Source organism: Azolla caroliniana, unplaced genomic scaffold, assembly GCF_043228905.1.
Source record: "Azolla caroliniana isolate FFs.n. ecotype wild unplaced genomic scaffold, voAzoCaro1.0.p SCAF_22, whole genome shotgun sequence".
Taxonomy (NCBI): Eukaryota; Viridiplantae; Streptophyta; class Polypodiopsida; order Salviniales; family Salviniaceae; genus Azolla; species Azolla caroliniana.
Genome location: NW_028230457.1, coordinates 8,950,981 through 9,095,159, shown reverse-complemented (window position 1 = coordinate 9,095,159; position 144,179 = coordinate 8,950,981). Strand labels below are relative to the sequence as shown.

Sequence of the window (144,179 nt, the reverse complement as noted above, 5' to 3'; positions counted from 1 at the left end):
AGGTCGGATGCTTGCTGCCACACACAATCTCACGAGGTCCAAGCTCTGATACCATTGTTGGAGAAGAACGATGGAGACAGACGAGCTTTTGTTTTTCCTTACTTGCAGAGAAAATGTCGAATAGCACACAGACAGAGGAAAAATACAAAACTTTTTGGGTGCACAAGAAACCCTCATTTCTATTAGTTTTTATACCTATGCGTAAATAGTAAGAAATAACATATTTGGCCTTTTCTTACTATCACTATTGTATTCTTTGACATTGTGATAGTTTGGAGTCTGTGGGCTCCCGTGGTTTTTCCCTCTTAGGGTTTTCCATGTTAACATCTTGTGTACTCTCTTGTTCACAGTGTGTGTGCATATACATGTATTTCTCCCTATTCCCATCTTTCTGTGGTTGATCCTAAGACTCGGTTGTGACCACCACTCTCTCTCTTGGAGAATGTGAAGGCTCATAGTCATGGGGAATATGTAACTCATTAGTTATGTATCATAGAATATGATTCTATGACAGATAGTTACTGTGTAGAGAGTAGTGTTGGGAATATGTCCCTCCAGTGGGAGGAAGAACCGACTGATCGGAAGGCCGACAGTCGATGACAAGGAAGATCCGACTGTCCGGAAAGCCGACAATCGAAGAGTCGAAAACAGTGAGTTGACTGTTTGAAGATTCGACTCTTATTATTATAGTAATAATAGTGATGATGATGTGTGCAAACAAGTCCCTCCAGATAGGAAAGAGAGAGGAGCCGAGTTGATGAGTAAATATAGCCAACTCGGGAGACTATAATTGTAAATAGTCTAAGTGTGCGCCCCATGAGGGCTACGTATGTAAATAGCCGGAAAGTTGTGTGAGTATATATACAACTAGGGCAAACTTTATGCGTGTGCAGAGGTTGTTGTGTATAGAAGAGAACGAGTGAGAGAGCGTGAGAGAGAGAAGCGTGAGCCGCGCCATAGCTGTGTGAGTAGCAGCAGACGCGAAGAGCCCTATGTGGTGTATATCCACTATTTGTATACTGAAGAAATCTGTTCCCATGGTTTTCCCCATTTTAGGGTGTCCACGTAATCTCTGTGTACATCTGTTTATCTTGTCTTTCTGGCATTTGGTGTGATTCGTATTTCAGCGCGTAGTTTCCTTCATTGTGATTTATATTCCGCAACAATTTCTCGACAAGTAGTGGTGTGACTCTTGACCTTTGAGTAATCATAGATTCTCAAAAGGTGTGTTCACACGTTGTCGTGAAGAAAACCGTCCACAAGCGGAATCGGTGCACCGGAGCGTAGGAACCGGCTCTTCATGCACGTGCGCCTTATGTTGTACATAGGAGATCCTAGGCAGGCAGATTCGGTAGGTAGGAAGTAAAGGGGAAACGGCTCCTTCCTTGCCTATAAAAGGAGGGAGACGAGGAGGGGCGAGGGAATCGCGGAGGGTCGAGGACGAAGTGCTGTCGGTTTGTGTGCGAAGGCTTCTCTCTCTCTGGTTCGCAAACTCCATAGCTTCCTTCTGTGCAGGTTTCGGGAGGCTCGCGCTGCTCTGAGGAATGCCCGAGTGCTTCCGGCAGCACCTCCAACCTACTCCTTCCTTTCTGTGCGTTTACGAACAGGTATCGGCATCTGTTCGCCGGCCTGTTCGGTTGTAACCGACTTCGTGTTTTGTTGTTTGTCTTTGTTAATACATACATACATTCGTGTCTCTCTATGTCGCTGTCCCACTCGCGTCTCTGTGTCGAAGGGCCGTGTCCCTGTGAATTTACTCTCGCACGTAGTGGGTCTCTTCTCCTTTCTCTCTTGCTCTTCGGTACAAGACCCCCGAGGTCCCGCCTCATTCCACGCATCCGCGAGGAATACCTCGACATCTTTGGTGAACCCGACATGAAGGAGGCGGCAAACGAGCAAAAGATGAAAGGGTCGGATCTTGCGGAGGCCATGGCTTCGGCCGTGGATCGGATATTGAGCGCACGCGAGGGCTCCGACGTTGAGGAACCGGGTGGTGTACCTGTGGGAAGGCCGGGTGCACGCCGGCAACACCAGAAGGGCCCTAAACCAAAACGACGGACGAGGAGGTATGAAGAGACTGATGGAAGAGGCAGCGGCCCGACACGTGGAGGCCATCCACTACTCGGCGTCGGCCGGCATTCGGGTCGGGGGCGGCGAGGCCCGAAAGGAGGGCAAAGACGGATTCTGGTCGGCAATGCTGGAAGGTCTTGCCGGCGCACGACTAAGGAAAGACGAAACGGACCGCGCTGAGAGACGGGTCCGGGAAATAACCGGGTGGAGCGATCCGGTCGAGGAGAAGACGGGCTTTGTAGAAGCCGCCTGCCGGAACTACGAGGCTTTGGTAGAAGACAAACGAGTGGGGAAAGCCGGAGTGGCCGGGCCCTCACAATGGTACGAGACCCGATTCGGGCAACGACGGAACGATGCCGGTGGGTCCGGCTCGCAAGATAACCCCAGGAAGGGCGGATACCGACTGGGGACGGAAATAGAAAGGACTACGGACCTACGAAAGGTCCTAGAAGAACGGATCCTCGACAGCAAAGTGGAGCTGTCATTGCGGGAGGTGCTAGGGATCGCCAAGAAGGAGTTCCACGACTCCATTGTAGACTTGGTGAAACGGAAGAGGCTGTCGATGGAGACGGAACCAGAAAGACCGGTGGAGGTGCGGACGACGCACATCGACGACTCGGCGTTGGCAGATGAGTGGGCGGAGAGCCACTATTCGAGGCCACACTGGGCCCGAGCGACCACGGAGACCCCGGTAAAGATCGGAGATGTGCAGGAACCGGTGGTGGCGTTGGTGGACCGTGGTTCGGAAATAAACCTAATGTCCATGGACTTCTATAAGAAGGGAAAGTGGCCGATCAACACCAGGCACGGGTGGAAGATATGGGCGGCGACGCGCGCCACCGAGGAACTGCACGGGGCCTGCCCGAATGTGCGAGTAAAGATCGGCGACGTCGAGATTGACCAGCACTTCTTCGTACAGGAGACGTCCTCGCATCTGGTCATATTAGGGGAACCATACATCACGGCGGCGAGAATGGAGACCAAGGTGCTGGACAACGGTTCGGCCTACGCGAGGGTCAAAAGCCAGGACGGGCGCCATTCGGTGCAATTTCTGATGGTGCGGCCGAACCACGAGAGAAACCGGGAGGATTTTTAAAGAGGGCTGCCAAGGCGTGGGGCCGAGACAGCCCGGACACTCGGAAAAGACCCCACGACTGTACGATAGGTAGGAAATTTTGCTTCTCCAACAACGGAGGGTGTATGATAGTCGGCATCGTCGGCCGAGAAAAAACAAGGGCGGAAGTGCGACTTCGAGCGTGCGGAGTTCTCGGCCCGGACGAGGAAATCAGCGGAGCCGTGGAGGCGGTCTCCTTCGACGACACCTTGGGAATGCTGAGGAAGGTAGCCGGAGAAGACCTTAACGAAGACCGGACGATACCGGTATGTTCCGAAGAGATGTACAAAGTCATCGCGAGCTTCAGTCGGGGGCTCGGGTCGGATCGGACGGCCCGAGTTAGCACGAAGTACAAGACTGTGGACCGGAAGGTAAGGCCAGTCGCGGCACCCTTGCCGGAGGGCAGCGAGTCCCGAATCAGAGGGGTGGCGTCGGACCCCAGTTTTCGAGATCCGGCCTGCATAGGACACACCTTCACCGACGGGACGCTCCGGGAGCTCAAGATCGGTGGGGGCGGGTTCCTACTGCCGGCGGAGGAAGACCGGTTTCGGAGAATGCTCGGAAGGCACGGGAAAGCCTTCGCATTCTCGCCGGAAGAGATCGGGTGCGTAGACCCGACAATCGTGGAGCCGATGGTGATATTCACGGTACCGCATGTGCCGTGGAATCTCAAGCCGATTCCGGTACCAAGAGCTCACATCCCGGAGTTGATGGAGCTACTGAGGCAGAAAGTCGATATGGGTATTCTCGAATCGTCGAGCGCGCCATACTCGAACCGATGGTTTACCGTACCAAAGAAAAACGGAACATTGCGCTTCATTTAGGACCTGCAGCCGGTCAACAGAGTGACCATTCGGAACGCAGGAATCGGACCGACCATAGACGAGTTCGCTGAGGCCTTCGCCGGAAGGTCGATTTACTCGGTTGGTGATCTGTACTCGGGGTACGACCAGTTCCAACTAGCCGTGGAGAGCAGAGACATTACGACGATGCGAACTCCCCTCGGCCTGGTGCGAATGTGTACCCTGCCACAAGGAGAGACCAACTCGGTGGCCCACATGGTGAATGCAATGAACAAGGTACTGAGGGATTGCATCCCGGACATCACCATGCCATTTCTAGACGACATTCTGATCAAGGGGTGCCCGGTAGAAGAGAGGGACGCAACAGTCAGACCGGACGGATGCCGGCGATTCGTGGCAACACACATCGACGACTGCGAGAAGGTGCTACAAAGGCTAGAGGATGCGAGGCTCACCTTCTCCGGGGAGAAATCGGCCTTCGGGCAATCGGAAATCCTGGTGGTCGGGCACCTATGTGGACCATATGGCCGGAAGCCGTCTCCGGCAAAGGTAGAAGCCATCTCCGCGATGAAGACCGACTGTAGCTCGGTTACGGAAGTTCGGAGGTTCCTGGGGGCATGCGCGTTCTACCACATATGGATCCCGCATTACGCCCACGTTGCGGAGCCACTATACGGGTTGCTGAAGAAAGGGCGAAAATTCGAGGGGCGAGACGAGCACATTGAGTCGGTCCGGAAGCTGAAGGAAGCTCTTGCGGCAGCACCGGTGCTCCGGAAGGTTGTCTACGAGAAGGGTACCCCGGTATACATAACGGTGGATACGAGTCCGACCGGGATCGGATGGGTCATTAACCAAGAAGACGGGGACGACATTCGGTTCCCGATCCGATTCGGTGCAAAGGTCCTCAGTGAACAACAGCGAGGGTACGCCCAGGTTAAACGCGAACTCTGGGGTATCGTTTCGGCAGTAAAGGCCGACAAAGACTACCTGATCGGGACGGAAGTGATTATCGAGACGGATTGCCTGCCAATTCTCGGCATGGTTTCCGGATGTGCGACACCGGACCTGGCGATGCTCAGGTGGATAGCGTACATCAAGTCCCTAGACCCGGAAGTACGACACATTTCCGGAAAAGACAACGCCATGGCCGACATGCTTTCGAGGGCGAGGTTTGATGATGAGAGCGGCATGGTTTCGGAGGATGAAGAAGTCGGCGTGGACTTCTTCGAGGCGGCGTACGTGACGACCGAAGGGGCGAGCACTCCGGCACTTAACGGCTTCGACGAGAGCAAGTACGACGGCAAGTGGCTCCAGATCGGTGGTTTCTTGAGGACAATGACGCCGGATGCGTCGTGGAGGAGGGACGAGGCCAACCGGATCCGGAAGAAAGCATACCGATTCTTCCTCTGGGACGGACACTTATGGAAGCACCCGAAGAAGAGGAACGGCGTCCCGCTCCGGGTGGTGACAATGAAGGAAGAACAGGAGGAGCTGCTGACGGCCTATTACGACAGCCCTTGGGCTGGACACCGTGGAACGTGGGCCACGTTTGAGAAGATAAAGGGGAAGTATTGGTGGCCGGGACTGTACCGGGACGTGCATCGGTTCGTGACAACTTGCGAGAGCTGTCAGATGCACTCCATAGTCCGACACCGGGACGAGCTTCACCCTACGTACCCTCCGACCATCCACTTCAAATGGATGGTAGACCTGGCGACGATGCCGATGGGAGTAGGACAGATGAGGTATCTGGTCCTGGCTCGGGAAGATCTGACGAACCAGGTGGAAGGCCGAGCCCTTCAGAACAAAATGACTGCAGCCGTATGTCGGTTCCTGATCGAGGACGTGATATGCCGGTACGGGTGCGTCGGGAAGATCGGGGCTGATCACGGGGAGTTGGACGCCGAAGAGGCCGAGGAGCTGTTCGACCGGCTAGGAGTCAAGCTCTCGCTTACCACTGCGTACAATCCGGAGGCGAATGGAAAGGTGGAGCGCGGACACGGACCGATCGTCAAGGCGTTAGTTCGGGCATGCGGAGGTCAAGTCGGGAACTGGCCGCGGCTGCTGCCTTACGCGTTGTGGGCTGACCGAACTACGCACAGTTCGGTAACCGGATTCATGCCGGTAGAGCTCATGTTTGGGCAGAAGCCGATCATGCCGATGGAACGTACGATCTCCTCATGGGCAACCGTGGACTGGAGAGACGAGATGAGCCGGGAGGAACTGTTGACGGCGCGCATACGACAGCTCGAGCGAAGACCGGAGGACGTGGAGCAGGCCGCGGGAAAGCTTCGGGTGGCAAGGACGAGGAACAAAGCCCGGTTCGACCGAACGCACCGGCTCCGACCGAAGAAGATCGAGGAAGGCGACTGGGTGCCAGTCTATGATAGCAGCCTCGACAACCAGCACCGAGCGACACGGAAGTTCGCAAGAAGGTGGTTCGGGCCTTACGTGGTACAAAGCGCCAACGACAATGGGACGTACCATCTGGCGGAACTCGACGGTACGAGAATGGCGATACCGGTAGCTGGGAAGCGGATCAAAGCGTTCAAGAAGCGTCACGACGACGAGCCGGATCCGGTTGACCTGGACCGCGACGACGAACGATCCGAAACCGAGGAAGAACCGACGGGCGGAGAATGAAGGCTGGACCGGTTTTCTCCATCCCAACACAATTTGGTGCATGCCGGTGGATGCGCGGTTAGGTGGGGGTGGATGTCGTGAAGAAAACCGTCCACAAGCGAAATCGGTGCACCGGAGCGTAGGAACCGGCTCTTCATGCACGTGCACCTTATGTTGTACATAGGAGATCCTAGGCAGGCAGATTCGGTAGGTAGGAAGTAAAGGGGAAACGGCTCCTTCCTTGCCTATAAAAGGAGGGAGACGAGGAGGGGCGAGGGAATCGCGGAGGGTTGAGGACGAAGTGCTGTCGGTTTGTGTGCGAAGGCTTCTCTCTCTTTGGTTCGTAAACTCCATAGCTTCCTTCTGTGCAGGTTTCGGGAGGCTCGCGCTGCTCTGAGGAATGCCCGAGTGCTTCCGGCAGCACCTCCAACCTACGCCTTCCTTTCTGTGCGTAGGTATCGGCATCTGTTCGCCGGCCTGTTCGGTTGTAACCGACTTCGTGTTTTGTTGTTTGTCTTTGTTAATACATACATACATACATTCGTGTCTCTCTATGTCGCTGTCCCACTCGCGTCTTTGTGTCGAAGGGCCGTGTCCCTGTGAATCTACTCTCGCACGTAGTGGGTCTCTTCTCCTTTCTCTCTTGCTCTTCGGTACAGGACCCCCGAGGTCCCGCCTCATTCCACGCATCCGCGAGGAATACCTCGACAACGTTGTGCTATGTTGAGCTTGATTCTTAACACTCCCCCTCAAGCTCAACTCGGGTTGGTTCCTTTCAATTGATGTCCGCTTCGGTTGGTATCCGGTTCGGACGGTATCCGGTTCTCGCTTGTACTCCCCCTCAAGCTTGGCAAGTCAGGGATCGTCAATCCAAGGTCTGACATGAATTGCCGAAGCTTGTCGGCTCCTAAGGCTTTGGTGAAGATGTCGATCGTCTGAAGATTCGTGTTGATGTGTTGAAGGTCGACATCTCCGGCCTATACGCGCTCTCAAATGAAGTGATAGTGCACTTCGATATGCTTTGTGCGTGCGTGGAACACCGGGTTCCGAGCCAGATATATATTGCTCATGTTGTCGCAGTAAAGGGGAGTCGAATCCTTGATGGGAACACCCAGATCCTTCAAAATCCTCTTGAGCCATACAGCTTCACATACAGCTACGGTTGCGCCCCTATATTCTGGCTCCGTACTCGAAAGAGCGACGGTTTAGGGTTTAGGGTTTAGGGTTTAGGGTTGCTTCTTGCTACTCCACGAAATCGCTTCGCTGCCGAGGGAGAAGACAAATCCGGAGCTCGATCGTCGATCGGCTTTGTAGCCAGCCCAGTCTGTGTTTGTGTACCCGATGCGTAGAGAACGTTGTAATCCATTGCGCCGCTCACGTATTGTAATACTCGCTTAGCGTAATCCAAGTGAATGTCGCATGGTTTTTGCATGAATTGGCTGAGGAGTTCGACTAGATAGCTAAGGTCGGGTCGAGTGATCGTGAGATAGATGAGACTCCCGATCAGTTGACGATATTGGGTCGGCTTGCACTCGTTTGTGCCGGAGTCAGCATCTAGTTTGTGGTTTCGATTGAGAGGCGTAGCGAACGATTTGCACTCAGTCATCCGTAACTTGTATAACAAGTTGGCCGTTGAGAGATCATAATGCCGGCCGGAATCCGAATTACTTCGATGCCAAGGAATAAATGGAGCTCCTTCATGTTCGTCATCTCGAAGTTTCCGGAGAGGAGGAACTTGACCTTGTTGATGTCGACTAGACTTTCACCTCCAATGATCAGATCATCCACGTATAGGATGATGAAAATTAGGCTTCTAGAGTCGTGTCATACGTAGAGGGAGTTGTCGGATTTTGACATTCGAAAGCCGATTTGATGAAGATAGTGCGTAATCTTCAAATGCCAAGCACGTGGTGCTTGCTTAAGGCCGTAGAGAGGCTTCTTGAGTTGGCATAAGGCTTTTGGATGAATGTGCGATTCGAAGTCGGGTGGTTGCACCATGTACACCTCCTCATCTAATTCACCTTGACAAAAGGTGTTCTTGACGTTCATTTGACGGAGGTGCCACCCTTTAACCGCTGCGAGTGCAATTACGGTCCACACAGTTGTCATCTTTGCCACCGACACAAATGGTTCTTCGTAGTCAATGCCATGTGTTTGTGCGTATCCTTTTGCTACGACTCGAGCTTTGTAGTGGTTGACGGAGCCATTGGCATTATACTTCACCTTGTAGATCCATCCACATCAGATCGCCTTCCTGTGCGGTGAGTGGGGGACGAGATCCCATGTGTCGTTGTCGTGAAGATTTTCGGCAATGGTGTGAAAATCACATAAAACGTATGAAATCAAGTGTGATTCATATAAAAAAATAATAGTGAAGATACTAATTTTTAGTAAGTTTAATATCTTAGTACAAAAAGGTGGAGGTCTTGAGAAGAGCTTTCGGATGCACTTTACTACATAAGAAACAAACATCTAAGTGTCAACTTATGTGGGTAGGAAGTTTGCAAAGACAAAGAGAAAAATAAAATTGTGAGATATCCCACATAGACAAGAAAAAAGGATCTCACCATACATAAGGTAGAGCAAAAGCTATTATCTTTGTGTCTATGTGTGGAGCATAGAGAGTTCAAGGTGACTTGAACTAAGCTATTGGATGAATGGGTGTGGCCTGGTTACTTGCAAAGGTTTTGGCCAACCAAAACCGGATCGGCAACGGAGCCGGTGAGCCGGCGGTAATCGGCAACCGGAATCGGGATCTGGCATCCGGCGACGGAATCAGGATCCGGCGTCTAAACGGTAACCGGGATCCAGCGTCCGAACGGTAACCGGGATCTAGCGACCGAACGGTAACCGGCGATCGGCGATCGGCGACCGAATAGTAACCGGCGCCCGGCACCCGACAGCTAGATAGATAAATAAATAAATAAATATTTATACATATACACAAGGAAGGAAATTAAGGATTTGAACCTTGCACCTCCAAGTTGAGAGTCAATAGGCTTACCACTAAGCCAACACATTTTTTTAGAATTATATTTTTATCATTGTAACACATGTAAACTCTCATACATGAGAGCTAAATTGAGTGACATGGTTATCATGCACCACATGTAATACATGAGCGCCAAATGGCAAACATGCATTTTATGCATGTCTTGTACCCTCAAATGCATGAGGGCATCTATAAAAGAGGGGAGGAAAAAGATGAAAGACTACGGTAAAATTTTTGGGAAGCTTTGTACTTTATACCAAAATTAATATTAAGAAGAAATTTCGTTATCCAATTGATGTATTAATCTTGTTATTCAAATCTAAAGTCAAGAGTATCAATCTTAATCTCTCTCAATCTAAAATCAATCGGTCTATCTTATCTCAATCTCTCTCTCTTTCAATCTATCTTAATTTCTTTCTCGCTAAAGCTAGTGCAACTTCGAATCCTTCCAGTCCAAAACTCTAGCGGTTCCGCCTCGCGATCCACACGTAGTGACAGATCTTCACGACATAATTAAGTGGTGAACCTGACGTGAAAGAGGCGGCAGGAAGGATCAAGTCAAGGATCAACCGAAACTTGGAGATGGCATCCTCAAGCAATCAAGTGGGAGAGTTCGGAAGGATGATGTTGATCATCGAACAAATGATGAGATCTCGAGTCAACTATGCGAGCGTGGAGAAGGCCGTCGACCGTGTCCTGGAGCTCGAGGATCAATTTGATGGAAGGAACAAAAGGGAGATGAATCAGAGGGACATGTCTGAAGCACGTCAAATCACAAGTTTCAAGAGAGTGGTCGCTAACAACATTCAAAGACGCGTCATCGAGCATCAAGAAGGTAAGACGACATGGTCCGAGTTCGAGAAAGCGATATTAGCGGAATTCGTGATTGAAGACTCGACGAGGATGACTCGACATGCCCTAATGAAGTGGATAGAAAAGAAGAATAAGAAGATGAGCGTCTCAAGGGTGTACGACGAGTTCGACCAGATGTTTAGTCATCTCCCCACCATGGACCAAGTGCTACTTGAGGAGGACAAGAGTTTGTAATTCTTAAAGGTTGTGGATATGAAGGATAGACGAGAGTTGGGGACTCTCCTCGAAGATGATACCCACCCAAGCGAACGAGCTTGTGGCGGATTGGGTTGTGGTGAAGCAAGCATGCAACAAGATCGATAGACGTCGTCGGTGGCTTGATGACATTGACTTGATAAGGCCGAGCATGGGGAAAGCAAAAGCATCTAAAGAAATCGAGACGCCTAAACAACACATCCAACATGAAAAGAAGATTGATGATGACTCCAGGACGATGACGGCCATTTCAAAGGAGGTCGAATGTTTCGGAACATGCGTCGTGTTCGAAACAACGGATGATGGATCAAGCCAAATCGAAGCTTGCATCAATGGAGATCAAGAGTGTGAGGCTAGCGTAATTGAAGATCTAGCCGCTAAAGATGACATTGAGGAGGCGGCTATGAACAAGACAATAAGTGTCGACAACGATCACGACCGGAGTTTCTCCACACGCTCCGGAGACCTGGGCAGTTGCGTCAAAGAACCAACGTGAGACCCAAGAGATGGAAGGTGTCAGCGAGGAGCCGGAAGTCGAAACGAATACATGCGACGAAGAGAGAAGCATAATAAAGGATTGCTCAATAAAAAGGATCAATGGGTACGAGGCCCACGAGTTTGAAGGAATAGCTATGGAAAATGACGTCAAGGCGAAGATGGTGAATGACCATGAAGAGCTTTTCCCCGCACTCGTTCTAGAGACTTGGGCATTAACCGATGTACGACCTAAGAGACGGAAGCTGGCGGTGAGGAAGCAAAGTTCAATGTTGATTCGAGCAACGACGGAGAGGAAGCAAAGGTCAATGCTGATTCGAGCAACGACGGCGAGGAAGCAAAGGTCAATGCTGATTCGAGCAACTTTAAGATGGAAATGGCTAAGTGCAACACGAAAAAGGCGAACGATGGAAATGTATGGGTCCCTCCACACTCGTTCTAGAGACTTGGGCATTAACCAATGTAAGACCCAAGAGAAGGATAGTGATGGGGAAGAAGCAAGGGTTAAAGCTTATATGTGCAACAAAGAGTTTGAGCAAAATATGACAAGGGATGGCGATGGCCAAGCAAGCCATGAGGATTTGAAGGATGTGATCAAAACATCTATCAAAGACACTATTGTGAACGAGTCAAAGTGCCTTGAGCAAGGAGACGATTGAGACAAAGGTGGAACATTCATGAGACTTAAACGATTATCCTCAAGAAGAGACCAAGGGGCCATGACAACAAGTCATGTTAAAGCAAAGAAAAAACGAATGATATGGTGGATTGGGTGGCAACAATGATTCGAGTACAAAGAAACAGACATGCTCGACGTTGAGGAGTCATGCTGATCACCATTGCCGAAATCTCACATTCTTTCTTCTTGGCATGTACCGGAGGACGTGCGGTTTGGTGGGGGTGGATGTCGTGAAGATTTTCGGCAATGGTGTGAAAATCACATAAAACGTACGAAATCGAGTGTGATTCATATAAAATAATAATAGTGAAGATACTAATTTTAAGTAAGTTTAATATCTTAGTACGAAAAGATGGAGGTCTTGAGAAGAGCTTTCAGATGCACTTTATTACATAAGAAACGGACATCTAAGTGTCAACTTATGTGGGTAGGAAGTTTGCAAAGACAAAGAGAAAAATAAAATTGTGAGATATCCCACGTAGACAAGAAAAAGGGATCTCACCATATATAAGGTAGAGCAAAAGCTATTATCTTTGTGTCTATATATGGAGCATAGAGAGTTCAAGGTGACTTGAACCAAGCTATTGGATGAATGGGTGTGGCCTGGCTACTTGCAAAGGTTTTGGTTGGGCGACGGAACTGGTGGTAACCGGGATCTGGTGTCCTGCGACCGGAACGGCGACGGAACTGGGATCCGGCGACCAAACGATAACCGACATCTAGCAACCGGCGATCGGCGACGAAACCGACAACCGGCGACCGAACGGTAACCAACATCCGACAACTGGCAACCAGCATCCGGTGACCGGCGACTGGCGGCTAGATGGATAAATAAATAAATAAATATTTATACATATACACAAGGACTACCACCAGGATCTGGTGTCCTGCGACCGGAACGGCGACGGAACTGGGATCCGGCGACCAAACGATAACCGACATCTAGCAACCGGCGATCGGCGACGAAACCGACAACCGGCGACCGAACGGTAACCAACATCCGACAACTGGCAACCAGCATCCGGTGACCGGCGACTGGCGGCTAGATGGATAAATAAATAAATAAATATTTATACATATACACAAGGAGGAAAAGTAAGGATTTGAACCTTGGACCTCCAAGTTGAGAAACAATAACCTTACCACTAAGCCAACACATTTTCTTGAAATTATATTTTTATCATTGTAACTTTACATGTAAATTCTCATACATGAGAGCTAAAATGAGTGACATGGTTATCATGCACCACATGTAATACATGAGCGCTGTCGTGAAGAAAACCGGTCATAGGCGGAATCGGAGAGAAAGCGCATAAACCGGCCCTTACACGGATGGACGCGTGACTTGGTATTTTGTACACGAATCGGTGGAGATAAATACTAAGTCGCACGCATTTATTAAGGGGGGGGATTGTGCGTATCCCTGTCAGAGGGACAGGGAATAAAGGGAAGAGGACAAGAGAAAAGGGGATCGTGCGTTGGGGAAGAAGAAGGGTGTTGCTGCAGAACGAAGTGCGGAGCTCTCTCTTCTCCTCCTCCAGTCGTCGGTCTCTGTGGGTGTCAGGAGTTCGTTGCCTCTGCTTCGTTGACATCCCATGTGCTTCAAGCAGGGGCTCTCCCCCTTTTGGTTCCTGGAGTTGTGTGGTAGTCGTCTGTGTGTGTGAGTGGGACCCCGTGTTGGGCCCATTACCGGGTTGCCGATTGTAACTGTTCGAGTAGTAAGCTATTGATTTTAGTAATTGGATTATGGTTTCTCGCTCTTAACTCTTCTCTATGTATCTCTCTCTCTCTCTCCATCTCTCTCTCCTTGGTCCAAGACCCCCGTGGTCCCGCCTCTTTCTACACGCACGCGCGTAACAACGCGACATCTTTGGTGAACCCGACGTGAAAGGGCGGCAAAGGAGTCGAAAGATGAGGGGATCGAAGCTAGCAGAGGCAATGGCGGTGGCCGTCGACCGGCTGGTGAGTGCTCGTGAGGGAACGGGTACCCTCGACAGAGCCATTGAATCGATCGTCGGCTCTATAGGCCGTTTTGGAGGGAAAGACGCCACAAGTTATTTGGAGGCTTACCGGGCTGAAATGATCATGAGGGATATCCCGGTGGACAGGCGGTTGTCCGGATTCCCTCGGGTGGTGACACCGGGCATCCATGCGGAGGTGCTCGAGGTGTTGGCCAGATGCCAGACTTGGGAGGAGTTCGAGCTACAGTTCCTCGAGAAGTACGGGTTTGACGACTCGCTACAGCTGTCAAGGCGGAACTTCATGGCGTGGGTGGAAAGCCCCGGAAAAGGGAGGAACACATCGGTGCTCCTCCAGGAGTTCGAAAAACGGTTCGCGCGGCTGTCGACGCTGGACTGGACGGTGCTCGAAACAAGTCGAGTACTGCTATTTGTCAAGTCGGTGGATGTGCTCGACAGGGAAAAGGTGGGTCCCCTATTGGAAATGGACGAAAGGCTCACGACGGACTGGTCCGTGGTAAAATAGGTCTGCAGCCGTTTCAACAAATGGCGCGATTGGAGCGACGGAAGCACGTCGGGGTCGGGGCCGGTCCCGGGGAGGAGGCTCGAGGAGCCGGTTTCGGTGCCGGCTGGGAGGAAGGAAGAGACCCGAATCTGGCCGGAGTCGGGGTCTGCATCGAACGACGTGATCAGAGGCTCATCCGGAGGAGCGGCTCTGGAGGAGCTAACACAGATGGTGCGCGACCTGCAGATCGCACAGGCCCGAAGAGACAGCGGTGAACAACCTCGCGACCGGAGGCCGCCGGCTGGGCAGCGGTGCATGTGGTGTGACGCGATCGGTCACATTCGGAAGGATTGCGCGGATTTCGCCGACGCGCTCAGGACCAACGTGGTGTACCTCTGGAACGGGCGGGTGCACACGAGCGAGACCTAGAGAGTCCTGGAACTGAATACAGGGCGCGGTGGAATGAAGAGGTTGATGGAAGAGGCCGCGGCACGGCACATCGAAGTTGTTAACTACTCAGTGTCGGTGGGAATTCGGGTCGGGGGTGATGAGACCCGGAAGGCGAAGGACTCCGGATTCTGGCCGCTAGTGCTAGAAGGCCTCTCCGGAGTTCGGTTGAGGAAGGAAGAGGCGGACCACGCGGAACAGCGGGTCCAGGAGGTCACCGGTTGGGACGATCCGGTCAAAGAGAAAATGGGCTTCATAGAAGCCGCTTGCCAGAACTACGAGGTTCTGGTGGAGGACAAACGGGCAGGAAAGGCCGGAGGGGTTGGCCCCCCGAGGTATGAGACCCGGTTCGGACCGAAACCGACTGGTGCCGGCAACCCAGGCGTGCCGGATGGGAAGAAGCAGGCGGGGTTTCGGTTGAGCACCGAAATCGAGAGAGCAACGGACCTACGGAAGGTCCTTGAAGAGCGAATCCTCGACAGTAAAGTGGAACTGTCGTTGCGGGAGGTGTTGGGAATCGCCAAGAGGGAGTTCCACGACTCTATTGTAGACTTGGTGAAGCGGAAGAGGCTCTCGACGGAGCCGGAACCGGAGAAGCCGGTGGAAGTGCGGACCACGCACCTGGAAGACGGAGCCCTAGAAGATGAGCTGGCGGGAAGCCACTACACGAAGCCGCATTGGGCCAGGGCGACTACGGAAACCCCTGTACGGATCGACAACGTTCTGGAACTGGTGGTGGCGTTGGTAGACCATGGATCCAAAATCAACCTGATGTCCATGGATTTCTACAAGAAGGGTAAATGGCCGATCAACACCAAGCATGGCTGGAAGATACGGGCAGCGACGCGCACCACTGAAGAACTACATGGGGCCTGTCCGAACGTACGGTTGAAAATCTGCGATGTCGAGATCGACCAGCACTTCTTCGTGCAGGAGACGTTCTCGCATCCGGTTATACTAGGAGAGCCATATATCACAGCGGCACGGATGGAGACCAAGGTGTTGGACAACGGTTCAGCCTATGCAAGAGTCAAGAGCCAGGACGGGCGTCACTCGGTCTAGTTCCTAACGGTGCGACCAAACCACGAGCGTAACCGCGAGGCCCTCGGCAGCGAAACTCGAGGGGATTTTTAGAGAGGGCTATGAAGGCGTGGGGCCACGATAGTCTGAACACCCGGGAAGAACCCCACAAATGTACAGTACGGAAGAAGACTTGTACCATAGGTAGGAAATTTTGGTTCTCCGACAACGGAGGTTGTACTATAACCAGCGTCAGCGGCAGGGAGAGGAAGCGAGCGGAGGAGTGGCTCAGGGGATGCGGATTCCTCTTCCCCAACGAGGACATCAGCGGCGCCGTAGCGGCAGTCTCTTTTGACGACACCTTGGGCGAACTACAAAAGGTGATCGGTGAAGACCTTAGGGAAGACTGGACCGTTCCGGTAGGGTCAATGGGAATGTACGAAGTCATCGCAAACTTCGGGGAAAGGATCGAGTCGGATCGGACGGCCCGCGTGGATACGAAATACAAGTCTGTGGACCGGAAGGTGAGGCCAGTCGTAGCACCCTTGCCGGAGGGCAACGAGGAGCGGATAAAAGGGGTCGCGTCGGACCCAAGTTTACGAAATCCAGTTGGCATAAGGCACCGGTTCACCGACATCACGCTACGGGAGCTCAAGGTCGGTGGGGGCGGCTTCCTACTACCGGCGGAGGAGGACCGGTTTCGGAGAATGCTCGGGAGGCACGGGAAGGCTTTCGCATTCTCACCGGAGGAGATCGGGTACGTAGACCCGACAGTTGTCGAACCGATGGTGATCTTCACGGTACCGCATGTACCGTGAAATCTCAAGCCAAGAGCTCACATCCCAAAGTTGATGGAGCTCCTAAAGCAAAAGGTGGAGATGGGCATCCTCGAACCGTCGAGTGCCCCATATTCGAATTAGTGGTTTACGGTGCTGAAGAAGAACGGCACGCTGCGCTTCATTCAGGACCTACAACCGGTCAACAAGGTGACCATCCGTAATGCAGGGATCGGACCGACCATAGACGAGTTCGTGGAGGCCTTCGTTGGAAGGTCGATCTATTCTGTCAGTGATCTGTACTCGGGGTACGATCAGTTCCAACTAGCCATGGAGAGCAGAGACATTACGACGATGCGGACCCCTCTCGGCCTAGTGCGGATGTGTACCCTGCCACAAGGAGGGACGAACTCAGTGGCTCACATGGTGAACGCGATGAACAAAGTGCTCAGGGATTGTATCCCGGACATCACCATGCCATTCTTAGACGACATCCCGATCAAGGGATGCCCGGTGGAGAAAAGGGACGAGGCAATCGGGCCGGACGGATGTCGGAATTTCGTGGTGTCCCACATCGATGACTGCGAGAAGGTGCTGCAGAGACTAGAACGCGGGAGGCTCACCTTCTCCGGGGAAAAGTCGGCGTTCGGACAGTCGGAGACCTTGGTGGTCAGACACCTGTGCGGGCCTTACGGTAGGAAACCGTCTCCGGCAAAGGTAGAGGCCATCTCCGCGATGAGAAACGATTGCGGGTCGGTCACGGAGGTCCGCAAATTCTTGGGGGCATGCACGTTCTACCACATCTGGATCCCGCACTACGCACATGTCGCGGAACCCCTCTACGGACTATTGAAAAAGGGGCGTAGCTTTGAGTGGAGGACGGAGCACACGGAGTCGGTTCGGAGACTAAAGGAGGCGCTTACGGAAGCGCTGGCTCTCCGTAAAGCGGTTTACGGCAAGGATATTCCCATCTGCGGAACGGTGGACACCAGCCCAACCGGGATCGGGTGGGTAATCAATCAGGAGGACAAGGGCGGCGTACGATTCCCGATCCGGTTCGGGGCGAAGGTATTGAGCGAGCGACAGCGAGGGTACGCCCAAGTTAAGCGCGAAGTTTGGGGTGTCGTTTCGGCAGTCAAGGCAGACAAGGATTATCTGATCGGGACGGAGGTGATCATCGAGACGGACTGCCTGCCAATACTCGGCATGGTTTCCGGATGCGCGACGCCGGACCTAGCAATGCTCCGGTGGATAGCGTACATTAAGTTCCTGAACCCGGAGATACGGCACATCATCGGAAAGGACAACGCCATGGCCGGCATGCTTTCGAGGGCAAGGTTCAACGACGAGGACGGCATGGTTTCGGATGACGAAGAAGCCGGCGAGGACTTCTTCGGGTCGGCTAACATAATGACGAGAAAAGGGAACACTCCGGCGCTTAACGAATTAGACGAGAGTAGGTACAACGGGGAGTGGCTCCAAATCAGGAGGTTCCTACGGACGATGACGCCAGACGCAGCATGGGCGAGAGAGGAGGCGAGCCGGATACGGAGGAAGGCGTACAGATTCTTCCTGCGGGACGGGTGCATATGGAGGCACCCAAAGAAGAGAAGCGGCATTCCACTCCGAGTAGTGGCAAAGAAAGAAGAACAGGGGAAACTATTGGTGGCATTTCACGAGAGCCCTTGGGCCGGACACCGCGGAACGTGGACCACTTTCGAGAAGCTGAAGGAGAAGTACTGGTGGTCGGGGCTGTACCAGGACGTGCATCAGTTCGTAACGACTTGCGAAAGTTGTCAGATGCACTCCGTAGTCCGACACCAGGACAAGCTACACCCGACCTACCCGCCTACGGTCCACTTCAAGTGGATGGTGGACTTGGTGACGATGCCGATGGGGGTAGGACAGATGCGGTACCTGGTGCTTGCACGGGAAGACTTAACGAACCAGGTGGAAGGCCGTGCACTGCAAAGCAAGACAACCGCAGTGGTATGCCGGTTCCTGATCGAAGAAGTAGTGTGTCGGTACGGGTGCATCGGGAGGATCGTGGCGGACCGGGGAGAGCTGGATGCGCGGAAGGCCGAGGAGTTGTTCGACCGGCTACGCGTCAAACTCTCCCTCACCACGGCGTTGTCGTGAAGGTCCGTCACTACACGCGGATCGTGAGGCGGAACCGCCGGGGTTCTGGACCAGAAGGATTTAGAGTCGATACAAGCTTTGGCGAGAAAGTACTTAAGATAGATTGGGAAAGAGAGAAGTTGAGATTACACGATTGATTTGATAACAAATTTCTTCCTCTTAATTTTCATAAAAAATACCGTGTTTTTTCTCCTCCCCCTTCCCTCTTTTATAGATGCTCTCATGCATATGATGCATGTGAGGGTACAAGACATGCATAAATTGCATGTTTGCCATTTGGCGCTTATGTATTACATGTGGTGCATGATAACCATGTCACTCATTTTAGTTCTCATGTATGAGAATTTACATGTAAAAGTATAATGATAGAAATATAATTTCAACTAAATAGCATGGCTTAATGGTAAGCCATTTGACTCCTAACTTGGAGGTGGAAGGTTCGAATCCTTACTTGCCCTCCTTGTATATGTAAATATGTATATATATTTATATATTTATTTATCTAGTCGCCGGACGCCGGTTCGCCGGATGCCGTCGGTTACCGGTGCCTCGCCGGATACCGGATATCGTCGCCGGATTGCCGTCGGATGCCGCCGGATCATCCGCTCCATCGCCGGTCCGGTTTTGGTTGGCAAAAACCCTTTACGAGTAGCTAGCCCACCTCCACTCTTAGTTCAAGTTACCTTGAACTCTCTATGCTCCACTCTAATAACTCTTCTCGGCTCATCTCGTTCTCCCACAGTATCGCTACCCATGAGGCGATCGTCCTTTCGATGGGCATAATCGGCTTTTGTCCATACATAAGCTCCGTCGGCATATACCCTGTCACCGAGCTATGTGTCGTTCTATCGGCCCACAAGGCATAGGGTAATAGTCGTGGCCAATTCCCGACTCGACCGTTGCATGCCCGTACGATGGCTTTAACGATAGGTCCATGCCCTCGCTCGATCTTCCCATTTGCTTCCGGATTGTAGGCAGTCGTGAGGGAGAGCTTCACGCCTAGTCTTTCGAAGAGCTCCGTCGCTTCGTGCGCGTCCAACTCCCCTCGGTCGGCCACTATCTTCCCTACACATCCATATCGGCAAACAACATCTTCAAGTAAAAATTTACAAATGGCTGAAGTCGTCTTATTTTTCAAGGCTCGTCCTTCCACTTGATTTGTCAAGTCTTCCCTTGCGAGCGCTAAGTACTTCATTTGTCCCACTCCCATTGGCATCGAGACCAGATCCACCATCCATTTGAAGTGAATGGTGAGTGGGTATGTCGGCTTTAACTCATCACGATGACGTATATTTGAATATATTTGGCAAGTTTCACATGTGGACACGAAATGGAGTACATCTTTGTACATGCTTGGCCACCAGTACTTCTCCTTCAATTTTTCGAACGTCGCCCATGTTCCTCTATGACCTGCCCAAGCACTCTCGTGGAATTCGGTCATCAGCGTCTCTTGCTCTTCTTTCTTTACCACCACTCGACGTGGTATTCCTGTCCTTCTTTTTGGATGTCACCAAAGGAATCCTCCCTTCAAGAAGTATCGATAAGCTTTCTTTCGGATTCGTAGGGCCTCCTCCTTTGTCAACGAAACATCTGTCGCCAATGTTCTTAGGAATCTACCGATGAGTAACCATTCTCCTTCGTACTCGTTCTCGTTGAAGGCGTGGAGGGTTTGCGTGTCCTGGTCTTCCGCCGACAATCGAGTCATCTTGAAGAAGTCGAAGGCGACATCTTCATCTTCCGAAACCATGTTACTTCCATTTGAAAATCTTGCCCTTGACAGCATGTCAGCCATGGCGTTCTTTTTCCCTGCGATGTGACGGATCTCTAGGTTTAAAGACTTGATGTAGGCGATCCACCTTAGCATAGCAAGATCTGGGGTCGCACATCCCGAGACCATTCCGAGAATTGGGAGACAATTTGTCTCTATTATCACTTCTGACTCGATCAGGTAATCTTTGTCCGTCTTCACTGCCGACACAATACCCCAAAGTTCCCGCTTGACTTGGGCATATCTTTGTTGTCGTTCGCTGAGAACCTTTGCTCCGAACCGGACGGCATATCGCGCATTATCTTCACCTTCTTGATTGATGACCCACCCGATTCCGGTTGGGCTCGTATCTACGGTCACGTAAATTGGTTTCCCTTCGGCATAGTCGGCCTTCCTTAGTGCCGGAGCTTCAAGTAGTTTCTTTAATCTTCGCATCGCCTCTGTGTGCTCGTCTCGCCATTCGAACTTTATTCTTTTCTTTAGTAGTCCATATAACGGTTCGGCGACATGAGCGTAGTGAGGAATCCATATATGATAAAACGCGCACGCTCCAAGGAACCTTCGAACCTCCGTTTGGTTTTCGCATTCTTCTTTCATGTCTTGGATTGCATTCAGTTTGGATGGCGAGGGCTTCCGGTCGTATGCTCCACACAAGTGACCTACCACCAAGATCTCTGGTTGCCCGAATGCGGATTTTTCTCCCGAAAATGTCAAATTCGCATCTTCGAGCCTTTGAAGCACCTTCTCGCAATCTTTCATATGATCCGCAACGAACTTTCTACAACCTTCCTTATCTTTCGATTCATCTTTCTCCTCATCCGAACATCCTTTTATCGGAATATCATCCAAGAATGGCATCGTGATGTCCGGAATGCAATCCTTCAAGACTTTATTCATGGCATTCACCATATGAGCCACCGAGTTCGTTGCGCCTTGGGGTAAGGTACACATCCGCACAAGCCCGATCGGAGTCCTCATGGTTGTAATGTCCCGACTGTCGATCGCCAATTGGAATTGGTCATATCCGGAGTAGAGATCGCCAATGGAGTAGATGGACCGGCCCGCAAACGCTTTGGCAAATTCGTCCACGCTCGGACCGATTCAGGCATTTCGAATTGTCACCTTGTTGACGGGTTGAAGATCTTGGATGAATCGCAATGATCCATTCTTCTTCGGCACCGTGAACCACCTATTGGAATAAGGAGCATTCAACGGTTCCAGAATTCCCATACTCACCTTCTCCTTTAAGAGCTCGATCAGCTTCGGAAGGTGTGCTCTTGGAACCGGTATCGGTTTCAAGTTCCAAGGCACATGAGGCACCGTGAAGATCACCATTGGCTCTATAACCTTTGGGTCGGCGCATCCGATTTCTCGTGGGAAGAATGCGAAAGCCTTCCCATGTCTCTCAAGCATATCGCGAAACATTCGCTCCTCTTCAGGGAGAAGGAAATCCTCCTTTCCAACTCGTAGCTTCCCCTTCGTCTCTTTGGTGAAGTCATGACCTATCTTCTTCGGATCTCTTAAGCTTGGATCGTTAGCGACTTCCTTCATCTTTTGCCAACTATCTTCCGGTAGCGGAACCGCAACTGGCTTGATCTTCTTATCCACCGTTTTATATTTCGTGTTGATGTCAGCTTCCTTCATCGAGATGCCACGACGATATTCATCGATGATAGCGTACATGTTGACAGAGTTAACCGAAATCACGCGTTGGTTGTGAAGATAGCTCAAGTCCACGACGTCCTCAATTTCGCCGATGGTGTCGTTAAATGAGGCTTCTTCCATAATATGAGTCACGAACTCCCCTTCTTCTATTATGTTCTCTTCTTTCAGCATCTTCTCGAATTCTTGTATCCGGCTCTTGTGCTTCTTGTCGGGTAGTACTAGTTTACATGCGCCACTAGGTGTGACACATGTTGCTTCTCCTTGCAATCCACGCGCTCTTCTTTCTTGTGGGGTCTTGTGATTGCTCGGACTATTTGTGCCCCATGCTTCAATAGTCCGCTCTAAAAATCCGAGGATTCGCCTCCGAGACTATCTCGATTCCTTTCATGATTGGCTCGCACCGTTAGGAATTGGACCGATCTTTGGTTGTCAAGACTCTTTATTCGTGCGAAGGCTGCTCCATTATCGAACACTTTGGTCTCCATCCGAGATGATGTGATATAAGGTTGCCCTAGGATGACAGGATGCGACGCCGATTCTTGTACAAAGAAGTGTTGATCCATCTCCACATCCCCGATCGTGACTTTGACATTGGGACAAGCTCCGTACAAGTCCTCCGTAGACTTTGTTGCCGCGCGAATCTTCCATCCGTGGTTTGTATTGATTGGCCATCTTCCCTTTTTGTAGAAGTCGGTTGACATGAGGTTGATCTCCGAGCCGTGGTCGATCAAGGCTACGACAGTCTCTTTCTTCTCCCCGATCTTCACCGGCGTCTCCGTTGTCGCTCGTGCCCAATGAGGTCGAGTGTAGTGGCTGTCCACCATATCTTCATCGATTTCGTCTCTTGCCATCGTTATGGCATTCGTTTTTGCTTTCTGCGGCTTCTCTTCTTCCTCGTCCGATTGTTGTCTCTTTCTCTTTACAAGGTCCACGATCGTGTCATGGAACTCCTTCGTAATGCCAAGCAATTCCCTCAAGGACAAAGTTACGTGGCTATCAAGAACTCGTTCTTCGAGAATCTTCTTTAGGTCCGTCGTCTGCTCTATGTCCGACCTTAGCTTATAGGTAGGTATGGTCCTTGTCCTCCGAGCGGGGTCTTCGACACCAACCTTCACGGGCCGAACTGTTTCTTCAACTCGTATCCTCGGCTCCCCTTTTCGGCTTGATTCTCGTTCCTCCGTTTGTAAAGGTCGACTCGTCTCCGCATCGTCCTTCTTTTTCGCGTTCCTTGTTTCATGTCTTTTTTATGGCCCTTGCTCTTCTATTCTCTTTCTCTTTTCTTCGACGAACACCTCGTGGTTGTCGCACATCACCTCTGCGAGTATGGTGTTATCGTCCACTGGATCCGACCACCCGGTTATGCTTTGCACGCTTCGGTCCGCAAGCTCTACCTCGTTCGATGTGATTTTTCCCTTCTTCTCATATTCGAGAACGGAAGTCCAAAACTTTGCTCCCGCTCTAGCAGCTTCAGTCTTGTCTTTCCCGACTCTTATTCTGGCCGACGCAGCATAGTGCATCGCATCCACATGAGTCGCATCGACATCCTCCATAGATCTCTTCATTCCTCCTCTTCCGAAATTCACCCGTAGGGGTCTTCTAGTCTCGCTTGAGCAGATCATGTTGTCCTCTATGTATACGATATTTTGTCGAATCGCCTCTCGAAGGCTCGCACAATCCCTTCTCATGTGGTCCATGCTATCGCACCACACGCATCTAAAGGGTTCTTTTCCTTTAGGGTCCCGACGATTCATGTTGGCTAGAGTGACCTTCTCGAACTTCTTCGCTAGCTCTTCAATGATGTCGTCATCAATCTTCTTTTCTTCCACGTTACTTTGTCTTGGCGGCTCAGCTACTTTCGGCGGTCTTGCTTTCTCTGTGGTAGTCGGGCACGTCAAATCGCAAGCTTCAAGAGAGTTGTCGCCAACAACATCCAAAGACGCATCATCGAGCTTCAAGAAGGTAAGACAACATGGTTCGAGTTCGAGAAAACGATACTAGCGGAGTTCGTGACTGAAGACTCAACGAGGATGACTCGACATGCCCTGATGAAGTGGATAGAGAAGAAGAATAAGAAGATAAGCGTCTCGAGGGTGTACGACGAATTCGACCAGATGTTTAGTCGTCTCCCCAATACGGACCAAGTGTTGCTTGAAGAGGACAAGACTTTGTACTTCTTGAAGGCCGTGGACATAAAGGATAGACGGGAGTTGGGGACTCTTCTCGAAGATGATACCCAAGCAAATGGGCTCGTAGCGGACTGGATCACGGTGAAGCGGGCATGCAATAGGCTCGACAAGCGTCGCCACTTAATTATGTATGAGAAGGTTGCGTGTTCGATTCACGTCGGGTTCACCACTTAATTATGTCATGAAGATCCGTCACTACGCGCGGATCGTGAGGCGGAACCGCCGGGGTTCTGGACCAGAAGGATTTAGAGTCGATACAAGCTTTGGCGAGAAAGTACTTAAGATAGATTGGGAAAGAGAGAAGTTGAGATTACATGATTGATTTGATAACAAATTTCTTCCTCTTAATTTTCATAAAAAATACCGTGTTTTTTCTCCTCCCCCTTCCCTCTTTTATAGATGCTCTCATGCATATGATGCATGTGAGGGTACAAGACATGCATAAATTGCATGTTTGCCATTTGGCGCTTATGTATTACATGTGGTGCATGATAACCATGTCACTCATTTTAGTTCTCATGTATGAGAATTTACATGTAAAAGTATAATGATAGAAATATAATTTCAACTAAATAGCATGGCTTAATGGTAAGCCATTTGACTCCTAACTTGGAGGTGGAAGGTTCGAATCCTTACTTGCCCTCCTTGTATATGTAAATATGTATATATATTTATATATTTATTTATCTAGTCGCCGGACGCCGGTTCGTCGGATGCCGGTGCCGGATGCCGCCGGATCATCGGCTCCATCGTCGGTCCGGTTTTGGTTGGCAAAAACCCTTTACGAGTAGCTAGCCCACCTCCACTCTTAGTTCAAGTTACCTTGAACTCTCTATGCTCCACACATAGACACAAAGATAATATCTTTTGCTCCACCTTATATATGATGAGAGCTTTATTTGTCGTGCCTATGTGGGATATCTCACAATTTTCTCCTTTCCTTTTACAAACTTTATACCCTCATATCTTGACATTTAGTTGTCCGTTTCTCTTGTAATAAAGTGCATTCGAAACCTCCATCATTTTGTACTTAGATATTAAATCTATTTAAAATGTTATCTTCACAATTATTGTACTACGTGATTCATACTCGATTTCGTACGTTTTATAGGATTTTCACACTATTGCCGAAAATCTTCACGACAGCGTACAATTCGAAGGCGAACGGAAAGGTGGAACGTGGGCACGGACCGATTGTAAACGCGTTGGTGCGTGCATGTGGTGGGCAGGTCAGGAATTGGCCGTGACTCCTTCCTTACGCACTATGGGCGGACCGAACTACGCATAGTTCGGTAATAGGGTTTATGCCGGCGGAGCTCATGTACGGACAAAAGCCGATCATGTCGGTGGAGCGGACGGTTTCTTCGTGGGCGGCGGTAGGTTGGAAGGACGAAATGAGCCGGGAGGAGTTGCTGGCGGCGCAGATTCAGCAACTCGAGCGGAGGCCGGAGGACGTGATACAGGCGAAGGAAAGGCTACGAGCGGCAAGGGAGCGGAACAAGATCCGGTTCAACCGGACGCACCGATTGCGACCAAAGAAGATTGAGGAAGGCGATTGGGTATTGGTATACGATAACAACCTCGACAATCAGCACAAGGCTGTGCGAAAGTTTGCTAGGAGATGGTTCGGGCCCTACACGGTGATGAGCGCGAACGACAATGGCACGTACCACCTCGCGGAACTCGACGGGACATGGTTAGCGGTGCCAGTGGCTGGAAAGCGGATCACAGCGTTCAAAAAGCGGTTCGAAGACGAGCGGGAGCGACAAGGACGATCAGTTCGGGTCCGGCGGAGAATCGGAGAGCAACGAGTGAGGCCGGGTTTCTTCAATATCTACCCGTCTCTGGCGCATACCGGTGGATGCGCGGTTTGGTGGGGGTGGATGTCGTGAAGAAAACCGGCCATAGGCGGAATCGGAGAGAAAGCGCATAAACCGGCCCTTACACGGATGGACGCGTGACTTGGTATTTTGTACACGAATCGGTGGAGATAAATACTAAGTCGCACGCATTTATTAAGGGGGGGGATTGTGCGTATCCCTGTCAGAGGGACAGGGAATAAAGGGAAGAGGACAAGAGAAAAGGGGATCGCGCGTTGGGGAAGAAGAAGGGTGTTGCTGCAGAACGAAGTGCGAAGCTCTCTCTTCTCCTCCTCCGGTCGTCGGTCTCTGTGGGTGTCGGGAGTTCGCTGCCTCTGCTTCATTGACAACCCGTGTGCTTCAAGCAGAGGCTCTCCCCCTTTTGGTTCCTGGAGTTGTGTGGCAGTCGTCTGTGTGTGTGAGTGGGACCCCGTGTCGGGCCCATTACCGGGTTGCCGATTGTAACTGTTCGAGTTGTAAGCTATTGATTTTAGTAATTGGATTCTTGTTTCTCACTCTTCACTCTTCTCTATGTATCTCTCTCTCTCCATCTCTCTCCCCTTGGTCCAAGACCCCTGTGGTCCCGCCTCTTTCTACACGCACGCGCGTAACAACGCGACAGCGCCAAATGGCAAACATGCATTTTATGCATGTCTTGTACCCTCAAATGCATGAGGGCATCTATAAAAGAGGGGAGGAAAAAGATGAAAGACTAAGGTAAAATTTTTGGGAAGCTTTGTACTTTATACCAAAATTAATATTAAGAAGAAAATTCGTTATCCAATTGATGTATTAATCTTGTTCTTCAAATCTAAAGTCAAGAGTATCAATCTTAATCTCTCTCAATCTAAAATCAATCGTTCTATCTTATCTCAATCTCTCTCTCTTTCAATCTATCTTAATTCCTTTCTCGCTAAAGCTAGTGCAACTTCGAATCCTTCCGGTCCAGAACCCTAGCGGTTCCACCTCGCGATCCACACGTAGTGATGGATCTTCACGACATAGTTCTTGCGTAGTGCACGCATCTCCTCATTCATTGATTCGATCCATAGCGGGTCTTTCGCGGCTTCAGAAAAGGTTTCCGGCTCCCGTATTGTTGCGACCTTCATCATAAAGGCGTAATGGTACGCCACATACTCATCGTAGCCGAAGCGGCTTATGGGGTTCTTTTCACGAGTGGATTCTATGGCTTTCTTCACTCCATGTGTCCGTATGTCAAGGCCTTCAAACTCACTATCGAGGGAGTGAGTTGATTCGATGCCATCGAAATGATCGTGTTCATACTCCGGCATTTTGGCCTTCCCTTTGTCTAGCTTCGGACTCGGTCGAGATGTGCTTTGATCGCTCGGAGGCTCTTGTGGTCCGCTCAGTCGGGTCGTGATTGGAATTTCTTTGAATATGCGCGTAATGCGATCTTCATCCTCTATCTCTTGTTCGGTGGATTCCAGGTCGAGTGGAATCAGAGTCAAAGTTTTCTCTAGTGCGTACTAGGATGCGGACTCATCAAAAATGACGTCTCGACTTACGTGAACTTTTCGAGTCGAGGGGTTGTAGCACTTGTGCCCCTTTTGCTCTTGTGAGTATCCTACGAGGATACATTTCTCCAACTTCGGATCGAGCTTTTGACGCTTCTCATTAGGGATGTGCACGTACGCAATGGAGCCGAATATCCGAACATGTGATAGGTCCGGCTTCTTTCCGAAGAACTTCTCGTGCGGAGTAAGTTCATGCACACTCAATGTCGTACACCGATTCATGAGATAGACGGCCGTGTTAGCTGCTTCCACCCAATACGATTTCGGCATGTGCTTTTCGTTAAGCATAGCCCATGCCACTTCGAGGATGTGCCGATTCTTGCGTTCGGCCACTCCGTTTTGTTGTGGCGTACGTTGACATGAAAACTCTCGCCGTATTCCTTCGTTCCGTAGAAATGCCGAAAATTCGTTAGAGAAGTACTCCTTGCCTCCATCCGACCGAAGACATCGTACATGTCGGCCTGTGGCTTTCTTGACCTCATTCTTAAATTTTTGGAAGTGTCCAAACACTTCTCTTTTGTCGCATGGGGTAGATCCAGGTGTGCCTGGAGAAGTCGTCGATGAAGGCCACATAGTATCGGCATCCGCCGAATGTAGCCGTCTGAGCCGGACCCCATACATCGGAATGAATTACGTCGAGTACGCCTTTGCTCACGTTCCGCTCCTTCAGAAACGGGTGCCGATGTTGCTTGCCGAATTGGCAAGCGGCACACACGCCTTCAATCTCTTTCTCCGTGAATGTCGGGAGCCCGATGACGACTCCTTTCGACTGCATTGCCTTGAGCTTTTGGAGGTTTATATGGTCAAACCGCTTGTGTCATAACTCTATGTCGGAATGGGCTTTCATGCCCTTTGCGAACATGGCCGATGTCATCTCGTGTGAGTCGAGAATGAACATTCGGCCCTCTCTTCGTCCGCGAGCGATGAGTTGGCCCTCTTTTTCGATGAAGCAACCGCCTTGATTAAATTGTACTTGCATTCCTTGCTCTACAATTTGGCCGTTGGAGACCAAATTCTTCGTGATAGTTGGTACATGCAAGACATTTTTAATATAAGTTTGCTTACCTTCTTCTCCAAACGGAACATTGCTGATGTGCCAAATCGGGTGTGTAGTGTCGTCTCCGATTTCAACATAGTCGGGTCGGTCCGGCTCTCGAAGTTCTCGGAACCATTCTTGATGTGACGTCATATGGTTCGAGGCACCGGAATCGACGAACCATACGTCTTCCAGACCGGAGGAATTAGTAGAAGTAGAGGCCGACATAGAATTCGCTCTATGTCTCATCACAAACATTCCTCCGCGATCGTCATAGTCGAAGTTGATGGTGTAGTTGGTGAGTTGTTGGCTAGTGGAAGCCGACTCGCATATCTTCTTAGGGCATTCTTCTTCGTGGTGACTGATTTTTCCGCAAAATCCGCATCGACCGAGCTTTGTCGGTTCGGACCGGAATGGAAGCTCCCCCTTCTTCCGAAGGTTCCTCGATGGCTTCCATCTTGATGCCGAAATTGCGAGTTGTTTTCGTAAGTCGGGCCTCGTCCGCCTCGTCCTTGGCCGAATTGGCCTCTTCTTGCACAGTCATGTCCTCTTCCTCCATCCGAATGCATGTAGAACATTTGGCCTTCCGAGCCATTACTCCTTGTTCGAACATGGTTTTCTTCAACCAACAACATGGATTGAAGATCGAAGAAGGAGGGCAGATTCTCCCGTGCTAGTACGGCGGTCTGCATCGCGCCGAATCGTGGTGCAAGGCCGCCGAGACATATTTGCCCCATCTCATCATCCTCCACATTTATGCTTATCAAGCCAAGCGAATCACAAAGCTCCTTGATCTTCAAGTTGTAGCTCGTGACAGACATATCCCTATTTGCCCTAAGTCATATTTATACTAATATGACTTTCGGGCTATTTACAAATATAGCCACAATGGGCTAACAAAAACATATTTAGATATATGTCCCTTCATCCGGTGAGAGGTTCTCACCGGGCCTGCGTCATCCGGTTCTCACTGGGTCTTCCTTGTCGAGTACAAATTATCTAGTTCTCACCTGGTCTTCCTGGCCGGGTACTCATATCCCATCCGGAGGGACCGAAATCCTAACAAACTCCCCCTTCACTCCGGCATGGGATGCCTCGTCAATCCAATCCTCTTCCTGCATGCATCTAGCTTGTTAGGTGTTAGCACTTTGGTCAGCATATCTGACCGGTTCTCCTCTGTGTGGATTTTCGTCAGCACGAACTCTCGATCTTCTACTCGCTCCCGGATCCAGTGGTACCTACGTTGGATGTGCTTCGTCCGGGAATGGTAGGCCGCGTTTTTTGCAAGGTGGATGGCACTCTGACTATCACAATAGAGCTGGTATTCCTCTTAACGGATCCCTAGCTCTTCGATGAAGTCCTTCATCCATAATATTTCCTTGCTAGCTTCCACAGCTACCATGTACTCCACCTCTGTGGTTGACAACGCAATCGTCTTCTGTAGCCTCGATTGCCACGAAACAGCTCCCCCGGCATATGTCATAACATAAACCAACGTTAACCGGCTGGTATCCGCATCAGTCGACATATCTGAGTCGGTGAAACCGTCAAGTTGGGGTTTACCGGAGCCGAATCGAAGACACATACTTGAGGTGCCTTTCAAGTATCGGAGTATCCATTTTACCGCATTCCAGTGCTCCTTGTCGGGATTGCTCATAAACTGGCTCACCACTACGAATGTGTATCCGATATCTGGTCGGGTACACACCATTGCGTACATTAAGCTCCCGACGGCAAAGGCATATGGTATCTTCATCATATCCGCCTTCTCCGCCTTCATCTTCGGGCTTTGCTTACCGGATAACCTGCAGTTTGTCGGGAGTGTCGATCCGACCGGTTTCGCATCTGACATGTTGAACTGTTGAAGCTCCTTTGTCACGTACTTCTCCTGTGACAACCACAATTGCTTCTTTGACCAGTCCCGGATGATATGCATCCCGAGTATCTGTTTGTTAGGATCTCGGTCCCTCCAGATGGGATACGCAAGCCCGGCATCAGAAGACCCGATGAGAACCGGATGACGAGTACCTCGCAAGGAAGACCTAGTGAGAACCAGATGTTGCAGGCCCGGCATCGGAAGACCCGGTGAGAACCAGATGACGAGTACCCGACAAGGAAGACCCAGTGAGAACCGGATGGTGCAAGCCCGACATCGGAAGACCCGGTGAGAACCAGATGTTGCAGGCCCGGTGAGAACCTCTCACCGGATGAAGGGACATATATGTAGATATGTTTCTGAGAGCCCATTGGAGCTATATCTGTAAATAGTCATAATGTCATATTAGTATAAATGTGGCCTAGGGCAAACAATGTTTGTATTGTTGGTGTTATTATCTTCATATAGGGTAATTTTGGTGTAACGACTACATAGAGAGAGAGAGAGAGAGCGATTCAAAGCATGTCTCTATTGTAACCGCTGCCATGCGAAGATCGTGAGCAAGAGGTCGTTGCCTCTGTGCTCCCTGTTGTAATCATTGGCATAGTGATAGTTTGGAGTCTGTGGACTCCCGTGGTCTTTCCCTCTCAGGGGTTTTCCACGTTAACATCCTATGTATTCTCTTTTCTGTTCGTGTACTTACCTCCATTCCCATTTCTTCTGTGTTCGATTGTCATCAAGTGATCTACACTTCGGTTGTGGCCGGAGATTATTCCGCGTATTTCCTAACATTGTCTTGCCGGACCCAAGTATTTCATTGAGAAGGTCTGGTTCAGAGCCTTCTTCAGCGTCTATATCTTGACTTGGCTCTTCCGAAGATAACCATGTTGTCCACATACAGGAGGAGTATCAGGAAGTCTCCACCTTCGAACTTCTTCACAAACACACAGTGATCGGCCTGCGTCTTGTGGTATCCTTGATCCGTCATGAAGGAGTCGAACTTCCGGTACCATTGCCGAGGAGCCTGCTTCAAACCGTAGAGGCCCTTCTTCAACCGGCAAACCAAGTGCTCCTTCCCTTTCTTCACAAATCCCTCCGGTTGTTGCATGTAGATCTCCTCTTCAAGGTCTCCGTGGAGGAACGTCGTCTTCGCGTCTAACTGCTCTACCTCGAGGTTCATGCTTGCCGCTATGCTCAGCACCATCCGGATGGAAGTCAACTTTAGTACCGGGTCAAATATCTCGTCGAAGTCTACTCCCTTCTTCTACTAGAACCCCTTCACCACGATCCTAGCTTTGTACTTTGGGGGGTTTCCGGCATCTCCCAGTTTCAACTTGTACACCCACTTACTCCAGAGTGCCCGCTTTCCTTTCGGCAACTCCACTAGTTCATACTTGTGGTTCTCATGTAGGGAATCCATCTCGTCCTGCATGGCACTCAACCACTTGTGGCTATGGGTGTCCTCCTTTGCTTCTTCGAAGCTTTCCGGCTCCCCCTCGTCAGTTAGCAACACGCCCTCTGCATTCGGAAATCTCTGAGGGGCCCTTCACTCTCTGAGAGGATATCTACGTCTTTGGTTTCTGGCAACCAACTCCTCTATTTGGTCTTCATCTGAATCCAATTCGGGATCTTGGATGGTTCCGGTTCCTACTTCCTCTTCTTCTTCTTCCGGTTCGGTATCCTCTCCGTAACCGGCCGGTTCTTCGAGTGTCAACCGGCTCTTAGCCAGGTAGGTCCGTATCTCATCGAATCGGTCCTTTCCGGTCAACTCGGAGTTCATTATCTTCTTCTTCTCCGACTCCCAGTCAGCAAGAGTCTTGTCCTCCATGAAGATAATATCTCGACTCTGGAACACCTTCTTGTCGACGGGGTCCCACACTCGGTAGCCGAACTCATCATCGCCATATCCGAGGAATATGCAAGGCCGGGTCTTTGGATCCAACTTTGCTCTCCAGTCCTTTGCCACATACATGTAAGCGAGACACCCGAACACCTTCAGGTACTGATAAGACACTTCCTTACCGGTCCATACTCTTTGTGGCGTGTCTCCGTCCAAGGGCATTGAGGGTGATCTGTTTATCACATACGTTGTTGTTGACAACACCTCGGCCCAAAACGTCTTGGGTAGCTTAGCATGTGCTAGCATACTGCGGACCCACTCCATTATGGTCCGGTTCATCCTCTCGGCCAGCCCGTTTAGTTCCGGTGTCTTCGGCATGGTAAATTTGAGCCGAATTCCCTTTGAGTGGCAATACTCCTCAAACTACCCCCGGTATTCTCCTCCGTTATCTGCTCCAACCGCCTTCAGCTTCCGGTTGGTTTCTCTTTCCACTCTTGCGTGGAGCTCCTTGAAGATGGATAACACTTGATCCTTTGTCTTCAATGGCGAGATCCATAGCTTCCAGCTATGGTCATCTATGAACATCACGAAGTACAGCGATCCGGCATGTGACTTCGTGTCCACTTGACACACATCGGTATGCACTAGCTCCAGTGGTGCATTACGTCTCATCGGTGGCCTTGAGCAGAAGGAGGTCCGGCTTTGCTTACCGGCCAGGCAGTTGGTGCACTTCTCAAGATGCACGTCTTTCACCGGAATGAGGTTGTCATCGGCAAGCCTCTTCATCCCCTTCTCACTCATGTGACACAGTCTCTTGTGCCATAGCTCACCGGCAGTGTCGAATGCAACGTTCAGTTCTTCCCAGCATAACCGGGCATTCATTAGGTACAGCGTGTTGACTTTCCAGGCCCAAGCCACTATTAGTCTCCCTTTGCTGAACTTCATGACTCCGTTCTGGATGCTACCCGTCTAGCCGACCGGCTGATATTAGGTTCAGTCAAACCTCCGGAACGTGTCGAACATCCTTCAGCAGCAGCTTGCATCCGGTTGGTGTTGTCAACCACACGTCTCCTATGCCAACAATAAAGCATGTACCTTCATTCCCCATCCGAACACAGTCGTGCTCATTGGATGTGTAGGATGAGAAGCATTTCTAGTCTGGGGTCAGGTGGAACGACGCTCCGGAATCGACAACCCACATTGTCTCGTTGCCGGCAAGGTTCAACTCACTCTCCTCGGTGATGAGCATCAACTCTTCTTCACTTGCCGCGATTGTCGTCGTTCCCTTCCGGTCTGGTCGCCTCCAGTCTTTACTGTTCTGGTCCAGTGACCGCTTCGAATCGGTACTGTCGGTTTCCTTGTCTTTCCAGAAATGCCGTCAATTCTTCTAGAAGTGTCCCGGCTTGCCGCAATAGAAGCAAGTAGGCCTCCCTCTTGACTTTGACCGTGTCCCCGACTTTTCCCTGTTCTTGGGACTCTGGTTTCTTTGTCTTCCACGTTTCGATTCAGTAAGGAGCGCTTTGGAGTCGGAGATCACCTCCTTGTCTTTCCGACGCGTCTCCTCATCTAGCAAGCTCGACTTGACTCTTGCTAGGGATAGTTGTTTTCCTTCCGGCCCGGCATTGCCCAAAGTGACAAATAACGTCTCCCATCTATCTGTGAGGGAACCGAGCAGGAGTAATGCTAGTACCTCATCGGCGAGAGGTACTTCCAACGATGTTGCCTGGTGTATCAACGCCTGGAAGGCATTCATGTGCTCCGCCATACTGGAGCCATCTTGGTATCGGAGTCTTACTAGCTTCCTGAATACCGAATCCCGATTAACAACATTTTTGTTCTGAAACATAATGTCGATCTTCTCCCAGAGCTCATGAGTCTTGCTCTCTTCATTGAAGTTGTTGTACAGGCTCCTGTCGATGAAGCACTGTATGTACGCCGTTGTCTTCATGTGCATCACCTCCCATATCGTGGCATTCATCTTGTCTGGTCTCTTGTCCCCGAACTGAACCGGCAACCAAAGATCTTTAACCACGAGCATGTCCCTCATCTTCGACTCCCACACTGAGTAGTTGGAGCCGGTGAGCTTAAGCATGCCGCCAAATGAATCTTCCATTTTCTATGTCATTTCGCGTTGATACCAGATTGACAGAATGTGTGGAATATTGCTCGGCCACAACCGAGTCTTAGGATCAACCACAGAAAGATGGGAATAGGGAGAAATACACGTATACACTCAAACAATAGAGCAAGAGAAAGTACACCGTATGTTTTCGTGGAAAAACCCTAAATGGGAAAAAACCATGGGAGCCCACAAACTCCAAACTATCACTATGTAAGAAGAATACAACAGCAATAAGTCACAGAGGCAACAACCTCAGTAGTTACACCACAATGATCTGCAACAACAATACCTCTATTTGCCCTAGGTCATATTTATACTAATATGACTTTCGGGCTATTTACAAATATAGCCATAATGGGTTAACATAAACATATTTACATATATGTCCCTTCATCCGATGAGAGGTTCTCACCGGGCCTGCGTCATCCGGTTCTCACCGGGTCTTCCTTGCTGGGTACTCATATCCCATCCGGAGGGACCAAAATCCTAACATTTGTGAACACATGTCGTCAAGCAATACATCACTCGGCTTGCCGCTTGCTCCCACGTTGCATAGTCGGCGTCTTCCGGGTTGGGCCGATTTTCTTGTGCTCCTTTGATGTAGCTCCAATAGCCTTGGCCGACAAGGTATTGGTGCATCTTGTACTCCCAAGATGCAAAGTTGTTGCGATCCAACTTCCCGCTAGGGAGAGCGCTCCCCATTTGAGTATTCATTGTTGATGTAGATTTCTTCCTTCTTTTCTTTTCCTTCTCTCTCTAACACGAGCTATGTAGTCGCACTATGATAGCGATGGGCCGGTTCTTCTTGAACATCGGCGTAGAGCACAACACATGATCACGATGAGGCAAGTGGGCTAGATCGAACTACCAAATCGCTCTGATACCATGTAAAGAATCAATGGTGATTTTTGTGTAGCGGAAGAGATGTGTGTTATGTGTATGTGTGAGAGGAAAGACGAGAGGAGAGAAACACAAGATGGATAAGAGACAAAAATGAAGTACTCAAGAAGAAGGAGATGTATATTAACAAGGAGAATATGATAAATGAAAATGTAGCATTACAAGGAGTCACAACCAAATTAGTATGAAGTGTGAGGAGGGTGCTTTATATATAGTCACCCTCTCTCTTCATTAACTAACTACAACCACCACTCTCTCTCTTGGGGAATGTGAAGACTCATAGTCATGGGGAATATGTAACTCATTAGTTATGTGTCATAGAATATGATTCTATGACACATAGTTAATGTGTAGAGACTAGTGGTGTGACTCTTGACCTTTGAGTAATCATAGATTCTCAAAAGGTGTGTTCACACGTTGTGCTATGTTGAGCTTGATTCTCAACAGGAAAGAAGTCGGACCTATCACATGTTCGGATATTCAGCTCCATTGTGTACGTGCACATCCCCAACGAGAAGCGACAAAAGCTCGACCCAAAGTTGGAGAAATGTATCCCCGTAGGATACTCACCAACTCGAAAATCTCGAGTAAGTCGAGACGTCTTTTTCGACGAGTCCGCATCTTGGTATGCACTAGAGACAACTTCGACTCTGATTCCGCTCGACCCAGAATCCGCCGAAATAGAGATAGAAGCTGGAGATCGGCTCACGCGCATATTCAAAGAAAGCCCGATTACGACAAGGCTTAGTGGGCCACAAGAACCTTCGAGCGATCAAAGCACATATCAGCCGAGTCTGAAGCTAGACAAAGGGAAGGTGAAAATGCCGAAATATGAAGACGATAATTTCAACGGCAACGAATCGACTCACTCCCTCGATAGTGAGTTCGAAGGCCTCGACATCCAGACAAATGGAATGAAGAAAGCATTAGTCTCTGCGAACGAGAAGCTACGCCGATCCACCCGTGAAAAGAACCCCGTAAGCTGATTCAGCTACAACGATTATATGGTGTACCACTACGCCTTTATGATGAAGGTGGAGACAGTACGGGAGCCGGAAACGTTTTCCAAAGCCGCGAAGGACCCCAGATGGGTTGAAGCGATGAATGAGGAGATGCGAGCACTCTCCAAAAATAAGACATGGGATCTTGTCCCCCACTCACCGCACAAGAAGGCAATCAGCTGTAGATGGATCTACAAGGTAAAGTATAATGTTGACGGCTCCGTAAACCGCTACAACACTCGACTCGTAGCAAAAGGATACACATAGACGTATGGAGTCGACTACGAAGAGACATTTTCCTCGGTGGCAAAGATGACGATTGTGTGAACCGTGATCGCACTCGCAGCAATGAAAGGGTGGCACCTCCACCAAATGGACATCAAGAACACCTTTTTTCAAGGCGAATTAGAAGAGGAGAGGCTTCAAATCAAACATTCATCTGAAAGTCGTATGCCAACTCAAGAAGCCTCTGTACGGCCTCAACCAAGAACCGCGTACTTGGCATTTGAAGATTACGCAATATCTTCATCAAATCGGCTTTCGAATGTCGAAATCCGACAACTCCCTCTACGTACAAAACGACTCTAGAAGCTTGATTGTCATCATCCTATACGTGGATGAACTGGTCTTTGGAGGAGAAAGTTTACTCGACATCAACAAGGTGAAATCCCTCCTCTCCAACAAATTTGAGATGACGGACATGAAGGAACTTCATTACTTCCTAGGCATCGTCATAATTTGGATTCCGACCGGCATTATGATATCTCAACGGCTCTACATTCTCAACTTATTATACAAGTTCAGGATGACCGAGTGCAAATCTATGTCAACCCCTCTCAATCGAAACCTCAAACTAGATGCCGACTCCGGCACAGACGATTGTGAGCCGACTCAATATCGACAACTGATTGGGAGCCTCATCCATCTCACGATCACGCGACCCGACCTCAACTATCCGGCCGGCCTCCTTAGCCAATTCATGCAAACTCCGCGAGGTATCCATTTCGATTGCGCTAAGCGAGTATTACGATACGTGAGCAGCACAATGGATTACGGCATCCTTTACACATCGGCCACACCAATTCGACTCGAAGGGTACACGGATGCTGACTGGGTTGGCTACAAAGCCGATCGACGATCAACCTCTGGTTTTGTCTTCTCCCTTGGCAGCGGAGCAATTTCATGGAGTAGCAAGAAGCAACCAACCTTAGCTCTTTTGAGTACGGAGGTCGAATACAGGGGCGCAACCGTAGCTGCATGCGAAGCCATATGGCTCAAGAGGATTTTGAAGGATCTAGGCGTTCCCATCAAGGGTCCAACGCCCATTTACTGCGACAACATGAGCAGACTGTATATGTCTGGCTCGGAACCCGGTGTTCCATGCACACACAAAGCATATCGAAGTGCACTACCACTTCATTTGAGAGTGTCTTCAGGCCGGAGATGTCGATCTTCTACACATCAACACGAATCTTCAGACAACCGACAAGCTTCAGCAATTCATGTCAAACCTTGGATTGATGATCCTTGACTTGCCAAGCTTGAGGGGGAGTACAAGCGAGAACCGGATACTGTCTGAACAGGGTACAAGCCGAAACAGACACCAGAGATCATCTGAACCGGATACTAGCCGAAGCGGACATCAATCAAAAGGAACTGACCCAAGTTGAGGTTGAGGGGGCATGTTGAGAATCAAGCTCAACATAGTGCAACGTGTGAACACGCCTTTTGAGAATCTATGATTACTCAAAGGTCAAGAGTCACACCACTAGTCTCTACACATTAACTATGTGTCATAGAATCACATTCGATGACACATAACTAATGAGTTACATATTCCCCATGACTATGAGTCTTCACACTCCACAAGAGAGAGTGGTTGTTGTAGTTAGTTAATGAAGAGAGAGGGTGACTATATATAAAGCACCCTCCTCATACTTCATATTAAGTCGGTTATGACTCCTTGTAATGCTACATTTTGTATTTTATATTCTACTTGTGAGTATATACATCTTCTTCTTCTTCTTGAGTATTTCATTTCTCTTGCTTATCTATCTTGTGTTTCTCTTCTCTTCTCTCTTCTCTCTCACACATAACATACATCTCTTCCGCTACACAAGAATCATACCCGATTCTTTACAACGCATTTAAGAAAATTTGTGGAAGATTATGTTCACACGTATGACACATTTTGCAAAGCAAATATGCCTTGACGCCATCCTTATGGATTATTACAACCATTACCAATTATGAGCAAGCCATGGTATTCTATTTCCTTAGACTTTATTATAGATCTTCCAACTCCGATATTATTGGCCACTTTACATGAGAAAAGTGGTATCATATTAGCTACAACAGTGCACGACTTGCTAGCATCTCAAACCACAAATCCAACAATGTGGCCAATTTACATCTATTTTAGTTTCTAAACCTTTTGAACTCGTCGGTGGTCGTCGGTTGGGACATTATGGATCATTTTCCCACCTCTAACTTGGGCAATAGGTACATTCTATTGATTATTAAATACCTAACATGTTGACGTGGAGCCTTGTTAAGTAATTAGGTAATTAACTAGGGTTAATTAGAGACTAATTATATGGTTACGTTAAGTAGCGGAAGATTAGTATGATATGCGCGTGAGAGTGTGTGAGAGGAAGAGAGAGAGAGAGGAAGTTACACTTGAACACAAAGATAAATGGGGGATGATTGACTATATTGAAAAGTGTCATTAACCTACAAAAATACCCACAATGAGGTATATATACAACCCATGTGCAAAGGTGCACATGTGTGGGTAGAACATAGGTACTTATGTGTAAGTCCTACATTAAATGTACTAAGGAGTGGAGGATCTAGAATATCCCACTTAAGTACAAGGTCCTATTTAAAGGCTTAAGGTCAACACATTAACTAGACTCGATCTAGGTAACTACTAAGTTACATATGTTGACTAACTAGATTAAACTAGTTGAGCTTGATATCTCAACACGCCCCCTCAAGCTCAAGTGTGAGGTGTCCAACGTCCGGTTTAGCTTCCTTCAGTTTCGTCGGCATCGGTGCGGCTTGCGGCTTTCTTCGCGGCGTTGTGTGGCTTTCTTCGCGTCTTCGCGGCTTCATTGCGCGGCTCTCCGCAGCTTTGTTGCATGGCGTTGCGTGGCTTTCTTCGCGTCTTTGCGGCTTCGTTGCACGGTTCTCCGCGGCTTTGTTGTCCCCCTCAAGCCTGTGACGAAGGCTTGGATCCTCAGGCTCTTGTTCGTCCACTACCTTCATCGCGAGGGCATAGTGATGGGCCATATACTCGTTGTAGGCGTAACGAGTGACTTGGGTCTTCGCTCGTGATGAGCGGCGGAGTTTCTCGTTTGTCGATGTGAGCGCCTTCTTTACTCCGGGTGTCCTCATGATGGGTACACCGAACTCACTGTCTAGTGAGCAAGCCGAATCATCCGAATCACGGTCGTCGGGGTGGACCTCGACTTCGTATTCGGGCATCTTACCTTTGCCTTTGTCTGGTGTCGGACTTGGCCGCGACGTCTTTTCATTGCGTGGAGGCTCTTGTGGGCCAATTAGCTCGGTAGAGCTTGGATTGTCCTTCGGTGGAGGACTTGGCCGAGTTTCGTCATCCGAGTTGGCATTCAACTCTTCCTCGATCGGGTCGGATGGAGTCGCATCGGGCTTATACCAAGATGCCGATTCATCGAAAACGACGTCGCGACTTATCCACACCGCTCGGGTCGAAGGGTTGAAGCACTTGTACACCTTTTTCATGGACAAGTATCCTATGAGGATACATTCTTCCAACTTCGCGTCGGGCTTCTCTCGACTTTCATTCGGGATGCGTACATTCGCAATGCTTTCGAACACCTTGAGGTGTGAGAGGATGGGTTTTCTTCCAACGAAGATCTCATATGGAGTAAGCTCGTGCACGCTATTTGTGGTGCATCGATTCATGAGATAGACGGCCGTGGATGCCGCTTCCGCCCAATAGAAGTTCGGCATGTGCTTGTTGTTCTTTGACCAGACAAGGCCTAACACAAGGTGTCGCGGAGACACTTCACCAAAGGGTGATTACGGCATAGGATTATGACTCAACGATTACACCGACTTACGTAGGTTACACGATTAGAGCGCTTTTGTTAATTACACGCGTAAGATATAACAGTAATTACAGAACGGAAATCAACACAGAAGTATAAACACCATACGCTCTATTAATTATCCGTTGCGATTACAATGGGCTCCGGGCCTTTAAATAGGTTTCCGGTCCATAGTACAAAACGGTGCCTATTGCACCTATTCGGGATCCGTCCGGATCTGGAACGGCATACCGTTTCCAGTCCGTCCGTCCATACTATGCTTATTTACAACCATACTTAATTAATTCCTTCACTCTGTATTTTGGACTTCTTGCCGGCCGGTAACACATGGCACGCCCGTGGGACAGTACCTTGTACGTCGAACCCTTCTCGGCCCCTTCATTGTTCACCCAAATTGTCCAAAATACTTTGTTCCAGAGTTTCCAATTGTTCTTCCGGTTGTGATTGTTGCGGCTGTGCTTGCTACTGCTGCTGCGGTTGCGGTTGGGACTGAGACTGCTCCGGCTGCTCTATAGGCGGCTGCTCCGTTTGTTTCTCTGACTCCGGCATCCCCGTTTGACTGCTTCCGGTCCGGTCTCCTTCCAGTAACGGTTCCTCATCACTGAGGTTGACCGTTACTGGTTCTCGTGCTTTCTCTTCCCGGATCCGGGACCTCTCGTAGCTTTCAAACTGGATCTGCGCCTCTAGCCTGTCATCGTCCAGCTGAGCTACAAGTTGCCGGACTTGCCCTAGTTGGTCCTCTGCCAAGGCTTAAAAGTCTTCGGCCAGCGCATCTCTTATGCCGGTGAAGTCTTCGGAAGTCAGCATATAGCAATCATCTCCCTCCTTCCGCCGGTTCTCTACGTCGGCCCGGAGCAATTGGAGTTCCGCCGCGTTCGGGGCCCACTTGGTCCACCATTTGACGGAACCGTTGTCAATCAAGCTCTTGGTCTGGTTCAACCAGGCCCGCATGATATCCTGGATGTGACTTGCTCCCATTTGCGCTCTACTTTCCACAACTTGTCGTTCCTCCTTCAACTGCTTGATGAGATTAGCCGTATCCTCCGCCTGCTCTCTGTAGCGCGTCAGCTGCCCTTGATATGTTGTCTGCAGCCTCTGCAGTACCTCCGCCGCTCTTTCTCTTTCCGCATGCTGTTGCCTGAGGAGCTCTGTCCGAACCTTCTCCGCCTCTTCCAACCGTCTTCTGGTTTCCGCTTGTTCATTAGCGTATGCCGTTGCGGTCCGATCAACTGCTTGTCGGAGCTCATCCGTCCGTTCCTTGTGCTCCGTTTGCAACCGTTTATACTCCCGGTGCAAGTGCTCAAATTCCTCCGTTTTTTGTTTGAGCTTGCCGTTGATCTGGCGATGGTTCCGGTCCTCCCGGTCCTTTAGCTGCCGGAGTTCCTCTTTCAGGCGCTCTACTTCTGTTTCGGCGTTTCTCCAGAGCCTGTCCTTCTCTTGCAGCATTTTCTCCTTTTCCTCCTTGAGCCGGTCGTACGCTTGGTGGCCTTTTCGTAAGCTCTCCTCGGCCCGGCGTAGATTCTCAACAGTCTTTTTGAGTTCTGCCTCCGCTGCCGTCTTCAACTCTCTTTCGCGGCTCCTCAGCGCTTCTTGGGCAGCTAGCTCATCCTTTAAGTCCGCAAGCTCTTGGGCTTGTGCCGCATTTCTCTCCGGAACGGTTTCCGTTGCCGGGGTCTGATTGCTATGTACAGGTTGATCTGACGCTTTATTCTGTACATTGCCCGGAGTCACCGATGCTTGGACTTGTGTTGTCAAAGCCAATTGAGTCATTTCCCTTGTGACCCTGTCCAAGTCTTGTTCAAGGCTCCGGATTCTGGACCGGGCCGTCTCTAGATCTACGGTTGTGACGAGCAACCGTTCGTGGTGCGCTCTCTCCTCCGCCTCTATGTACTCGACCGCTCCGGCGATCTGCTCGCCTACCCACCGTAGCCACATGCTACTGGTGCCTTGCTGCTGTACTGGTCGGGTCGGCTCGTTCACTGTGGAATTGTCTGGCCTGAGTGCCTGTATCTGCCGTTCTGGTTCTACTCCTTGGCCGCTGTGTGTGCTGGCTGGGCTCGCCGGCTGTTGAGTTCCGGTTCTCGCCGTCTCCGGAGCCGTTGGAATGACTTCTTGTATAGAAGTCGACAAGGCTGGTTCTATACGCACTGGTTCCGGTTCCTCCCTTGTGGTTTGCTCAGGTTGAGTTGGGGGTGTTTCTTCCTTTTGCGGGTACGAACGCTCCCCCGCTGTCCCGGCGGTCCTACTTCTTGACCGTCGTTGGAGGTGCTCTACTGGCTCCTCTGTTTCCTCTTCCTGGGTAACGGCATGTATCTGTGCCGTCAAGGGTTCCGGTTCCTTCTGTCCCGGTCGCCGTATGGTTATCTTAACGGGTCGGACCGGTGACACCTCCTCCGGTTTTGGGAGCCGTTTCTTCCCTTTCGTTGCCTTCGACGCCAGCAGCTGCTGTCGTTTGGACGCGGGTTTCGAGGTGCTTCCTTCCGATAATCTTGGCCGCTTCTTTGGCTGGACGGTCTCGACCGGCGGCGCGAGCAATGTTATCCACTGAGCTACGGCATGCCACAGCTTCCGGCCCTCATTGCCGTCCTTTCCTCGTACCGTGTCGATTGCCGCGCACAAACCGTCTGCAATCAACACCGGCCAATCCACCTTGATCCCTTCATAGGTGGCTATGATCATCCCTGCCCGATTTTTTGGCATGACAGGGGGTCGGGGGTACACGTGGCCGTACTCATGGAGCACTCGAGCTATCTCCCTGAATAGCGGATCTTCGCCGCCCTGCGTTCGATAGCCTTTGCCGGCTAGAGAGTACTCACCGAAATATCGGATGAGTTGCTCCGAGGTTGGGTTATCGATCTGAAAAATACCTCCCTCCGGAAGGCCTGTTAGCGCACGGATCGCTTCCTCGGTGATGACTTCTGTGTTGAGCTCCTTGATGACCCGGTCGGCTTCTTTGTGCGGTGATGCCTCCATGATGGTCAAGAACCCATCCAGTCCGTGTTGCCTGAGCCATTTCCTGGCCGCTTCCGACAGCGTTTGTGGGTCCATGTCTGCTTCGAGGTCGAGGAAAGATGGCGAGGTAGAGTGGTGATGAGAGTGAGAGCGAGAGAGAGAGAGTTCCGAACGTGGGGGTTCTCTGAGTGCAGGTTCGCGTTTGCTAAGCTTCCACCGCCTTGGTGCTTCTGTGCTTCTTGGCTCGCGAAATGAAAAGGTCTCCATGCGTTCTGCTTTTTCTCTGTGCGTCTTGGCGCCTTTTTCGAGCATGCGCACGTCGTGTACCAATTTAGTATTAAGTAATGTGGCGGCTCTTAAATGCCCACTACGTACCTTTTCGCTCCTTGCTTTCACGTCCGTTCATACCTTGATTTTTAATGATTTCTCTTCTTTTTTCTTTTTTTTTTTTATTATTATAAATGACAGTATGTGATCTTACACATCCGTAGGTCCCTTCGGACCCTTACCGTTTTCCTTACGGGTTGCCGTGTCTTCCTTCGCCTCTGCTACGGGTTCCCCGTCGTCTTTTTCTTCCATCCGTACCGTTCCCGGTATAGTGCCGGTGGGCTGCATAAACGGGTTATTTGGCATCGGTCCTTTATAGGGCTTTAGTCTAAATCCGTTGACCCACTTGCCTAGCACTTCACCGGCAACTGTCCCTAACTGATAGGACCCGTTGTATTCCCGTGTCAGCCAATACGGGCCTGTCCATCTAAACCGGAGTTTACCCGGCATCTTGCCCATCCTCGTTTGGAATACTAGCACCGGCTTTCCGATTTCGAACATCTTTTCATTACCTTTCCGGTGACGGTCAACGAACGCTTTCCGTCGTCGTTGCTCCAGTTCCATGTGTAGGATGTTGGCCAGCCGTTGCTCCTCCAGTTCGCATAGTGCTGCTAGCCGCATTTCCTCCGACTCCTTTTCATTCAGCCGTTCCCGTAGTTGGATCCGTAAGCTTGGTACCTGAAATTCCACCGGCATGACCGCCTCTAAGCCGAACGCTAACCGGAACGGCGTTGTCCGGATACTTGTTTTGTATGTCGTTCGGTACGCCCATAGCGCGCTATGGAGCTTTGTATCCCAGTCCGTCCGGTTTTCATTGACGATTTTGCGGAGAATGTTCTGGAGCGTTTTGTTGGTTGACTCTGCTAACCCGTTTGCTTGTGGGTAGTACGGTGTGCTCCGTTTATGGACCACGGCATAGAACGTTGTTAAGCTTTCAACTACCTGGCCGAGGAAGTGCCCTCCTTGGTCGCTGATTAATTCAATCGGACATCCATATCGGCACCAAATGTTTTCGTACAGGAATTTTGCTGTGGATGACGCGGTGTTGTCTCTCAAGGCCTTAGCCTCCACCCATTTAGTGCAATAATCTGTTGCCACGATGACATAACGATTACCCGTTCTCATTGCCGGTGGCTTGAACGGTCCGACAAAATCCAACCCCCACTTCTGGAATGGCTCTAGTGGAAGTATCGGTTGGTGTGGCATCTGTGCTTGCTCCGTAGGCTGGCCCATTCGTTGGCATAGGTCACATTCCTTAGCATACTTGACGGCATCTTTTAACGTCGTGGGCCACCATAAGCCGCTCTGCCATACTTTCCTTGCCGTCGCTTCCCCGGCATAGTGTCCTCCGGCAACCCCACAGTGTGCTTCCCGTAAGATTACTTGTTTCTCGTCACTACGGACTACCCGTCTCCATATTCCATCTGCTCCCTTGTGGTAGAGAGTGCCCCGTAACAGACAGAAATTGCGGCTCTGCACCGCCAGTCGTTTCCTCTCGTCCCGGTTCATTTCCTCCGGTGGCAGGCTCGTGCTTAGGAACTGGTGCATGTTTGTCAGCCACCTATCTTCTGATGCCACCGTGTCGTCCGCTGCCGTTTCCGGGGTGATACGGAATAACTCTGCGTCCGGGAATTCATCCGATACTCCGTCGCCTGATTCTCCGGACTCTAACCGGCTCAGGTAGTATGCTACGGCATGCTGGATACCGGGCCGGTGGAAGATCTTGAATTCGAACTCCTGCAACAGCAAGGTCCAACGGGCCAACTTACCGGTCAGGGACGCCTTGGACACTAAGTACAGGAGCGCCGAGTGATCCACATGAAAGGAGAACTTCCTTCCCAATAGGTAATGACGAAACTTTGTTACACTGTAGGTCATGCCTAGGGCCTCCCGTTCCGTCGTCGAATAGTTCTTCTCCGCTTGGGACAGCTTCCGGCTGGCGTAATATACCGGCCGGTACCATTTAGGCTCCGTAAGTTGCATTAAGGCGCTGCCGATAGCGATGTCGGAAGCGTCAACGAACACATGAAATTCCTTGCTCCAATCCGGAGGCTGCACGACGGGTGCTTGCGACAAAAGTACCTTCAGGGCATTGTATGCCTTATCCTCCGTATACGTCCATTGGAACGGTGTCCGATGTACCGCGGTGTGTAATGGTGTAGCCAAGTCAGCCAAGTGACGGAGCATCCGGCTGTGCCACCGGATCTGTCCTAAGAATCGGCTTAGTGCTTTGGCCGTTTTCGGCGCTGGTGCCCCTAGTATCGCGTTTACTTTGTCCGGGTCGACCGCAATGCCCTCCTTACTTACAATGTGTCCCAGTAATATTCCACTTGAAACCCCAAAGATGCATTTTGCTGGGTTTAAGCTTAGCCGGTATAACCTACACTTTTCGAGGCATAACCGTAGGTGCTGTAAATGGTCTTTTTCCCGGCTATAGACTGCAAAGTCATCCAGGAAAACCTGCATGAAGGCTGGAATGTATTCGCCGAAGATCTCCATGATGATTCACTAGAAAGTTGTTGGTGCCGTTTTTAGTCCGAACATCATTACTACGGCCACAAACACCCCCCATTCGGTGACGAACGTTGTCTTCTCCTGGTCGTCAGGGTGCATCCGGATTTGATTGTATCCGCTGAACCCGTCTAAAAAGCTATAAACTTCATGGCCGGCGACGGCATCCAGTACTCCATCAGTGAACGGAAGAGGGAATGCATCTGTAATTGTGGCTGCATTTAGTTTCCTGTAATCTACACACACGCGGATTTTACCGTTCTTCTTTGGGACGACGACGATGGGGCTCAGCCACGTCGCTTTCTTTACCGGCCGGATGAAGCCCACTCTTAGGAGTTTGTCAATTTCCTCCTTCACTTTGGCGGCGTAGTTGGGGTTCATTCGGTAACGTCTTTGCGCCACTGGTTTCGCGTCCTTGCCTAAGTGGATCTGATGCTGATATAATTGAGGGTCCAGCCCTCGCATGTCTTCATATGACCAGGCGAATACGTCGCGAAACTCCGTGAGAAGTTTGATCATCGCCGCTTTATCTTCCGGCTTCATTTCTTTGGCGATGTGTACCGGCTTTGATTCGTCCTTGCTTCCTAGGTTCACTTCGTCGAGCTGGGATGTTTTTACCCGTTGGGAAATGGCCATTTCCCGTTCCAACGCTTCCTGTGCTTGCCGTAATTCCCGAATCGAATCTTTGTCTGGTTCGGCTTCGGTTTCGTCCCGTTGCGGCAAGTATGGCGCTACGGCTTCAGCTACGTCAATCTCGAAGAGTGGTACGATCTTCGGGTGTTCCTCCAAGTACTGGGCTTCTTCGTCGTCTGCCAACCCTTCAAGCATGTTCACGCATTCCGCATACAGCGGTGTGCATTCCTTACCGTTGCTCGTCCGTGGTTGTGTCGATACCCGGACCTTGGCTTTTCCGCGCCGGAAGGTAATCATATTTTTCCGCCAATTTTGCTTGATGTGTGCTGTTTTCAACCATGGTCTGCCCAGCAACAGTGGGTACGCGCCTTGCGCCTGTAGCTGCAGCACTACAGCCGAGATGTGAAATGTGTGACCTCCTATGGTGACCTCCAATTTCCGTATTAAGCCCGTCGGCCGTACAGAGCTCGTATCCGCCATCCGTAGCCAGAATGGACATGGCTCCCATTCATGTATACCCAAGGCATCACACGTGCGGAGGCTTATTACGTTCACCCCGGAACCTCCATCGATTACTGTGCCGGGAAGTTCGTGCCCTTTGACAATAGCTGTAATCACCGGACTACTAGTGTCCACCACCGTCGGTCCCTCCTCCGGATTCGAGAAGAGGACTGGTGCCAGTGGGGCTATACCGTCTGTCATGACCGTTTTTAGTCCTTCCGTAAATCGCGGTACGAGCTGCAAGACTCTTCCTAATGGCAACGTGATCTGACATTCTTGCAGTGCTTGCCATGTCTCGTTTTCTGCGGGGCTACCGCCGGCACTCCCTATGGTATTCGCCTTTTGCCGTTCCGCGTCCGCGACGTTCCTTTCATTGGCTTCCTTCACCCATTCCGTCGCCTGTTTTCGTATGGCCTCTTGTGTTTCCCACTCTTTGGCCATGCCTTTCGACCGTGTGGTTACTTGTTGTACATCCGCCACTTCCGGAACCACCATATTAACTGCTGGTCGTTTATCGTAGCTCTTTGCCGGGCACTGGTTACTGTAGTGGCCTTCCTGCCTGCAGTAGTAGCAGTACTCTTTACGGGTATTGTTGGATTCAGCATTGCTGGTAGCCGGAGTCGGTCCCGTAGTGAGTGGTGCGTTCTGTGCCGGTTGGCTCCTTGGGGTTCCATGTTCCGGGTCCCTAGTGTGACCACCTTTCTTGAAATTACGTTTCTTATTATTCTTATTTTTATTTCGGTAGTCCTGTCGTGGTGGATCGTAACATCGGCCGTAGTCCTCCTGGTGCCTTCGGTAACCAGGGGAATGGTCTCTGTCGTATTGCTCGTGTCGTCTGTTGGACTCCCGATAACGGTCCGATCGCTCATACCGGTCGTAGTTATCATGCTGATCCCCGTACCGGCCATCATTCTCTTGTCTGTCTCCGTACCGGACATCCTGTGCCGGTCGGTACCGGTTCATTCTTTGCCAACGATCTTCATCTTCGTCTCGGCTGCTTCTTGGCTCGATCCGTCGGACGGGTGGTGCTTGTCGGTTTAACAGGTTATACTCGCACCGGTCCGTTGTATGACTCTTGGATTGACAAATCACACACTGGGTTCGCATGGTGCACTCCACTGCCGAGTGTCCGGCATTCAAGCAGATCGTGCATTGAATTGCCTGCCGGAACCGGAGATCTTCATCGGTGGGTAACGCCCGTTGCAGTGCTCCCAGTGTAAGCCATGAGCTTGACTTTTCCATTTCTCTGACCCGGTCAATGACCTGGTCAATGGTGCTTCCTCGAAAGTCGATCACCGTACACACCGTGCGTAACGGTTCCCGGAGTGCGTTTAAAAATATCGTCCGTAATTCCTCCTCCGGGGGTGCACGGGCAAGCTGGCTATGCATTCGTTGGAAACGGATGACGAATTGGGGAATGCTTTCCCCTGCCTCCTGTCGGATCGTATAAAACAGGCCCACCATTGTCGTCTGGTCGACCTCCTTGTGGAAAAAATGCAAGAATTTTGCTTTTAATTCTGCAAAGGTTGTGATGGTCGTCGGGTCCTGCGTCCGCCGCCATCGTGCCGCTGGTCCTTCCAACGTGACCCCGAATTCCGCTATCTTCGAGCGTTCTTCTTCCTCCGGTGTCAGTCGCTGGGACGCGTGATTTGCTTCCCATGTCTGCTCGAAGGCATGAACATGCGCTTCCGCGTCCGGATCATCGCGATACTTTGAGTATTGGAACGGCATGTCGTCGTCCAGTATTAGGCCGCGGTTTAGTGGCGTTTGTTGATATCTTTCCGGTTTTCTCTCCGGTTCCACTTCCGGTTCTTTTGCCGGTGCTTTTTCCGGTTCCTCTTCCGGTTCTTTTTCCGGTTCCTTCACCGGCTCTTCTTCCGGTACCTTCGCCGGCTCTTTCGTTGGTGTCGGTGGCTTTGCTTCTTCCACTTCCGGTGTTGGTGGGTTGACGGCTTCCGTTTGCGGTTCCGGATAGCCCTGGTCGAACGGTTCCGGTTCTGGAGTCGGCACGGTATCCGACCCGTCGTCCTCCTGGCCGCCGGGGGTATCGTTGCTGCTCCGGTAGTTCGTGTGCACGCTGTATCCCCCTTCGGAATCCGATTCGTAGGCTGAAAAGGCTTCTGCCTCGTTTTCTCCGCTTGCCAGCGCCTCGAGGAGGCGTTCGGTTTCCCGGAGACTACTTAGACCGCTTCCGCCGTCCTGGTCGCGAGTTTGCTGTAACCGAAGAGATTCCTCCGCGACTCTCCGGATCTCGTTGGAGAACGAACGATCCGAGCGAATTTCGTGCGCTGCTTGCTAGAAAGTCTCACGCCGTCTTTGCCGTTCGGCGAGGCGTCGAGCTCGGTCTGTAACCAGGTCGTGCGTTGGTCTCGTCATCCATTAAGCCGTCGTTCGCTGCGAGAAAGCAGGAATCGTGGTCGCCAAAACTGTGTTGTTCTTTGACCGGACAAGGCCTAACACAAGGTGTCGCGGAGACACTTCACCAAAGGGTGATTACGGCATAGGATTATGACTCAACGATTACACCGACTTACGTAGGTTACACGATTAGAGCGCTTTTGTTAATTACACGCGTAAGATATAACAGTAATTACAGAACGGAAATCAATACAGAAGTATAAACACCATACGCTCTATTAATTATCCGTTGCGATTACAATGGGCTCCGGGCCTTTAAATAGGTTTCCGGTCCGTAGTACAAAACGGTGCCTATCGCACCTATTCGGGATCCGTCCGGATCTGGAACGGCATACCGTTTCCAGTCCGTCCGTCCATACTATGCTTATTTACAACCATACTTAATTAATTCCTTCACTCCGTATTTTGGACTTCTTGTCGGCCGGTAACAGTGCTTCTCACGCATCATGGCGCGTGTTACCTCGAGTATTTGCCGATTCTTTCTCTCGGCTACCCCGTTTTGTTGGGGAGTGTGTCGGCATGAGAATTCTTTACGAATGCCTTCACCTTGGAGATAGGAGGTGAACTCGTCGGAGGAGTACTCCTTTCCTCCGTCCGATTGTAGGCATCAAATGTGCCGACCGGTTTCTTTCTCCACTTGGCTTTTGAGCCTTTGAAAGTGGGAGAGCACTTCGCTCTTCTTCTTCATCGGGTATATCCACGAGTAGCGCGAGTGGTCGTCAATGAAGGTGACATAGTAGCGGCATCCGCTGAGCGTCGGCGTTTGAGCCGGTCCCCATACGTCCGAGTGGATTATGTCAAGGAGGCCTTTGCTTGCGGAGCTCTCCTTCGGGAATGGGAGTCGATGTTGTTTGTTGAGTTGGCATGCTTCGCACACTCGGTTGACTCATTTCGATTCGAAGGCCGGAAGTCCGATTACGACTCCCTTTGATTGCATTCCGCGAAGCCTTTGGAGGTTTACGTGGCCGATTCACTTGTGCCACAACTCGATGTTTGTCTCGGTCTTGAGACCTTTGGCATACATGGACGATTTTACCTCGTTCGAGTCGAGGATGAACAAGCGATCGTCTCTCCGTCCCTTGGCTATGAGTCGGTCGTCTTTCTCGATGAAGCAACCTTCATTGTTGAAGCAGACTTGCATGCCTTGCTCCACGATTTGGCCGACCGAGACCAAATTCTTTGTTATTGTGGGCACGTGCAAGACATTCTTGATGCAAGTTTGCTCGTCTTCTTTCCCGAATGGGACATCGCCGATGTGCCGAATGGGATGCGGAGTGTCGTCTCCGATCTCTATGTAGTCGGGTCGATCCGGCGTTCGCAAGTCGCGAAACCACTCTTGGTGCGACGTCATGTGGTGTGAGGCGCTGGAGTGTACGAACCACGCGTGTTCAGAGTTGGAGGTGCTTGCGGAGTTTGCGGGATCGGAGGCCATCATAGAGTTCGCTCTATGCCTCATCACAAAGAGTCCACCGTAGTCCGCGTATTCCGCGTTCGCGGCGTAATTTGTGAGTTGCCGGCTTGTTGAAGCCGACTCGCTTCATCTTTTTCGGCACTCCTCTTCGCAATGGCCGATTTTGCCGCAATAGTTGCACGTAGGTGGCATCGTTCGCCGACCTTGTTCGGCATGGAAGCTCCCCCTTCTTGTGAAGGTTCCTCGATGGCTTCCGTTTCCTTGCCGAAATTGTGAATTCCCTTTGTGGCATAGGTCGAATTGACCTCTTCCGCGTCGACCTCGTCTATGGGCACCATCCGTATCGAAGAAGAGCATTTTTCCTTCCGATGTGTTGGTCTTTGGTTGAACGTGGTTTTCTTCAACCAATAGCATTGATTGGAGGTTGAAGAACGAGGGAGGGGTATCTCTCGCCAAGATTGCCGTTCTCAACGGGTTGAATCGTTGTGCGAGGCCGCCCAAGCATACTTGCACCATCTCGTCCTCATCGATGTTGACGTTGATGGAGCCAAGAGAGTCGCAAATGCTCTTGATCTTGGCGGTGTAGTCCATCACGAACATTTCTTTTTGTCGTATGTTGTTCAACTCTTGCCGGAGTTGAAGCTTGCGCGCAGATGTGTCCACGGCGAAAATCTTCTTGAGATTTTCCCACACCTCTTTGGGCGTCTTGGCGTCACGAATGTGGCTAAGCATGTGGTCATTTACACATGTTGCCAAGCAATACATTACCCGACTCGCGCCTTGCTCCCACGTTGGGTAGTTGGCGTGTGTGGTTTCGGGTTTGTTTTCTTGTGCGTTGTTGATGTAGCTCCAATACCCTTGGCCGACAAGGTATTGATTCATCTTGTACTCCCAAGATGAATAGTTGCTTCGGTCTAGCTTTTCGCTAGGGAGTGAGCTTCCCATTTGTTTGTTCATGTTGATTGTTGTGTCTTCCGTTTTGTTTTTCTTCTCTTGGTTGCGTACACGTCCTTCGTAGCGGCACTACGGTAGCGGATAGCGAATAGCCGGAATTTGTCGTTGGCATCTCGAACACACAATCACGAATAAGCGGTGGGCTTAGTGGATTTCCTAAACCACACGCTATGATACCATGTTAAGTAATTAGGTAATTAACTAGGGTTAATTAGAGACTAATTATATGGTTACGTTAAGTAGCGGAAGATTAGTATGATATGCGCGTGAGAGTGTGTGAGAGGAAGAGAGAGAGAGAGAGGAAGTTACACTTGAACACAAAGATAAATGGGGGATGATTGACTATATTGAAAAGTGTCGTCAACCTACAAAAATACCCACAATGAGGTATATATACAACCCATGTGCAAAGGTGCACATGTGTGGGTAGAACATAGGTACTTATGTGTAAGTCCTACATTAAATGTACTAAGGAGTGGAGGATCTAGAATATCCCACTTAAGTACAAGGTCCTATTTAAAGGCTTAAGGTCAACACATTAACTATTGTTGTGTCTTCCGTTTTGTTTTTCTTCTCTTGGTTGCGTACACGTCCTTTGTAGCGGCACTACGGTAGCGGATAGCGAATAGCCGGAATTTGTCGTTGGCATCTCAAACACACAATCACGAATAAGCGGTGGGCTTAGTGGATTTCCTAAACCACACGCTATGATACCATGTTAAGTAATTAGGTAATTAACTAGGGTTAATTAGAGACTAATTATATGGTTACGTTAAGTAGCGGAAGATTAGTATGATATGCGCGTGAGAGTGTGTGAGAGGAAGAGAGAGAGAGAGAGGAAGTTACACTTGAACACAAAGATAAATGGGGGATGATTGACTATATTGAAAAGTGTCGTCAACCTACAAAAATACCCACAATGAGGTATATATACAACCCATGTGCAAAGGTGCACATGTGTGGGTAGAACATAGGTACTTATGTGTAAGTCCTACATTAAATGTACTAAGGAGTGGAGGATCTAGAATATCCCACTTAAGTACAAGGTCCTATTTAAAGGCTTAAGGTCAACACATTAACTAGACTCGATCTAGGTAACTACTAAGTTACATGTGTTGACTAACTAGATTAAACTAGTTGAGCTTGATATCTCAACAAGCCTCCCCAATCCCAAACATAACAATCACCTCCGAATTACTACAATGCGTTATATTCCAATGCGGATACCAACTACAACTTTTGTCCGATCAAGGCTCCCAATTTCAAAGTGAGGTCCCTATTATTCGGTCGACACGTACTGGGATCCATGAAAGTTTTACATCCTCCACAAAGCAATGGACTAACAAAACATGTAAATAGGAAATTGTGGCTTTCATCGATCCCTTGCATCAAACATGGGACCAAATTTTATCATTCATTGTCCATGCATATAACACTTCAGTTCAAGTCTTTGCACGAATCAGCCGACTCAAAGAACTGTTAGGAATATGTCCCTCCTATGGGAGAAGTCGACAATCAGTGCCTATGAGAGAAATCGGCAGTCGACACTAGATGGTCGGTCGGATCGACCAACGAGTTGATAGGGTTGTCAACTGCTTTGAAGGGGGGGGGGGGGAGAGAGAGAGAGAGAGAGAGAGAGAGAGAGAGAGAGAGAGAGAGAGAGAGAGAGACGATTATGATAGTCGACTACATCATGGATGCTCTAGGTCAAGGAGAAGGCTGACTAGTCGGGTCAACTGGATAGCCGACATGGGAGTCGGCTAGTCGGGCTGACTGGAAAATTGACATAGGAATCGATTAGTCGGTTGATCAAGTGAGATTAATAATAATGAAAGTTATGTTTGTAAATAACCCATACTATGTATGACTATAAATACACCTAGGGAAAATATAGTGTTATTGTATGTAGTGGAGAACATAACGAAGAGCTTCTATCTATCTATCTATCTATATATATATATATAGAAGGCAACAGAGTAAGAGAGAGAGAAGTAAGAGCGCACGAGTGAGCGGCAGCACAATTCTGTGGAACTTGCCCTAAAACCCTAAGGGGTATTCTCTGAGTTTCAGAGATTTGTAATCTTTTTCTCTTTGTACTCCTGTTAATATAGTGGAATATCTATTCCCATGGTTTTCCCCTGTCTAGGGTTTCCACGTAAAACTGTGTACTGTGTATTTTGTTGTTTTTTGTATACCGTGTGAATATTTCAACACATCTTTCTCGTCTACTTACTGTCCTAACTCATCAAGAACCTGTGTGTACCAATTGGTGGCTTTACCGGTGACAAAGTCAACCACTATTCTAACAAGTGATCCACCATTATGTAACCTAAGCATCCCATAATAGCTACTGAAAAAGGCATACAATAAGAGGTGCCATGACATGACATACACAAAAGGTGCCAAAACTCTCATCTGTTTTCCCATCCGACATCAATCGTTCATGCATCAATGGGTTGATCTATTCACAGTCACAAAACATGTGCGTAATACGACCTACGTATCGCAATGTGACTCCAATTGCTCCACCTCAGTACACATTTCACACATGAAGTTGTTCTGCCTGCCAATCACCGCCACCACTACACAGTAGCTACCACTGAAGATTGAAGACCTCCTCTCGCAATTATCACACGACAATGTTTCCTGTTTGGGGTGGAAATGTGGTACTACCACAAACCATCCTAACTACACTTGAATTAAGTTAACCATAGTCATAGTCATTAATACCAACATGATCAAGTTAAGGTGGTTATGACAAGACCAAGAACCGCTTGTAACTAGCCAAGAACTATCATACATAAGTGTCCAACTAAAGCTATATAAACATAAACATTGAAATGGAATAGACAAGTTTTTGAGTTAAGATCTTAAGTATTTCACAATAAAACAATTCAAAGGTTGGTTACCTTCCATTTCAAATGTTAATATATGAAAATGCATGGTGTAATATATAATGTTATGGTGCATTCAATATTAGATTAATCATTTGTTTCTTACATGTTGTAAAGCACTAGTATATCAAGATCATGACCATTGACAACTTCTAATAACTACTTATAAAAAAACAAGGGAATAAAGATTGTGAAATGTTATTCAAGCAGAAAACTTCGAAATGCCCTTGGTCAAGCCTTAAATGTGAGAAATGGAATATGAATTAACGATATACATTGTCAAAAAAAGACACATGTTTTACAAATGTAGGATGAATTGACCATATAAATTGATCAAATAATTGTTCTTTCAAGGTTACCTAAAGGCATTTGAGAAAATAATGAAAAAGGGAATCGAGGAAATAAAGGAAATTTGGAGGGCAATTCTTTATAATAGAAGGGAATCGCAACTTTTTGTGGTGTTCTAATTGCAAACATTTGCATAAATCTTTAGTTTCATATTAAAACGCCCAAAATCTATTTGTGGAATATGGGATCATTGTGCACTTGTGCCACTTATGACTCGGTCACGTAAAGTCAATCTTTAGTACTGCACATAAATATGCTCCTTGCACACACATGGAATATGCAACCACACAATGAGGGCTGTGATTATCGATGATATATAAAGTCAACTTCATGTCGTAGAATAAGTTATTAAAATTCTAAGCAAATGGATCTCTGATATAACTGCTTTGATGCTATATGTTTAAATGATTGTATGTGTCGCGTCAATATGAGTGAGTTCCTTATCAACAATCATTATTTAATGAAAAAGGGCAAAAATCCATTATTGGGCATTTAAACCACAATGACATAGCTTTGCAATGGAAAACAAAAATGTTCTTTTTGGTAATGAAGTCAACAAAGAAAAGTAACTCTCCTCCAAATATGGTGTGTTGAACTTCACATAAACAAACCAATGGCACGATATGCGGGTTATGTAGCTTGTGCGTCTTTCAATTACATACACGTGGATAACATGTGCATAAATCATTTTCGATCATTTATGCCAATAGTATCCATAGTATGAGCAACATTTTACTTGGTGGTTCACAACAAATTTCCCTTGTAATTAACATGGACTATGAATGGCCCTTAACCTTATCATCGTAATCATGAAATGAAGACTTAACTTGATGAACCGCGTCTTAATGAATATAGATGTTATGCAGAGTCATCATGACGGTTTGCATTAAGGCTACTACACATTCCACTCAACAACTCTGAATATTCTTCCAAATATTATGCGGTGTGAAGCAGCATCTTGCAATTAAAAAAGAATTGTCTGTGATCTCAAGGTAATGGGATGCATTTTAGAAGATGACTAGTTGTGTAAAAAGAGAATATATATATGGGGGGAACAACCTCTGAATATGCTCCAAAAAGCATGTTTGATTTTTACCAAAACTATGTTTATATGCTCGAAGGGGGGGGGGGTCAAGTTTGAGGCGTTACTTATCACGTCAAAGTTAGAGATTAAATAAAATACCCATGACTATGATGCTTTAATGATCGAGTGGGCACTAAGCACGCGTTAACCAGGAGAATAATATAATACAAAGCCAAATGTCATTGGTAATTGAAAAGTCGACACACGTGTCCGCCGATGAATCATGAAATGCCGGAGGAGAGAAGATGTGATTGGGCGGGCAAGGCGGGATTTTCTTGATCAAATAAGATAAGGAAGGAATGTGTTTTCAATGGGTACAAAAAATTGAATGACTGGTATCAACAGCTGATTATTCATTAATTATTAATACTATTTGTTGTTGTTTGTTCTTCTTCTTATAATTGATTGAGAATTTATGTACATAAAACAAAGAGAAGAATAATACATTTATAACTACATAATGGAAGGAGGTTTTTTTTTTTTTTTTTAAAGAAGAAGAAGAGAAGAATAATAATTAATAATTATTAATTAATAATTAATAATTAATAATAATAAGGCTTTTCTTTCTTTCTTTCTCCCTTCGTTTTGGTCTCTCTCCTTCCGTCTCCTTTCGTTCCCCATTTCGCATTTCAATTTCATTTCAATTTCGCATTTCATTTTCATTTCGTTTTCATTACATTTTCATTTCGCTTTCATTACATTTTCATTTCGTTTTCATTTCGTTTTCATTTCATTTTCATTTCGTTTCATCCCTCTCTCTCTTCTCTCTCTCTCTCTCTCTGTATCTCTGTCTCTGTGCGGTGCCTTTTCTTTTCTCTGGTCGGGACGAGGCAGAGGCAGGCAGAGAGGATCGAAAGCATATGCTGAAGAAGGAGGAGGAGATCATCGCCATCGCCATCGCCATCGCCATCGCCATCGCCGTCCTCGTCTTTGTCTGTGCAGGAGGGAAAAAAAAAACAACCAGACTCGAGCAAGAAAGGAACAAATCAACACAGGTGTTCTGCCTCTCCTTCTCCTTTACATACATCCCTTCTATCTCCCTTTTCCCAAACGTTTCCGCCTTATTACTCCCCTTCCCCCTCTCTCGATGTCTCCTCTCGTTCTGTTTCCACTCTTTTCCTCATTCCTGGCTTGTTTTGACTCAAAATTCTGCGTTTTCCCATGCTTCTTCTTCTTCTTTTTTCTTTTTTCTTTTTGCTTTTGCCACTCAGCTAAGAATACAATCGCGCCCCCGGACACACTGCAGAAACAATACATCGCTTCATCCTGCCTCCATGCTCGTTATTGTTCCGTGTTCTTTGGTTATGGAAATGTATAGATCCTGTTACCAGAGGCGTTTTCTTATGCTTTTCTGCAGGATAAATTCTCCCAAGCATGCATCATGGCAGGACCAATAGAGGATTGATGATCAATTTGGTGATCAATGACAAGAATTGGAGATCTATGCCTTACTTTCGGATGTAATGGATCATCTTTTCTTCCATGGATGGATGCAATACGATAAATGCATTCATGTAGAAGACAACCTTCACTGCAGTAAAATAGTAACCATTTGACTTGGAAGGAAGAAACTACACTGAAACAAAATGTTCCCTTGAAAGTTAAAGTATAAAGCATCCCTTCCCATTGGAAGAAAAGGAACGAAGCTGAAAAGATTTCCATTAATAGCAGGGCAAGAAGAAGAAATCTTTGCGTTGGTTGAAAGCCAAAGAATGTAAAAAAACTGTCCATTGGTTGAAAAGCAGGAAATCTTTCCATTAGTTGAATCCACTTGTTGAAACACGAAGAAACCGAACAATGCTTGAAAGGCCAAAGAAGCATAAGAATAAAAGTGATTGAAGGGCAAAGAACGCATAAAAGACATTTAGCAGCTGAAAAAAATCAAAAGCAGCAACAAGAAATTTGGCCTTCTCTTTTTATTGGTTTATTGTCACATAATCTTTCAGCTGGCGTCCTCAAAGAGCTTCGTGCATAGGTGTGCCTCTTTTTTGTGCTGCCTATGTGTGGGGGGGAGCCAAGAAGCAACCTCCTTCAAGGTGGAACCTGTTCACATTCATCCTTCTAACTGGAATGGTGATGCTGCATCGGCACCCATGGTTTCCCAGCAGCTTCCACCTCCCCCTCCTCGGGATGCTTTCTTACCACTTGAAACTTCAGAATCTCATTCTGATATCCCAATGGTGAAAATTGGTCCTCCCCTCAAAAGTAGCATGAAGTGGTCCAAGAGTAGAACTCGGGTAATGCAAGATGATGCCAAACCCATGGACAAGAATGAAGTTGAGAGTGGTGCTACGCAACTTATTGAGAAACGCTCTATAATGTGGCAGGACAACCACGGCAAGAAACTTGCTGAAGTGAAAGTGTTTGAGCCAAGGTATTTCCATTCTTTCCCTTATGTTGCTTTATGGTTACTTTTAGTGGTACATGGTGCCAGTGTTTATATGTCCATACTGGAGTCTTTCATGTCTTATATCAAAACCTTATGGTTTAATATTTACATGCACTCTGAAGAAAAGAAGAATAGCTTACTAATTATGATTTCTTTGCAAAATCATCTTTTGTGTTGTATTTAGAGGACCTACACCACGATTGGTTATAGCCTATAGGAGATGATTTCATGAGTGTCAATTTGTATAACATATGCAAATTGATTCTTGTGAGACAAATAAAGCATCATCAAATTTTTTGAATTCTAGATTCTATTCAATCAATGTTCAGGTCTATGCCTGAGGAAGTGACTTAAATTATGCACATTGTAATATGCACAAAGTCCTTGACTACCAACATAGATGCTGTAATTCAGAAGGCCCCATATATTTAATATGCTTACTATGAAAAATTCTGGCCACAAACCTGCTTCTTTAAGTAAATATCCCCTTAATTTTAATTATACACATACACACACACACATAGCCTGCCTAATACTATATGCATATGTATGAATTGATGTGGCATAGAGTCCAAAGTTGGCCCAAGAAAATACTGAATGAATGAGCTTTTGTTGTACTGCTTTATTAGTTCTAGAGAAATTCCCATTCAGATAATTAGTTTTAGGGGCATTTCACTCATCTGATTGCCGATGTTTCTCCAACTTTATAGGATGAACCGTGAGACATGTTTGCTAATCACTTTTATTTGCTTAGACCCCAGTAAAAAAAAATTACATTAACCGGGAACATAAGAAAGAGCTGAGGTACAACATAAGCTGAGAGTTCACTTGACCTTACAAGATTATGCTTTTTGAAGGCTTAAAATACATTTAAATTGTAAATATTCAATTATTCGAAATAGGTGTAAAGGGAGTTCAAGTGAAAAGGAAAGGTGCAAGTGATAATGCATATTTTCTATCCATGTCGTGAGAAAGTGATTCTAATGTATTAAGGTCTCTCCAAACCTGTCCATAAACTCATTGGGAAGTGATAATCCACAGAAAGGCCATAGTGTTGGTTTGATGGAGTTCCTTTGAGATTGGTTCCTAGTTGTCTTCTTTTATGAGCAATTTATATTCAATGTTGCAGTCGTAGATGAGTTCCTACCTCAATTCTCATATTTTGACTCGCATAGTGTATGTGACTCCTTCAAGAAGCAATGGATCTCAGAGTTGAGTTCTTATGCACATCATTGTGATTAATATCTTTGGATTTCGAAGGGAGTTAACTACTTCACATTTTGGCTTGCACATGCAATAAGTTTATTGGCGAGCACTACTCTGCTTCTGCCTGCAACATAGACAGGACAGGGTATTCATGTATCCTGTGAGTGGACTTTTTTGGACCTAGGCATCTGCTTGCACCTTTACTATTCAAAATTACCAAAGAAGCTCCGATCTTGTCAAATCCACTGATCTCAGTGCAACCACAATATTCTTGCATGATGCTGAATAGCTATAATACCGTGTTTGTAAAATTTTGCATGTTCTTGCCTTCTTGGAAGGTTAGTTGGAGCCCAGATGGTTGTAGTTCAGTTGGTGAGGTTGTCCCGTGAAGACTGGCATGTGTTCAACCCCTAGTTTCAGTGGTGGCATCTAATAAACTAGTTCATATGTAAAATAAAGGCCCACGTGCATAGGTTTAGTAAAAGCTTGGCTTACCACTACTTGGTTACATCCCTAATACAAAAAACAGAAGGCTGGTTGCAGAATAAGATGGTTGGTTGGAGGGCAAGACACTTTGTTATGTAAAGCTTGCAAACAACTCTGAACTACATCATCTCTAGCTTTTATCAGTCGGTAAATTTTCAACTGTTTCAAAGTTAGGGAATTGATTCTCTAATCACCTTTCAATGAGATTAGGAAATCAGTTTTTTGACCAAGCGTAGAAATACAGTTGTACAAGATCAAGTATCCTTTCTCGATATCCTTGAGTCAGAATATATTCTCGTTGTACCTTTAATGTATGAACCCTATTTTCAACCATGAAACCCATCAGCTCTTCTTCTACCAACCCAGAAAGACAGAGAACAACCCCAGAGCTTATACGTAGTAAAGTATGCCCTGGAGGGGTTACCCTAGAATCTGTTGCACAAAACAGCCTCAACCTCAATCAGGAACTTTGTTCACAACCTCAAAGATAAAGGTCAGCATTTGGTTGTTATGGGAGCCATTGTCCATGCTAACCTGTTTGAGCTAGAATATCCAATGAGGGACATACTGAGGACGCACATCAATTTTAGATTTTCATTTGTTTATAGATTATTCATCATATTATACAGTCATTTAAAACTGATTTTGTCTCATAGGTCATTCTTCTTTTAATCGATGATAATATTACTTACTATCTTGGCTGACTTATTTATTTCGGTGTTTTTTTATCTTGCATTCTTGTTTTCTTCTGTCAAAATTCTTGTGGCTCAGTCACGAATTCCTTATGGTGTACATTATATAGAAGATTTGTATGAGTTTTAGACTTCTAGCAAGCTTATAATACAATTTCTCTAAGCTCATACATTCTATAAAACAAAAATAGTCCATGCTTGTTGACTTAACAAGTCTCTTAATTAATTTGCTTCATACATTTGATTTGGGGATCTAACTTAACATATTTTCTGATGTTACAGTGATTCAGATGAATCAGACAATGATAATGATGACTTATTTTCGTTTTGCACTTGTGCGATCCAATGATCCCAGCAGTGCTTTCAAAAGTTGGAGAATTTATAGACCATTTGTCAGAAGCCTATCACAGAACACAAAAGAATGCAGCATTTCTGCATGGCCTCATTCATAGTTTTTACATGCAGAATTGTCTGCCTTTTGCAATGCATATTTTTCCTTGGTAAGAATAATATATCTTGCAGGGATCGCTTATAAGGACATTGCAAAAGTTATCAGACCTACTACAGAAAAACTATAGCTTCAGTTCAAATAGAACCTCATAGTATGATGCTGGGTGATCTTATTACTACTGTTGCATCAATTGTATATGAGATTTAATAACAATATGAGATTTAACAAGTTATAGCTGTAAAGGAAATTTACCAGCTTTGACATCCAAAGAAAGATAATGATTCTGAAAAGTTGAAATTTTATTATTACTACGTCTGCATTGCCATCTGCAATCTGTGGAAAGGTATATGACTTCGACAGCCCTTGTATGACTTCTTGTAGGATAAGAAAGGATTGAAATGAAATATGCCATTGTTTATTATATAAGGTGCATCTATGTTCGTTGGCACAACAAACATTCTATAATAAAGCTTCTTTTTAAACAGTGCAAAATCTCAAATAATTGGTATGCATGGTTAGGAATGGCATATTGACTCCTGTTTATATCCTTGTGTGTCAAAGAGTTTATACATAGCAGTATCTGTGTCCTTGAAGGTATCTTCAGGATATGCCGCATCTATTTTGGAGAGCTGTTCCAATCCCATATAGTCAATCAAGCATAAGATTTCATGGGGGTCTCTTCTCTGTAATAATGACCTTGCCATCTGTAAACAGCCCATTTTATTCCTGTTATTATATGAACCACATGTTCATGTTTCTTTATGGGGTCTTGGAGTTGGTGTATAACTTCTTCATCAAAATAGAATTCTCCGTCAAGTGTCCTCTTCAATAGATTTTTTTCTTTGGTCGATCCATAAAGTGAATGCTTAAAATTATAGCTGAATACTCATTTCTACCCACTGTCTATACCACAACAATTGGAATGTTAGATTTGCTATAGAAATGGGGAATTTGTTTCTACATTATTTCACTTTTCATTATAAGAAATAGCCTGTGAAGTTTTGTAATTTCACATTAGAGATCATGAATGCTCAAAACCTATTGTTAAATTAGATAAATGCTTTTTCATATTGCACGAACCAAATTTCATCTCTATGTATTATCACACTTTCTATTTTTAGGGCTTCCAGCAAGCTTCAAATGAAGGAAATTCACACCAATATAATTATGAATCATGATATTCAAACGCAAATAGTAACTAGAATTCCAAACGGACACTCCTATTTCTATTTGGTTTTAAAGTTCCTTCCAAATTCACAACGCTCTAAAACCCTCCTGATGTGTTGTGCCAATGATAAGAGACACATTGAGATTCACCCTGTTGTCTGCAACTCTACTAAGGCTTATTTTCATTAGTTCCATAAGAGCTTCTAGTTGTGTTCATTCTTGGGAACGTTTCAGCTACCTTGTGCTAGATTTAGATAATATCATTAAGGGGATTGACTGCCTGAAAAGGTTCTGTTTTATCATGATACCTGAGAACTCAATCTAATTCGTTTCTGGTTCACAATCTAACGAAGCAACTCATCATTTGACTGGTTCAACTGAAGATGTTATGCATCGTATGCAGTAGTCAAACACAAGTTTTGCCTACAATTACTTGAGTTAGTTCAGGTTCCAAAAGAAATGAACTTTCTTGTTACAGCACTGTATTCTATGAGATAACATTGTCATACCCTTCAAGAGAAATAGACGTAACCAAGCTACTAATCAATTTCCATATCATGAACCTTCAAGAGATGAACATGTTATTTTGAATAAGAAATGACGAATTTTCAATTGAGAAATATTAGCCTTAAAACTTTTCAAACTAGGCTTATCATAACAAGGGTTCAACATGACCAAGAAACCAATCAAATACTATGCTGAAAGAAACAATATGTTACCACATTATTTCGCATGTCACTAGGGCAGCCACCAAATTTGTATTACATTTCAGCTTTATATAAATCTGCTCTTATTTATGAAACATTCTATGATAAGAATCCACATGCCTTTTTCTACATCATATTCGATAACAAAAATAGAAAAGAAGACAGGTACACAATGGGACCAAAACCACTACCATGGTGTTTCTATATTGCTCAGCAATACAAGTTTGCATATCTGAGAAAATTCTGTTTTAATGACTCAGCATTTCATAAATTACATAATCTTAACTATAAGAAGTTGGTGCTAACAGTTAGATCATTAAGATTCGCGAGGATCTGAGAGCGAGTTGTACCAATCTGATGCGCCATCTCAAGTTGTTCTTTCAGTGGCAGCATTTCATAACTGCAGTAAACAAAACTATCAAGTTAACTGAGATTATCATAGGAACAAAGCTTTGATGGCATTTTAATCATTTATGCATACGTACTGGAAAAGAAGCTCACAGTCCACGAGATTATCTGGACCTGGCATATGTGTTTCACCACATGCTTTGAATTGTCTAAATGATTTAGGATTCAAACCGGCAACATGAGAAACAGCATCTACCAACTTTCCTTGAAGAGTCTGTAACCGCCTAAATGTAAGCTCATCGAGTGGTGCAATACACCCGATGCTTCCATCTAGGGTTCCAAAAAGAAGAGCATATCTGTTTGTGCGGGTTGAACTAGTAGTGGGTAGCATAGGTAAGCGAAGAAATTTTGAAATGTGGGCACCGACATGAAATTCTGCCCTGGGCAGTAATTTCTGTCCTTTCCAGCTCTCAACACTTTTCGGAGAATACGAAAATATCTAAAGTAATCAAAGGTAAGATTGTAAGTAAGAGTCAAATATAGGGAGAAGCACCAAAAGAACCGTAATTTTAGATACTAATCAGAATACCATCTACACTTCGAAATAAACCAGAATAGCACCCTCCAGATGTAGATTTTGCAGTATACGGGGGTATTTTGGTCATTTTTGAAATTTCATGTTATTCTGGTAGATATCCAATCAGTTAAGGGCCTTTTGGTGTTTTCCTTCAAATTTATGCTTCGAAAAATTAAGAAGGCTTGTTTGCAGGTAAAGAGAATCCAAAACAATTAAACTTTCCAACAGCTTCTAAACAAGGTAAAATATCTGAGACTGAACAACTAGACAGGTCACCTTTATATTCTTCCTACTATCTGAAACTAAGAGACTGAGGGTTGTCCCATCTATTAGGAATTCCGTCGCATAACAGTCTAAAGTTCCAAAATCTTTAGCAAGCAGAGCCAGCTGTGCTCCCTCCTCTTTCCAACAAAGGAAATATATGCTCTTATGAATATCACCAAATAGTACAAAATTCTTCACCTGAAAAACAATCAGCAGTTAATTGGCAAGGAACATTTATTCACTTCAACATTATACAAAGAATGAAACTAAAGCTGTGCCGCTATAGCACGATGATATACAATGTTAATGCTGACGACATATAGTGGTCCATCATAAAATGCAGCTCCAACAAGTTCAGTTCCACTCCAACTGTGAAGAATAATTTTAGTGCCTATAGCAACAAGGAGATGGCCTTGAAGGGAAGCTATAGCAGAAATTGCTCCTTTATATTCCTTCGAAAAAACTTCTGTAGCCTGCAAGACAGCTATGAAGATGAGATCTAAACTTCTAAACTCTCCGACATCAAGCGTTTGAAGTAAGTTCAGCCTTTACCAGGCGCCCTGTGTCACTCTGATCCTGCCCGAGAGAAATTAAAATGATTCGGCCACGTGCAGGAACATCTTCTCCTTGAACAAATCCTGTCCCTATTGCAAGCAACGTTTGCATCTGATCTGCTCCCTATAAGATGAAAAAAATCAATATATTTAAACATCTATATATAAGATTTCTAAGACCTGATTAGTCTGGGGTTACAAGTTAATGGCTTCAAAAAGAGTGAATGAATGTATGCGTGGGTGCGGCTGGGACTGGGGCTGGGGCTGCGTGCATGTGTAAGAGAGAGAGAAAGAGAGTGTGAGTGTGTGTGTGTGTGAGAGAGAGAGAGAGACGTACAGTTCAAGCAAGAAGAGCACGAGACTAATGAGTATATACAAATTCAATTAGGTAGATGATAAAATATTCTTGCACAAATCTTGAGGTTGACTTTTCAATTTTTTAAGTCAAATGTCAGGAGAATCTTTATTTGCAAATTTGTATATCTAATATATCCTATAAGATACAACTAGTTTCACAAGTAGAATTTGATTAACGAGATGTATAATATTTCATTTCAGCAACAAACATCAGATTAAACAGACTACCTTCTTTAAATTCACAATGCGTATGGTCAATGCATGTTCTGTCATTTGCATAGGTATCACAGTCTTAGTATCCCAAACAGTTCCTGTCTTCCCTGCCTCGATAATGCGCACTTCGAATTCTTCTAGATTCACTATCCGTTGTCCATCTTCATTCTCTAAGTCAGAGATAAATGCAGTTCCTTGGTCAGCAGACTCAATGATTTGTGAAGCTGGTACTTGAACCTGTCAACATTCACATATTCCTTACAGAATTAAATAGATTCTCAATGATCAAAGATGCACGTTATCAAAAGCGATGTGGCAGTATTTGAAAGTATGAAAGAAACAACAAAACAACAGTAATCATTGGTAGACATTTGTTTTCTCCCAATCTTTGAGGACAATTATTAGAATATAAGCAAAACTTAGAAGGAATCAAATATAAGACAGTGCTGCGCATTATAAAATACTCTCATACAAAACTTAGAAACAATTACCTATAAGTTAGAAACAAGCTCACAAAAGATGCGCGAAAAGAGAGTGACACATCCCAAAATACTGCCATATTGAACATACATATAATCATATATAAATCAGAAACAAACTCACCTGTGAGGAAACAATTACAGCATAAAGATTAGCATCAGCGTGATATGCTAATTGATGAGGAGACCCTTTCAAGGGAACCTGGAAATATTTAAGATTGATCAGAGACATTTATGTGTTATTGAAGAATATTTGGATATGGGACAGGCCAACAAAGAAGCCCTTAAATAGTAATACCTTGTAAGTTGCCCAATCATTATCGTAGTTCATAGATGGCAGCTGACAGATTTTTAGTATACCCTACAAGAATTTATAAGGGAGATTTTTACTACAAAAGGAGATTTATATTTCAATGCTTTAGTAACCCTGACTCAACTCACAAAACCTGTGCTGTGACATAAATAATTCCATGATTGCAGTTGATGTTGTGAAGTGGTGTAAATGCAACAATTGGCCCATCACATAGCTGCAATTACAGGACAGATGTACATTAACATTTGCATATACAGTTATAGGAAAAAAAATTGGTTTGTTAAACAACTACATTATAGATGTGCATTAACACTTGCATATACAGTTCTAGCACAAAGAAAGATATTTCCAAAGCAAATTATACCTGAGGATGAACTTGTAATCTTTCTCTGAAATTCATCAGCCATACAGGTCTAGAACCTGTCACATATGCACCCCGAAGCCCACCAACATTCCTGAATGGGACAATATTTGGTTTGAGTGATGCAATTTCTTCTTCGCTTGATGCACGATCTAACGGAAGCCGTATAAACCGTAAATTCTTCAATCGTGATGTTATTGCACCTAAAGCACCCACTTCTGGAAGTTCACTCTCATCAACAGAGCTGTTATCAACCCCTTCATACAAATATGCATGATAGCAAAGAAAGGTGCCATCACTTAAAATTGCCAGTAGAAATGGTCTCCCAAATTTATCACTCCATTTTTCCATACATAATTCAGTGACATGAAGTGACGCACTTTTTTCATGCTTTGTAGTATCCTGAAGCTCACCACCTTGCAAAGTTACATCAATCTTGGGTAGAGCTTTGGTGTCATAAAGAAAATTATTTCCATGCGTAAAATTGTTCACCGAAAAGACACATATTAAATTCGGAAGCTCATATAGCTCCAATCGTCCACTTTGCTTACAAACCACACAATAGATGTCACCTTGATTAGTATCAAGGCCATCACTAATATCAACTGGATCAAAAGATGGTGCCAGCCATGCATCCATACTTGTTCTCCGAAGCCATGGGGATGGTCCTCTATCATGATAAAGAGAACAGGCAACAATAGGGTCTCCCATGGTCTGAAACATCTGAGGAGCAGAGACAGATATGTTGCAACTCGTTGGATCTGCAAGACAAGATTAACAACCAATGAATCATCTCTTAAACTAGCATATAGAATTATTCAGCATGTTTCTACCTCCAGTTACTAGCTGCAACGTCCCATCTGTCATCTTTAGGAGCACATATGGATCTATAATTGAAGCATATGCCACAGAGACCATTTCGGATTTAGAATTGGTGTCCCCTTTAGATGAAGCTGCTTCAATACGAAGCTCCTGTGTCATATATGCTCCATCCAGTAGTCGGACACCCCTCGAGTACACTTGCACAACCCTCCGCCTGCATGTCCACATTTATTAAATAAGTTTTAAAAAAGGGTGAATTAGATATATGAAGAATTTATGTATTATATTGACAATATGTATGCGACTATAGAAACGTGAAAGGATGTTGCACAAGATAGAAAAATGGCCTTTACATTAACATTCAAAGTTCAAATTTGTATCTTTGATGGACATTACATAGAGAAAGCAAGAAAAACAGAATGTACCTGCAAAATAGATTGCCAGCCACAATTGTGGCTCCCTCTGTGAAATAATCAACAGTTTCTGTCACCTCTCCAAGTGTTTCTCCCGTTTCTAGAACCTATAAAAATATTAAAACTTCAGATAAACCAGAACCACCATACTGCCTTGGAAGAAACGTTCTGACACTTTGTTTGCATCAACATGAACATAATCTTAAAATTAGATAAGCACAAACACTTGTGAAAAGGTGCAGATGGAGATGTATAGATTCATGCAAATTTTCCAAATCAGAACGTTTCCATCCATTAAATAAAGAAGTAATATTTGAACACATTGTTATAGCATGCATCAACATTCTCAGCAGTGATGCTTACATCTATCTGACCAAGTCGCACACTGAAGTTTGGACATTTTGTAACTAGGAAGACTTTATTTACCTAGGTACTAGGAGTTCTATTGCACATAGTTTTAGAGTAGTTAAGGCTCTAGATGTCCCATTTTTTAAAGTGAAGACTATGTAATGGATGCATTTCTCTTAGACTTTTCATCTCATCATGACATGACTTCTCTTCTTTGCTCTTCTTTCTTACTGTACCCCATTGTGGGGGTGGAGCTGCTGATGGCGTTGCCCCCATGCAATAGCAATCACTTAGTAGCACTATTGAACCTGGAGCAGGTTATATTTCTCATCTCAGTCTTGAAATCATCATACCATAACTTAGAGATGTACGTTTTAATAAATAAAAATATAGCACTAAAGAATAATAAGTAGCACTCTATAATTCCACTACGTAACAAATGTCCAATAACTGAGATGTAACACCTTGCCAATCCATCAAAGGAGAAATTACCATTGTCCTAGTTTCTAAGCTGATTATAAGATATGCATGAAATTCTTCGTCTCCATTCACTCCCATGCCAGTTGTATCTGACATTTGACTCCTTGCTCCTTTATAATAAACTGTCCAAATCCCCTTGCAACCAGGAAGTTCAACCTGCAAAAATAGAACTACAAGAATAAATTACAATACCCTTTCAGTTCAAGTTCATGTGGGCACTATACAGAGGTTTAGCAAATGAAAGAATGGAATCTAAGTTACACAATTCAGCTAACTCCTTGAAGGAAATGTTTCAATTAACTAAAGGAATAAAGATAAAAGGGGCATCTTCACGAAGCATCAAAAGAGTAATTACAACTTCGCCTCATTCACCGCAACGAAATAAATTGACACTTCCAGCAAAAATTACAAGCCAGTTTGTGTTGTGTGATATTCAACTTGCATAAAAAAAATTGTCAGGACTCGAATGATATTAATGCTGAATAATTATTTTTTCAATCGAAACACGAAAGTAGATATATGATCAAGGATCTGAAGTATACCTCCGTAATAAAATCCGGCCGTATAGATTGATGTAGAATAGACAGAGCACCATTTTTCCCATGGCCAGAGCAGCATACCTTTTACATTGCGAAAAAGATCATTTTAGTCTAACATATTGGTGATGCATAACTGATAATATAAGCAAATCTATACCTAGATATTAGAGAGTATGCTTGTTTCATTGATATATAAATGTCCTGATATGGATTTTACTATTAGTTTCCCCATCCAAATTCCACTAAGAATATTTCTAGATATTAATGCTTTCAATTTTACACATATAGTGACATCAATTTATGAATTCGCATACAAAATACAGCCAAAGCCTAGCTTGAATACTCTTGCAAAAACAATTTCTCAGGTTCATTAAAGAATTCAGACGTTCTGGATTCTTTACTGTGGTGTCAAACACACATGCATGGACTTCTTACTTCCAGTAGTGGCCATGTGCTTACGCATGTGTAAATATCCACAGTTCAGTGCTACGATTTTAGATGCCTAACGGAATACTATTAGACTAAATGAGTCGATGTGTGCTGACATGAGAAGATGCACAAGAAGATCTTTGGTCTGAAAAAGCCATGTATTTAAGGCCTTCGATTTTGGCTTTCTTATTCCATAACAAATCCAAGTGGCCATTGTTTCTTATCTCCAAAAGACCATTTAATTATGGACTATGAAACCTAACAAGGACTACAATAGCCTATGTTGACTCATCAATGAGAGTAACAAAAAAACACATCTGTCTACACTCAACTCCCACAGCTAAACAGCTTGAACATGTGTAATCATGAGAAGCATATCCCAGTGACTGCTACGTTATAGCCATTATAATGGTCATTTACGAAGATAGAGCTGAGTTATTTTGGTGGAACCTCTGATAAAAAAGCATAAAGATCAAGATTTCAAACCTCACAAAGTAATAAAAAAAAACCCAAGATGAGTTGGAATATAACCATGCATGTTTGAAAACTATATTTTCAGTTGCCCTACCAGCTCATAATTACTCCGTTTGGCAGCACCTGAGGCATTTGGATCTGCATTCATGCGCAAGCCATGTGCAAAATCCCTCAAAGGACCAATGTTGACAAATGAGTCTCGAACTAGAAAGTTGAAATTTCTCTGCTGCAGACATATATATTACAAATGAGAACAGACCACTGATATAGCACAAAAAGAATTGGCTACAAGTTTTAACGCATGCTTACCAACAACTCTGTATTTGCTGAATAAGACTGGTATAATGATAACTCCTCCACAGCAATGCCATCATGTGAATCCTCCACAGAAGACCGATGTAACCGCTTAGCTGGAGGCATTACTGCATCACCTTCAGCATCCGCTTGCTAGCAAAACCCATAAAATCATTTAGGATATGATAGAGAATCTCTAACTTCATTATCTAGCAGTTAACCATCACCAGAGAAACAAAATATCACCTCAGCTGTCGAGCCACAAGTAAATTGAACAAATAAGCTATCACCAAGACGGCTACCCAAGAAGAAAAACATGTCTCCAAGCATGCTAATGCACTTCAGAGTAGCACAAAAAAACATCAGAAATCCTCACGAACACATCATATTATTGCTTTTGTTAAAACATTCCACTTACTGAAGTAAGTACTGATGCTCTAGACTTCATGAGCTCAAGTTTTTGAACAGCTCTGTACCAAAAAGATATGAGGGTTAGTCATTTGTATAACTAAACATAATACACAGAACAGACACGTAGAGGTATTAGAAAGAATTTCCATGATAAGCACCCCATGTAGATTATATTACTCACAACAGGCATGATAATTACTTACCTGCCATCGTATATGAGGGAGAGAAGTAGCAACGTTCCTGTTTTAGTTGAGAACAAGGCAACATCAGGTGATATCCATGTTGCCCGTGCTGAATCTAGCTCGATTGTAATTTGGGACTTTGGCATTTCTCCACTGATACATGCAAACAAAGCACATAAGATTAGCATATGCATCACTTCCAAAACCTTGAATTACCAGTATGCCAAAAGTCCATTAATTGTATAGCCCAAATTACCCATAACTCTTAACCGCATAAACATTTTATGAATGATGAGGTGCACAAAGAGAATCCCATTAAAAATGATCACCATAAAGCTTTTTTGTTTTAACTTTAGAGCCCTCACTTGGGAAACTGAGATGGCCATCCATAAAAATACCATAAACATGTGAGGAACAGCTGTATATAGATATATGCATCTAATATTTACTATAGGCAGACCTGATTGATTAGCTGATTGTTTGTTAATTTTATTCACGCTCTCAATGGTATGCATTATGTTGCTATCAGATGCGAACCCAATATATAAAGTCTTAATAAATGTTTTACTTGCAACATAACATGTCTTACAAACAGGAATCAAAACAGTCTCACTCTCAAACAACCATCAGAAACAATATTCAGAACTGATCAATCAAACATTAATGCATTGTCTCAGCGAATAACAAGCTCTCTCAAAAAGAAAGCACGTGTAATCAACTTCCATGCATCACATTGATTGTTGCCCTATCTTAGAACTAGAACCAAAGCTAGAATTAATGCTTGTAGAAACCTACATAGAACCCTTGAACAGGCTTTTCTTAGAATGTGTAAAATACTTTATATTGGTTTTTGACATTAATGACCACTGCCAATCAGTCTATGATGATGAGAAAGTGAATGATAAAGGTTAACATTTTCCATAAAAGAAAGACAAACATAGGCGCTCCAGAAATGTCCACATTGGCTCATTTCTAATTATCATGTATTATACTAAGAAGTTCAAGTTCATTATCATTCACCTTGGTTATACACTAACATTTGTACAACCATTTTGGCATCTCTAAAGCAAACACTTCTTTTAGCACAATCCAAAAACCATGAACAGAAAGCAGATGCTTCTTTCAATACTATCAGAAAACCAGGGAAAATTACACAATTCATGCAACATAAAGTGGCCAGGCAAATCATACACTTTATATCAAAATCAATGTAAGCTATAATCTAGAAATAATACCTGCCTTCTGGTGAAGTAGCAAACTCATTCAACGCAAGCGAGCATGTTGTAGACTGAAGAATTTGCAACCAACTTAGAGAACTATCTATTTGAAAAAAAAACACTGGAATGTTATTATCCACAGCAATGCAACCTGACTGTGGTAATGAATGCTGTTTGCTGCAACGACGATGACGCCACCAATGGGAGAAGGAACTGCTAGAAGCATGTATGCATCATAAGGAAGATTCTGCCAGGCAAAGAGGCTACAATCACAAGTTGCATATTCCAGATACCAAGGAAACCAGAAAAAGGTGTGGAAGTTTGCAAACATACAGCTGCAGACCAAATCAAAGGGTGTTGCTTCATAGTGGTGTTAATGCTTAATGCAGTGACCATACAAGTATGTTTCTTTACTGCTGCACGTCCAGCCCAGGTGGGATCTTTTTCATGAAGCACTAGCAAAACTGGTTCAATATACCCTGCAGAAAGCAGCACAGTTATAATAAGCTTGTTTTCTCTTTATGTAGAACTTTCAAGACCCAAGGCTGCAAAAACAATAGGCTTTATTTAATTGAGTCCCTTCCGTACTAAAAGCTATTCAGGCTACATTTTAATTTTATGGACTAAAAAATGTAGCTAATTGCAACACAGAAAACTGGAAACAGGTTCTTTCGTGTCAAACTTGCCATGTAGGAATGTAAAATCCTTTATGTGCATCACATCCAATTCTCGCATGCTCACCACATATGAGGACTTCACATGCGCAGATAAGGTACCCGATGGCTCAGCTCCCTCTTCTTCTTCACCAAGGCCATGACCTTCCTGAACCATTAAAATCACATGTTTTTTACCCCCATTAGCAAGCCTCTAGTATTTGTTATAAGCCTCACAAATACCTTTTCTTCAAATACATATATATGCAGTCACAACATGTTTTACATATCAATGACATAAGAACTTCAACAAATTTTTTGTATTCTTTTGGACATTGCACATACTACATGCTACACAAATAAATACCCAAGGCAATTACATTCCTTCCTCGATGAAGGTCTGTTACATGATGTGATTGTGCAATTAGCAATTAGCCCTCAATCATCATATAAATTAATGCTGATTAGTTACCAATGCACAAAGTTTTTCTCAATTCCACAGAGCGTATGAGCAAACTCAACCTCGATGAAGCATAGGACTAAATTAGAAAAAGGGATTTCAAAAACTACCTTTGAGAGCATGTGCTTCACAAATGTGTATACGTACATATATGGTTATATACAACTAGAGATGATCAACAGTCTATGCCATAATAATTCAAGGATTTGTATTCACAATATCAATTGTAGTTTCAATGATTTCATCTTGCCAAAACCAGCATAGCATGTAATAAAATTAGTAGATAGAAAATTAAGTTTAAAGATACAATGACTGTCAAAAATCTCTTGTATTGCTTTGGCATAGGTGCAAACTGTACAAAGGAATGTTAAAATAGGACATATGAAAAGAATCAGAGAGGTTTTTTATGCCTTTTAGCAATCACTATACACATGGAAATTTCCACATAGAAGATTTTCTTCTCTTTTTCTTGCACGTTTGGCGGCTAAGCTTGTGGTTCCTTGAGCAGCCAAAGCTATGTTTGGAGGTTTAAAACAATGTAGCTAGTAGCATTATATGTTAACAAGTTCAATACAAAGTTTGAAAAGTTACATCAGCATACCTGTGCTGCTTTTAGCATTATAATCTGTGAATTATAGACAAGTACACCAGCACACCTTCCTTGGGGATCAGCACGCACCAAAGGACCCTTTGGAAACTTCTCTGCTCCTCTTTTCAAATGTTGCCAATCAGGGCCCTCAAAATAATGCATAGAGCTACAATGGAAAGAAAAGTATGAATAAGTTATATTCATGGAAGTCACCATGCTCAGCAAAGTCCTGCATTTTAATCATACTCACCTTGTATGCAAACTGTGTGTCGAATCATCAAACTCCAGTACGCTCATTTTTGCATCACGAAAGGCTAAGATAATAGCATCTCTTTGTTTGCGACTGCCATCTCTACCGTGAGATAAAACTGCCATGCTCTCGACATTTCCATGTAATCTTCAATCAGGATTGAAAAAGAGTGATTGCATGATCAGAAACATGAAAACAGTCCACAATATAAGGTTCTCCTATCGGTAGCATTTTTACAGTGAGTTTCCTCCAATAATGAACCAATAAAGAAAATAAATTTGGTATTAATTCCACCAATGAACTCATTAAATGAGCCTACAATACAGAATCACAGACATCTTGCTGTGCATAGGAATATCATAAAGTGGTTTTCTTTTCTTATAAAATTATTTGAAAGCTACGAATAGCTATACAATTTCCTGACTAATTACAGGCATGGTTCTGTGCTAGAAAAGTTTCATAAGTCTATCAATGTTTCAGTGGAACACTTCCTAAAGCTGGCAATCATACAGAAATTGTGTGTCTATGAAACAATGAATGGCATAACATTTTCTTCTTTAGAATTTTTTATTTGCTGGTTCAGGATTTCTTACTTGTGCGCCCCCAAAGCTCCATAAATGCAGAAAGACAGAAATTCTCCTTATTTATAAGTGCTTCTCAAAAACATTAGGCTGCTGGTTTAGGATTTTTTATTTGTAGATAAACGCCTAAAGCTGTCTATAATGCACAAATTCATCACATCTACACCTGACATGGCTCTTATCTTTTCTTCTCAGAGATATTGCTCTCCAGTTTTGGAATATTTCACAGCTAGAGAAGCTACATTGTCTGATTCAGATTTTCTTACTTCTAATTCACTCCTAAAACTCCATGCAGCAAAGAAAAACAGAAATTTTCCATACCTATGAATGCCACTGATCTTTCTTCTCTAAAATTTCGGCTAACAATTTCAGAATCTTTTATTTATAAGGTTTTTTTACAGCTAGAACAGTTATTAAACCTATCAAACTACCAAAACTACCTGCAATGTAGAAACACTAGCATTTCCCATATTTATGAATGGCATAACTCTTTCTTCTTCAGAATTTTCATCGCTGATTTAGTGTTCCTACTTGACATACACTTTTGAAAGCTTCCTATTTAGAAATGTGCACTAATTCTAACTAACTAAATATGCTTTCTGGTATAGGGTTTTAAGTGTCACTGCAGATAAAATGCTCAAACCACTCCTAAGGCTCCCTAAAACAAAGTAGAAACACAGATATGAAGCCCAGTTAACAATCTCTTCTTCACCAAAGTTTCTGCTCACAGGTTTACTGTCTTTTCACATCTAGAACAATCAGTAAATAAGTCAAAGTATCCCCTATAGTGCATTTCGTAAAGTTCCCTGTATCGCAAGAACTCACACAGAAAATGTGCACTATATCTGCTTTACTAGGCTGGCATACAAATTTCTTACTTGTGGCTACAGACTAGCTCAAGCCAAGCTGAAGAGACTCCATCCATAACACCACCACGGCGAGCAGCAGAAGGAGGAGCAGATCCTGCACTAACAGAAGAGACTGAAGCAGACGATGAAGATAAAGATTTACCGCTGCCCTTCTCGTCTGCTTCTTCCATTCTGACACGGTAGACTTCGAGAACGTTTCCTTTGCTGATGATGAGATTTGGAAGGAGCGGGAGTGCAGGTGTGTTCGTGGTACCAAGGATTCCATCTTCGACAGCAATGTCGCTGGAGATGGAGGTTATAGGAGGGGGAGCAGGAGCAGGCGCAGTGGTGGAAGGGGTAGGGGAAGGATTATGGGTGAGGAAGGCTGAACAACAGTTCTCCACACCTGTGGGAGCATGGGAGAGCTTGTACGCAGCATAGCTCATCGTCTCTCTCAATCCAAATCTCTTTCTCTCTCTGCAGATAAGGCACGGTCTTCCTTTTGCTTAGCTCTTTTCTCTTCTTCTTCTTCTCTTCTCTTTCTTCTTCTTCTTGTTCTCCTCCTCCTCCTCCTCCTCAGCTCATGATATCTGCAGAGAAACAAAACCTTTTCTTCCTTCTTCTTGTGTCTTCTTGGTCAACAGATTCTTCTTCTGCCGCTGCTGCTGCTGCTTCACATTCGTCTTCTTCTTCAATAAATTCTTCCTTCTTCTCCTTCTTCTTCAACAAATTCTTCTTCTTCTGCACATTCTTCTTCGTCTGCACATTCTCCTTCAGTTCTTCTTCTGCAGATTCTTCTTCTTCTGTTTCTTCTGTTTCTACACAGAAGAAAAAAGAAGGGGTTTTAAATGAGGTTCCAAAATATGTATGTACATACTTGGGGAGAGAAGGCCACGCAATGAGACCAGACACTTGTTAATTAAAATTTAAGACTGATCTCCACCTAATCACGCCATGACCACTTGCTAATTAAGACTAACCTCGCCCTAATCATGCCATTACTTAACCATGGCTTACTTGCTTCAGACACAACTGCCGTTTAATTAAGGCTTGAAAAGTAAAAAATAAGTGTTTTAAATTAAGGCTCCATGACACGACATGAGGCTACATCAATAGAATCCACGCTTGTTGAATGAAGACTGATCTTGAACTAATAACAACGTTTTGTTATGAATGACTCGAGAAGAAGGGGGTCGCCTTCACTGTTGTTGTCGTTTAACTAAGGCTCGAAAAAGAAAGTAAGGGTTTTAACTGAGGTTCCAAAATATTTCATGTTGTTACATCAATTGACGCTTGTTAATTAAGATTTGTCTCGACCTGCTCATGCTATTTCTTAAGAAGAAGGGCTCACCTCTGCTACCCATTGTCCTTGAATTAAGGGGGCAAAGAAGGATTTTAAATGAGGTCCCAAATATTATAGGAGGCTACATCAACTAGCACTTGTTGATTAAGACTAATCTATGCCTAAGCATGTCATTACTTAAGAAGAAGGGCTTGCCTTCAATACCATTGTTGTTTAATCGAGTCTGAAAAGGGAAAGAAGGGTTTTAAATGAGGCTCTAAAATACTATAGGAGACTACATTGGTTGACACTTGTTAAAAGGGAAAGGAAGGGTTTTAGATGAGGTTCCAAAATATTGCTTCATGCTACATCAATTGATAGTTGTTAATTAGACTTGCCTTTATATAATCATGTCAATACATGAGAAGAAAGGACACCACTGTTGATGGAATTCAAAATGTGAAGGATATTTGGGAGAAATTACAAAAAACCTATGTTGGAAGGGAAAATAACATGAGAGTGTTTCAAATTGAGTAGGAGATAGATTTTGTTTGGCAGGGATATTGGACAATTCAGGAGTACGCGTCCTTGAAAGCATCATAAACACATAATTGATACTTCATATCATGAATTGAGATCGAAATAGGGAACATATGCGAGCCAAATATTCACGATGTTGAAACACGTTTATTGATATCTAGTATTCTGGAACTCTCTAGTATTTTTCCCATCAAATTATTTCGTTAATAGATTGTCTATTGAGACAAAAGTGGTGGTGGAGGTGATGGGGGTATGATAAATAGATATTTATAGTGTCCATGGAGAGGCCAATATTGACCCATAGGACCCAAGTACCATCCTAAGAAAGAATATTCATACTTTGAAGCACCAAGTCTCAATGTGTGAGCAAGGCAGCATACACATGTGAGCTCAACCTTCTAGGTGGTTCTCTTTAGCGTGACACTTAAGTAATCACCCTTCTTAATAGCTTTCACGAATTGCACTATATGCAGAGCATGTAAAAAGTAAGTGATATTCATCCTCTACTTGCCCTTCCTTGCATACCTCACATGCCTTTGTAGTTGGCTGATTTGATTCCATAATGCAACTTAAAGCATAGGTTGTGTGATTGAGTGTGGCGAGGTATTAGGGCTTCACGAGAGTTAATACTCGTGTTAGTAACGAGGTAAGGTTGAAAACGATCAATAGACCTTCTTACCTTAGTTAGCTCTTGTGTTAGTAATGAGATAAGGTTGAAAACGATCAATAGACCTTCTTACCTTAGTTAGTTCTCGTGTTAGTAATGAGATAAGGTTGAAAAGGATCAACAAGTCTTCTTAGCTTACATAGAACCAAAACATTCTGGATTGATATTTGCAATGTAATATTCTAATTTTGTCCTTTTAGTATATTTTCTCTTCTTCCTTAGTGGGTCCATTAATCTTTCCTCAAGAATTACATAATTCGTAGCATCACATGAAAGCTTTAGGAGATCTTCCACGTCCCATCTTTTGAACCAATTTTTTATGTCATTTGCCCAACCATATGAGAGAATTTTGCTCTTGTGATTCTTTCTTAATTTACATCCAACATTCCAAGCAATATGTGATCATCTATAATTTGGCATATTCTTGACTTTTGTAATGTATCTGTAACACCAATATCTCTATATGCCGAACACATGTTTCCCAGTGCATAACTCGATAGGAGGTGGTGGGTTTAACTCCTTATTGTTCCCTTCATAACACCTTTTGAATCTAATTTCATTCCATGCATTAAGAGAGGTGGTAGTATTATGAAAGGCAAATGAATGCTTTACAATTGTGTTTAGCAAATAAACACAACACAACACTATAGAGTTATGTTGTTTCCTCGCATTTTTAGCACTAATTTGTAGATGATTATCGATTACTTTGTGTGTGTTAGTTATAACTTATACGTATACAATGATGATGATGATGATGAACAGGAAGTTCATTCATTAATAGAAGCAAGCAAAATAAATAGAAAGGCAATCATGGATTGAAGAATGCAAATATAAATTCTCTTTAGCATTTGATTTTGGGTAGCATTTGGCTACCGTTTTCGGGTGCACACAAGTCTGAAGGCGTCACTGGGCGGGTGGCCGGCCTATTTCCTGCTCCCGCCTCCTCCGCGAGCCGTCTTCACGACAGCAGCGGGGACGGTACCATCGTTCCCTGCCAAGGCCATGTATTTGTCTCGGCGTGTCAGCTGTGTGCAGGTGAATCCGCCGAGCGCGTCCGCCACTTTCTTCTGCACAATGCTGGCCACCTCGAACCCGGTCTTGGCTCCACCCCCCACAGTTTCGTCCCTCGGCAGCCTCTCGAGGATCACCATCTCGTAAGCCAGCCATGGATTCATCACCATGAACAAAGCATCCAAGGCTTTGAATCCCCTCGCGCTCGTGCCGTGGAACATGCTCACCCTCAGCTTCATCCCAACCGGCACGATCTCGTCGGTCAGCTCCGCGAAGAGTGCGCTGAACCTCAGCAGGTATGGCTCCCTTCCCGTCGTCCCTTCTGGGGTTAAGAACAGATCTTCGCCCCTTGCCAATAGCCCTCCCATCAATCGCTTGTCTTGGTCTCGATTGCGAGTGAGGTTCACCAATTTCACGGGAGAGATGAACTCCGAGAAAGGACTCGCGGAGTAGCTCAATCCCCTCACCTTCCTCCGCAGGCCTCCATATGCCACTAACGGATCTATCAATGATCTGTGGGAGCTCACGAACAGTATGCCTTGCTGCTTCGATGATCCTGGGAGGGGCAATGGCGGAGCTCCTTTCACTCTGAAGTTGAGACCAGATAATGCTATTAATGGCGCAACTAACTCCATGGGAAGACACTCCAAGATCAACAAGCGCACCAGCGCAAGGATGACGCCTGCAGGAAGCCATAGAAACATGGCAAGGGCGGCGATTGGCACCGGCCTCTGTACAAGGCGTCCATCATGGAACACCAATGGCTTCCGATACTGCTCCCGAGGTACTGGCTTGGCCGCTTCTACATCCACCAGAAACGCCTCCTGCATTCACCAAAGAAAGAAAGAGTAGGCTCGTGATTGTTAAGAACAATGCTCTCTAACGATCAGAAAAGAAAAGAAAAGAAAATTAGAGAATCAGGAAAGACAAAAACGAGAATCAATCCCCTTCTTGTTCACATGGATCAAAATGATAGACAGACTAAACTGGCTATGGATAAGACACAGGATAGCATATCGTCTGTTCCTGCCTTGAATTCATTTCTAAGCCCTATCGTTTAATCCAAGTATCAAATAAATACCTTGCTCCAAGACATGAAAGGATAGTCAGAATCTCCACTTCCTAAAGCGACGTCAGGAATATCTCCATTAGTAAATACCTTCCGCAAAGCTTCCACCTTCTTCTTCCCCGTCAGAATACCAGCAGGTTTCTGCACCAATCCTGTGCAGACGCCATGGCGATTTACTTGAAGCTCAGTACCAAAGACATCGTCCACGCCGACATGTTCTTTAAGGAAATATTCGACCATAACGCGAGGATATGACGTTACCACATATATCTTATTCATTCTGCAGGTAGATGAATCGGTGGAAGTCGTAGTAGTAGCATTAGTGAGAATCTTGAAAGTTTGGCGATGGAGATCATCGAGGAAGAATTTGGTAAGGACAGCTTTCGAAACGCCTTGGATCTCAGAGAAACGGATGCCTGCAGTGGAGATGAAGATTAGGAAACGGAGGGAGAGGTCGTCAGAAGCGCGCGTAAGTGTGTTGAAGAGGGAGAGTAGAAGTGCGAGAGGGAAGAGGGAGAGGAGCAAGAAAGAGCGCAGAAGGCTTCCTGCTTCGAGAGAGAGGAGGAAGAAGTAAGGGAAGGGGCTGGAGGATCGAAGGAGAGCAGAGTTCAGGCTGCAGACGATGCGTCCCTGCGGATTTGGCGGAGGAGACGATGATGGTAATGTCGAAGAAGATGGTGATGATGAGAATGATGAACGGCGTGGTGCAGACCAGAATAAAGCAATGGAAGGAAACTCCTTCTTCTCAGTTTTAGGGTTTGTGTTGTGTAGATGGAAGCTGCCTTCCGCCATAGCCATCATCAGGGCACTGCTCTGATTCCTCTTCTTCTTCTTCTTCTTCTTCTATTTAATGTGTCAATCTTCGTTAATTAACTCAATTCATTAAATATTATCTATGTATGTATATATTTTCTTCTCATTATTTACATATATTTGTTGGTTTATTTATTGATTTATTTTCATTATTTACATATATTTGTTGGTTTACTGTATTGATTTATTTTACTTATTTATTTTCATTATTTACATACATATATTTGTTGGCGTATTGATTTATTTTACTTATTTATTTTCATTATTTACATACATATACATATTTGTTGGTTTATTTATTTATGTTTCTACAGTACATATTTGTTTGTTTTCTTCTATTTTTGCTTTTTATCTTATTACTTTATTTATTTTTATGTATCTGTGTTACATTACATATATGTATAAAAACTTCATTTTGTTATAACGGATTAAAGTAATGGATAATATAATTATTTCTCGAGTTAAAATCACGAAAATTTATTCTCATTCTCATTCTATTTTTTCTATTCCTTCTTCGTTGTCATTGTCATTTTCATTTTTCAATTCCTTATTCGTTTTCATTCTCATTTTCAATTCCTTATTCGTTTTCATTCTCATTTTCTATTCCTTCTTCATTTTCATTTTCATTTTCAATTCTATTTTCCGATTATAGTTTTTCATTTGGACACGATAATTGGGTTAGAGAGAGAGAGAGGGAGGGGGGGGAGTTAGGTATCCATCATCCTCTTCTTCTTCTTCTTCATGTGAACGTACAAGACTCCTCCTTATCAAGAGTTGAGAGAAGAGAGAGAGAGAGAGAGAGAGAGAGAGAGAGAGAGAGAGAGAGAGAATGTGTCTCAATTGAAGATGTCATGCCATCGATTCCTGAATTTCGGTGGGCGCATCACATCGTCCAACTTCTAACCCATCGTTTTTCATGTATGCCCCATCACTCATTTATCTGGTTGCTCGTGACGCTTATGGTTTTTTAGAGCGCATGGTATGTGTGTGGTGGGCTCCCTTTACACAACATGGTCTGACACGTCGTGCAATGAAAAACGGTTTTGCCCTAGATGATTCTATGCTCCCCATCCATCATCACTTGTGTCATGACTAGAATTCTAGGCATTGATTCATAATGCTTTCACCAACATTGTGTGTGTGTGTGTGATGTTATTGAGTGCCTTCATACAACACGTTTTGACAAACTGCAATGAAAATTGTGTCATACATACTCTTGAGTCCTTATCTATATTATCCCTTACAAACACAATGTTCCATAAACGCAATAGAAAACACTTACAAACATGTACAATGGTGTGCATTACTCAAAATGTTCTCGAAACAAAAATAATGAATTGCAACATCACGAAATAATGATGTTTAACCATCATCCTAGTGTGCATGATGAGGAAACATGTTTGTAAAAGGTAGGATGGATCTATAATGAATTAAGATATGTATATGAGTTGATTATATCTTGTACGTAATGAATGAATGCATACATAAAAGCATGCACACTTCATGATATGGATGAAGCTTAACGAATTGACTAAAACTGCAATTGATGACAGAGGCAACATTTGTAAACACATGAATTGCTTGAGGGATGGTATGTAACGATTTATGGTGTGAATGGAATTCTCTCCCTCTTTCTTGCTCTCATAGATCACAATTAGTTTCTCATGGATGTTAAAAATATATCTATTTATTCCCCTCTCTTGTTGTTGAGCGAGCAAGCTCCATGTGGGCTGGATTGGCTAAACAAGCCGAGAATCTGAACGAAAAGCCGGACCCATGTGCGAATCAGTAGGCTGTTGGAGGCCTACGTTCCTAGTCTACTAAGGAGTTATGTTCCTAGGAGTTAGTGTCAGTAGCTCAGTACAAGCATTGAAGTACTTGTCGATACTTCTATCAGTCATTTTAAGGATTTGTATAAAAGTGCTCTCTAAGCACATTCGATGTACAAAGTTTATAGAGTGTATTTTTTGAAATAGAGTTTTGTGTTATGCTCTCTCTCTCTCTCTCTCTCTCTCTCTCTCTCTCTCTCTTGTGTACTCTCTTTGTGTGTTTCAAGCTTCCATTACACATTCATTATGTTTTCTATTGCTATCCAGTAGAAACTGGTTGTGTCTACAAGCTTCTGCACACGATTTTTAAATGGTATCAAAGCGTGAGGGTTAGAACATCCTCTGTTTGCCAAGAAGAGTTGTAACACAAACGAATCCTAATAGTCGATAAGAACAAACAAAAGAGGAAATGGATAGAAGCATGGCAAGCTCGCTTCCGACGGTGTCGTGAGAATCCGTCATTATGTGCGGATCGTGAGACGGAACCGCTGGGGTTATGGACTGGAAGGAATTAGTACACACACGCACAACACAAGCAATATTCACATATAAGATAAGTAGATGAGAGGAAACATTCGTTTATTGCAAAAGAAATCGATTCTTTATAAACTTAGAATCATGTTACAATGGATTGGATTTGAAAATGAGAGATAAATCTTTTAAAGAAAGGAGCCAACATCCATATAAGGAGTGGTCCAATATGAATATGAGAGATTATTCTTGAAAGGAAGGAGCCAACAACCATGTAAGGAGTGGCCCGATATCAATATGAGAGAGATTTCTTGAAAGGAAGGATCCAACAACCATGTAAGGAGTGGTCCGATATCAATATGAGAGAGATTTCTTGAAAGGAAGGAGCCAACAACCATGTAAGGAGTGGTCCAATATCAATATGAGAGAGATTTCTTCCCCCAAGGAATGAGAGAGAGAAGAAGAAAAGAAAAGAAAAAGTAGAGGGAAAAAATGGAACTTTTGCATGCTACTTTTAGTAGCATGGCCTTGACTTTTAGTTGCATGTGACCGTCCGTATAATTCAGCCAAATGACCCAATCATCCATAAAGTTTAGCCCGTGCGCTGCAACCAAACCGTAGACGTGTCTGCGCGCAAAAGTCCTGACCGCGCCGTGTACACATCTCCGCGCTTGTCCGCACACTCGCGTCCCATGAGGCTGTGCACGTGCGCGTCCATCTGAAACGTCCACGCGGCCATGCACGCGTACGCCCGCAAACGTCCACGCGATCGTGCACACAAGCATACACCCAAACATCTAAGAAATCTCTTCCAAGCCATTCCGTGGTAGCTTGCCTTTTGAAAATTACGTATTCATCATACAATTTATCATTATCAATTATGGGAGAAAACGCTTTCCCATCTACCATTTTTTGAATTCCATAAAAATTTCCAAGTGTTTTCAACTCATTAAGACCCATAGTTTTTCGTGCTAAAATGCTTGTAGATCCGGTAGAAATGTTAATTGGTGATAACATTTTCAATGCGGAAAGGGTCACCGGATCTTGAAGCCTCCTTTTTATCGTCTCTATTAATGCCTTAGAAAACAAAGTTTGGAATCGATGACTTCAATTAAGTCCTCACCATCAATACTTCTATCCATGAGGATGCTTTATACATATTACCTTTAATAGCATCTCTTAAAACTGAAAGCATTCCTTTTTCTCTACCATATTCTGGAATAATTGGATAATTATAACTATCCTTCTCAAAACAATTGAGATCCAACATATACTCCTTGCATTCTCCAATAGATCCGGTAGAAATGTTAATTGGTGATAACATTTTCAATGCGGAAAGGGTCACCGGATCTTGAAGCCTCCTTTTTATCGTCTCTATTAATGCCTTAGAAAACAAAGTTTGGAATCAATGACTTCAATTAAGTCCTCACCATCAATACTTCTATCCATGAGGATGCTTTTATACATATTACCTTTAATAGCATCTCTTAAAACTGAAAGCATTCCTTTTTCTCTACCATATTCTGGAATAATTGGATAATTATAACTATCCTTCTCAAAACAATTGAGATCCAACATATACTCCTTGCATTCTCCAATATATATTCCTTTCATGAATGTAAATTCCTCATCGTTTGAAGGGTTTATGGTTGATGGAACTTAGAGGCCCTTGACATGACTTTATCACTCGTTCCTTGCAATTAGGTGATTTGTGTGCTTTCACGAATGGCATGATTTTATCATGAGCGAACGTGACAAATAACAATGTTGTAGATGTTTAAGTATTCATGACTATTATACGAATTCAATATTTTTTTGAGGGCAACCATAGAATAGATTTACTAGAGCCTCCTCATTTTGCACAATGTAAACATAAGACTTGCAATAATTTGATGGCCTTAATAATGTGATTGCAAGCACACAATTAAGTGCAAATCGTTAATTTGGAATGCAACAAACATTTAGTTATTTTACATTTGTAAGTTTTCAATCACATGGATATGAAGCATTCATAATCTATTTACTCTTATTCTCTAGTGTCATAACTTATTCAAATGGTTATGTTATTTGAAAACAGAAAAAATAGATAATAAAAAAAGAGAGAAAATAGAGATTTCATAAACAGAGAAAGACAAACATACGTACTAGAGTGGTAGAGTGGCAACAAGCAGGCATGGATGAGCAACCAACAACGAGCTGCAAATTTTATGTGAAGTTAAAATCGAAGCGTATGACTGAATCAAAATACAGAATGTATTTAACTTAAACCAAAGAATGTTTCCTTCCATTTTTTACTTTGAGGGAGAAAACAAGAATGATTTCCCGTATATCAAACACAATCTGAACAAGAAATCACCTTTATTGACGAAAGAACATAAGCTTATTTGAAAGAAGATCAAGAAAGATGAGACTTTTAGGCTAAAAAAAGAACACGTGAAAAGAACGAGAGAACGGGATACCTTGAAACGAAATGATGCACAATGCAGTTTAAAGAGGCTCCATGAATTTAATGCTTTAAAGGAGATGGAATCGAGGACGAACAGAAACAGGTATACATACATTGGTTTGAAGCGATTTGTGAGCGCACGCATGAAACTGTTGGGATTACGGTCCCTCCGGATGGGATGGTCGGATGTCCGGAGATGAATGACGACAAGCCCGGTTGCGGTTTCGGAACCGGATGATGAAGACCCCGACTTCGGAGCCGGACGACGAATGTACCCGGAGAGAGATCCGGATGCGGGGACATATCTGTGAATATGTTTGCCAAGGGCCCTTGAGGCTATAGTTGTAAATAGCCCTAAAGTCATATGTGTATAAATATGACTTAGGGCAAACAGTTTTGATGTTGCTACTTATTTTTCTGTTTTTCCACTCAAGAGGAGTGAAGAGAGAGCAGCCGTGAGAGAGATAGAGCGTGAGAGACGAAGAGGTCGACGCCTCTGTGTAATTCCGCCGCCTGTGGCGAGGACAACGAGCTCAAGGTCGTCGCCTTGCAGCTCGCCATTGTATATTTCTCTGTGCATAGTTTTGGTTCGGAGTCTTGTACTCCCGTGGTTTTTCCCGCACAGGGTTTTCCACGTTAAATTGTGTGTCCACTTATTTACTTTTGCATTTCCCATTTTCTGCAACAACGATTCGTGTGTTTCCTTGGTTGTGGCCGAGAGGTGAAGTTTGGAAAGTGTCGATTATTTCCATCAATTTGGTATCAGAGCGAGCTGCTGCAGAAAATGGAAGGCGGCGGCAGCGGGCAGCCGGGGATGATGGTGCTGAATGCGCAGAATTACGCCGACTGGAAGATCAAGATGGAGGATCTTCTGATTGTTCGGGACCTGTACGAACCGATTGACAGGTCGGAAATACCGAAGGGGGTACTTGAGTCGGAATGGAGGCTTCTGAACCGGAAAGCCGTTGCAACCATTCGGCAATACGTCGACGTGAGCGTTCTACAACATGTGGCGAACGACATCAACGCATATGAGATGTGGCGGAAGCTGTCGGGCCTCTACGAGAGGAAGAATGCGTTGAACCGGACCTCCCTGATGAGGAAGATAGTGAACCTCAAGTACCGGGACGGCGAGAGTATGGTGGAACACGTAAGCACGTTCATGGGATTCGTGAACCAGCTTGCGGCGATCAAGTTCCCGCTGGAGGATGCAATGCAAGCCATCATTCTGATGTGTACATTGCCGGAAAGCTGGGAGAACTTGTTGGTGACTCTCAGCACCTCCTGCACGGAAGATAACTTGTCCCTACAAACGGTAAAGACAAGTATTTTGAACGAAGAAGCGCGTCGGAAAGATAAAGAACCGGCCTCCGACTCGAAGGCGCTGCTTACCGAATCGGATCGGGGAAGACAATGGAACCGGAGTCCGCAAAGACGGGAGAAGTCGGGGACCCGGTCGCAGTCAAGAAGAAGGCCCACATGCTTCCACTGTGGGAAGCCGGGGCACTTCCGGAAGAATTGTCGGCATTACCGAAAGGACAACGGAGCCGACGACACCGATTCGAAGAAGTCACCGGAGAGAAACGGTGCATACCGGGGAGCCACGGACCGGAGAGGTCCGGATCGGCGAGGGCAGGACCGGAAAGGAACGACGGCACTCGCGGCAAGTGAGGAAGAAATCATGCTCATCACCGAAGAAGGTGAACTAAACATTGCCGGCGATGAGACGACATGGGTGGTCGATTCCGGAGCATCGTTCCACCTGACCCCGGAGAGAAGATACTTCTCATCCTACACAGTCGGTGAGCATGGCTGTGTTCGGATGGGAAATGAAGGTACGTGCCGGATTGCCGGCATAGGAGACGTGTGGTTGACAACCTCGACCGGATGCAAAATGCTGCTGAAGGATGTCCGACACGTTCCGGAGGTTCGATTGAACCTGATTTCGGCCGGGAGGCTAGACGATGAAGGCTACACAGGTAGCATCCGGAACGACGTAATGAAGTTCAGCAAGGGGAGCCTGATAGTGGCTCGGGCCCGGAAAGTCAACACATTGTACCTTATGAATGCCTGGTTGTGTCCGGAAGAGTTGAACGTGGCAGCCGACACTACCGGTGAGCTGTGGCACAAGAGACTGTGCCACATGAGTGAGAAGGGGATGAAGAGGCTTGCAGAAGACAACCTTATTCCAGTGAAGCATGTGCACCTGGAGAAGTGCACCGATTGCCTGGCCGGTAAGCAGAACCGAACCTCCTTCTACTCAAGGCCACCGACGAGACGTAGCGCACCATTGGAGTTGGTGCACACTGATGTGTGTCAGGTAGAAACGAAGTCACATGGCGGAGCCCAGTACTTCGTAACATTCATAGATGACCATAGCCGGAAGCTGTGGACGGCACCGTTGAAGACAAAGGACCAAGTGTTGTGCGTCTTCAAAGAACTCCACGCGAGAGTGGAAAGGGAATCCGGCAAGAAGCTGAAAGCGATACGAGCAGATAACGGAGGGGAATACCGGGGGCAGTTCGCGGAGTACTGTCGCTCGAAGGGAATCCGGCTCGAGTTTACTGTGCCGAAGACGCCGGAACTGAACGGGCTGGCCGAGAGGATGAACCGGACCATAATGGAGAGGGTCCGGAGTATGCTGGCGCATGCGGAATTACCCAAGGGGTTTTGGGCTGAGGCGATGTCAACGGCGACATACGTGATAAACAGATCACCCTCAGTACCTTTGGACGGAGACACGCCGCAGAGAGTGTGGACCGGTAGGGAAGTATCCTACCGGCATCTGAAGGTGTTCGGGTGTCTCGCATACGTGCATGTGGCAAAGGACTGGAGAGGAAAGCTAGATCCAAAGACCCGGCCATGCATATTCCTCGGTTACGGCGATGACGAGTTCGGCTACCGAGTATGGGACCCGGTCGACAAGAAGATATTCCGGAGTCGTGATATCATCTTCATGGAGAACAAGACACTCGCCGACTGGGAGTCGGCGAAGAAGATGAAGAGCTCCAAGTCGACCGGTGAGGATAAACTCTACGAGGAGCAGTCCCGACCGGCAAGGGACCGGTTAACACTCGAAGATCCGGCCGAAGACGGTGAAGAAACAGAACCGGCCGAAGAAGATGAAAATGATACCGGAACCGGCCCCGATCCCGAAATGGATTCGGATGAAGAAGAATCGAAAGAACCGGTTACCGAAGCTCCGGACGGAGATATCCTCTAAGAGAGAGAAGGCCCCCCCGGAGATTTCCGGAACCAGAGCACGTGCTGCTAACCGACGAGGGGGAGCCGGAGAGCTTTGAAGAAGCGAAGCATGACACCCATAACCGCAGGTGGTTAAGTGCCATGCAAGAGGAGATGGATTCCCTGCATGAGAACCACACATATGAACTTGTGGAGTTGCCGAAAGGAAAACGAGCACTCCGTAACAAGTGGGTGTTCAAGCTGAAACCGGGAGATGCCGGAAACCCCCCGAGATACAAAGCCAGGATCGTGGTGAAGGGGTTTCAGCAGAAGAAGGGCGTCGACTTCGACGAGATATTTGCCCCGGTAGTGAAGATGACCTCCATCCGGACGGTGCTGAGCATAGCGGCAAGCATGGACCTCGAGATAGAACAGATGGACGTGAAGACGGCATTCCTTCACGGTGACCTCGAAGAAGAGATCTACATGCAGCAACCGGAAGGATTCGAGAAGAAAGGGAAGGAGCACCTGGTATGCCGGTTGAAGAAGAGCCTTTACGGTCTGAAGCAGGCTCCCCGGCAATGGTACCGGAAGTTCGACTCCTTCATGACAGACGAAGGGTACCACAAAACGCAGTCCGATCACTGCGTGTTTGTGAAGAAGTTCGAAGGAGGAGACTTTCTAATACTCCTCCTGTACGTGGACGACATGTTGATCGTCGGACGAGACCAGGTCAAGATACGGATGCTGAAGAAGGCTCTTCACCGAACCTTCTCAATGAAGGACCTGGGTCCGGCGAGGCAAATACTAGGGATGCACATCATCCGGGACCGGAAGAAGAAGCAGTTGTGGCTGTCACAGGAGAAGTACGTGACCAAGGTGCTTCACCGGTTCAACATGTCGGAAGCAAGACCGGTCGGGTCAACACTCCCGGCAAACTGCAAGCTGTCCAGCAAGCAGAGCCCCAAGACAAAGGCTGAGAAGGAGGACATGATGAAAGTACCATATGCCTCTGCCGTCGGGAGCTTGATATACGCAATGGTGTGTACCCGACCGGACATAGGATATGCAGTCGGAGTGGTGAGCTGGTACATGAGCAATCCCGGCAAAGAGCATTGGAACGCGGCCAAGTGGATACTCCGATACCTGAAGGGCACGACAAACGTGTGCCTCCGATTCGGCTCCGGTAAGCCCGAACTCGACGGCTTCACCGATTCGGATATGTCGGCTGATGCAGATACCAGCCGGTCCACATCAGGGTATGTGATGACGTATGCAGGGGGAGCTGTTTCATGGCAGTCGAGGCTGCAGAAGACGGTTGCGTTGTCAACCACGGAGGCGGAGTACATGGCGGCTGTTGAAGCCGGCAAGGAAATAATATGGATGAAGGACTTCATTAGAGAGCTCGGTATCCGGCAGGAGGAGTACCGACTCTACTGCGACAGTCAGAGTGCAATCCACCTTGCGAAGAACGCGGCCTATCACTCCCGGACGAAGCACATCCAGCGAAGATATCACTGGATCCGGGAAAGGATAGAAGACAAGGAGTTCGTGCTGACGAAGATCCACACGGACGAGAACGGGTCGGATATGCTGACCAAGGTGCTCACACCCGACAAGCTGGAAGCATGCCGGAAGAGGATCGGATTGGAGAGACATCCCATGCCGAAGTGAAGGGGGAGTTTGTTGGGATTACGGTCCCTCCGGATGGGATGGTCGGATGTCCGGAGATGAATGACGACAAGCCCGGTTGCGGTTTCGGAACCGGATGATGAAGACCCCGACTTCGGAGCCGGACGACGAATGTACCCGGAGAGAGATCCGGATGCGGGGACATATCTGTGAATATGTTTGCCAAGGGCCCTTGAGGCTATAGTTGTAAATAGCCCTAAAGTCATATGTGTATAAATATGACTTAGGGCAAACAGTTTTGATGTTGCTACTTATTTTTCTGTTTTTCCACTCAAGAGGAGTGAAGAGAGAGCAGCCGTGAGAGAGATAGAGCGTGAGAGACGAAGAGGTCGACGCCTCTGTGTAATTCCGCCGCATGTGGCGAGGACAGCGAGCTCAAGGTCGTCGCCTTGCAGCTCGCCATTGTATATTTCTCTGTGCATAGTTTTGGTTCGGAGTCTTGTACTCCCGTGGTTTTTCCCGCACAGGGTTTTCCACGTTAAATTGTGTGTCCACTTATTTACTTTTGCATTTCCCATTTTCTGCAACAACGATTCGTGTGTTTCCTTGGTTGTGGCCGAGAGGTGAAGTTTGGAAAGTGTTGATTATTTCCATCAGAAACAAGAGCAGGAAACAGACTGAGAGAGAGAGAGGGAGGGAGAGAAGGATTCTCTGTGTATTGACATTGACGTTGACGTGTGTGTCGAGAGGGGTGAAGGTGATGGTTCTGCGGAAGAGGGAAGAGCTGGAAATCGCGAGGGGCAATCAACAACGGGGGAGCAGGGAGGCACAATCAACAACAAGCGAGCAGAGAGGATCAACTAGCAACAAGTGAGCAAGGAGGAGCAATGGGCAACGCGCAAGCATGGAGGAGCAATAAACAATGAGCGAGCAAGGAACAAGGAAGGAGTAGCAAAAAATGGAAGAACGCGACGGGAAGAGCTGGAAATCGTGAGGGGCAATCAACAGCGAGCGAGCAAGGAGGCACAATTGACAACAAGTGAGCAGAGAGGATCAACCAACAACAAGTGAGCAAGGAGGAGCAATGGGCAACGAGCAAGCAGGGAGGCACAATCGACAACAAGTGAGCAGAGAGGATCAACCAACAACAAGTGAGCAAGGAGGAGCAATGGGCAACGAGCAAGCAGGGAGGAGCAAGTGGCAACAAGCCAAGCAGGGAGGAGCAATCAACAATGAGCGAGCAAAGAACAAGGAAGGAGTAGCAAAAAATGGAAGAATGTGACGCGAAGAAGAAATAATGGAGCAGCGCTATGCTAAGAATGGAATAGATAGGGAGCATCGAGCAACACGAAGAGGGAAAACAATGATTTGTGAACAATAAAAAAAAGGAAGAATAGGGAAAAAGAGGGGGAAAAGAAATATTTACATAAATATACAAAACCTTTTTCTAATCTATATAAATAGACGGCTCATAAAATATGAACCGACTAGATTCTGGTTCTCTCTCATGGTGATTGGCAAAAGTCCCAATTCAACCGGAACCTTGACATTGTTCCTGGGACTTTGCCCAACACTAACCTGGTGTCGGTCGGCCAGATTGTCGACCAAGGAATGCAAGTTCGATTCACACATCTAAGGTGTTTCATCGAGGAAGACGACCAAATCACTGCATAAGGGCGTAGGGACGGGAGGATGTTCATCGTCGACACCAACTTCGTTGGCATCTCTTTGTTTGTGAAAGGACAGAAAGTCGAGTCAAATATCGACTTTGGCACAAGGCGGATCGACCACGTCAACTATAAGAGGCTTTAAGATCTGCAATTGAAATAGGTGGTATTCAAATTACCGAAATTTAGTGGCCGAAAGGCCCAAATTTGTGAAGCTTGCCGGCTTGGGAAGCAACACCGACTTCCATTTCCGAACGAGTGAAATCAGAGCCGAAACAAGCTCGACTTGATACATTAATGTATGGGGACTGACACAGAATGTAAGTCTTGGTGGGAGTCGATAATTCATCTCCTTCATCAACGACTACAACCGACACACATGGATCTACCTCATTGAAAAGACGAGTGAAGTCTTCGATTATTTCCAGAACCTTCAAAGTTTAGTCGAACGGGAAACAGAGAAGAAGATAAAGTGCCTATGGTCAGATGGGGGAAAAGAATACTTCTTTTCCAGTCAATTCAACAGTTTTTTGCAGTAGAAGGGAATTCAGGTGCACATATACGCCGCAACAAAACGACGTAGTCGAGCGGAAGAATCGGTCGATTGTGGAGGCAAAAGGGCAATGTTGGGGGAGAAGAGCATGTCGAAGTCCTACTGGGCTGAAGCGGTATGGACGACAATTTACATCGAAAATCGGATCGGGGAGAAGGTGTCAGCACATGAGTTGTATTTTGAGTGTAAGTTGAACTTACGACACCTGAGGATATCCAGCAGCATTGCTCGAAGTGGGAGAAGTGCATATTAGTCAGCCACTCACATGAGCAGAAGGGGTATAAGTGCTATAACCCCTGGAAAAAAGAAGTTCAAGTGAGCCGAGATGTCGAATTCAACGAGTCGACATCATGGTACTCTCTATCGACTTCGACCACCCAATCACCGAAGATGAGACCAGTGAACCCGATATGATTAGGGAAGAAGAAGAAGATAGTGGTACTATGGAGGAGAGTATGATCTCATTCTGGTTGAGTGTGCAGAATGAGAGAATGAGTCGAATCGACGAGTCAGATGAAGAGTCGGCGAGTGGTGAGGACTCAATCGTGCACTCCCCGTGCAAGGAACCGAGGAGATGGTTCACACATAAGGAAAAAGGGAAGACAAATATGCTGAAATATGACATCAACAAGGAAGAGTCAGATTTGAGCGAGTCCGACATCGGAAAGCATGAAGACGAACCTTCGGAGACGAAGTCCAAGTTGGCCAAGAGGGCCCTAAAATCGGCAAATGAGAAGGTATACTGATCGACCCCCCAAAAGAATCCCGTGAAGCGGTATGGTTATAACGGGTACATGGCGCATCACTATGCATACATGAAGAAAGTGGCGGAAGTGCGTGAGCCGAAGAGATACACAAAAGTAGCACAAGATGCAAAGCAACGTGTTTCTATGGAGGAAGAGATGCGAGCTTTAACGGACAATGAGACTTGGGACTTGGTTGACGCCCCCAAGGGTGTGAAATCGATCGGATGATGGTGGGTGTACAAGGTCACGTACAACACTGACGGCTCGGTCAACTGATACAAGGCCCGACTAGTGGCGAAGGGCTATGCACAACACGGCATCAATTATGATGAGACGCTCGCGTCGGTCACGAAAATGACTACCATCTGTGTTTTGCTTGCGGTCACCACGACAAAGGGTTGACATTTGCACTAGATGGATGTGAAGAACGCATTCTTGCAAGGAGAATTTGAGGAACAGGTATACATGGTGCAATCACCCGGATTTCAGTCCAAATTGAATACGTCGGTTGTATGCTGACTTAAGAAGTCCCTTTATAGATTAAAGCAAGCCTCGCATGCTTGGAACGCGAAGATCACGCTGTCGCGAAGTTTCGCGCACGTGTGTTACTTGGGCGGGACCACGGGGGTCTTGGACTAGGGAGTACTGAAGGGATAGAGAAGACCCGAGGTTTGCTTTACGACAATACTACTTCCCGACCCCTTCCCGAGCAAGGTCTCGTTGCCCTTTGTTTTATGAGGCCGGTGGCTCTTGTTGATCATGACTTGTCGACCTTCCGAGATCACCACACGAACCAAGTGACCAAACGGGTACAAGCAAGATGAGCACGCAACATGAATGCACAAGGGGACGATAACACAAACACGAATGTCATACGTCTTTATGAGGAGGAGAGGTGCATGGGCACACCCGAACGCTCCCTCGTCACAAGAAGTCAAATGTACGAGGAAGACACAAAACACATGCACAAATGCTCATACGCCTTTATGAGGAGGAGAGGTGCATGGGCAAGCCCGAACGCTCCCTCGTCACGAGACGGCCGAACGTACAAGGAAGACACAAACACACGCACAAAATGCTTGTACACCTTTATGAGGAGGAGAGGTGCATGGGCAAGCCCGAACGCTCCCTCGTCACAAGACGACCGAACGTACAAGGAAGACACAAACACACACACAAAATGCTCGTACGCCTTTATAAGGAGGAGAGGTGCATGGGCAAGCCCGAAACGGTCCCTTGTCACGAGACAGTCGAACGTACAAGGAAGACACAAACACACACACAAAATGCTTGTACATCCTTATGAGGAGGAGAGGTGCATGGGCACGCCCGAAACACTCCCTCGTCACAAGACAACCGAATGTACAAGGAAGACACAAACACAGACACAAATGCTCGTACGCCTTTATGAGGAGGAGAGGTGCATGGGCAAGCCCGAACGGTCCCCTCGTCACAAGATGGCTGAACGTACAAGGAAAACACAAACACACACACAAAATGCTCGTACGCCTTTATGAGGAGGAGAGGTGCATGGGCAAGCCCAAACGGTCCCCTCGTCACAAGACGACCGAACGTACAAGGAAGACACGAATAAAGAAAAAAGGAGAGAAAGAAACACGAATGATATCGACCAAAGAGATAAATACGTGTTCGATTCCAACGCAAGAGGACCCTTTATAAAATAGGGTTTTGTTTACAATGGCAACTTATAGTTAACCACAAGCTCAATCAAAACATAAATATTAAATGGCCTTAGAGATAAAAGCAAATCCGAACACGACGAAGATGAACACACGAGCACCACCAAAATGCCAATCCCAACGAACCACGACCACTCGAACGGCGAGCACACGGGCTCACAATGACAAACGAGGTGGAGCAACGTTGAACCAACGAAGCTTGGGCTCACGAGCACTTCGAGTGCTGACGCGAAGAAGATGAGCACATGGCGATGGGGGGATGAAGGGGTATGAGATGAAGAGAAGTGGTGAATAAGGAGATGAAGAGTTTTGAAGGAAAATTGGCAATAGTCTCCTCCTCCCAAAACGTCCTCCCGAATGAGCCCCTCTCGACCTCCTTTTATAGGAAAAAAAGAAGGTGGGGTCGCCAAATTTGTCTTCAATGAAAAAGGAATAAAATTCCTTAAATCACGTTGCACTGTAAGTCCAAATTCAAACCGTGCACCTCTAGCAAGTAGTCAATGTGACTATCCACTAGCCCACTAACTCTCTCTTATATAATATATAATTCTATCTCTATAAATTCATAGCATGTCTCCCCTCTACCTTTTATCTCTCCTCTCTCTTACTTTTTGCACGAGCTTCTATACCTCCTTTTCACCCTTTCTTTTCCTTTTTATTTTGCATATGCACAATTAATTGCTTTTGTGTGCACACACATTGCACATGCACATTTTTGACCCCCCCTTTCGCCGATTTTTCCCACTCTCGAGCACGCCACATCACAACAGCGCAACGCTTGCATCAGATGGGGTTTGCTACGTCCAAGTCGAACTCTTTACTCTTCGTCCAACAAGGTCGGAATGGGCTGGTAAGTCTCTTACTTTATGTTGATGATTTAGTCATTGTCGGCACTAACCTAGAGGAAATTGGTCATGGGAAGTCCCAATTAGTGGCATCATTCGACATGAAGGATCTAGGGGACCTTCATTATGTGCTCGGGATCGAAGTAATCTGAACCCCCGAAGGCATATTGATCAACCAACGCCATTATGTGTTGAATATCTTGTTCAAGTTCGGCATGACAGATTGTCGACCGGTCTGAACACCCCTAGACTGGAATTTGAAGTTGCGTCCCGAAACTAGACCGGCCTGCAATGAGAAATGGTTTCGACAAATTGTCGGAAACCTAATATATATACTATTACCCGACTCGACATTAGCTATACGGTCGAATTGATTAGTCAACATATGTAGCGATTGAGCGTCAGGCACCTTGAATGCGTGCATAGACTACTGAGATATGTGAGTGACACTAAGGATCAGGGACTGTTGTACCGATATGGTATAACCAAACAGTTAGTCGGTTATACATATGCTGACTGGGATGGTGATACATTGGATCGTCGGTCAACATCCGACTTTATGTTGTCTCTTGGTAGTGTGGCTATTGCGTGGAGCAGCAAGAAGCAACCGACAATGGCTTTGTCGAGCACTGAGGTTGAGTACCGAGGAGCCACCGTTGCGACCTGTGAAGCCATCTGGCTTCGGCGACTGCTGCAAGACCTCCGTATCGAAGTACCGACTTTGATCCCGATCTATTGCAACAATATCAGTAGCATGCAGCTCGCCAAGAACCCCATATTCCATGCTCACACAAAGCACATAGAAGTGTACTATCACTTTGTGCGCGAGCGGGTCATGAGCGGTGAAGTCGAACTCCGGTATGTTCGAACTGATCAACATGTTGCCGACAAGTTGCAACATTTTTCGGAGATGCTTGGGTTACAACATCTTGACATGCCGCACTTGAGGAGGAGAACCGAAACAAGGGGAGGCAAGAAGAAAAAGGAAGCTGAGTCGATTGAAGAAGTCAACACATTCGATAATGTTGGAACAAGCAGCAATGGCGACAGAGACGACCGGAAGACGAAGGCCAAGACCCGGATGTGGTCTGATGTGGTGAAGGGCCTTAACATTGAAGAAAAAAATTGGAGACAGCCAATTCGGACAAAAGTGGAAACGAATCGGAGGCAACCGATTCAATTGAATGGTTTGATTCGGATGAGCTGAATCAAGAGTAGGCCAAACGGACGAGAACGCAACAGACGTTGACACTGACACAGAGGAGCCAACAAGTCGAGAAGCATCGAAGTCATAACAACGAAGGAGCTGAGATGGGCTTGATGAGCAGACAAGCCAACTGTGAAGGTCGAGGTGAGGGGAACCGAACGGGTCGAGGAAAGCGGGACCAGATGGGTCGAGGAGCGCGAGCGAAGCGTGACGACGCCTGGAGAAGCCAGAAGCAAGGACCGGCAACAACGGACACAACGGACCGACCTCAGGTTGAGGTTGAGAGGGAGTGTTGAGCAAGCAAGCTCAACGTGGGCCGGATGGGTTGAACAAGCCGAGAGCCGAACTCGGAGAGCTGGATCCATATGGGAACTAGTAGGCTGTTGGAGGCCTACATTCCTAGTCTACTAGGAAGTTATGTTCCTATGAGTTAGTGCAAGTAGCTCAGTATGAGCATTGAAGTACATCGTCAGTCCTTTTAAGGACTTCTATAAAAGTGCTCTCTGAGCACATTCGATGTACAGAGTTTACTGAGTGTTTTTTGAAATAGAGTTTTGTGTTCTGCTCACTCTCTCTCTATCTCTCTTGTGTACTCTCTATGTGTTTCAAGCTTCCATTAAACCTTCATTTTGTTTTCTGTTGCTATCCAGCAGAACCGGTTATGTTTACAAGCTTCCGCACACTATTTTTATACTTGCCTTCTTTGACCTACTTTTGTACTCCCGAGTCCCTTCTTGCACAACCTCTTTGTCCACAAAATCATTTACACTAGCCACATTGTTCCCTTCTCTTGCCCTCCTCTCATGTTTGTCTATTTCTGAAGCCCTTACAATGCAACGCCTAATTTTGCAGGTTACTCGACACAATGATCATGGGTTTTCGAGAAAAATATTAATCATTCACTTCATCATACATTATACTATTATCCTCCTTATAATTCAGAATCATTTTGGAGGAGGGATTTTCAAATGCCCCCCAACAAGACCTCATCCCCTCCCTACAATCCACTACATCAAAACCTCTCTCTACCTTCGTGCATGTACGCATTGAGTCAAGAAATATCTCCAACAACACATGAGAAGGAATCAGTGCGTCCACGATTGGATGTACCCATAAATCAACTTAGGGTTTACAAGAGTTGACATACACGCTTGACAATGTGAAATGAAGTGAAGGCAAAACTTGGTGCCAATGTGAACGATTTGTAAATGGCAAGCTTCAACAAGTCCGATCATTTCAATGAAGGCCAACAAGGATGTGTAGATAGTCCCACGTTACAATACATGCACATTTTAACAAGAACCCAACAAGGACATGTCAACAACATAAGGAATCATCTCAAAGTTCCTAGGCCAAACCCACCTCCTCAAAGGAACCATGCAATCAATTGTGGCCCACAAACATAAACAAAGGACATATTGAACTCAAGAAAACTCACAAAGCCCAACAAAGGACAAATTGAACACTTCCATGTCAATCATTCAAATGATTGTGGGCCGTGGCCATGCTCCTAGATTTTGCATGTGTTTGTTCTATCTTCTCATGTACCCTACCTATCATGATTATAAGGAGAATGATTTTTATGCTCTTTTGGTTCTCAACCAAATCATATTTCTTTTTAAATTCTTGCATAGAGAACACACGGTTTAATTTCATAATATGTACTACCAAGATTATTTGCTTTCAAATCCATAATTTGGTAAATGATTATGACAATCAATGCTAATTATATTTATGAATGTACTACCAAGATTATCGATTTTCAAATCCATAATTTGGTAAATGACTACAACAATCAATGTTAATTATATTTATGGATGTATACATTCATACATATGTACGTAAGTGTGAGTTTAAAAGTATATGTTTACACTACAAACACACACCTATGTGTATGTATTTATATGTAGACGTGACTAAGTGTGCACTTTCAAATCTGTAATTTGGTGAATGAATAAATGACAACCAATGTTAATTGTACACACATGTGTAAACTAGTATGTTTAAACTACACACATCACTATGATGTGTTTATAATTATATATTATAATTTATAACTAAAGAGATCAGTGGCCGAGGGAACAGCCATCTTGGTGGCTAAAAATGCCAAAAAAGGCTACCTCATTTTCTAGGATATTTTTCTAGACCAATGAATGGATCTGTAAGAAATACATATATTATTTACAACTACATTCACATATATTTACGCATCTACATATAGACATGACTATATGCATGTTGTATAGATGCTCAACAATCAATGTTAATTATATTTATGGATGTATACATTCATACATATGTACGTAAGTGTGAGTTTAAAAGTATATGTTTACACTACAAACACACACCTATGTGTATGTATTTATATGTAGACGTGACTAAGTGTGCACTTTCAAATCTGTAATTTGGTGAATGAATAAATGACAACCAATGTTAATTGTACACACATGTGTAAACTAGTATGTTTAAACTACACACATCACTATGATGTGTTTATAATTATATATTATAATTTATAACTAAAGAGATCAGTGGCCGAGGGAACAGCCATCTTGGTGGCTAAAAATGCCAAAAAAGGCTACCTCAATTTTTAGGATATTTTTCTAGACCAATGAATGGATCTGTAAGAAATACATATATTATTTACAACTACATTCACATATATTTACGCATCTACATATAGACATGACTATATGCATGTTGTATAGATGCTCACATACATGATACACACATCCTATGTTGTACTTACACTTATTAAGTATGTATGCATGTATGCATATATGTATACATCAGTATGTTGTGTATAACCCTAATCCATGAAGATAACAATGGATACATATTCATGTGCGTTTTCGTATGCATACATAAATAGAATTTCTCAGCCATATACAATTATACCAATGTTCATGAAATTAATCCACCATAAGATGGCAATACACCTCAGCTCAGTTTAGAGCTGATGCATCTTTTCCTATGACCATGAACCACACACGTGGCTAGAGAAGTTCAAATAGTTCTTACAACAATGGTATAACATTGCACACCAGTACCATGGAGAATCTCACAAGAAAATACTAATCCAAAGATTCATGAAAGCATTGTATACAAGTGATAACACTACAACTCTATCTAAAATCATCATATTCATAGAAGCAGAATACAAGAAGAAAACATGTGAGTGGATAAGCTCTATTCTCCACGTGCTTCACGGCGTGTTGCATCATGTAAAATTTCAATATCTACACCGTCGGGCGGAAGTTGAACATATCGAACAACTGAACCTCGAATGAAGCAGTTTTTTACTGAAAGCTGAAATGCAAACTATATATGTTAGTTCGGAAGGTATCAAAACCTGGTGCAGATAGTAAATTATGCAAGAAAGAATATAAATGATTACTTACCATATGAGGATAATTTGCTTCATCGACCACTCTTGTGTTCTCAAGCTTGATATTCAAATACTGATCGACTGAATGCAATGTTCCCCTAATGGCCAGATCATTCTTCAATTCTACCGTAACCTCTTTTCCCACCAACTCTTTGAAGTAGGAAAAAAATAACTGTAAACAAAAGAAAAAAATATACACTCGATGAGTCTATGACTAGAGCCAGATATGCAAATGACTTTGAACTACTTTATATGTTTTTTCTTACCATCTTACAAGGAAATCAACTATTAATGTAAGTCTAAAATGTCTTCTCCAAAAGTTTGCTGAAGATCAATAAGCAGTTATTCTTCCTGAAAAAGATAAGACTTACAGAACTCTTAGCATTGAAGTGAAAATACAGATATATCATATAACAATCAATAGAAAAAACAAGAACAAAAACTGAAGAGTTCTAATAGAAAATGAGCTGAACCACCCAGAAAACATAGTAATATTCTTGAGATGAAAACTTATAATTGTATGGGACAGTTCTTAAGAAATTAGAGCCAAATAATATATACACACACATAGTAATACACTTTTCTTTTGGGAAAAAATGCCGATGAGCATTATTTAAACATATCATTCAATCATTTCATCACATCAGACAATATTTAACAGAAAGCAAACTCGTTTTTGATCTATTGCATAAGCATCTTTTAATGTCCATCAAAAATTTTATCATCGAGTTTCACAATATGTACTAAAGACTTTATAATAGAGTTTTGCAGCATCTGGTGCCCTTACTATGTCTATCATAAGTCTCCAATAATTATAAATAACACCTGGAACGTTTATATACTTGCTATCACAACGGATGCCAAAAGTTACCCATCCATTTCAATTATCCCATTTACTTGATCTCATTATTTCTCTAATTGTTTATTAGATCCAAACAGATACCACAAGCAATTTGTGGCTTGTGGGTTTCATTTACCAGGCATATATCCGACATTTAGATTCCCATTGGAACAGAATATCCTAGTGTGGAGAAGTGCAAAGAGCCAATGGCTGCCACATTCTAGCCTACAGAAAGGTGCTCTATCTCATTAGTTTCATCTCACTTCCTCGTCTCTTATCTTGTTCCACCTAACCTTATCTCTATTACACTTCTTTAGTTTTACTAATTTAACTCATACTTTGTTTCATTAGCACGCCCATTACCTTTGACTAAAAACTATCACCAAACCCTTGATAAACTAATTAACTATGATTTTGTGGAGGTGTAAGAAGGTGATGGGATCAATAACAAATCCACTGGAACTTTTACTACCTCTTTTCAGGAAACACCTAGACCATAGAAAAAGTTCCATAGCTGGTCGATCATCTTTTTAAGACAGATAGTATGACCACATGGTGCTAACATTTTTGGGTCTCATTATTCATTCTCAATTCTTGATAGCATCGAGTTAGTTTATTCTTTTTCTAGTTTCCTAGGTATTTTTGAGTTAGCTCTCTCCCCCTCTCTTAACAAATAAGGAAACATGCACCATGTGAGCACATGTATGAAGATGCTTTTCTGAACTTGCCACACGACACATGCATAAAGAGTCTGAACTAACCGATGTACACAAAGATGTAGATACCATCTTCCTTGTGGAGATATAGGAACATAGTAGATTTAGACTACTACCATATGACAATATGGCACCTGCTCCCTATGGCTACCATGCAAAGGAATGCGTAGACAAGGGGACACTGTATGCCTTTATTATAATGAACGAGAAAAAAGAATAAACGTTCACAAAGGCCACACAAGCCCAATAAGCAATATGTTTAGATATTGTAAACGTCATTCTACATGAACTATCCATCCTATATGTAAAACAGGCACTGGATGGACTTGACCCATTTACTGATTTATGTGAAGATGTAATAGCTTTTGCATACAACAGAACAGTGATTATCTGGGAGACCTTATTACACAAACAGGATACATACAACCCGATCTGAGATGCATATCCAATCTCCTATGGAGCTCAACTGACAAAAGCCTTTCCCTTTTAGATAGCACTGTGTCTCTGGAGACCAGTGGTCATATTGCACACTCACTATTACAGAGATCATGTGAGCCATTTAGTATGATTAATCTTGCCCTTCCCTGAAAGGAGAGATGGTTGGCCAGTTTACCTCTGTACACAGTTGTGGGTTAGAATGGGCTTCGCTTTTACAGTGAGACGATTCAACTTGGTTGGGGTTGTATACCTCTGGTTCTTGCGTTACAGTAGTTGTGTCTTCACATAGACTTTTGAAAGGATCAAGTCTATCTAGTTCCAAGAAATATTTTCCATGTATATCACTCGGACCAGCACTTTTAGCAAAGCAATTTAGTAATTTTGGTGTTCCCACGGATCATATTTCATTATTTGACAGAATGGAATTCCTTAGATTTCGTATATCCAGATGGCAGGCTACACTGGCAGTTCCTTTAAATGAATGCAGGTCGGATCCAAGTTTACGGCCCTTTTCGACATATCAAGTATTCTACAAACTCCCCTGTGTTTTTACCAACCTAATAAACCCATACACTCCAAGTTTACGCATTGAGAAATGATCTTTGAAAAATGCAATGAGCTCTCTTCTTCATTGCATTATGCCTCGAACCTCTGCATTCTTGGAACAAAGTTCACTTTCGTAAATGTGAATGAATCACCCCACGGAAGCTCTCATAGAATGATGTACAACATCAATGTCCACTAAAAACAATTGAGGATCATGCTATGTCCAGAGAAATGGTATCATGTATCCTCTGATGCAGCCAGAATCTTATATATAATGAACTTCCTTGGCATCTGGAACAAGCCAAATGAAATTACGCAGTCAAGAAATTTCCCCACTAAGAGATATTTTAAAAGGCCAAACACTATATTGTTGCTTTGTAGATTTTAAAATGTTGTCGCAGCTTACCAAGCGACTATGAACTAGAATAGAATGTCTAGGAGACCACTCCACATGAGAGCGATGATAGCCCAACTCCACGGGACTGTGAGATGTAGGCTAAAAACCAGCAAGAGATTCCTTCAAGGAATTCATGAGTAACATGGGTGTAAAACAATATCAAAATGGGGCATGAGGAGAATACATGCAAAAACAAACAATTGGATTTTTTTACAATCTTATTATTGATTTATGCAGATGATGTTGTATAATTGACTTACCACATCACAAACATAACAAACTACTCGATGTTATAAACAGTTTCTCTGAGTATTGTGGACTGACCACAAATGCAGGCAAAACCAATATGATCATTATTGGCCCTAATAAACCCAATAAACAGCACACTCCATAAACATAGCCATGCTCTTGAGGTAGTAGACAAATTTAAATACTTGGGAATCAATATTCCAAGTAGCCACACTTGGAAAAAAGCCTCAACACAGATTGGAAGCAGGTATCCCTAAGTAGTATTATGCAGTCAAGAACATGAAAAACCATGGTACCACATAAAGGAGTCATATGGACAGTTCAAAGTAGGGCTATGTATTTATCCATATGGACAGTTGAAACCAGGGCTATGCATTTTTCCATATGGACAGTTCAAAGCATTTTATAAAGAGTCATGGTATGGAAGGGAAGTATTTTGAACAATCTTGAAATGAGACAGAGAAAATACATGATAAGTTTTACTTCCGACATAGCGGGAGAGAGAGAGTGTGTGTGTAACTCCATATTATGCTCTAAAATGAATGTAACTCGTGTACATTCAGAGAGTTGAGACTATTCCTCAACAGTCCCAGCCTAGAGGACTGCAGGAAATAGAAGATAAACCATGGTAGACCCCACTCCACACAAATCTGACTTTCTTACTTCGAACTGTTTCTTGATAGGCTGGAAATGTTCTCACGCGTCCAGCTCGAGGAGGACAAGACCATAGATAGAGCATAAATAATCAATTTTACACAGTCCATGCTAGACAGCCATAACACTCACTCAATAAGTGGAAGACCAAGAATATATTCGAATAATACTGTCACCGTGTAAATCCTTGATACCGGGAACGTTATGGGTGATGGATTTTTTATGCCCAGACCACATTTTTGTACAAATGCGTGGGAGCGGGGTGAGGTTAGCCATCACACCAATGCCATAGAAGTGAGAATTGAAACAGGCATTTTGATGGAATATGGAGGGATTCCTCTCAATGTGACCTCTGTAGTCTAAACTCTAAACCTTCTCGCCAGTGATAAGCCAGGTTTTGGGTAGCCCCATGTGGCCCGGTTCAAATCTCACTATATATGTATGCGTTACTGCTTTACTGGATGCCACCAAAGCCTGTATGGTTTTGAACACATTACCATCAGATCTCCATGGGACAAGCCTTAGCAGCTGAGCTACAACAACAGCCTGTTTAAAACCCTAAACCACTCCCTCTCTTTTCCTTGACGGTACATTCAAAATCCTTTTCTGATGGTAAACAGGCTTCAAAACCCTAAAAAGCTGTGAAAATATACAGAAGGAGACTGGTTGGGGGGGAGGCAAATTTACCTGGTAGGGCGGCGCGACGCAGACGGAGCGACAGATTCATTACTTCTCGGATCTATCAAGAGACAGAGACCAACGAGGAGCTCCCATGAAGATTTATATGAAGAAAAAGCTTCAGTCTCCCTGATTATTCTGCGGAAACCCTAGATTTTGTTTCCTTTTGATTTTCTTGTTCAATTTTGTGGAGTCACTTAACTTTGAGAGTGTGAAATGTTCTTCTAAAGTTCTTTCCATGCCAGCAATGAAGTAACTTAGGAATCGGCAACGGTTCGGTTTCGGCTTAACCGGTTTCCAACTTGAACCGAATCGGTTCCTACACCAGTTAATCCTTAACTGGTTTTGTCAAACTCATTAAGCTTAAACCGGTCTACGAGCCACATTAGTCAACCCGATTAAGCCTTACCCGGTTTGGGAACTGGTTTTGTCCAAAGAGGTTCGATTTGGCTTGAGGAAATCAAACCGATTTAGGAAGCTCAAGCATGAAGTAACCAATAGGCTTAATTGCAGACCAATTCCTCTAAAACTTGCAATATCTTTTCTTCGTATTCCCAAAGGAATAACAAGAATTTTGTCCCTGTTCTTGGGTCTATCACATATTCGTGACTCATTAATATCAATAACTGGTTGAATTTTCTTGTTAGTGCGAAAATATGTCCTATCTGATCCACCAACACTCCACTTGAGTTCTATCAATTTTTTATGCTCAATCGTAAACGTATCTCTATCAATCTTTTTGGTTTTTTTATAACTAGAGTTATTTCTAGGAACTACTCCAATTTGACGCACTGAGTCACCAAATTCACCAGATTTTGGAATAAACAAAAGAGAAAGTTTCGTATATAAACTAAACAACTACCGAGTTTGCCCCGTAAAATTATTCTGCCAAATCCGAAAAATATCCTTCCTAATGGGCTTCCAAAAAGAAGATTGTTTTTTTATTTTCCCGAAAGGGGCCTCTGCTGGGAATCCCCAAGCCATTAAATAGCTAAATTGGGGTCTTCCTTGCAAAAAGTGATAAACATTACTTGATGATTGATCTCGGATGGGTTTCAAACTCTTCTCTCTACCAATAATTGATTGCTTCTTCTTGTCACAAGTGTGCCAAGCCTTCAACTCAAACAGATATAATATTTTTATTTGCAATCCCTCTTTCAACCAACGACCGGGAGAGACCCTCCCATCCTACAAATGAGGAATGCTTTAATATATCGACTCGATTGATTTCTTTTGATCGATGAGGAATAGCGACTCAACCTTATTTCTATTCGGACAAGAATTATTGGTATTAAGAATAGAGAGAAATCATGTAAAGATTTCCATGGAAAATGAGAGAAAACTACACACTTATTTTATATGACTATTTCTATGGATTAGCTAGCAAATATCTCCTCCAGATGAAATATCGGTTGGGTGGCTGGGCGGGGAGCATTGAATCCACTGGTGTAACAAGAATTGCAATTGAAGAAAGATTATTGGAATGGAAAGATAACATAGAGCGTGGATTTTTTGCATTTCAAATCGATGAGTATAGGGATGTCCAATCAAATGTGCATGGAGGCTCGATCCAATCGGAGATTCCTCTTTCTCCTCTTTCGAGAGAGTATCTTTAAAACTAAAGTATGACTTAGATAAATCGATTTGTAGTGTATCAAAAACGAGAAGTGAACTACTAGGTAGTGTTGGTACTAGTATCAACAAAATCACTCAGAATAACGAGGAGTATCCTCATCGATTTTTCAATGTTTTATTTCTTTAAAAAATGATTGTTACCGAAGTTACTCGCCAAATTTTTGTGATAGATATGATTGATTATTACATCGAGAGAGTTGAATCCTATAGGTCTTTCGAAGCTTAATCGCTCATCGAAATTACTTGGTATTAAAACTAAGGTAACATAGATATCCTTCCTCAAAAGAAGGATTCTCGAGGGGGAAAATGGTTTAATCGTTGAGTCTAGATTGTTGATTGTTGATAAAAAAGTCATAGGCTTGTCAATCTCATTAGAACCTGCAGGGAATCCGTCTCTCGTTGGGTTACCCCACTTCGAATCTACCCGAACAAGATTATCAAATGATGTTCTTTCCATTACGGGTAGGCAAACCGACAAACAATTTTAAAACGGTTTAAGAAATCAGTTCAAGCTTGAGCCTTATCATGACGATTCAACAAACAGTGTAATTCTAGGGTTGATAGCAACTCCTTATCATGACGAGTTCATTATTGATCTATCAATCCAAAATTCTTTCCAAATCCATCGCATCGAGTTTCATCTGACTTTAGTGTTTATGGAACACTCCTTTTCAAAATTCTTTTGAATTCATAGCATCTACTAATTGCCATGCGTCCATCCACATTCAATTTATTCATCATTAGCTTGCATCAAAATTTTTTGTCCGATCTACCGTGGATGTGGATCTCTTTGAAATTTATTGCACTTTTTCGTGTTTATTCACGCTAAAGATGAGAATTTGCTATGCAGTTTTCATGGTTTTCAGTTTTGTGTGATCTATAGTGGTTGCCAATCATCAGTGCATTTTCAAATTATTCATCATCAGGCATTGCTATACTTGTTGTGGATCACTCCATTTTAATTTTCTTTTGAGATTCATTCCAATTTGTTCATGTTTCTTCACTTTGATGATTCTGATATGTCTTGTTTACTCTTTAGGTTTTTCCTCCATATTAATCACTAAATCATCGATGAACAAAATAATTCATCTTTTCATTAATACCATGGTGAATCTTGACTTTAAAATAAAATAAAAAATCATCGGTGAACAAAAGCAAGTTCGTTCATGCCATAAGCTTTGAATGTTCGTATCGTGACTTTTTGGGAACGTTATGTGTAGTTTTAAAACTAGTTTTGAGTTATTTCTACCTATAATATTTATTGGCCCCACTAAAAGACTAAGTCAGTGTGAATTCGTTCAAGCCATATCCATTCTAATACCAATTTGCCTGGAAGAGCATGACCTTGACCATTTCATGCAATAATCAAAACCTAAACACAATTCTTGATTCTTATTTCCTTTCATTGAATCTGTTACTTGTACACCTTAGGTTCTTTTATGTACACTTGGACCAATATATTCGAAGATTATGAACATTAAAATTCAAGTACTTTAACTTTCAAATGCCTCGAGAGTTTGCTACGAGACAAATATAAACCCTCTAAAATAAAATCCTACTCGACAATAGGAAAATCCTCTATTATGTAACAAAGGAAAAAAGATGGCTATACGTATCCCCGTATTCACTGAAACAATGATCGGAAGTTTCTGACGTCCATGGTTGCCTAGGAACATATGTAAGAAGGATTCGACACATAGAGAGAGACGATTTGAAATTCGAACCTCATGCATGTGTTCGGGACTCAGATAGACCATCAAAATTTCTCAAGATTGGATCTTGAAAGAAGCACACTGAAAGAGAGACGAGCTGAGATTCGAACCTCGGGTGTGTTTTCGGGACTTAAGAGACATCATCGAGGAGATTTGTGAAGAAGTGAATCCTAGTAATTAAATTATACGAAGGAAAAAAATGGGCAAGAGAGAAAGAGGCTTTTTGCCAATATTATTACACATTGTATATATATATTACACGCACGATTTTGGAAAGGGGATAAAAAAAAAAGCTTCACGATCCGCGAAGGCGAAGTGCGAACCAATGAGATGAGAGCAGGCGGATCGAGAAAGGAGGGCCGTCGGATGAGGCTACGATGAAGGCGAGGCGTCAGATCGCGACGCGAGGGCGGGAAAGGAAGAAACGAAATTTGAAACGCAGAGAAGACCCGAAGTATTTAAGCCGAAACAGATCAATCAGAGAAGCCGAAGCAGAAGCAGAAACAGAAGCCAAAGCCAAAGTCTAAGCAGAAACAGAAGCCAAAGCCGAAGCAGAAGCAGAAGCAGTAAAGAACTCTCAGCCATGGCTAGGACCAAGCAAACTGCAAGGAAATCTACGGGAGGTAAGGCCCCCCGCAAGCAGCTGGCCACCAAGGCCGCTAGGAAATCCGCCCCCGCCACAGGCGGCGTCAAGAAACCCCATCGCTTCCGCCCTGGCACCGTCGCCCTCAGAGAAATCAGGAAGTACCAGAAGAGCACGGAGCTCCTCATCCGTAAGCTCCCCTTCCAGCGCCTCGTCAGAGAGATCGCTCAGGACTTCAAGACCGATCTCCGTTTCCAGAGCTCTGCTGTCCTGGCCCTCCAAGAAGCTTCTGAGGCTTACCTCGTCGGCCTCTTTGAGGACACCAATCTTTGCGCAATCCATGCCAAGAGAGTCACCATTATGCCTAAAGATATCCAGCTTGCTCGACGCATCAGAGGCGAGCGTGCGTAAAATAAAAGTAAGGCTGTGAAAGAAAGGCATCAAGGGACAATGTCCTAGCTTTTCCATTCAATTAACGGTGTATTTTTACACCACCAAATTCCTGCAGAATGCATCAGCTCTTCTATCTTTCTTTGTTTTATGGTTTTGGTAGAGTAGGAAAGATTGTGCAAGACTCTTACTCCATGGAAATTGTTCTGAATACTGCAATGAGATTAGTGTGAATATCTCGTCATAGACAATTTTAGGGTATAAAAGAATGGTAGATTAGTGCGAAATTCTCTTGGAATTGTAGATTGTTGTTTAAAGTGAGGTGTAAAGCCATCCTGTAGAATGGGTGACACGTTCAATGATTGACCTTAGAAAAGTATCCTACCCGATATAAACAGAGAGTCAAAATTTTTTCTTCTTTACCATGGAATGCGTAGGCGACTCATGATCAGAATGAATCCCATTTGTTGATTGACCTTATAAAGTGAAGCCAAGTGTTACTCCTGTTACTATGGAATGCTTAGGTGGTTGTCATCAATATGGGGTCCTATTCTTGATTGTTTTTATAAAGACAAGTGTTGCATGACATGTACAAAATGTGAATTGTGATTCCTTTACCATTGAAAGCATATATATATATATATTTGATGATTCATAATCAATATGGATCATGATTGATTTTTAAACTGAAGCCAAATGTACTCCACCATGGAATGCATAGCTCATTCATGATCAATATAGGGTCCCTTTTGTTGATTGACTCTTATAAAGAGGTTTACATGGATTATTTCTTTTCATTATAACTTATCTCTCTTCTTATCAAGATAATTCATCCCATTTGTTGATTCTTACGTTATCCTTTTTCATGATAATTCATCCTCTATGATCTGATAATGGATCAATTTAGTGAAGAGATGAATTGTTTTTGAGTTTGACCCTTGTCTTTTGGTGATACATATAGAGATGGTTATCCCATGTGTATATTGAACTCACATCACTCTACTAACAACGCATATACCATTCCCATTTCCCATTTGAGCTAACGGATGCTTCTCAAATATGTATTTCATTGAAGTTCTTGATATATGTCCTTGTTCCCAAAATATTTCAAAGCATTCTCGAACCTACACACATATGCAACACTTGGCACAATCAAACCCCTCACAATACCATTCACATTGTAGACAGCACAACACATTAATGAAGTATTTCAAAGTTTTTTCAATTACTTTTCAAACTATTCTTGGTTTCCTTATTAGTATATGCAAGCTCATAAGCTCATTGAGTGAAATTTGGCCACGTTTAAACAAAGATGAGGGGACTTATGAATCATGATACATACATCTCTTATAGTTTTAGAAGTATTTAGTAGCACCTCTCATAGAACTGGAAATGTAAGAGCTAAAACATTGAACCTTCCAATGTAATTACTAATCATTACGTTTAATGTGAAGCATTTTCTTCAACAATAAGATTGTGTGGGTGGCTTGAATTTAGTAAAGGTCAATCCGATGATATTTACTCTTAACTGACGTTTAAATCCATAACTCTTGCTAATTTGATTTGAGCTAAACATAGTAATCGAGCATTTAAACGTAGTTTAAAGTGTCATGTGATTCCAAAAGCATTATGATTTCAAAATGAATTTAGTAGTCATTATGTGCCGATTACATACACATACACATACACATACACATACACATACACATACACATACACATACACATACACATACACATACACATACACATACACATACACATACACATACACATACACATACACATACACATACACATACACATACACCTACACATACACATACACATACACATACCCATACACATACACATACACATATGCATGCAACATACCCATATGCATGCAACATACCCATATGCATGCAACATACCCATACACATACACATACACACATACACACACACACATACACATACACATACACATACACAATGCACATACACATACACATACACATACACATACACATACACATACACATACACATACACATACACACATACAGACAAGGCCGACTCTCGGACGGATGGTTCCTTCGTTTTTCTTCATCTTGTTTCTCAGGTATTTTGATCGGATCTGATCGCCATCTCCAGCAGACGTGCGCATCCATCCATGGCCCCCCTCCACCTCAGTTTCTTCATCTCCATGTGGTAATTTCCTCTTCTTTTAAAAGGCTTTCTCAGATTCCTTCCTTCTCTTCAAAGAAGAAGCGGAAGCAAAGAAGCACGAAGACAAGAGATACAGCGAGAAGAAGAAGAAGAAGTTCGTTTCTTTTTCTCTCTCTCAGATTTCTTCCTAGAAAATCGGAGGAGAAGAAGGAGTAGGAAGAAAGAAGAAAGAAAATGAAAGAAAAAGAATAGTTTCTGTAACTCCGATCATATCTCCTCAGACGAGGGGGAGGTGAAGAAGAAGAAGACTTTTAGTTTCTTTTCAGATTTCTTCTGCATTTCAAAGAATAAGAAAAATAAGAAGAAGAAGAAGAAGAAGAAGAAGAAGAAGAAGAAGAAGAAGAAGAAGAAGAAGAAGAAGAAGACTAATAGTTTTAATTACTTATTTCTTCGGTTTTGGAGAGAAGATAATATTCAATTCCCACAGGGTCCTTCCTTAAGAAGTGCAGTTTCTGGTTCTCAGACGTTTTCTTTCATAGAATAAGGAGTAGTAAGAGGAGGATTAGCAGAAAAAGGATCCTAATTACAGAGGGTAAAAGAAGATTTAAGAAAGAGAAAAGAAGAAAGGAGAGAAGAGAGGAGAGGAGATGGCAATCCGCTATGCCATGGTGGCTCGAGGTCCAGTTGTTCTGGCGGAGTATAGCTCTAATTCTTCTAATGCCAACACTGTTGCACGTCAAATCCTTGAGAGATTGCCAAGTGCCGTGGACACTAACCTCTCCTATTCACAGGATCGATACATCTTCCATGTCACCAAGGCAGATGGCCTCACTTTCCTCTGTATGGCAGATGACACCTGCGGACGTAAGTTCTCTTGAAATGCTCTCTTTCACCTCTTCCTTGATTTCCAGTTCCTCTTTGCTGTCTTTTCACGGTACTATCTAAAAGAAGGCATTTTTAAACCTCTTTGACCTTCACAAATTCTCTGTACTCTTACTCCAATACTTTCAGATTACAAATTTGTTTTCTGTATCCTTTCAATGTACCACATAAAAGCAAGCCATTTGAATTTCGTGATATTCAGTGAGTCTTGATAATCTCTATCTTCCTTAAAATGATTGTTTACTCTGCTATCTTTCAATCAATATGCCACAGAAAAACCGGTCATTTCAAACATCTCTTTCTTCAGATTTGGATCTCTATTTTCTTTGTGTTCTCTATTTCCTGTGCTGTCTATCAATACGCAATATAAAATCAAGCCATGATCCTCGGGCTTTGATTGAACTTCAGGATTTGATTGTATACCATGTAAAACCAAGCCATTGTTTTTAGGCTTTGATTAAACTTCAGGGTTTGATTTCATTTTCTATGCTGTCCATTAATACATGGTCCTCAGGCTTCGATTGAACTTCAGGCTTTTCTATAAAATCAAGCCATGGTCCTCGGGCTTTGATTGAACTTCAGGATTTGATTGTATACCATGTAAAACCAAGCCATTGTCTTTAGGCTTTGATTAAACTTCAGGGTTTGATTTCATTTTCTATGCTGTCCTCAGGCTTCGATTGAACTTCAGGCTTTTCTATAAAATCAAGCCATGGTCCCCAGGCTTTGATTGAACTTCAGTATTTGATTGTATACCATGTAAAACCAAGCCATTGTCTTTAGGCTTTGATTGAACTTCAGGATTTGATTTCATTTTCTATGCCGTCCATTAATACATTACGCAAAACCAAATGATCAACCTTTATGCCCTGATTATCTTTAGTATTCAATCTCAATTTGCCATGCTGTATACCATTATGTCATGCAAAATCAAGCCATTGACCTTAAGGCTTTGATCTCCATTTTCTATGCTGCTCTATCAATATGACATGTAAAACCAAGTCATTGGGAGTATGACACTAATTAATGTTTTTGATCTGGTTTTCTGTGCTGTTTCTTGGATAAGGCTCCTCCAAGGCCACAAATCTCAGTTTCTTGGATAAATCAATTGTCACAATGGATGGCCATTCTCTCTCTCAGTTGTGCTTTCCATTAGCAAATCTCAGTTTCTTGGATAAGACGCCTCCAAGGCCACAAATCCCAATATATAAATCAATAGTTACAATGGAGTTCCTTGCCTCGTCTTGTTATTTTCTTTTGCTGTGGTCTATGATATTCCCATACTATTTTAAGCACCCCTTTTCTTGCAATCTACAGGGCGTGTACCCTTTTTGTTCTTGGAAGACATTCATTCCAAATTCTTGAAAGCCTATGGAAGGTCAACACAAACAGCTCTTGCTTATGCAATGAATGATGAGTTTTCAAGAGTCCTTAATCAGCAAATGGACTACTACTCAAATAATCCAAATGCTGACCAGATTAACCGCATGAAAGGCGAGCTTAGTCAGGTATTGTTGTTATTTTTTATTCAATACACAATTTTTTTTGGATTTGTGCTCACAATTAATGAAGTAGAATATGAATACTGTCTCCACATGGAAGAGATTGAGGTTTTCCGAGTAGACAATGACATATTTGCGTAAAACCATATCAAGAAAGAGCACCTTCATCCTAAATCACTTCAGAACAAACCACAAGTTGAGCTTATTACTATAATCATAAACTAAGATACAAGGATGGACAAAATAAGGAGCAAAGATTGAGATTTCCCTAGTAGACAATGCATATTTGGGTATAACCATATCAAGAAAGAGCGCCCTTCATCCTAAAGTATGTCGGAACAAAAAGAGTTTGAGCTTACAAACAGATAGATAGATAGATTCTATTATTGACTTGGGAGGAGGGATAGATAGATAGATTTGATTATCGTTTTCAGAGGTCAAATATGAACTATGAGACCAAAAATATTATATTTCTTGTGATATATGTAAAAGTGAGTAGCGACTCTCGATGTTCAAGAACTTTACCAATGAATGTTGCAATTGAGAGTGCACATTGTCGTTGTAAGAGAAATTCGTGCAAGGATTGGGCTTGGTTGAAGATGTGTGGAAAGCATGGTGTCATGGACGGGTAAATGAGGCTAAATACTAAGAGAGAGCGAGAGCATAAGCAAGAGAACAAGACTGTCACGAACGAGTAGATGAGGCTCGATACTAAGAAAGAGAGAGAGAGAGAGAGAGCATAGACAAGAGAACAAGAAAGAGAGAGAGAAAATAGACAAAAGAACAAGAATTGAATTATGCTTCTGCAACTGGTGTTGTTCATCTTGATTGTAATAAAGGTGCACCCGAGTATTTATACAAGAATGTGGAGATATGCATGTAAGCCAGAAAACACTTAGAGAGTGCATGAAGATGCATTCTCTAGAAGTTTCTTGAAAGTTCTAGTGATTAATCTACAATGTAATAAGTTGAATCTTATACAATACAATAATGCATAGATGGATGTAGCTCAATTGGTAAGGATGCCCAATAAGACCAGGAGGTCATGGGTTCAACCCCCTACATTCCATGTGGCATTCTGTCTATGACACATGGTCAAATATGATCGAAGGTAGAGCATTGTATCAAAGTGTGATACTTAAACTCTCGAAATTGTTTATGACAAAGTGTGAATAGTCGACCACTCTCATCACTTTTGCCCCAACGCCCTGCATCACATCGCAGTGCATGTGAGCTAAGTTACATGGAAGCAATGGTTTGAATGGTAGACAATGGGATAGGCTCTAACATTTATCGATGTGTTCGGTTTCCCCGTTCTATGAAGAATATGGTTTCGTAGTTAGGTGCAACATGTGTAGTATAATGTGTGAAGCGTGAACCTCCACATTTGTTGCATGTCATGATACATTGGTGTTGCAAAAAGGCCTCATTTATAGATGCATCTAATGATGCATTATGAAGCAAGTGTGTTGCATCCCATCTACCAAACCATCTTTTCATATCTTGCATCTAACTGGAACCCAAAATTTTTCTTTTATGTGTCTTTTGGATCTTTTTGTTTTCTTTTGATGCAATTCTAAGAAGTTGATGTAAGGGACTGTTTTGAACCTTAAAGTGTATTCAACAACCCTTTCCATGGCCATGATCCAATGGGAGGAGTGCGTATGGCTTTTGTTTCTTAATGTGTAGAAACCTTGTAAGAAAATATTTTTGGACATTTTCAAACTCTTTCGAAGTAAACCTTCCAGCTAAGATCTTGTATTGTTTTCTCCATCTCGGTTCCTCCTGATTTTGGAGGATATCCACCAAACCAAACCGAACCACAAAACCGTTCAAATTTTTTAAAACCATTAAACCGTTAAAACCGCGGTTTCGGTTTTCAATTTAGGTCAAAATTCAAGTTTTAAATGTTTAAAATTTTAAAATTAAAAATATTTCATTATTTTAAAATTTTAAAATTTTAAAGAGTTTCCTAAAATGTGAGAATAAGGCCTGAAAATGAAAAGATTGTTTAAAAACAATTTAAAAGAAAAAGAAAATAACAAACCATTAAACAGTTTAAACCGCAGTTTCTAATTGTTGAAACTGAACTGAACCGTTAAAAAAAACCTGAACCTGAACCAAACCCAACCGTTTTAACCGTTAAGCTGCGGTTCGGTTTGTTTCAAACTGAACTGTTGCCGATTGTTAACCACACTTTGTATCTATTATGCTCTTGCTCTCCTCTGCGACTAATACAACTAGCTAAAACAACTTGCTATTTCACATGCGGATTCAACTACCTTTCATGTGATGTTGCAAAAGATTGCTTCATATCCAACGGCTGCCAACTTTGCCATGGGCACTAGACTGTGCTGGATCTCAGCAGCTAGAAGCACATCTATGAAGAACTTCATTTAACATGCCAGAGTCTTCACAGACATTGATTAGCTTCCCTCTGTTGGATACTTCAGGTTATGGGCCACAGTTACAAACACCCCATTATTGTTTCTTTTAAGTTCCAGAACCAGCTTTTTTGACTCATTGTATGCTGGCTCCCTGATCCTGAACCAGAAGCTTCATGCTCTCGGCTTTTTGACATTTCTGTCCCTTGGACGAATGTGCATCTACCATGTTTGTGACACTTTCTGTCTAAAGTCTCTTGGGTTTTCTACTTGGTAGAAAATGCACAAACTATAAGCTATCTGAATCCCTATCCCATGGCTCTTCCTTTTGAGTAACGCTGAGAACATCCCAAAAGGAAAGTTGGCAATTCCCACCTTTGAGAGGTAAATGCCATCACCAGGCCATCTAACTTCAGAGGCAGTGTAGGAATATGTCTCCACACCAGCTCTCTCCTCACATCACCAACTTGACCCCAGCCATCTAAGATATTTATCTACATGATAACACATTTGCCCACCTGTTTTGTGGCTCATATTGATTCCCAAAATTCTCCAAGCATTCATTTCCTTGGACGTGTGTTTGATCAATATCTGCACCAAATTGGTTGGTGCATTCCAATTGCTCCTTATTCACTTAAAGCATGACGTCGAGAAACTCTTAGAAAATCCCAAAAGCTAGTCATCTTGAACTTCATCAGTGTATAGTTTGTTTGTGCAACTTTCCCTTGAATGCATTGGCAGTCATGATCTGTATCGGCTGGTTAGTCCAATTACACTTGTATCTTTCTCACATGCTGAGCACGCAATACTCATCGTAGCCAAGAGTTCTATTAGCACCTTTTTACACCAACATTCTTCTCATAAACAAATATAGTTTGTATGAATTGACAATGCAAATGCATGTTAGATTTTTAATGAGATAGTTGCATATATTCAATCTGCCCATTTGGATAAGAGACACGATGAAACTGAAATGTATAATTCCTCATTTATGTGCTAAAAATAGGTACGAAATGTAATGATTGGAAACATGTAATGATCGGCTGGTTAGTCCAATTACACTTGCATCTTTCTCACATGCTGAGCACGCAAGACTCATCATAGCCAAGAGTTCTATTTGCACCTTTTTACACCAACATTCTTCTCATAAACAAATATAGTTTGTATGAATCGACAATGCAAATGCATGTTAGATTTTTACGGAGATAGTTGCATATATTCAATCTGCCCATTTAGATAAGAGACACGATGAAACTGAACTGTATAATTCTTCATTTATGTGCTAAAAATAGGTACGAAATGTAATGATTGGAAACATGTAATGATCGGCTGGTCAGTCCAATTACACTTGCATCTTTCTCACATGCTGAGCACGCAAGACTCATCATAGCCAAGAGTTCTATTTGCACCTTTTTACACGAACATTCTTCTCATAAACAAATATAGTTTGTATGAATCGACAATGCAAATGCATGTTAGATTTTTAATGAGATAATTGCATATATTCAATCTGCCCATTTGGATAAGAGACACGATGATACTGAAATGTATAATTCCTCATTTATGTGCTAAAAATAGGTACGAAATGTAATGCTTGGAAACATAGACAAAGTATTGGAACGAGGTGAGCGTTTGGAATTACTTGTGGACAAAAGTGCTGATATTCAGAGCAAGGCATTTAAATTCCGTAAACAAACACGTCAATTTCGTAGCACATTGTGGTGGAGGAATTGCAAACTAGTGTAAGTTCTGAATCACTTTAATTTTTCATGTGTGAAGTTAATATTTTGCACTTCCTGTTGATGTGATTTTTATGCATATTAAAATCAACAATATGCTACCTTTTTGCAGGCTTCTATTAATTATAATTCTTCTGATTGTAATTTATATTGTGTCGGCGATTGTTTGTGGTGGTATGACACTGCCATCATGCCATTGAGATGAGCAGTCATGTTTTCTTGAAGTATTTACAGTGTGAAAACCTGTTCCATTCTAAGGTGAAGACTTGCCTTGGAATTTCAGCTACCCTAATCAGCAGTCTGAAGTATTGTATTTTTTCCTCATTCATTTTAAGCAACAATAAGCTTTGCAAGCAGTAATTAGTCCTCGTCAATAGTCCCATGCTTGACGTTAAGGTGCATTTTTTCTAAACCTTAACAATGTTAACATTGATGTTTGGGACTAGAATACTGTATGATAAAGGTTAAACTCACAAGACAATGTTTTTTTTTGCCTTTTTAATTGATTGTGTATGTAACTTAACCAAATAAAACTCAGGGAAAAATAACATGAAGTGACTGTAACTGATGCCATGTGTGTGACTACGGCTAGTTGTATGGATGTTCACATATAGGTTGAAGGAACAGGTTAACAATGGCATGGTTAATATTTATATATCAAATTCTAAAGGCAACCATGACTGAAGAAAATTTAACTGAACTGCATTAATAACTAGAAATACATTTACCATCCACTACATATCTGGATCTTTATTGCCTGTGTGTGCCTTTTCATTATTGAAAATTAAGTTTACCTTTTAGAGGGGATTGTGTAGTTAATGTCAGATAGTGTTGTGCCATACCATATTCTCAACTCTGAAATGATTGAGCAATATTGACAATATGGCATCATGAGGCTTCAATTCTCTTCTTATTGTGTTGATATTAACCTTTAAAAATCTCTGCCCAAGGTTGAGTTCAACATATATATGTTTTCAGAGATTGAATATTCAACTGATCATATGATCTTCTAAGTTTAATAAGCTACTCCCCCTATTTGCCTTTCGGCATATACGACTCCATGAAATCCAAGTCATGCCTAATGTGGACTCTTTCTTCCATAATATTTACATTAGTGAATGAACCAATTTATCAAGTTATTTCTTTGTCCATGCTTGTTAGGGTATCACTTGTGAGCCAAGTAGCAAGTATTTAGGCATGATGCTTAACAATATAGATTGTCTTATATTTATTTTTGGCATTTGAGACGGGAATGCAATGTTCTCTCATTCCATCTTTGCTTCTCCATCGTTGCTTGAATGATCCTTGTGTCGTGAGACAATGCCCTTGATATGGCATGTCTACATCCCTTGTGCGTTGGCCGCTATCAAGGATGTTGGTCTCTCATTTGCCAATATGATTTAACCATTCTTTGCTCTTTTCCAAAGCTCATTCTTGGTATAGTGTCAAAGGCCTTCTTGAAGCCCACAAAACAACAATATAAAATTTCCCTTGAAGTTGACCTTTTTCCATCCTATTAGTGTGTAACCAAATGATTGACAGTAGAATGTTATGGAATATAGCTATGGTTCGGCCTTGAAGTGTCTACTTGGAATGGGAATAATTGATTCACATTTTTTATTTCTACATAAATTAATGTTTTGTGCATTGGTATTCATATATAACTTGGCCATAATTGACCTAGCCATTATAGTTGGATTTGATCTCCTTGTGGATTGGTTTAGTCTAACTCATGATCCGATCTTTTTGAAAACTTTGGTTGAAAGCTTGATCAATTATAATTGCTGTCCATTGGTAAGTAAGTTTATGGTCTTGTCCATTGCAAGAGCTCACTTGTCATTAAAGTTGCATCCAACACTTTGACATTAGACATAGTTTTTGCCCTTGTATTAACATCTTCAATAGAGATACTTGCATTATATGGTGTTTCCATATAATGTCAATAGATATTAGCTCATTGTAAAGCTTATGTACATATTGTTTCATCTCTTCATGGCCGAACTCATCAAGTATATCATTCCTTTTACACTTCAAAGGTCTCCAAGCTAATGCTAGTTAGATGTTAAACTTTTGCATTTTCTTCTGGGTCTAACTTCAGCTCTTTCACCTAGGTCATGCTCTAATTTTGCATGTCGGGCCTTGACTTGAGGTAGAGGTGGTTGTTAAGGTAGGATTTTGGGTGGGATTAGACGACTTGTTCTAGGTGGTGACCTAGGATGTTCTACTATAGACCCTTGTCCAAACCTCCCGTTGGGTGCCCCCCAATAGTTGTATGGGTGGTGCATAAAATATTGGGCCCTCTTTGGCATAAATATGGGCATTGATGCCTCGTGTGATGGCCATTGCAAGTTGGACATTTGACAATTTATCTTATTGAAACCCTTGCGGCCTTTCAACTCTTTTGAGGTGGGTGATTGGGTTTGGTGTGGGTTCAAGCTATTCACACTTGTTGGTTAGTACTTGAGTTGGCCTTGGGTTGGGTCTTACCTACCCGCAAGAAGGAACACTGTGAAATTTAGTGGAAACTCAATAATTTTATAACCATTATCCTTAACGTGTGCGGACATGGAATGACCATGCATAGCTTATCCCTATTTGTTTGGTTCGTTTAAGTGACAACATTCCTACCTTTGCCACCTCTCGTATCGGTGGGTGCAATTACCATGTCATCAACCGATTGAAACTCTAATATCATCTCTTCTAACCCTAGAGTCATGTCATGGAGTCCTCAAGTGTTATCACCACCAAGCATGTGTTTATAATGGATCAACGCACGTGGGCTATTAATTTTTTTTGTAGAGTTGGGCTATAAAACTTGTTGATGAACTGGTTCATGAGTTTATCATTAGTCATCTTGTCACCAGGATTGCAGGGACTGTGCAAACGTGTGGTGTGATGTATGTAGTCTTTGATTGTTTCTTTTCCTTCTTGTTTATGTGAGAAGAATTGGTTAAATCCATTTATTCCTCTCCGGGTGAAATTTGTCAAAAAGTCCTTGACGATGTAGTTGGCATTAGGCGACAAGTTTTTTGATCGGGTTTGGAAACAAATACTTGCCTGGTCACCGAGTGTTAACTTGAAAGTCGCTACTCTTATGGCATCTAATGATTGCTTAAATTGTTCCACATGGTCACAACATCCTCGTATCCTAGAAAGCAAGGGACTCATTTTGAGATGGAAACGTTTTTGCTACAATCATTTGTGGGTTCGTTGGAGGTGTTGGCTAGACGCCATTCTCATTCCATCAAGGAGACTAATTTGAATTAGACTATAATGCTATGGCTAGCTCAACATTGGGAGGTAGATTTCAGCCTAAGTTCATAGCTTGTTGATTGTCCCTATTTCCTTCACGTGGCTCTCCTCAAATGGTCTTATATTGTTGCCAATTGTGCTTGAATGTGGGTTTGACTCTTACCTAGTGCCATGTGAGTTTTGCTCTTGTTGATCTTGCAATATGTTTCAAGGAGCATGAGTTTTTGACAGAGATTTTTATAGGCCGCTTTTCATTATGTAATTACTGCTTCATTGTTAATGGTCATCACTTGTGATTATCCTACTCATGTTAGTTGCATCGAAGGTTTTTCGATCCATTCAGGTGCTTAGATTTGTTAGTGTGCGCTGGAGGTGTGTTGCCCATGAGGTTGTGGCTTAGGTTTATGTTTAGGCCCCTTCCAGATGTCAACCACCTTTTGCACCTTCGGGCTTGATTAGATGTACTCGTTTTAACTTGGGCATTTCATTTCTTGTTATTGATGAGGGGTATTGGGTGGTATTGTCGAGAGTACTTTTATATTCGAGGGTTTGTCAACCTTGATGAATCATTAGACTCGAGGGATTGTTATCGAGGAATCGGGTGTAGATGCTAGGAAACATTTGAGTTGAGCTTTTCAGTCGCGGAAATCTTCAAACTCAAGGAAACTTTGAGGCGAGGAAAATTTTGAGTTGAGCATGTGAATTGAGGAAATCTTCGGACTCATTGCTTGAGAGCTTACGAAAAGCTCATTGATGGCTTCAAGCATTGGTCTTATCCTTGGTAGCGGCACCAAATAGATGTGTGGCATCCTTGTGCATGATACCAAAATACTTCTATGAATCAACAAAGTGTGCTACCTCCATGTCGATATTGTTCGCCAAAGGATCCGTCCCTTGTTTACCCTATTAGTAGTGAATTAGGATTGAGTGGTTGTCAATCACTTTTGAGCCTCTAGTTTGGAAATTCTTATCTTAATAGTTCTCATACTCACTCTCTTTTGTGCTAATTTACTCTCTTAATAGATTATCATAGTTAGGCACATTGTAAAGAAGACAAGTATATAAGAAAAACCATCACCAATGTTAGGTGTAAAGGCCCGTAGTTCACAAATTAGGTAATTATTCGTATATGTGAACACATTGTTCACTTGGACAGGACACCTCCTTTTATAATGTGAACACACCACTTTCTATGTAAGGTTAACTAATATAATAACCTTCTTTTTTCTTGTGTACCAATCAAGGCGGTTGGGTACACCAAAGATCTGCGTGTCTCTACTCTCATCTCTACTACAGTCCTGTTTGCTGAATGTCATCTCTAAATGGCTGATCTGTCAAACATCCCTCTTTACCTTTAACTGGTATCAGAGCCAAATCTCTTTCCTCTACTTTGCTGTTTTTCTTTAGATTCAGAATCAGCAGAAAACACAGATTTAAAAAAATAAAATAAAATAAAATAAAAAATCTGTCAGACCCTTTCCTATTGGTATTCTGCTCAATTTCTGAAGGCATCTATCATAAATCTTGGGAGCAATGGCCTCCACTTCAGCTGAAGTGAAAAACCTCTTTGAAATCAAGAGATTTGATGGAAAAGGTTTCGAATTGTGGAAAGAGCGTATGCTGGGCATCCTCTTTCTAAGAGATTGTGAAGATGCTCTTGTAGAAAAGAAACCAGAGAGCATGGAGAATGATGCTTGGAACACTCTGAATAAGAAAGCCATTACATATATTAAAATGGCTGTTTCTGATGAAATTCTTGTAGATGTAAAGGGCTTGACTACTGCCCATCAAGTTTGGGAGAAACTTAAGAAAACTTACGAGAATACTTCTCCTGTGAATCAGGTGCATTTGATGAGAAAACTTGTCAGTATGAGGCTTGATGAGTCGAAAGGTGCAACAGAGCATCTATCTTTATTCACAGGTACTCTCTCCCAACTACAAGATTCAGGATTACCAACTTTTGATGACAAGCTCAAAGCTATCTTCCTACTTATGACTTTACCGGATTCGTGGGAAACATTAGTTGTTTCACTATCTAATAGCCCCACCTTGACCTTCGATGGTGTGCGGGGCTCTATTCTCAGTGAAGAGATTAGAAGACAATCTAGCGGAGAAGGTAGTGGTTCAACATACAATATTAGGGGGAGATATGATAAGAGGAACCCAAATGTAGGACAAAGAAATAGAAGTAAGAGTAGAGGGAAAGGAAAACAACAAGATATCACTTGCTATCATTGTGGCCGTAAAGGTCATAAGAAACCTGATTGTAGATATTGGAAGATGGAACTAGAAAGGAAGAAGAATGTAGGAGAGAAGAAAAACAAAGATGATAAGTTTAATACAACAGAGAAAGCTAATATGGCTTCAAATGTTATCATTGAAGACCTATCTGGTGAAGATGGTAATGTACTTTGTATTACAGGTGATGCCTTTATAGCTCATGTTCAAGACATGCAAATCACCAAAACAGATGTTATTGATGCTTTATTGTCAATCGATGATGGATTGACACAGACATGGATAGTAGACTCTGGGGCTTCTTTTCATGTTACTCCATGTTTGGAGTGCTTTACCACATTTGATGTAGGCAGTTATGGAAAAGTTTATCTTGGTAACAATAGTGCTTGCAATATTGATGGTATTGGAACCATACACTTGTCTTTGGATAATGGTCAAGAGCTTGTGCTCAAAGATGTTAGGTATGTACCTGGCATTAAGAAAAGTTTGCTATCTGTAGGACAAATGGATTTGCATGGTTACACCACATTATTCGGTGGTGGATTATGGAAACTAAAGAAAGGATCTATGGTTATTGTGAAAGGTTGCAAAAAGGGCACTTTGTACTGTTTGCAATGTAAAGCTTTACCTGGAAAGTTTCTTGCTATTGCTGAATTCGACTCTCGTTTAGAGCTTTGGCATAAGAGATTAGGACATATGAGCCAAAAAGGACTTGAAGTCCTTTCTGCTTTAAAAAGATTTGATGTTAAAGGATCAAATCTGGTTTTTTGTAATGATTGTCTATTTGGCAAACAAGTGAGAAATTCTTATTATTCTGGTATCTCTCATAAACCAAATGTGCTAGATTTGGTGCATTCTGATGTATGTAGCATGCTTGTAAAATCCTTGGGCGGTGCTGCATATTTTATTTCCTTTATCGATGATTATTCTAGGAAGATTTGGGTGTACTTGATGAAAAGAAAAGGTGATGCATTTGATGCATTTAAATCTTTTCATGCATTTGTGACTACTCAAAAAGGGACAAAACTGAAATGTCTCAGAACAGATAATGGGGGTGAGTTTACATCTGCAGAATTTAAGTCTTATTGTGACTTACATGGTATTAAAAGAGAGCTTACTGCTCCATATAACCCTTCATCAAATGGGGTGGCAGAAAGGTATAATAGGACCTTGTGTGAGCGAGTACGATGCATGCTGTCCACAACTAATCTCCCTCATGAATTTTGGGGAGAAGCATTAAAAACCGCGGTTCATATATGTAATCGTTCTCCCAACAAGTCCTTAAAAAATGGAATCCCTGAGGAGGTTTGGTCTGGCAAACCAGCTTCATATGACCATTTACGAATTTTCGGTTGTGATGCGTTTGTACACATTAGAAGTGAGCTGAGAAATAAGCTCGATGCTAAGTCCACCATGGGCATTTTTATGGGCTATGGTGATGAAGGTGAAATGGGCTATAGGATTTGGTTACCTCAGTCCAGAAAAATTGTACGCAGTCGGGATGTTGTTTTTAATGAAGAAAAATTGCTGAAAAATGCTTGTTCCTCTGTTGGGAACTCTAAGAGCGTTACATTTCAGCAATTACAGCCATCCACAAAACCTGAAAATAAACCTCATGATGCTATACCAAAGGTTGAATATGATGGTCAACCGGTTATCTTTGAGCCAGAAGAAGTTGGACAGCAAAGAGATGCTCATGAAGATATTGGTCAACGAGATGAAGGTACTGAAGAACAAAATATAGATGTCGAACAACATGTTGGACATGGTTCGCAACAGCCAGAAAGTGCTGAAAATGATTTTCCTCCAGATTTAGAACCAATCCCAGAAAATACTAATCATTGGGTACGTAGGTCTAATCGTTCAAGGAGGCAGGTATATAGATATGACCCCTCTTTGCATTATGTCATGCTGTCAGATGAGGGTGAACCTCTTACTTATAAGGAGGCAATGTCATGTGAACTTAGTAGTAAGTGGGAGCTTGCAATGCAAGAAGAAATAAAATCTTTATATGCAAATGATACATGGGATCTTGTGTCCTTACCTCAAGGAAGGAAAGCTCTTCCAAATAAGTGGGTTTATAAGGTAAAGGAAATTGAAGGGAAACCAAAATACAAGGCAAGATTAGTTGCCAAGGGTTATGCACAGAAGGAAGGTATTGACTTCCAAGAGGTCTTCTCTCCTGTTGTGAAGATGACCACACTTCGTGTGCTATTTGCTCTCACTGCAATGCTTAATTTGGAGTTGTACCAAATGGATGTAAAGACCGCTTTTTTGCATGGTGATATTGATGAAGAGATCTACATGAAACAACCTAAGGGTTTTGTAGTCTCTAACAAAGAGCATTTGGTATGCAAACTAAAACGTAGCTTGTATGGCCTAAAACAAGCACCACGACAGTGGTATAAGAAGTTTGATACTTTTATGCTTTCTCAAGGCTTTGATCGTAGCTATGCAGATCATTGTTTATACACGAAAAAGGATATCGATGACAGTCCTAGCTTTGTTTATTAACCGTAAGGTTGATACAAGGAGTGCGAGCGACTTTTAGATATGGTAGATAATGTAATAGGAAAGGGTTTAGGGTTTCCGGATTAGGGTTTAGGGTTTTGGGATTAGGGTTTAGGGCTTCGGGATTAGGGTTTTGGGATTAGGGTTTTGGGTTTCGAGATTAGGGTTTCAGGATTAGGGTTTCGGGATTAGGTCTAGGGTTTACATAGATAATGTAATAAGAAAAGATTCTAAGCACACATAGAGAGAGAGAGAGAGAGAGAGAGAGAGAGAGAGAGAGAGAGAGAGAGAGACTCAGGAAAATTCCATTAAAATAAAAGGAAAGACCTTATGCAGCAAACTAGTTTCGCTCTTTTAGGTAGAGCTCATCAGTGCAAAAGGTCATGTACATACAAAAGGTGGTTTATATAGGATGTTGAGGATGGGGAAGGGAGGAGAATGTATAATCATAGTGAGTGGGGTACAATAACAATGTAAATAGATGGAGGGCTGTGAGGTTTTAAGTTGGAAGATCTTGATGATAGAGGGGGTGGTGATATGGGGGGGGAAACAAAATGGGCTGGTGAATGGAAGATTGATAGGGTGATAAGACAGATGAGGGAGTAGAAAGAGGTGAATAAGGGGAAATGAATGAGTGGTAGGGTGTGTAATTATATGTAAATAAAAGAAAGAAGGGAAAGTTAAAGGAAGTTAATAAGAGGTATTAGGGAGAGGGGTTGAGGGAAGAGGGAAGAGAGAGAGTGTATAAAAAGGTAGTGAGAGGAAGAGGGGATGAGAAATGGAAAAAAAGGTAGTGAGAGGAAGAGGGGATGAGAAATGGAAAAAAAGGGGGGAGGGGGAGATGGAATATAGTTTTTAGTGAGATATAAGGGAAATATTGGGGGGGAAAAAAAGGGAGGGGGAGATAGAATATAGTTTTTAGTGAGATATAAGGGAAATATTGGGGGAAAAAAGTAGATGTGTGTGACTACAAAATAAAAGTAAGGGGGAAGGAGAGAGGAACAAGGAAGGGGGATAGATTAAATGAAGGGTGAGAAAATATGTTTATAGTGGCTCTAGGATGTTTTTAGTTTTTACTAGAAGGGAGTGGAGGTTTTTGGATTTAGTCCAACAAATAATGGGTTTAGGGATATGTTGTAGTTGGGGATCTAATTGGATATCATAGTGTAGGTTAGTTAGTATTTTCTTAATAATTAGTGTGGGGGTATGGCGAGTATATCTAAGTTTAAAGATAGTGGGTGGGGTGGTCTTTTTAGTTTTTTCTTTGAAAAGGAGAGTGTGTCTAAGGGAGTAAGGGTGTTTTCGAAAGTTATTTAGAATAAAATGTGTGGGATAACCTCGGGCTCTAAGTCTCGTAAAGAATTTTTTTTGCATATTTAAATAACCTAGGGCCGTGCTTTCTCTAACCATATATCTTTTAAGTTCATTTGAAACAAAACTATTTTTCACATGTAGAGGGTGATTGGAGGAATAAGGGATGTATTGATATGTGTTAAGTGTTTTTTGAAAGCAATTAAAGGTGAATCTATTATTATCTAATCTAATCCAAAGGTCTAAAAAGGGTAGTTTCGTGTAAGAAGTGTGTATGGTTAGTTTTATAGAGTTTTGAGTAGAGTTACTATAGAAGTTTAGGTATTCGAGAAGTTGGATTTTAGTACCAGTCCAGACGCCAAAGGCATCATCAATATACCTAGTGAAATAGAAAAGGTGGGGTGATGGATTGGAATTTTCTAGATATGAGAGGAAGAGACATGCATACACGACGGAAAAATTACTACCCATGGCTGTTCCTTTTACCTGTTGATAAATTTGGTTGTTAAATTTAAGGAAGTGGTATTCTAAGGTGAGGGCACTAAGGGTGTAAATCAAATTGGTTTTTTGGTTAGAAAAGTGGGGGGCAATAAGGTTTTTTAGGGCAGAGAGTCCTAGTTTAGGTGGGATGCTAGGGTAGAGGGATTCAACATCAAAAGAAAAAATGAAGCTATTGGGTGGTGTTATAAGTTGTTCTAAAGTTTGGACAAGGGAATGGGAGTCCCTAAGATACTGTTTTTGAACTAGAAGTATGGGGAGGAGTTGATGGTGAAGCCATTTAGACGTTTGTTCAAATAATGAACCGTTATATGAGCAAATCGGTCTATAGCTAACAGGACTTTTATGTACTTTTGGCAAGAAGTACATATTAGGTATTGAGTAACCTTTAGGAGGTTTGTGTAGGATAAATTCTATTTCTATGAGAGATAAGATATTACGATTACAATTGACTATGTCTTGTAGTCGACTTAAAAGTTCTTCTAATGGGAGACTATCAACTTTTTTATATGTAGTGATGTCGGATAAATGTTCTAGGGCTTTATCTAAGTATGTTTTTTTATCGAGGACACAAACTCCAATGTTTTTGTCCGCTGGTAGGATGGTTATTTTATTATTATTTTTAAGGCTAGTTATTGCTAATTGGAGGTGTAGTGGTATTTTGATATTAGGTAATATATTATCATGGAGGTTTGTGGAGAGAGAGATATTGTGTTTATGGAGTATAGATTCTAATGGTGGATATTTAGTAGGAGGGTTCCAATTCGGGTTGGGTAGTTTGAAGGGATTAGAGGGAGGAGAGTTGGATTTTCTAAAGAAATGTTTAAGTCTCAAGGATCTACTTAGGTTTTGGTATTCTTGAAGAATGGATTGGTTAGTAGGTGGGGGGCAAGGGGGTATAAACTTAAGTCCTAGGTTTAAAAGTTTCATTTCTAGTTTACTAAGGGTGTAACTTGAAAGATTATGAATTTTACTTTGTAAGATGGAAGTAGTGTCTATGGTGGGAGTAAGTGGTTTCCAAAACTTGTATCTAAGCCTTTTAGGGCGTGATTTAGTATAAGGGGAGAAAGGGAAGTGGGAGTTTTCTTTACCTAGCCACATGTACGTATCACGTGTCAAAGGGGGCCTATCTAGTATGTAAAAAAGACGCTTACAAGGGTGTAAGGCGTGCTTAAACCGTTTACTAATTCGTTTAGCACGCCTCACTACACGTTTTTTGGTTTCGACACATGAGTTGGAGTTTTAGATGGGGGTTGATAGGGGGGTTTGTAAGAGTTGTGTGGGTTTGATTTATTATGTGGGTGGGTGGCTGGGGCAGATGGGTTAGAATTACAAAAAAGGGAAGGGGTATTAGATGTAAATAGGGAGGGGTTACTAACAGGAAAATGGAAAGGGGTATTAGACGTAAATGGGGAGGGGTTCTTATTTATATTATGTGGAAATAAGAGGGGGTTGCCGTGTGTGGAATTATTAGGAAAAGAGAGGGGGGTATGGGAGGAGTGTGTGAAAATATTGGGGGGGTTTGTGAAAATATTGAGGGGGTTTGGGGCTATATTAGAGATTGGGGAAGGGGCAAGACCAAAATTATACAAAATGTTAGGGGGGTAATTAGGGTGGGGATCATTACAAAAAAGGGGCATGGGGTTATGGAGGGGAATATTGGAAAGTAACGGGGGGGTATACAGAGAATTATTAAGAAGTGTAGGGGGAAGGTTTTGAGAGTGAGTGGGATATGGGTAAAGGGATGGGCTATGTTGCTGCCCTAGCGTAGGAGGAGGGAAAGAAAATTGAGGGGGAGAGGTATCGAGGGGCTTAGTATATGGAGGAGGGTTGGAGAGCAGAGGGGGAAGGTGAGAATGGGGGAGATGCTTTCTATTGTAGTCGAGCGCAGGACCTGAGTTTGGGACAGCGTTATGGCCCGCCTGTGAATTAATCTCGTCCTGTTGTGGATGGCTATGTTGGGCCGACGAGAAACTAGCAGGTGCAGCCGAAGAGTAGAAGCTATGGACCAGAGACGGGGGTCCTCGGTGTGCAGCCTGTGACCAAGCATGTGTATGGTGGCTCGTGTCTCTGTGGCCATCGAAAAGTGATGATGGTGGTAGTTGATGGAGATCTCGTGGTGGATGATTAAAGTGGTTGATGTCCGTGTTGCCGCCGAAGAGTGATGATGGTGGTCGGTGTGGGTGATCTTGTGGTGGATGAAGCCAAGAACCTGTACGAAGGGAAGCATGTGTCGTGAAATTGGAGTTCGGGTTATGGTGGCGGTAGGCCGAGTTTATGTTCGGGCCTGCCGAAAGCTCGTTCGATCTATAGAAAAGTACTTGTGGGTTTTGATGGTTGAGGTTCGGGTTGATGCTAACTTCATTGTTATTCATGTTGCAGATGAATTGAGGATGGTCGCGGATGAAGTGAGGGTGGTTGCGGTGGTTGGATGGTCCGCGGTGGTTGCGGTGGTTGGATGGTCCGCGGTGAAAATGTGGTGGAGGAGGCTTCGGGTTTGCTGATGGAGGCCGAGGGTTAGGGTTTGGGTTAGTGTTAGGATTAGGGTTAGGGTTAGGGTGTGTTCTGAAATTAGGGTTAGGGTTAGGGTTAGGGTTAGGGTTAGGGTTAGGGTTGGGTTCTTTTCTCAAGTTAGGGTTAGGGTTGGGTTTCGGGTTTGTTCTCAAGTTAGGGTTAGGGTTGGGATTCGGGTTTGTTCTCAAATTAGGGTTAGGGTTGGGATTCGGGTTAGGGTTAGGGTTGGGCTTAGGGGTTGTTCTCAAATTAAGGTTAGGGTTAATTCTCGAGTTAGGATTATAGTCTTTATCTTTATACTGAAATTTATTATATTGTACTTTCTCAAAACTGTCGACAACTTTTTCAATATCATCTTCAATATCATCATCTGACTCCATATCTATGTCTATCTCTCTAATATGGTGCTTACTTGTGCTTTGAGTGTTCTCATTTAGTGATTGGGCTTTATCTTTTCTTTGCATAGCAGCAACTTTAAAGGCTTCCCTATAAGTGAATGAGAGAGCTATAGTATTACATTCTTTTAGAATATTAGTTGCTAACTCTTCTTGGAAAATTTCAAGCTGTTTGCTAAATGAGTTTGGACTTGAATCGGATTCCTCTACTTCGTCAAAACAAACAGGGGCTTTTAGGAGATTAGCAATCTTGAGAATATCAGCTCGTACAGTCATAGGAAAATCATCTACTGTTTTTGTGTAGTAATGGACAAGACTATCTAAATGCTTGACATATGTGGTAGTGAGATCTTTACTATATTGTGTTGTGATGGAAGCAAACTCTAGTTGTAGGCTTTTATTTATATCTTCGTGCTCAATAATTAGTCTTGGGGGCTGGATTCTCAAGCTATGAGGGGCTATATTCTGAGAATTAAGGTTTGACATACGACTATATGTTTTTTTAGCTTTTTGAGCTTTTCGATAGAGGTTTTTAAACTCTGCGATTATTCTACACTTGTAATCTTCAAAGTGTTGGGAAATTAGCGGTGATTCATTGGAGATTACCTGGGTACTAGTAGTTTTTGCAGGGGTCGGAGTAGTTGAGACTACTGGAGCTCGCGGTCTTTTAGTTGGACGTTTGTTGGCGCTTCTAGGTTTCGTTGGGGTAGGTGTAGTGGAAGTAGCCGCTGCAAAAGTCATCATCTCTTGTGGAGGGAACTCGGCATTGAATGGTGATTCGATGCGAGTCGAACTATCACTATTATGGGTTCCAAACTCCGATGATAAGCCCTCCATAGAAAACACGATCTAGCTTTGTTTATTAACCGTAAGGTTGATACAAGGAGTGCGAGCGACTTTTAGATATGGTAGATAATGTAATAGGAAAGGGTTTAGGGTTTCCGGATTAGGGTTTAGGGTTTTGGGATTAGGGTTTAGGGCTTCGGGATTAGGGTTTTGGGATTAGGGTTTTGGGTTTCGAGATTAGGGTTTCAGGATTAGGGTTTCGGGATTAGGTCTAGGGTTTACATAGATAATGTAATAAGAAAAGATTCTAAGCACACATAGAGAGAGAGAGAGAGAGAGAGAGAGAGAGAGAGAGAGAGAGAGAGAGAGACTCAGGAAAATTCCATTAAAATAAAAGGAAAGACCTTATGCAGCAAACTAGTTTCGCTCTTTTAGGTAGAGCTCATCAGTGCAAAAGGTCATGTACATACAAAAGGTGGTTTATATAGGATGTTGAGGATGGGGAAGGGAGGAGAATGTATAATCATAGTGAGTGGGGTACAATAACAATGTAAATAGATGGAGGGCTGTGAGGTTTTAAGTTGGAAGATCTTGATGATAGAGGGGGTGGTGATATGGGGGGGGAAACAAAATGGGCTGGTGAATGGAAGATTGATAGGGTGATAAGACAGATGAGGGAGTAGAAAGAGGTGAATAAGGGGAAATGAATGAGTGGTAGGGTGTGTAATTATATGTAAATAAAAGAAAGAAGGGAAAGTTAAAGGAAGTTAATAAGAGGTATTAGGGAGAGGGGTTGAGGGAAGAGGGAAGAGAGAGAGTGTATAAAAAGGTAGTGAGAGGAAGAGGGGATGAGAAATGGAAAAAAAGGTAGTGAGAGGAAGAGGGGATGAGAAATGGAAAAAAAGGGGGGAGGGGGAGATGGAATATAGTTTTTAGTGAGATATAAGGGAAATATTGGGGGGGAAAAAAAGGGAGGGGGAGATAGAATATAGTTTTTAGTGAGATATAAGGGAAATATTGGGGGAAAAAAGTAGATGTGTGTGACTACAAAATAAAAGTAAGGGGGAAGGAGAGAGGAACAAGGAAGGGGGATAGATTAAATGAAGGGTGAGAAAATATGTTTATAGTGGCTCTAGGATGTTTTTAGTTTTTACTAGAAGGGAGTGGAGGTTTTTGGATTTAGTCCAACAAATAATGGGTTTAGGGATATGTTGTAGTTGGGGATCTAATTGGATATCATAGTGTAGGTTAGTTAGTATTTTCTTAATAATTAGTGTGGGGGTATGGCGAGTATATCTAAGTTTAAAGATAGTGGGTGGGGTGGTCTTTTTAGTTTTTTCTTTGAAAAGGAGAGTGTGTCTAAGGGAGTAAGGGTGTTTTCGAAAGTTATTTAGAATAAAATGTGTGGGATAACCTCGGGCTCTAAGTCTCGTAAAGAATTTTTTTTGCATATTTAAATAACCTAGGGCCGTGCTTTCTCTAACCATATATCTTTTAAGTTCATTTGAAACAAAACTATTTTTCACATGTAGAGGGTGATTGGAGGAATAAGGGATGTATTGATATGTGTTAAGTGTTTTTTGAAAGCAATTAAAGGTGAATCTATTATTATCTAATCTAATCCAAAGGTCTAAAAAGGGTAGTTTCGTGTAAGAAGTGTGTATGGTTAGTTTTATAGAGTTTTGAGTAGAGTTACTATAGAAGTTTAGGTATTCGAGAAGTTGGATTTTAGTACCAGTCCAGACGCCAAAGGCATCATCAATATACCTAGTGAAATAGAAAAGGTGGGGTGATGGATTGGAATTTTCTAGATATGAGAGGAAGAGACATGCATACACGACGGAAAAATTACTACCCATGGCTGTTCCTTTTACCTGTTGATAAATTTGGTTGTTAAATTTAAGGAAGTGGTATTCTAAGGTGAGGGCACTAAGGGTGTAAATCAAATTGGTTTTTTGGTTAGAAAAGTGGGGGGCAATAAGGTTTTTTAGGGCAGAGAGTCCTAGTTTAGGTGGGATGCTAGGGTAGAGGGATTCAACATCAAAAGAAAAAATGAAGCTATTGGGTGGTGTTATAAGTTGTTCTAAAGTTTGGACAAGGGAATGGGAGTCCCTAAGATACTGTTTTTGAACTAGAAGTATGGGGAGGAGTTGATGGTGAAGCCATTTAGACGTTTGTTCAAATAATGAACCGTTATATGAGCAAATCGGTCTATAGCTAACAGGACTTTTATGTACTTTTGGCAAGAAGTACATATTAGGTATTGAGTAACCTTTAGGAGGTTTGTGTAGGATAAATTCTATTTCTATGAGAGATAAGATATTACGATTACAATTGACTATGTCTTGTAGTCGACTTAAAAGTTCTTCTAATGGGAGACTATCAACTTTTTTATATGTAGTGATGTCGGATAAATGTTCTAGGGCTTTATCTAAGTATGTTTTTTTATCGAGGACACAAACTCCAATGTTTTTGTCCGCTGGTAGGATGGTTATTTTATTATTATTTTTAAGGCTAGTTATTGCTAATTGGAGGTGTAGTGGTATTTTGATATTAGGTAATATATTATCATGGAGGTTTGTGGAGAGAGAGATATTGTGTTTATGGAGTATAGATTCTAATGGTGGATATTTAGTAGGAGGGTTCCAATTCGGGTTGGGTAGTTTGAAGGGATTAGAGGGAGGAGAGTTGGATTTTCTAAAGAAATGTTTAAGTCTCAAGGATCTACTTAGGTTTTGGTATTCTTGAAGAATGGATTGGTTAGTAGGTGGGGGGCAAGGGGGTATAAACTTAAGTCCTAGGTTTAAAAGTTTCATTTCTAGTTTACTAAGGGTGTAACTTGAAAGATTATGAATTTTACTTTGTAAGATGGAAGTAGTGTCTATGGTGGGAGTAAGTGGTTTCCAAAACTTGTATCTAAGCCTTTTAGGGCGTGATTTAGTATAAGGGGAGAAAGGGAAGTGGGAGTTTTCTTTACCTAGCCACATGTACGTATCACGTGTCAAAGGGGGCCTATCTAGTATGTAAAAAAGACGCTTACAAGGGTGTAAGGCGTGCTTAAACCGTTTACTAATTCGTTTAGCACGCCTCACTACACGTTTTTTGGTTTCGACACATGAGTTGGAGTTTTAGATGGGGGTTGATAGGGGGGTTTGTAAGAGTTGTGTGGGTTTGATTTATTATGTGGGTGGGTGGCTGGGGCAGATGGGTTAGAATTACAAAAAAGGGAAGGGGTATTAGATGTAAATAGGGAGGGGTTACTAACAGGAAAATGGAAAGGGGTATTAGACGTAAATGGGGAGGGGTTCTTATTTATATTATGTGGAAATAAGAGGGGGTTGCCGTGTGTGGAATTATTAGGAAAAGAGAGGGGGGTATGGGAGGAGTGTGTGAAAATATTGGGGGGGTTTGTGAAAATATTGAGGGGGTTTGGGGCTATATTAGAGATTGGGGAAGGGGCAAGACCAAAATTATACAAAATGTTAGGGGGGTAATTAGGGTGGGGATCATTACAAAAAAGGGGCATGGGGTTATGGAGGGGAATATTGGAAAGTAACGGGGGGGTATACAGAGAATTATTAAGAAGTGTAGGGGGAAGGTTTTGAGAGTGAGTGGGATATGGGTAAAGGGATGGGCTATGTTGCTGCCCTAGCGTAGGAGGAGGGAAAGAAAATTGAGGGGGAGAGGTATCGAGGGGCTTAGTATATGGAGGAGGGTTGGAGAGCAGAGGGGGAAGGTGAGAATGGGGGAGATGCTTTCTATTGTAGTCGAGCGCAGGACCTGAGTTTGGGACAGCGTTATGGCCCGCCTGTGAATTAATCTCGTCCTGTTGTGGATGGCTATGTTGGGCCGACGAGAAACTAGCAGGTGCAGCCGAAGAGTAGAAGCTATGGACCAGAGACGGGGGTCCTCGGTGTGCAGCCTGTGACCAAGCATGTGTATGGTGGCTCGTGTCTCTGTGGCCATCGAAAAGTGATGATGGTGGTAGTTGATGGAGATCTCGTGGTGGATGATTAAAGTGGTTGATGTCCGTGTTGCCGCCGAAGAGTGATGATGGTGGTCGGTGTGGGTGATCTTGTGGTGGATGAAGCCAAGAACCTGTACGAAGGGAAGCATGTGTCGTGAAATTGGAGTTCGGGTTATGGTGGCGGTAGGCCGAGTTTATGTTCGGGCCTGCCGAAAGCTCGTTCGATCTATAGAAAAGTACTTGTGGGTTTTGATGGTTGAGGTTCGGGTTGATGCTAACTTCATTGTTATTCATGTTGCAGATGAATTGAGGATGGTCGCGGATGAAGTGAGGGTGGTTGCGGTGGTTGGATGGTCCGCGGTGGTTGCGGTGGTTGGATGGTCCGCGGTGAAAATGTGGTGGAGGAGGCTTCGGGTTTGCTGATGGAGGCCGAGGGTTAGGGTTTGGGTTAGTGTTAGGATTAGGGTTAGGGTTAGGGTGTGTTCTGAAATTAGGGTTAGGGTTAGGGTTAGGGTTAGGGTTAGGGTTAGGGTTGGGTTCTTTTCTCAAGTTAGGGTTAGGGTTGGGTTTCGGGTTTGTTCTCAAGTTAGGGTTAGGGTTGGGATTCGGGTTTGTTCTCAAATTAGGGTTAGGGTTGGGATTCGGGTTAGGGTTAGGGTTGGGCTTAGGGGTTGTTCTCAAATTAAGGTTAGGGTTAATTCTCGAGTTAGGATTATAGTCTTTATCTTTATACTGAAATTTATTATATTGTACTTTCTCAAAACTGTCGACAACTTTTTCAATATCATCTTCAATATCATCATCTGACTCCATATCTATGTCTATCTCTCTAATATGGTGCTTACTTGTGCTTTGAGTGTTCTCATTTAGTGATTGGGCTTTATCTTTTCTTTGCATAGCAGCAACTTTAAAGGCTTCCCTATAAGTGAATGAGAGAGCTATAGTATTACATTCTTTTAGAATATTAGTTGCTAACTCTTCTTGGAAAATTTCAAGCTGTTTGCTAAATGAGTTTGGACTTGAATCGGATTCCTCTACTTCGTCAAAACAAACAGGGGCTTTTAGGAGATTAGCAATCTTGAGAATATCAGCTCGTACAGTCATAGGAAAATCATCTACTGTTTTTGTGTAGTAATGGACAAGACTATCTAAATGCTTGACATATGTGGTAGTGAGATCTTTACTATATTGTGTTGTGATGGAAGCAAACTCTAGTTGTAGGCTTTTATTTATATCTTCGTGCTCAATAATTAGTCTTGGGGGCTGGATTCTCAAGCTATGAGGGGCTATATTCTGAGAATTAAGGTTTGACATACGACTATATGTTTTTTTAGCTTTTTGAGCTTTTCGATAGAGGTTTTTAAACTCTGCGATTATTCTACACTTGTAATCTTCAAAGTGTTGGGAAATTAGCGGTGATTCATTGGAGATTACCTGGGTACTAGTAGTTTTTGCAGGGGTCGGAGTAGTTGAGACTACTGGAGCTCGCGGTCTTTTAGTTGGACGTTTGTTGGCGCTTCTAGGTTTCGTTGGGGTAGGTGTAGTGGAAGTAGCCGCTGCAAAAGTCATCATCTCTTGTGGAGGGAACTCGGCATTGAATGGTGATTCGATGCGAGTCGAACTATCACTATTATGGGTTCCAAACTCCGATGATAAGCCCTCCATAGAAAACACGATCTAGCTTTGTTTATTAACCGTAAGGTTGATACAAGGAGTGCGAGCGACTTTTAGATATGGTAGATAATGTAATAGGAAAGGGTTTAGGGTTTCCGGATTAGGGTTTAGGGTTTTGGGATTAGGGTTTAGGGCTTCGGGATTAGGGTTTTGGGATTAGGGTTTTGGGTTTCGAGATTAGGGTTTCAGGATTAGGGTTTCGGGATTAGGTCTAGGGTTTACATAGATAATGTAATAAGAAAAGATTCTAAGCACACATAGAGAGAGAGAGAGAGAGAGAGAGAGAGAGAGAGAGAGAGAGAGAGAGAGACTCAGGAAAATTCCATTAAAATAAAAGGAAAGACCTTATGCAGCAAACTAGTTTCGCTCTTTTAGGTAGAGCTCATCAGTGCAAAAGGTCATGTACATACAAAAGGTGGTTTATATAGGATGTTGAGGATGGGGAAGGGAGGAGAATGTATAATCATAGTGAGTGGGGTACAATAACAATGTAAATAGATGGAGGGCTGTGAGGTTTTAAGTTGGAAGATCTTGATGATAGAGGGGGTGGTGATATGGGGGGGGAAACAAAATGGGCTGGTGAATGGAAGATTGATAGGGTGATAAGACAGATGAGGGAGTAGAAAGAGGTGAATAAGGGGAAATGAATGAGTGGTAGGGTGTGTAATTATATGTAAATAAAAGAAAGAAGGGAAAGTTAAAGGAAGTTAATAAGAGGTATTAGGGAGAGGGGTTGAGGGAAGAGGGAAGAGAGAGAGTGTATAAAAAGGTAGTGAGAGGAAGAGGGGATGAGAAATGGAAAAAAAGGTAGTGAGAGGAAGAGGGGATGAGAAATGGAAAAAAAGGGGGGAGGGGGAGATGGAATATAGTTTTTAGTGAGATATAAGGGAAATATTGGGGGGGAAAAAAAGGGAGGGGGAGATAGAATATAGTTTTTAGTGAGATATAAGGGAAATATTGGGGGAAAAAAGTAGATGTGTGTGACTACAAAATAAAAGTAAGGGGGAAGGAGAGAGGAACAAGGAAGGGGGATAGATTAAATGAAGGGTGAGAAAATATGTTTATAGTGGCTCTAGGATGTTTTTAGTTTTTACTAGAAGGGAGTGGAGGTTTTTGGATTTAGTCCAACAAATAATGGGTTTAGGGATATGTTGTAGTTGGGGATCTAATTGGATATCATAGTGTAGGTTAGTTAGTATTTTCTTAATAATTAGTGTGGGGGTATGGCGAGTATATCTAAGTTTAAAGATAGTGGGTGGGGTGGTCTTTTTAGTTTTTTCTTTGAAAAGGAGAGTGTGTCTAAGGGAGTAAGGGTGTTTTCGAAAGTTATTTAGAATAAAATGTGTGGGATAACCTCGGGCTCTAAGTCTCGTAAAGAATTTTTTTTGCATATTTAAATAACCTAGGGCCGTGCTTTCTCTAACCATATATCTTTTAAGTTCATTTGAAACAAAACTATTTTTCACATGTAGAGGGTGATTGGAGGAATAAGGGATGTATTGATATGTGTTAAGTGTTTTTTGAAAGCAATTAAAGGTGAATCTATTATTATCTAATCTAATCCAAAGGTCTAAAAAGGGTAGTTTCGTGTAAGAAGTGTGTATGGTTAGTTTTATAGAGTTTTGAGTAGAGTTACTATAGAAGTTTAGGTATTCGAGAAGTTGGATTTTAGTACCAGTCCAGACGCCAAAGGCATCATCAATATACCTAGTGAAATAGAAAAGGTGGGGTGATGGATTGGAATTTTCTAGATATGAGAGGAAGAGACATGCATACACGACGGAAAAATTACTACCCATGGCTGTTCCTTTTACCTGTTGATAAATTTGGTTGTTAAATTTAAGGAAGTGGTATTCTAAGGTGAGGGCACTAAGGGTGTAAATCAAATTGGTTTTTTGGTTAGAAAAGTGGGGGGCAATAAGGTTTTTTAGGGCAGAGAGTCCTAGTTTAGGTGGGATGCTAGGGTAGAGGGATTCAACATCAAAAGAAAAAATGAAGCTATTGGGTGGTGTTATAAGTTGTTCTAAAGTTTGGACAAGGGAATGGGAGTCCCTAAGATACTGTTTTTGAACTAGAAGTATGGGGAGGAGTTGATGGTGAAGCCATTTAGACGTTTGTTCAAATAATGAACCGTTATATGAGCAAATCGGTCTATAGCTAACAGGACTTTTATGTACTTTTGGCAAGAAGTACATATTAGGTATTGAGTAACCTTTAGGAGGTTTGTGTAGGATAAATTCTATTTCTATGAGAGATAAGATATTACGATTACAATTGACTATGTCTTGTAGTCGACTTAAAAGTTCTTCTAATGGGAGACTATCAACTTTTTTATATGTAGTGATGTCGGATAAATGTTCTAGGGCTTTATCTAAGTATGTTTTTTTATCGAGGACACAAACTCCAATGTTTTTGTCCGCTGGTAGGATGGTTATTTTATTATTATTTTTAAGGCTAGTTATTGCTAATTGGAGGTGTAGTGGTATTTTGATATTAGGTAATATATTATCATGGAGGTTTGTGGAGAGAGAGATATTGTGTTTATGGAGTATAGATTCTAATGGTGGATATTTAGTAGGAGGGTTCCAATTCGGGTTGGGTAGTTTGAAGGGATTAGAGGGAGGAGAGTTGGATTTTCTAAAGAAATGTTTAAGTCTCAAGGATCTACTTAGGTTTTGGTATTCTTGAAGAATGGATTGGTTAGTAGGTGGGGGGCAAGGGGGTATAAACTTAAGTCCTAGGTTTAAAAGTTTCATTTCTAGTTTACTAAGGGTGTAACTTGAAAGATTATGAATTTTACTTTGTAAGATGGAAGTAGTGTCTATGGTGGGAGTAAGTGGTTTCCAAAACTTGTATCTAAGCCTTTTAGGGCGTGATTTAGTATAAGGGGAGAAAGGGAAGTGGGAGTTTTCTTTACCTAGCCACATGTACGTATCACGTGTCAAAGGGGGCCTATCTAGTATGTAAAAAAGACGCTTACAAGGGTGTAAGGCGTGCTTAAACCGTTTACTAATTCGTTTAGCACGCCTCACTACACGTTTTTTGGTTTCGACACATGAGTTGGAGTTTTAGATGGGGGTTGATAGGGGGGTTTGTAAGAGTTGTGTGGGTTTGATTTATTATGTGGGTGGGTGGCTGGGGCAGATGGGTTAGAATTACAAAAAAGGGAAGGGGTATTAGATGTAAATAGGGAGGGGTTACTAACAGGAAAATGGAAAGGGGTATTAGACGTAAATGGGGAGGGGTTCTTATTTATATTATGTGGAAATAAGAGGGGGTTGCCGTGTGTGGAATTATTAGGAAAAGAGAGGGGGGTATGGGAGGAGTGTGTGAAAATATTGGGGGGGTTTGTGAAAATATTGAGGGGGTTTGGGGCTATATTAGAGATTGGGGAAGGGGCAAGACCAAAATTATACAAAATGTTAGGGGGGTAATTAGGGTGGGGATCATTACAAAAAAGGGGCATGGGGTTATGGAGGGGAATATTGGAAAGTAACGGGGGGGTATACAGAGAATTATTAAGAAGTGTAGGGGGAAGGTTTTGAGAGTGAGTGGGATATGGGTAAAGGGATGGGCTATGTTGCTGCCCTAGCGTAGGAGGAGGGAAAGAAAATTGAGGGGGAGAGGTATCGAGGGGCTTAGTATATGGAGGAGGGTTGGAGAGCAGAGGGGGAAGGTGAGAATGGGGGAGATGCTTTCTATTGTAGTCGAGCGCAGGACCTGAGTTTGGGACAGCGTTATGGCCCGCCTGTGAATTAATCTCGTCCTGTTGTGGATGGCTATGTTGGGCCGACGAGAAACTAGCAGGTGCAGCCGAAGAGTAGAAGCTATGGACCAGAGACGGGGGTCCTCGGTGTGCAGCCTGTGACCAAGCATGTGTATGGTGGCTCGTGTCTCTGTGGCCATCGAAAAGTGATGATGGTGGTAGTTGATGGAGATCTCGTGGTGGATGATTAAAGTGGTTGATGTCCGTGTTGCCGCCGAAGAGTGATGATGGTGGTCGGTGTGGGTGATCTTGTGGTGGATGAAGCCAAGAACCTGTACGAAGGGAAGCATGTGTCGTGAAATTGGAGTTCGGGTTATGGTGGCGGTAGGCCGAGTTTATGTTCGGGCCTGCCGAAAGCTCGTTCGATCTATAGAAAAGTACTTGTGGGTTTTGATGGTTGAGGTTCGGGTTGATGCTAACTTCATTGTTATTCATGTTGCAGATGAATTGAGGATGGTCGCGGATGAAGTGAGGGTGGTTGCGGTGGTTGGATGGTCCGCGGTGGTTGCGGTGGTTGGATGGTCCGCGGTGAAAATGTGGTGGAGGAGGCTTCGGGTTTGCTGATGGAGGCCGAGGGTTAGGGTTTGGGTTAGTGTTAGGATTAGGGTTAGGGTTAGGGTGTGTTCTGAAATTAGGGTTAGGGTTAGGGTTAGGGTTAGGGTTAGGGTTAGGGTTGGGTTCTTTTCTCAAGTTAGGGTTAGGGTTGGGTTTCGGGTTTGTTCTCAAGTTAGGGTTAGGGTTGGGATTCGGGTTTGTTCTCAAATTAGGGTTAGGGTTGGGATTCGGGTTAGGGTTAGGGTTGGGCTTAGGGGTTGTTCTCAAATTAAGGTTAGGGTTAATTCTCGAGTTAGGATTATAGTCTTTATCTTTATACTGAAATTTATTATATTGTACTTTCTCAAAACTGTCGACAACTTTTTCAATATCATCTTCAATATCATCATCTGACTCCATATCTATGTCTATCTCTCTAATATGGTGCTTACTTGTGCTTTGAGTGTTCTCATTTAGTGATTGGGCTTTATCTTTTCTTTGCATAGCAGCAACTTTAAAGGCTTCCCTATAAGTGAATGAGAGAGCTATAGTATTACATTCTTTTAGAATATTAGTTGCTAACTCTTCTTGGAAAATTTCAAGCTGTTTGCTAAATGAGTTTGGACTTGAATCGGATTCCTCTACTTCGTCAAAACAAACAGGGGCTTTTAGGAGATTAGCAATCTTGAGAATATCAGCTCGTACAGTCATAGGAAAATCATCTACTGTTTTTGTGTAGTAATGGACAAGACTATCTAAATGCTTGACATATGTGGTAGTGAGATCTTTACTATATTGTGTTGTGATGGAAGCAAACTCTAGTTGTAGGCTTTTATTTATATCTTCGTGCTCAATAATTAGTCTTGGGGGCTGGATTCTCAAGCTATGAGGGGCTATATTCTGAGAATTAAGGTTTGACATACGACTATATGTTTTTTTAGCTTTTTGAGCTTTTCGATAGAGGTTTTTAAACTCTGCGATTATTCTACACTTGTAATCTTCAAAGTGTTGGGAAATTAGCGGTGATTCATTGGAGATTACCTGGGTACTAGTAGTTTTTGCAGGGGTCGGAGTAGTTGAGACTACTGGAGCTCGCGGTCTTTTAGTTGGACGTTTGTTGGCGCTTCTAGGTTTCGTTGGGGTAGGTGTAGTGGAAGTAGCCGCTGCAAAAGTCATCATCTCTTGTGGAGGGAACTCGGCATTGAATGGTGATTCGATGCGAGTCGAACTATCACTATTATGGGTTCCAAACTCCGATGATAAGCCCTCCATAGAAAACACGATCTAGCTTTGTTTATTAACCGTAAGGTTGATACAAGGAGTGCGAGCGACTTTTAGATATGGTAGATAATGTAATAGGAAAGGGTTTAGGGTTTCCGGATTAGGGTTTAGGGTTTTGGGATTAGGGTTTAGGGCTTCGGGATTAGGGTTTTGGGATTAGGGTTTTGGGTTTCGAGATTAGGGTTTCAGGATTAGGGTTTCGGGATTAGGTCTAGGGTTTACATAGATAATGTAATAAGAAAAGATTCTAAGCACACATAGAGAGAGAGAGAGAGAGAGAGAGAGAGAGAGAGAGAGAGAGAGAGAGAGACTCAGGAAAATTCCATTAAAATAAAAGGAAAGACCTTATGCAGCAAACTAGTTTCGCTCTTTTAGGTAGAGCTCATCAGTGCAAAAGGTCATGTACATACAAAAGGTGGTTTATATAGGATGTTGAGGATGGGGAAGGGAGGAGAATGTATAATCATAGTGAGTGGGGTACAATAACAATGTAAATAGATGGAGGGCTGTGAGGTTTTAAGTTGGAAGATCTTGATGATAGAGGGGGTGGTGATATGGGGGGGGAAACAAAATGGGCTGGTGAATGGAAGATTGATAGGGTGATAAGACAGATGAGGGAGTAGAAAGAGGTGAATAAGGGGAAATGAATGAGTGGTAGGGTGTGTAATTATATGTAAATAAAAGAAAGAAGGGAAAGTTAAAGGAAGTTAATAAGAGGTATTAGGGAGAGGGGTTGAGGGAAGAGGGAAG

General features: G+C 43.7%; 6 protein-coding genes across 8 annotated transcripts; 3 read left to right on the top strand and 3 right to left on the bottom strand.

Annotated features, from left to right (window-relative positions):
• Positions 1 to 57,809: 57,809 nt before the first annotated feature.
• LOC147849938 (uncharacterized) lies at positions 57,810 to 62,040 on the top strand. Its single transcript, XM_087337119.1, has 2 exons — positions 57,810 to 58,977; positions 61,659 to 62,040. The coding sequence occupies exons 1-2, from the start codon at positions 58,697 to 58,699 to the stop codon at positions 61,723 to 61,725; spliced, it is 348 nt and encodes a 115-aa protein (XP_087193245.1). The 5' UTR covers positions 57,810 to 58,696; the 3' UTR covers positions 61,726 to 62,040.
• Positions 62,041 to 63,877: 1,837 nt separating this feature from the next.
• On the bottom strand, positions 63,878 to 76,833 carry CPSF160 (cleavage and polyadenylation specificity factor 160). 2 transcript variants are annotated; one of them, XM_087337118.1, is made up of 26 exons: positions 76,188 to 76,833; positions 74,729 to 74,875; positions 74,491 to 74,644; positions 73,463 to 73,598; positions 73,110 to 73,255; positions 72,928 to 73,023; positions 72,795 to 72,847; positions 71,581 to 71,712; positions 71,385 to 71,436; positions 71,213 to 71,305; positions 70,982 to 71,119; positions 70,767 to 70,895; positions 69,773 to 69,850; positions 69,243 to 69,386; positions 68,415 to 68,509; positions 68,001 to 68,203; positions 67,171 to 67,928; positions 66,940 to 67,020; positions 66,792 to 66,854; positions 66,618 to 66,695; positions 66,030 to 66,251; positions 65,443 to 65,568; positions 65,190 to 65,363; positions 64,903 to 65,088; positions 64,187 to 64,548; positions 63,878 to 64,101 (listed from the first exon to the last, which is right to left on the bottom strand). In XM_087337118.1, exons 1-26 carry the CDS (start codon positions 76,601 to 76,603, stop codon positions 63,987 to 63,989), a joined length of 4,377 nt encoding a protein of 1,458 aa, XP_087193244.1. In that variant the 5' UTR covers positions 76,604 to 76,833; the 3' UTR covers positions 63,878 to 63,986. The 2 variants fall into 2 exon arrangements, with proteins under 2 accessions (XP_087193244.1, XP_087193243.1); XM_087337117.1 differs by having other exon boundaries at positions 70,767 to 70,898; positions 76,188 to 76,832.
• A 2,539-nt stretch (positions 76,834 to 79,372) lies between these two features.
• On the bottom strand, positions 79,373 to 81,133 carry LOC147849936 (glycerol-3-phosphate acyltransferase RAM2-like). The gene is made up of 2 exons (XM_087337136.1): positions 80,739 to 81,133; positions 79,373 to 80,481 (listed from the first exon to the last, which is right to left on the bottom strand). Exons 1-2 carry the CDS (start codon positions 81,003 to 81,005, stop codon positions 79,570 to 79,572), a joined length of 1,179 nt encoding a protein of 392 aa, XP_087193262.1. The 5' UTR covers positions 81,006 to 81,133; the 3' UTR covers positions 79,373 to 79,569.
• Positions 81,134 to 100,663: 19,530 nt separating this feature from the next.
• Positions 100,664 to 105,918, bottom strand: LOC147849935 (sm-like protein LSM2). The gene is made up of 4 exons (XM_087336901.1): positions 105,735 to 105,918; positions 101,473 to 101,557; positions 101,220 to 101,378; positions 100,664 to 101,127 (listed from the first exon to the last, which is right to left on the bottom strand). Exons 2-4 carry the CDS (start codon positions 101,473 to 101,475, stop codon positions 101,008 to 101,010), a joined length of 282 nt encoding a protein of 93 aa, XP_087193027.1. The 5' UTR covers positions 101,476 to 101,557; positions 105,735 to 105,918; the 3' UTR covers positions 100,664 to 101,007.
• Positions 105,919 to 109,587: 3,669 nt separating this feature from the next.
• LOC147849934 (histone H3.2) lies at positions 109,588 to 110,085 on the top strand. The gene has a single exon (XM_087337090.1). It carries the CDS (start codon positions 109,656 to 109,658, stop codon positions 110,064 to 110,066), a length of 411 nt encoding a protein of 136 aa, XP_087193216.1. The 5' UTR covers positions 109,588 to 109,655; the 3' UTR covers positions 110,067 to 110,085.
• A 2,007-nt stretch (positions 110,086 to 112,092) lies between these two features.
• On the top strand, positions 112,093 to 119,204 carry LOC147849933 (vesicle-associated membrane protein 711-like). 2 transcript variants are annotated; one of them, XM_087337193.1, is made up of 5 exons: positions 112,093 to 112,237; positions 112,719 to 113,059; positions 114,395 to 114,585; positions 118,542 to 118,705; positions 118,815 to 119,204. In XM_087337193.1, exons 2-5 carry the CDS (start codon positions 112,843 to 112,845, stop codon positions 118,900 to 118,902), a joined length of 660 nt encoding a protein of 219 aa, XP_087193319.1. In that variant the 5' UTR covers positions 112,093 to 112,237; positions 112,719 to 112,842; the 3' UTR covers positions 118,903 to 119,204. The 2 variants fall into 2 exon arrangements, with proteins under 2 accessions (XP_087193319.1, XP_087193318.1); XM_087337192.1 differs by having other exon boundaries at positions 112,683 to 113,059.
• The last annotated feature ends 24,975 nt before the right edge of the window (positions 119,205 to 144,179 follow it).

Coding starts and splice junctions, on each gene's coding strand:
- LOC147849938 (XM_087337119.1), top strand. CDS start 58,697: ATGGTTTCCCAGCAGCTTCCACCTCCCCCTCCTCGGGATGCTTTCTTA. Junction 58,978..61,658: donor GTGAAAGTGTTTGAGCCAAG/GTATTTCCATTC, acceptor CTGATGTTACAG/TGATTCAGATGAATCAGACA.
- CPSF160 (XM_087337117.1), bottom strand. CDS start 76,603: ATGAGCTATGCTGCGTACAAGCTCTCCCATGCTCCCACAGGTGTGGAG. Junction 74,645..74,728: donor ACACACAGTTTGCATACAAG/GTGAGTATGATT, acceptor TTTCCATTGTAG/CTCTATGCATTATTTTGAGG. Junction 68,204..68,414: donor GCTGGCAATCTATTTTGCAG/GTACATTCTGTT, acceptor GTGGACATGCAG/GCGGAGGGTTGTGCAAGTGT.
- LOC147849936 (XM_087337136.1), bottom strand. CDS start 81,005: ATGAATAAGATATATGTGGTAACGTCATATCCTCGCGTTATGGTCGAA. Junction 80,482..80,738: donor CTTTCATGTCTTGGAGCAAG/GTATTTATTTGA, acceptor TGGTGAATGCAG/GAGGCGTTTCTGGTGGATGT.
- LOC147849935 (XM_087336901.1), bottom strand. Junction 101,128..101,219: donor AAGCAAATTATCCTCATATG/GTAAGTAATCAT, acceptor TTTGCATTTCAG/CTTTCAGTAAAAAACTGCTT.
- LOC147849934 (XM_087337090.1), top strand. CDS start 109,656: ATGGCTAGGACCAAGCAAACTGCAAGGAAATCTACGGGAGGTAAGGCC.
- LOC147849933 (XM_087337193.1), top strand. CDS start 112,843: ATGGCAATCCGCTATGCCATGGTGGCTCGAGGTCCAGTTGTTCTGGCG. Junction 114,586..118,541: donor TGAAAGGCGAGCTTAGTCAG/GTATTGTTGTTA, acceptor TGCTAAAAATAG/GTACGAAATGTAATGCTTGG. Junction 118,706..118,814: donor TGGAGGAATTGCAAACTAGT/GTAAGTTCTGAA, acceptor ACCTTTTTGCAG/GCTTCTATTAATTATAATTC.